The sequence below is a fragment of the Dermacentor albipictus genome, chromosome 7 (assembly GCF_038994185.2).
Source record: "Dermacentor albipictus isolate Rhodes 1998 colony chromosome 7, USDA_Dalb.pri_finalv2, whole genome shotgun sequence".
Lineage (NCBI taxonomy): Eukaryota > Metazoa > Arthropoda > Arachnida > Ixodida > Ixodidae > Dermacentor > Dermacentor albipictus.
Window position 1 is genome coordinate 38,232,475 of NC_091827.1, and position 113,115 is coordinate 38,345,589.

The 113,115-nt window shown below is 44.4% G+C and overlaps 3 protein-coding genes across 4 annotated transcripts; 2 read left to right on the top strand and 1 right to left on the bottom strand.

Moving 5' to 3' along the window:
• The first annotated feature begins 2,862 nt into the window (after positions 1-2,862).
• Positions 2,863-39,871, top strand: sav (scaffold protein salvador). The gene is made up of 11 exons (XM_065436634.2): positions 2,863-3,115; positions 3,566-3,694; positions 5,064-5,418; positions 9,706-9,908; positions 11,741-12,022; positions 15,042-15,336; positions 18,107-18,331; positions 19,903-20,057; positions 20,513-20,574; positions 25,565-25,741; positions 27,024-39,871. Exons 2-11 carry the CDS (start codon positions 3,607-3,609, stop codon positions 27,027-27,029), a joined length of 1,848 nt encoding a protein of 615 aa, XP_065292706.1. The 5' UTR covers positions 2,863-3,115; positions 3,566-3,606; the 3' UTR covers positions 27,030-39,871.
• Positions 39,872-40,813: 942 nt separating this feature from the next.
• Positions 40,814-52,805, bottom strand: SecS (Sec synthetase). Its single transcript, XM_065436635.2, has 4 exons — positions 51,204-52,805; positions 49,700-49,723; positions 43,531-43,730; positions 40,814-41,040 (listed from the first exon to the last, which is right to left on the bottom strand). Exons 1-4 carry the CDS (start codon positions 52,580-52,582, stop codon positions 40,874-40,876), a joined length of 1,770 nt encoding a protein of 589 aa, XP_065292707.1. The 5' UTR covers positions 52,583-52,805; the 3' UTR covers positions 40,814-40,873.
• A 485-nt stretch (positions 52,806-53,290) lies between these two features.
• Positions 53,291-100,933, top strand: LOC135905672 (tectonin beta-propeller repeat-containing protein 2). 2 transcript variants are annotated; one of them, XM_065436631.2, is made up of 19 exons: positions 53,291-53,567; positions 54,168-54,512; positions 56,586-56,708; positions 58,931-59,062; positions 62,826-62,989; positions 64,583-64,772; positions 66,216-66,471; positions 69,101-69,529; positions 77,380-77,975; positions 79,894-80,189; positions 80,631-80,843; positions 83,917-84,058; positions 85,926-86,127; positions 86,973-87,062; positions 87,983-88,210; positions 88,699-88,874; positions 90,214-90,282; positions 92,175-92,442; positions 95,049-100,933. In XM_065436631.2, exons 2-19 carry the CDS (start codon positions 54,204-54,206, stop codon positions 95,207-95,209), a joined length of 4,044 nt encoding a protein of 1,347 aa, XP_065292703.1. In that variant the 5' UTR covers positions 53,291-53,567; positions 54,168-54,203; the 3' UTR covers positions 95,210-100,933. The 2 variants fall into 2 exon arrangements, with proteins under 2 accessions (XP_065292703.1, XP_065292704.1); XM_065436632.2 differs by lacking the exon at positions 90,214-90,282 and having other exon boundaries at positions 53,292-53,567.
• Positions 100,934-113,115: the final 12,182 nt, after the last annotated feature.

Sequence of the window (113,115 nt, forward strand, 5' to 3'; positions counted from 1 at the left end):
ACAGTCTGAATTACGCTTGTCCTGCAAAGGGACTGTTTACCAACTGCGCGAGCGTCCTAAGCAGTGGTAGGTGCTGGATTACAGATATCTTCGTTCTATGTACCGTATGGTCCAAGCATACGGCATCAGCGGTTATATATTCATAAACGTTGTGCGGCGTGACTATGCGAGGTCGTATGGCGGCGTTAGCCTGTTTTCTCTTGCTTTTTCGAGAAGGAGGATGATACCGCATTTCTTTTTTGTTGTTGTTGTGTTCGTTCCGTTCTCTACGACGCACTCAACGTATTACGGAATTTTTTTCCTCAAGAATAGGCATCGCATTCTTTTTATGCGATCCCACTCATATATCATGGCTGTATACAGGCCAAAAGGGCAATGACGAAGCGCACAGCTTACATATGTATCGTGCTGGTTCACCAACCGCAGTGATCGCTGTGTTGAGCAGCGCCATCGGCTTCATACAGGAAGGCTAGCGTAGGCATATGGAAATTTGAAGCCTACTAGACTTGAAATGCGCGAGAACGATGCCGGTGCCGGTGATAGCGCCTGCCGCTTAGATGTTTCGTGGTTGCGTTAGGTTGGCCGTGCACGAGCATGCGCTCTTATGCTTTGTTTTACTCTCTACGCCAAGCGATCAGACAGTTAACTGATTTATCATTTAATGCTGGTAATACAGAGACACCGTTTTTTTTGTTGAATTAAAACCGATATAAGCAAAATGGTTCCCAACACATACACACACCGCGACTGATAATGTGCGTACACTGCGGCTGATAAAACGCGTCACATTTTTGCGCCCCCAAGACATATTTCCCCCTACTGTAGTTACCGATGCACCGATAGGCTTCCCTGGCGACCTTATATGAACGAATGTGGCGTAAATTTCACAAAGTACGATCTAAAACGTCTCGAAATCGTTCCGCAGCACGCGACAGCAATACTTTCAAGCAGCGCCGCGCCGGATCGCCCAAGCCAGAGAGGAGGAAAGGCTCGCCGCGCGCCCTATCCTCCTCGCCCGATGAAATGGTCTATAGCCTCTCTCATTCTCACACCCTTCTCTCTCTTCCCTTTTCACCAGCGTAGGGTAGCCAACCGAACTCTTGACTGTTTGGCACCCCTGCCTTCCTTATCTCTCTCTCTTTCTCTCTACTTCACTTGTGTAGTATGAGAGCGTTCCCACGCGGCGGTTTCACGCAACCGCCCAAAGTTTGTTTTTCGTTTGAATGGACCGAGATATCATACGTTCTGCGCATTAATTATATGATACTGGGCACCATACTCCCATAGGTTGTTTGAAGATCGCGCTGTCTCTGAAACCTTGTCAGTGGCTTCCGAGAGGCGCGCGGCTGCGATGTGTGCTGCCATCTACCGGTAGTTCAAAAAGCCTTTCTTCTGCCGTGAATCTCAGTTCTTGTGGTGGTGGCGCCACCTGGCAACGATACCGCAAACCTTCATGTGCAATCGGAGTGCCTGCTGCCGATGTGCGCTTCATATGTCGTCGTGTTAGTACCAACCGTATTCTTTCGCAGCATCGTAAATTTTGAAGCACATTGCGTTGCAGTCAGCCTCTTCAGAGTTGCAAAAAAAAAAGAAAAAAAGATTACCATCAGGCAAAAAAGTTTTGGTGCATATAAAACCCCGCGGTTGTGTGCCGCTGAACGCCGGGGGTCGTGGCGTGCCCTTGTAATCCAGCTACTTGGAGGCTTGCACTAGAGGACGGGTTGAGGCTGGGAGTCCTGTCCCATGTTGACTTATGTTGATCGGGTGTCCGCGCTAAGCTGGGCGTCGATATGGCGACCCCAGGGGAACCCGGTGGTGGCCAGGTCGCCTAAGGAGGAGCGAACCGGCCCAGGGCGGAAACGCAGCAGGCAAAAGCTCCCGCGCTCTGCAGTAGTGGGATAGCACCTGTGAATGGGCGGCATGGGGCAGCCCAGCCGATACATTCGGACCTAGTGCTTTTTTTTTTCCTTGAATAATAAATAAATAACGTCTTTCTATGGCGAATGATTTTTTTTTTCTTGTCCTCATTTACGGCCGCTGTGTGAGAGTGTGCCTTCTTTGCATTGTGCACCCATTTTCGTTTTCCATGCTGCCTGTGCTGGCGGCATTATAGTGTGTGCAATTATTGTTCTTGCGTGTGCCGAGTTCTGCGAACGAGTTCCTTAACTGACGGCTCTAGTGCTGTCGTGTGCCTTCTTTGCACTGTACCCACACTTGCTTTCTGTAAGGCCAGCATGGCTAACGTAAATGATATGTCTCCACGTCGGCCCAATAATGTACGATGCCATACCAACATTGGCCAAGTGCTTTCTGTGTTGATGGCGTCAGTGTGTATCAGTGTGGCGTCAGTACACGCTGCAGCAACAGCTTGTGCTGAAGTCTAACAGATGCAACGTGTAGACACCGATCGAGTAGCAGGGGGCTTCATATTGATCATCCGATCATACTTCTAATGCATTTTAAAGGACCGAAAAAGGTAACCTGGATTCTAGGGCACTCCACTGCGGCATTTCTCATAACCCCTATGTCAAACTATGTCAAACTGGATCAACCAATTCATTGCGTTGTGTTAATTTCTCGAAAAGGAAGACGGAAATAAAGAAACGCTGTTCGAAATTTGGTATATACTTCCACCCCTCAAAGCAGCTCTCCCGAGAAGTTGGATTACGCATTTTGACAAACACCAACAATGTTACTATTCAGTAGAAATCGACATAGAGCACACCAACTTTCCATTACTAAGAGTAAATGCATATTTTTTGTCTGCATCCCTGCATCCGAGTAGCCGAAAAGCAAGGAAAAAACGAAAAGAACGCGCTGGTGGCGCTCGCAGCGCCATCTTGTTTCGCTTCTCCATCACAAACACAGATGGCGACAGCAGCGCAGGCAGTTACTTTCTCAGCATTTCTCGGCACACGTCTACGCTTTTGGGGGGCAACTTGTGGAGTTCCGTGCTAATCTTTCCAGCCAAATAGGTTGTCGAGTCGCATCGCTAATCATGCTCGCTCGGCCAGTGACAAGTATTGACATTCAGCGGCCGAGGGCGACCGATAACTGAGTAAACAACTCGCCGCCACTTCAGAGGTGAAAACTGTAGTGACCCGCGTCTAAAATGGTATGCACCTCCGCATGACTTTGTGGTCTTAAGATTATTTTCTCAAGTGACTTTGCAGTTATCGCACTGCTAGGTACAGAAAATCGCGCACTTGACTGCGGCGGTGGCCTCTAGCTGTTCAGGAATGTGCAAAATGCTCCTCAAATGTGTACCGTGCGTTGCTTAAATAAGGCTGCCTGCTGCTTGTGTATAGTACTTTCGACTTAACATACTTCAAGCAGATAGCGCCGAGATATACTCGTGGCTTGGGTTTCGCCGCAATGCTTGAGGAGCTCTTTCACCTCACGGCGTTTGAGAAGGGCTGTTGCAATTAAGGACCCCCCACTTTTTCTTTTTTACATGCGCCGCATTCCTTTCAGACGACACTTTTTGTCGTTATCTCTATCGGAGCAAGAAGTCGTCGTGGTGTCTGATACCTCTCTCGTTTTTTATCGCATCTTTTCACGGCAGGAGTTGAGGTGGTCTTCCTACAATGATCAAGCGATAGTCTGATGTTATCGAAGAAAAAAGACCTCAAATATCTTCGAGATGGTGTGGCAGGCAAGTACGTCAAAAAGGAAACACCACCGCACGTTCCAGGTCAGTCGGAGGATGATGTTCGTTTCGCTTCGCGCCTCAACCTGACTGTCGCACTTGCGTTTCAGCCTTTCTGCAAAACTGATGCACCTTTGAAAGCGAGAAACCGCTTTGTTTCCCCCGCCAACTAAAAACGCGACGTGTAACTTTGTTTAACTTGACGGTTGCATCGCTCGAATTGTAATAGCTGTTCTGACCCTTCCCTTCATCAAACTGACCTACATGTGCTTTTTGCTTTGCCGAGCGCTGCTTGTAATGCACGCAAACGCACTAGAAAGGAAATTAATTTTCTTTGCACACGCGTTATATACCTAAACTACCAGGTGCATATGGTTAATCTTTTTCATCATTAACCCCAGTTTCACATCAAGTGAAGCTTAGTTCGAAGCTAGGTAGTGTACCCAGCACCTCCACCACTTGTAACTGCTTGAACCAACACTTCAATTCGGCACCCTGAAGACAAGAGCCCATAGGCAAAGACAAGGTCGATAACTATGTACAGTAATAAAGGATGAAGAACATAAGTGCTTAAATTTTCCTCATATCACATTGCTGCATAGTTTAAAAATGCAGACGTCCTTGTACTTGTATGCTCTACAACGACAGGACTGCGGGAATGCCTTGTTTGTTTATGTTAACAGTGGGCCAACAATGGATGCATCAGGCCGGATCCACTATTTTGATAAGGAGACTTGTCTTCAGAAAACAAGTCCTCTTGTTGACACTGTGGCTTTAGCTCAAGGCATTTAGTTTAAGAAAACTTTTGTTGACATGTGTAGATAACATAAAATCACAATAGGCAGGCAATTTGTTTAGTCTGATAGTTCCTGGTTCAAAACAGGAACTAGGCCAATCCCCTGTTTGACCGCTGTTGGTTGGTCTTCATATTCCTCTAAAACTCAGTCTTCTTCCGTTACCTGTTGCATTTCATGGCTACACCGACCGTCATTGTGTATTCTCGAATTTCCTGTGAAACAAATGCATGTTGCAAGTATAGTACCTTGTATAGCAGTCACAGATCTTGTGACTGACCACGTAATGCCTTGGCACTTTGTACCATTTGTTTTCATGAATAAAGGTATTATTATTATTATTATGAAATGAACATTTTGGTGCTCGCGCGGGTATGTTATTCGCAAGGTGTGCATACGCTTGATCTAAAGAGCCCTTGCACAGGCATTGCGCAATGACCAAGTTGATGGTTTGGTGCCCGTACGGGCGCCAAATCATCAATTGTGCCGCTGTGCGGTGCCTTGTGAATAAGGTGCCCGTACGAGCACCGAAACTCCAATGTATTTGCACTGCTATGACTTTAGGTGGCTGGACATTTTTCTTACAAACCCTTGACTGCGAGTAACGCACCTCGTTCCAGTGGTGAACACCTGGACAACCGCGAACCACCGCCAGAACCAGCGATCGGCCGAAGAGGCGCAAGAGCAGTCTGCGTCGGAGCCTGCCAGCTTGGCTCAGAAATGCGCCCGAGCCTGTCAGAACCGGGCAGGCCAACAGAGCCTCTCGGTGCCGCAGGGTGCCTCCGGAAACGCCAAAGAGCACAACGCTCCGCTGGGACCGTTTCTAAGGTCCGCGTCTCCGGTCCCTGTTGGGCAGCATTCGCATCTGAATGCAGCGTCGTCGTCGACGGCCGGGGCTGCGTCCCTGGGCGTGCCCGAACAAAGCTCGGCCAGCTCGTCGCCGAAGGCAAGGCACGCAGCGTCCAGCACTGTTGGGTGAGGTTTTATCTCTTTCCCGAGTCACTAACCCAGTTGTGTCGGTTGGATGTCGAACGTTCCAGCATCAGCTTCACTGGTAGCATGAGCCACCTTGCAGACGTGCTGATGGCAGTTTGCTTACGATATTTGCTAGTTAGCAAGGATTTTATTGTGTGGGTGTGTGAGGCTTGTTTTGAACTTGGCTTGACTTAAAACATAGTTATATGCGCTCATATAATGCTTTTTCAGAATGGCATCATCATGTAAAGTCTTTGTTTGCCCGTAATGCATCTTTTGCTATAGCTTACATGTGGTGCAAGTAAGTGAAGGAAATGAAAATGGACAGTTGAAACTGATGCGCAGTGAGCTTGGGCTTTCTATTTTTTCCAACTTTAGTGGCCAGCCGCAACTGCACACATTTGACAAAATGGCACAGCCCAGCAAAAGCTTTTATGGTTTAAAGGGAGTGACAACCACCCAGAACGTGTCATAAGATGTTGGTTTAAATTAAAAGACCATCACTTATAGAATTGAGCATGCTGTTTGCAATTTAATTTGGGATTCGAATTTTCACACTGGCACAGAAAATTGTGAAAAACGATATGTCGCATCAACTTGCACTGAAACCTTCATGTAGAGATGCTTGCATTCAGATTACACTACCTAGGTCAGCAGCTATCAATTGTGCCATACTTTTTGTTTGAAATCGCATTCTTTATTATATAGGTGTTTGCACTTTATTCTGTGCATATTGCGAGCTAAAAAAAGTTCATGCTGACAAGCGGTACTGCCTTCATGGCAATTAGTGGAACGACAGAATCGTGGCAAACCTTGGCATTCCTCATTGCATGGCGGTGCACGTGAGGGCCTTTGTACATTTGGGAGTTTTCAAGTGAGTACCTCGAGTTCTGGGGTCTCCCTGTGAGATGCAAAAGCGCACATGTGGCTAGGGTGACACAGAACTGTGTGTGTGACATGTAAGGGCACTGTTTTGATTTTAAAAACTTGTCTTAACTTGGCTAAAAAGAATGCCTTGACTTGTATATGACCACAGCAGTTGAACAGTAAACCATGAAAGCACGTGGTTTTTATTGATGGAATTATTCAACACAACAGCGAACATGAACCTGATGAACATCGACTTGATAACAAAATATTACTTTCTTATGGCTAGGGCTGCACTTGTCGCCTGCTTCTCGCGACTTCTGGCATACAATTACTATCGCACTCGTCTATCACTATTTCCAGCACGTTTCCAACGTACCATTTCATGAACATGGTAAAGGTACTATCGGCATGAAAGGAAACGCGAACAGCGAAGCGCCTAACTCCGGTTTGACCGCATTGCGGGATGATGCTCTCCCTCTACTGCAATGTTTTCCTTTATGTTCTGGTTCTCCTTTATTTGAAAGCGAGAAAAGATGGTGCCGCAATAATGATGACTGTGCAAACTGTACCATGTGCATAGCTGTTCGCATTTCATTTAATGCCAATAGCACATACGGTTTCACCGCTCTGGGTGATAATATTCGCGCTGTGCACTGTGACATTTTAGCTTGTTTTTCCTTGATTTTTTCTTTTTCTCGTTTTCAAATAAAAGAACCAGAACAGAAATAAAAATGGGGCGTATCATCGCCCAGTGCGGTCAAACTGAAAGAGCGCGCCTGTCAATGGCGATGACTGGAGGCGCGCCCACTGTACCTACAACAAACTGCTCCACTGTTCACGTTTCATTTGACAACGATAGTGCGCCATGATAAACAGCACAACTATTTTTGAAGCCACTAGGACAATTATTAGACAAATCCACATGCACATGAATCTCGATACAATGCACAAATATAACCAAGTAAATCTAACATGTTTTTTGTCTGTATGAGTGTGCTCATATGATCAATAATCATATGCTTATAGCAAATTTCGGGTATGTAACCAGGTTTCAGCAATTTCAGTAAAAAAAAAAGTAAATGATAAAAATATGTCATATTTTGCGAAAATAAAGACAGAACACCCGTCCTTACATGAACAACAATACTTATGTCTCTGATGCGACTTAATTGTAACAAGGCTTGAGTGTAATATCCATCATTGTTATGGTAGCTTAACAATCGCAGTGTTCCCTCTGTACTGCAGTTCATGTTAACAGGCAATGATGTAGAAGCTACACATTCAGTGTGGCTTTTGGCCTTTCTTTCCAAGACTTGTTTATGGTTTGCATCACCCTCTGTGGGGAATGGCTACTTCATATATTAAAAATACAGGTCGTGGACTTAAGGTTATGTCAAATCTTTATTATGTATGTATATATGCACACACATACCATACACCTTTTCATAGCGTGAGGAGCAAAGGGCCCACGGCGAGCCTTTCCTCATCTCTGGCTTGTGCAAGCCAGTGCGGCACTGCTTGAATGTGTTGCTGTTGCATGCTGCAGAACGATTTGGAGATGTTTTAGCTCGTTATTTGTGTAGTTTATGGTATGTCAGTTCATACGAAGTAGTCAAAGAACCACTGTTTTGCCTTTTGGTGCAGCGGTAACCACAGTATGCAAAAATTTGTCTTGCCTGCACAAACATGCGACGGGCATCATCAGCCGCTGTGTGAGTGTGTGTTGTGAACTGTTTTGGCTGTATTCATTTTTTTACTCGACGAAGAGCAGTGACATCTGTGAATTGCCAGCGCAAGTTGGAAAATAGCCTCACTATCTGATTGCTTGGTGTAAGAACTAAAGCATTAGAGTGCTCGTGTACTGCCAACCCTATGCAATACCGAAATGTCCAAGTGCCAATCGTTACTGAATATTTGTGGCAGCCACCGGCATCATTCTCACGGATTTCAAGTTTACTATGCTATGTTTATGTTAGCCTCCTCTAGGAGGCTGGCGTCATGGCTCCAACACAGCAATCACTGTGGGAGGTAAACCAGCACGATACTGTACATCTAAGCGTTGTGCTTCGGCATTGTCTCGTTGCCCTGTTCAGCACTGATATCCAAAGGGTATTGCATAAAAAGAATTCCATGGCTATTTTTGAGGACACAATTTCTGTAAAACGGTTGAGTGCATGGTAAAGGGCAGAACGAACAAGACTGAAAAAAGAAAAAGAAAAAAAAAGGCACTGGCTGACGCCGCATTAAGACCTAGCACGCTCATGCCGCATTTTCGGGCTATGCGTTATAAACAACAGACAGGTCTGTAACCCAGCATCTACCGCTGGTTTAGATGTTCGCACAATCGGCAGCCAGTTGCTTAACCACTCAACAAGTGTGACTGCACTGTATGCTGTTTTTACTAACCAAAACATTATTCATGGGTGGAAACCTCATCCAACAAATGATGTAGTTCTTGCGTGTGCCGAGTTCTGCGGACGAGTTCCTTAACGGCTCTAGTGCTGTCGTGTGCCTTCTTTGCACTGTACCCATACTTGTTTCTGTATCTAATGTATCAATGTATCTAATTTGAATGCTTGTGAAAGTAAACAGCACAACCTATTCCCCAGCAGAACAGTACCTACACTGTTGGCATCCCTATCATATCGTATACAATATGTTCCATAACTACTCATTGCTAGTGAACCATAGCTCAGAATTCGTGAGCTATGAAAACAAATTTTCAGAAATACACAACTGATCTCCTGTGCCGATTGTAGACTCAAACACATGTGCACACATTGCCTGAGGTGCTCCATCTGCTTAAACGCCAGTAGAAACTCTGGATATCTTGACTTAAATCACTTCAGTGCATCTAACAGAACTGTGTCCCATGCAGAAGACATCATGTCATACTAAATAGACCATGCAAGTGCGAAATAACTACCAAACACTGCTGCCATAGTACCTGCCATACAACACGAAGCACTTGCCCAAGCCAGCATGCCGACTGCCTATAGATGGCACCACTACTTATGCAATGTGGTGCCCATAAAAAAAGGCCTATACTATGTTTTGGTCACAAGCACAAACTGTGTGCTGTTGCCTCAAGTGGCATGAAATATGCCATGCCACTCATTTGGTGGCATATTGGTTCAGATCTCCATGATGCTTTTCATGTAATATTTATGTTGTATATTGTGGCCTAGGAGTATGAGACTTAATATGCTACATTGAATTGGGGCACGATGGACCATCTTTTGGCCGCAGATGCAGTGGGTGAGAGAAGTCTTCCCTGGCCTTTGTAGTGTTGTCTGTGAAGTCTGAAACGGAGCACCGCTATAGCAGTCTCCGCAGGAAACTTCTGTGCCACGGTGGACTTATGTCGGCTGATGATGATGATGGCGACTCTTCAAATCCTGCCACTCTGGCTTGCAGGGGTGTGAGCGTCAGTGTGGCGGCAGCGAGGCCCATCGCCACGGTGCCTCAGCTGGTGCCGCAGCAGGTGGTGCTCGTCTCTCCGCAGGGTCAGGCGCATGGGACCCACGTGTACGCCAATCCGTACGTCTCGCAGCGGCCATCTTTCGCCCATGAGTCACCCACGCATCTGCACAAGGGCTCAGCTGGCCCATTCTTTGAAGGCAAGCCAATCATTCTCTCCATTAGGACTGTTTGGAGCGGGCATTGTGTGGCAGGCATTGGAGTTTTCTCTTTTTGCGGGGAATTTTATTTATTTGAGCAGTTAAAGATTTTGCCCACAAGGCAAAACAAAAGTAGGTCACAGTTTACCTGACTAAGGCCTCTGCTTTACTAGGACAGCAGAAGTTCTTGTATGTTGAAGAAAAACAACAACCAATAAGCATCACAAATAGTGACTCCATCTAATCATAACCATGGGATATCGGCAATAAAGCAGTACATCAGACTTCATTAGACTGATATCTATACTATAAGTACACGTCACCAGCATAACAATGAAACAATTTACTTAGTTAATCAACATTAGGTGCATTCAAACACATTGGTACTCGCCAAGCATTTTGCGATTAGGAGTAAAGTTTTATGGTGCTCCTAAACATGCGAGTCGTTTTTACATTTCTAACTTCAGCAGCAATGATGCTTCAGGTGGAATGGTTAAGACAAAATCATTTATATTTATTTACCATACAGGCACTCTCTAAATGAGAGCATCCCAGTAAGGTGAAGTACAGACATGTTACCTGCTGGGAACCGGTTACTATGCAAATGCAAAGAAATATGTTCTATGTAAAAATACCATCAAACAAGGTTAAAAAGAATATAACTTGGATTCAGTGATGCATAATCCACGAATGTCGTCCATTAAAAGAAATATGCACAACTATATTTACTCTGTTCCAATGTCCACCCGAATCTGACGCTCACTGGGTTTCTGCGAGTTCAATGGAAGAAAATAATTTGCACCCAAATCCACTGTGCGCTTGATTTTATTATTTATATTCCTTGACTCATTCAGATACTCTGTTCGCCTTGTTTCGAGCCCCTTCAGTTAAAGAAATATGTGTCACTGGCCGGATCGAATCTCAGTCTCCAAGCACAATGCTCTAGCTCAAAATGATTGTATAAAAATGAAATTAAGAAAATTTTGTTGAATTTGAGGAATTCAGCACGGGCCAGTAGCATGTTAAGTAACTATACATGGTGTCACACTAACAGTTTGCAAGGGGTGTAGAGTTGTACATATCGTACTACAGCACATAGCATGTTGTGATAGGTACCTTGGGCACAACAGATAAAGTGAACAGTGATGTAATAGAGGTTGAAAAAGTGTGTGTGTGCCATGCAAATTCTCTCGCATAACGTAGACCACCATCGCAGATGGGTTCGCCAGAAATTACTTTGTGTACAATAGCAGCACTCGGGCAATTTTCAAACCGATTTTCTTAAGCAGGTTGCGCATTACAATCTGGTAAATACAGTATGCAAGTGGTGCCATATTTACCTGAATCTAATGTGTAATTTTTTTCAGAGAAAACAGGTTTGAAATTTGCATACATATTACAATCAAATACAAAAACAAAATTGCATGGAGGTAAAATCTGTATGTTTTTTTTTTCTTATTGCAAATTTGAGGGGCATGCTATATTTTTCTTTTACAAATCTGGGACATGTTACATTCAGGTGCACTTTTATTTTCTTTAAACACACAAAAATTGGGGGCGCGTTGGATTTGAAGGTGCGTTAAAGTCGGGTAAATGCAATAGGTTTCTTCAATGCAAAATTGTTTGATTTAATCTTTTTGGGGCAAAAGACGGAGCACCTTGCACATCTCGTTACTCAGCAGTTGTGAAGATTCTCAATTACTTATGAGAGGGAAGGGTAGTAGGCAGCATACAAAATGTAACACGAGGAAGTATGTGGATCACATAAGCACTGCCCGCAGACGCTTTTCGAAGTGATCGACCACCAGCCAGCTCACCCGTCGACTTTACAGATTCACAACACCAACAGCAGCAGCAGCAGCAGCCTCTGCCGTCACCGTCGTCCATGATGATCGGGGCGGCGGGGGGGATGCCAGAAGACCGGCTGGCCCTGGACTCGGCATTGCAGGACAACTACTACCACCAGATGGAGGAGAACTACCAGATCCAGCTGTACCACCAGCAGAAGCGGCAGCAGTACGCACAGCAAAGCCACAACCAGCTGTCGCTTCACCCTGCTGAGCACCACCAACCTCTCCACAGCCCGGGCCCACCGCACATCACCCGGGTGTCCGGTGAGGGCTCCTCTGCGGTGATCCAGAACCACATTTACGTGAAGGCAAAGCCAGCTTGTCGCATTACTTTTATTTATATATATATATATACATATATATATATACACACACTGTAACCCAGAGTTGGAGTTTTAGGGGAGGGGAGTTACTTTTGTTGGGTTTTGCAAATTGGCAAACAACTGCAACGATAGAAGACAATGAGCAAAACGAAAACAAGGTGAAAGCGGGAGCATTTTCTTTTTTGTTTCTTTTTTTTAACGAGCACCGGTTTCTGTCACTCCTTGTGTTATCTCTTCCAGAGACACGATAGCCCACGACCACCAGCGAAATGGGTAATGGACGGCTGCTGTGCACGCCTTTGACACGCTGGCTGACACACGGGCGTTGACACGCGATTGACATGCGGCCGTGTCCCTGGCATTGTGCACTGCACTCCTTTATTCTCAGTCCGACACCCTCGCCGCTAACACACCTTCCCTCGTTGCCACACCCACCTGCCTTACGCCCTCTCCCCTTTAACCCCACCTATATATACTGTGGTGAGGAAAGCATATGTCGCCTCGAAGAAGTCAAGTCCACTTGTCACCCGCCGCGGTTGCTCGGTGGCTGTGGTGTTAGGCTGCTGAGCACAAGGTTGAGGGATCGAATCCCGGCCACGGCGGCCGCATTTCGATGGAGGCGAAATGCGAAAACACCTGTGTACTTAGATTTAGGTGCACGTTAAAGAACCCCAGGTGGTCGAAATTTCCGGAGTCCCCCACTACGGCGTGCCTCATAATCAGAAAGTGGTTTTGGCACGTAAAACCCAATCATTTAATTTTAAAATTTTTCAAGTCCACTTGTCGAAACGTTGGCTCCTGCAGGCTGCTGCTTTCACCTTGTTCTCGTTTTGCTCATTATCTCGAATTTCCATCTCCCGCCTTCCCCATGTTTTCCCTGTGGCAATAAAAGAAATATGCAGAAAGGAAGTGCATAATTTGGCAATGTAAACACAGTGATGCACCGGAACCATGTGCGAGAGCATATAATAAACAGCGCGACATGCGAGAAGTCACTGCTGTAGGAGGAGGAGGGAATTTTATGAAGCACTGCTGCAGGCGTACAGCAGAAAGGTTTACGGATAGTTGTGAGAGGACTTCATTAGCGAGTTTATTCCATTCACTTATTGTCCTAGCAAAGAACGAATACTTAGAAGCGTTATTTCGAGTGGAAAAAGAGAGTTATGGTCAAGACGTGTCTCTGCCTTGTGGCATGTTCTGTAGAAAAGGAAAGTATGTGTGATATGTCTACCTTATAATATATAACCTTTAACTGAAACAAATATTTCAGTTTCAGAACATGATTTCATTGCGTTAGCATTGAGAGGTTGGCTTTTGCTAATAATGATCTGATCGAAGGTCGCCCAAAGCTGTTATAAGTAAGTCTCACCCCTCTCTCCTGCATTTTTTTCAATTTGGTTAACATGTTCCTGAGCGTACAGGTACCAATTATAGATGCATAATCTAAAGTTGTCTGAACAATTGCCTTAAATGCAATAAGGTGGACAGTGGTCGCAGAAATTTTGAGAGCTTGTCTTAGATAAGAGTTTATAGTTGGATGAGCTAATTACAGCGCTTGTGTTTTGTCCAGCTAGGGTCATGTGAAATCCAAGGACCAAGACACTTGTAGTGCTCCACTTCCAGCAGAAAGACGTTGCAAGCTGAATATGTGTAATGAAGAGGATTACGCCTATGCAAAATTTTTATGAAAATTGTCTTTTCAAAATTAATAAACATTCGCCATTTATCACACCAACGAACAACCGTTTGAAGCGCTTCGTTCAAATTAATTTGATCTTGCTGGCTTTTGATTTCAGAGTAAAGGATGCAGTCATCTGCATATAACTTAACTTTTACAGGTATGTCTTGTATTATATCATTTATAGATAAAAGAAACAAAAGGGGCCCAAGCACAGAGCCCTGAGGGACACCAGAGTCAACTGGTACTGCGTGAGAACAGTGATCATTAAAGGAAACATGCCGTTTTCTATTTGAGAGATGAGCAGAAATCCAGTTTACAAGCTGAGTGTTTTTAAACATTATATCTAACTTAAAGAGTAGTTTATTTTGAGAGACTTTGTCAAAAGCTTTAGCAAAATCTATAAAATAGCGAAATCCATAAGAATTGCATCAATATGTTTTGCAGAATTTATAGCTTGAGTGAAATCATGTACGGTAATTACTAATTGAGTGCAAGTAGAAAACCCTTTCCTGAATCCATGTTGAGAACTTGACAAAATATTATATTTATCTAAAAATTCTGAAATATGCTTATGTATGAGGTATATGTTCAAGAATTCCTTGTACCATCGCATTCAGTATGAGCTGCAACGTGGTGCCCATGGTGGAAGAGGCCCAAAAGCTGCGAGGCAGCGCCAGTGTGCGAAAAATTTGAGAACTCAATGCCAAATGGTACTGGTATTCGTTACACCGACTTTTCATATGTTGTTCTTTCACCACCGCCATTGGTATTCAAACCCATGTCCTTGCGGCAACATACAGTTCGGAGCTGGACACTCTAACTGCTGCACTATATATCACACAGCTGTGGCATTTGGCAACTTGTGAGGGGTTTCGGACCCGACACAACAGACTCCGAGTGGTGGCACCCGTGCCTGTAATTTGGAGGGCGCGCCAGGTAACACTGTAGTGGACAAATCTGACGCTGTGTGCGTCACAAAAAAACAGTACTTGTATTTCTTTAGGTGGTGGCACTGTCAAGATAAACCACTTGATTGAGTTCAAGGACTCACTGGACAAATAGAGCTGAGGCCTGAATGGAGGAAAAAAAAAACAGATAGAAGGACAGGCACGGGCGCCTGCTTCAACGCTACTGAAGTTTCATTTTATTACCTACAAGACTCCCTTAAAAGAAAGTGTTACGCAAAGGAGTGTTTACATCATGCTAATTGCTAAACCACTTTAAAGCTTTGAATTGCCAAAGTATGACGGTTTTCTTTTGCGATCCCGTCTTCGTCCAGTGAATGCCGGTGGCTCCAGCCCCGTGAGCAGTCAGCACCAGCTGCCATCGCCGGTGTCGATATCGGCCACCACGGTGGTCACGTACACCCCAGGCATCTTCAGCTCCAGCCAACTGCTGCCCGCGGCCATCACGAGTGCCACCGCGGCGCTTCCCGTCCCGAGCGGCCACCTGGCCGTGTCTGCCGCCGGCGCCGTGGCGACGACTGCGTCTCCCACGTCCAGCCATCCGCAGCTTCTCAGCCTTGCACCGCAAAACGTGTCCTCCGCTGGCGGCAGCAATACGTCCCTGCAGAGGTGCGAGTTTTGCCTTTGTCTGCGGCCGTTAGGGTTGCTGGAATCCAGGGAAACCAGGTTGTAGCGAAATGGCTTGTAAAAAACTAGTGAACATAATGAAGCACCGTAAAAACCAGACTATCAAACGGACCGGAATATAGGTCGATCCCCCCAACTAACGAATTCCAAAAATGAAAAAAATCTCTTTCAATGGCAAAAGTACTGAGAGACACCCTTACCTTGAAACAAATGTGACTCATGCACAATAGTGACAGTATTTATTTAAATGCTGCTCGCATGTGCACCCGGCCAATTTTTAACAGTATCACGCGACCATCAACCTGCGTGCTTGTCAGCACCTTATTAACGGTGCTGAGCGGTGAAACAAACGAGATACGTGCATGTGTACACGTGCGCTTGCTTTTGCTATTTCGTTGCTCTGTGCCGTGATGATAAGGTGCTGACAAACATGCGGGTTGATGGTCGCGCAATACTGTTAAAAGTTGGCCGGGTGTACAGTATACAGAAGGGCAGGAAGGGTGCAAGCGCTACTCCGAATCAGAACAACGCCTATGATCAGAGTCGTCTGAACTAAAGTCGGGTGATGAGTGCTTCTCGCTGCCCAGTCCAGAGGCATGCGCAATCTCTACCGCTTTCACACGTGTGCATTCGGCAGTCACAGGCAACGATCTTACACGCAACTCTCGGACGAACTCCGCAACTTTGTCTTCCAGTTCTGCGGTCCACCCACGGAATGACATTTTCTGCTGGTTTGCTGCTTCTGCCTCTGCCAGTACCGAATGCTCTTTTCGGATACTCCAAATTCGTGCTGTGCCGCGAGGTTGCCGTGGGCTTCCGCGCACTCAATCGCCTTTTTCTTGAAGGCCACGGTGAATTGCCGTCGGCTTCCGCTCATTTTGAAACAAAATGTAAAAAAGCAGCCTTTAACCAATATAACTTTGTGACAATGTAAACGCAAATTGGCGGTTCCACAATGTCACCACGCCGCGCTACTGCTGATGGCGATGGCGAAGGCGGCTCTTTACTTCATCGACCCATTGTTGCAAGACTTCCATAGTTTTTCCGCCGATGTCCGGTATATAAGACGAGGGTCGACTTTTCGCAATGATTTTTTGAAGAAAAGTTCAACTTGTATTCTGGTTCTTACGGTAAGTTAGCGCTGCCCTTCAACATGATTATGACAATGTTATACTGTAGCCAGATTCTCAAATAAAACTTGAATAAAATGAACTGAGTGAAGGAGGGACCTCCTTCTGGATGACTACTTACTGTTGTATTCTTAATAAAGATTGATTGATTGATTGATTGATTGATTGATTGATTGATTGAAAGATTGATTGATTGATTCACTCGCTGCTGCTGCCACGCTTATCTTGCTTAATTTGCTATCACATTTGATGCTTCACCTTTCAGGTGAAACTGCGCCTTTTCTTGCTTGTTTTTTACTTTGGAAGTTCGACACTCACTCTTTGCATTAGAGTTGTCAGACATTGCGACGAACGCTTTGAAAGTGAAGCATTTCGGATATTACGGACTTTGAATAAAACGGACGCTTTTTGTCGAATTATTAGGATCCCTTGTAACGAGAGTCGCCTGTACAGTGAAAGCTCGTTAATTCGAACTTCAATAATTCGAATTTATGGATAATTCGAACTGTACGATTTGGTCCGGCCAAGCTCCACAGAAGCCTATGTATAAAAAAGTCCGTTAATTTGAACACGAGAAGGTTCCCTCACGGATAATTCGAACTACGCTCGCCTGGCACATAGCCAGAGAAACGCGCCTACTGCCTACACACAAGGCTGTATTGTCTCCGAAATGGAGAGAACGGCGAGAGAAGGCAAAATCGGAAAAAAAAATCTAACCGACGCGGGGTCAGCCAGAAGGCAGCGGCGGCTGCCGCCTCTCCGTTCTACGTAACCTCCGAGACTTCTTGCCCGTTGCAAATCTCAGAGGCTTTGCAAATCTTGTACAGCTGCTAATGTTGTGCGGAGATGGCACGGCAAGCTGCAAAACACAGTGAATCAAGTACGTCGCAGCTGCACTTGCAATCAAGAGCCAACGAATCAGGGCCTTCGCCACCTTCACATGTTCAGGGTCTTTGTCTCGGCAGCCTTCATCGGTTGTGCACCTCTGTTTTCAGCTTAGGAGGTATCGGCCGTCGCGATTCATTGTGTTGGTGTTAAGCCTCGGCTAACGTTCGTTTCGGTGGACATCGGTGGTGTGGCACAGCCGGATCCAGAGCTTCGACTTGAAGAGGGCGTGTGCCCGCGGCACACGCCATCACTTTCTGACATGCCCTACTGCTTCCAAATCACAGTGTACTGTTGCCCTCCTTCACTTTCGTTAGTTCGAACTTTCGTTAATTCGAACTGAAGCGGCTTCCCCTTGCGGTTCGAATTAACGAGCTTTTACTGTATTGAGATGTTCTGTTGCTGAGCTCGTACGAGGCTGCAGTGGTAGCATTTCTCTAGGGGCAGACTGCAATGGTGCCAGCGTATGTAGATTTAAGCCCACATGAAAAAAAAAAAGAAAGCCCGGGTCGTCGAAATTAATTGTGCATTATTCCCAGCGAGCAGTAACGGTGGCATTAAAAAAAAGATTGTATCAAGAATGTGTATGTTCTTGTTTTGCAAGACATCCGCTCGTATTTCAAACGTAGAGTTTCGCACGGAGGCTGCTCTGTCTATTTTTTGGCACTGCAGCTCGTCAATTGCTAGCGTCCCGTCAACCGCAGTAATCTGACTGGATTTGGGGGGGCTGCGTGCAGGTTTCCGAACAGCGGCGGAGGCTCGCAGCCACGACTGGCGGCCAAGAACGCGGAGGAGCTTCCCCTGCCACCAGGTTGGACCGTGGACTACACGATGCGCGGCCGGCGCTACTACATAGACCACAACACCAAGACGACCCACTGGAGCCATCCTTACGAGAAAGAGGGTCTGCCCACCGGCTGGGAGCGTGTTGATTCTCCCGACCACGGTGTCTATTATGTCAAGTGAGAGCTGAACGCCTTTTGTTGTTGTCATAGGTCAGTGCACTGACTCGCGACTATGCCGACTCATCCACGCTCTATGCTCATTTCATAAGCTTGGGTTGAACGAATGAAGGGGAATGAGTTCCTGTGCGTTTGAGTGGGCGTGAGTGAGTGACTGTTGGCGAGTGTGAGTGGGTGAGCGTAAGGGCTGTTAAGGGTGAGTGGACACGATTATGAGCATTAGAGGGTGCCAGTAAAATGCGAATGTTGGCGAGTGTGTGCGTGGGCTGCAATATGAGCATGCGTAAGCGCTGAGGAGTGTGCCTCGCAACTTCTTTGCAGTGCGGCCCGCTTGGCCGTAGCGCATGACTCGCGTCTTCGACACGTTTTTCACTGCTGCACGCACATCCTGATTACTTTTTCGCCAGTGAATTAGTCGACAATGGGTCGTCCTTTTATTGCAATGTAGGCATGGGTTTGATGCCATCATGTAGCCTGCTGTAGAATCTGTCTTCATCTTCAACAGCTCATCGCACATGCATTGCACTGTGTCAGAACGAGTCTATTGCTAGCCGCAATCGCCGCAAACAAAACTGTGGTCACTATTGGCATGATAATGAATGGCAACCATGCAGTTCTGATAATGTTAGTGGGGAGTTAAGTTTCCTCTATGTGGAGTCCACTGTATTTCTGTTGTCATCTTGTGATGGCAATGGCAGTGACGCTGTCTACGTTGGCTCTCATGGTAGGCGGTTGCAAATGTTGCGAATGCGCTTTTGGTTTGGCATCAGATTGCGTTGTGCAGTTGTATTGCTGGATGTATGCACAGTAGTGGAAACCACTTTTATTGGGGGGAAGACGGCACACATTACACTCGGCTAAATATTGTAATCATTCGTGGTGAACTAGTACCGTTCTTGTTTCTTACTTTTGAGCAGACGTCAGCAGCAGCTGACGTGTCTTCAATGTGTTCACTGTCCCGTAAGTTCCACCAATACAGACACTGCCGCTAAATGGTTCGCGATTGGGGTCACCATATAGGGGTCAAGCACATGTGTGCTAACCAGGTGAGCTTAAATTATCCAGTGAAGGACAATTTTCGTATGAAAATAATTAAAATTTCGGCCCATAGAAATGGGTGCTAGACGAAAGCTTCGGTCACGATCAAGTTAAAAGAAAAATCGAGTTAACAGAAGTCTACTGTATAACGGCCAACAGCAACAGAATGTAGATGGAAGTACAAGACATACACACAAAAGGCACAGTACGAAATCCCCATGTGCAACTCGCAACAAATGTTGGCATGACAGCAACGAAGTCCCTCCAATGACGGATAATTGCAGACCGCACTTACAAGTCCTGCAGGTGCAGGCGCTGATTTCTGCACGCAACTCTCTTTTTTTCTTGGGTCACTTCATCAAAAGCAGGTGAAACACGAAACAGCACATCACTCACAACAGTGGTTGGCACGGTTAATGAGACAATTGCTGCAACAGTCCTCATTTGCGGGCGCCAGTTAGCCAAGAAAAGTTTTGCGAGTGTGGGTCCTGATTTTTGGATGAACCTGTCTCTTTCTTTCCCCCTCTCTTTAGCCACATCACCAAGCAGGCACAGTACGAGCACCCGTGCGCCACTCAGTACGGACAGAGCGGCAGCTCGCCCCCTACGGGCCACCTGCCACCTCCTCGGCACACGAACTTCCACCAGCACAGCGTGCTGGTACCAGCCAACCCTTACCTCACAGAAGGCAAGTAGCAGATGATCCCTTTCAGTTTGATTTTGTTGCGATGGCAATTATACGGGCACGCCAACCACGCTTGTGGCGTTGCCGTTGTGTCCGGACAGACATGTGGCATTGGCATGACTATGGCAAAGCAACGCAGACGACGGGATGGGTCAAACGGAAAATCAGAGCGCACTGACACAACCCAGCACATTGTGTTTCTGTTTCAGCCCCCCTGTCATTTGCACTGTTTCACCATAATGAGCATAAATGTAGTCCATAATGAATGTAAATGCCAGTTGTTCCGAGCACTGGCATGATGTTCTGGAGAGACGACCACTCTCGTGAGGGCACACCTTCGTGAAGCTGGTCTCATCCCCACCTGTCCTCACCCTGGTGAGGACAGGTGACGGTTAAAACAGTCGATTTTCATGTTGATTTCTATAAATTGTGGTATTTGTGTGTTGTTTTTTTAACAGAGATCCCGAAGTGGCTCTACATCTACTCAAGGGCACCTCAGGAGTCCGACCACAAGCTGAAGGTGCGAGCTTGCCACTTGCCATGTTGTCTTTATCTTTTTACTTGTTTTAACCCTTTGAGGGTCGAATTATTTTGAAGAAAACTTTCCCGGGTCGTCAAATTATTTTATTGCGGATATTGAATGTACAAGATGTATAAAGTCAGGAATAAATAGTAAAAAAAATTAGGGAACAGAATTTTGGTGTCGGCATCACTCAGAACTGCAATATGTTCAATAGCATTTTAGAGTGTGGTACTCCTTGAAACACGAGTCTCCGCGCAGCCGCAGAGAGCGAGAATACCTCATGAGCGGCGGTGATAAACGAGCGAAGAGCCGTGCCAATCAAGATAGAAATCAACTTCCGCCGCCCCTGCGATAGCGTGCCGACAAAGATAAAAATCACGTTTCGCGCGCCTCCGTTGCGGCGGAACCAAAACCGCAAAAGCGCGTTGCCGCTGAGAGCGAGAATACCTCGTGAGCGGCGGTTATAAACAAGCTAAGAGCAGCGCCAATCAAGATAGAAATCAACTTCCACAGCATTTGCAAGAGAGTGCCGACAAAGAGAAAAATGACGTTTCACGCGCCTCCGTTGCGATCACGCGGCGAAACTGAAACCGCAAAAGGGCTGTGGCCGCAGTCTGCGCAACGGGCTGAAGCTTGAAGTCAGTTCTGTTTATCTCCCCAAGAAGGTAGCACAAATTTCAAACGCTTCTTGTAGGACCTAAGAGGTGGCAGCACCTCCCAGTAAGCGTGCATCGTCATTATGGCGCGAAATTTCAAACGGAGGGTCGAAACCGTACCCGTGCGGCGAAGACCTTGCGGGACAGGAAACTGCCGCCGTACATGTACGGCAAAAACCGTCAAAGGGTTAAAGTCCAACAGATGACACGATGACACATAAAAATTTTTTTTTTCGGAAAGCACTGATGATAGTTGCCAATGTAAGCGAATAGCCCAGAATGAGCAAGCGAGCAAGCGAATTAATATTTTCCTTGCTGAGCCTGACTGTTGACCATCCACGAAAACGACCGGAACTGGCAAAGAAAGCTATTCACTTTATAAAGCAACCATTGTGGATGCTTGAGATGTGCGGCATTTTTGTTCCTGCTGAGGGTATTCAGAATAGCACATAGATTCCTACAAAAATTGCTAGAGGAAGCTCTGGCACTAGCATCTACTGAAGCAGCAATAAATGTCGGTTCAGTTGGCATGGGAGGAATGATCTGCAGTACATGAAGTTAAACTTTATCCTTCTGGCTTCAGACGACTTCTTTGTGACTTTGCGAGTTGATCACATGCAGCAAAATTATAGACGCTGCCTGAATCCGCACACCGGCGATGGCTCCCTTTGAGCAAGAGGAATGGCTCTCGAGGGGCTGCAAGAACTGGAAGCAATTGCAAAGCCAGGAACATGCCACAGTCATCATGCTTTAGGCATCGCCTATTGCGTTATAAATGCAGCAATCAACAGTTATTATGCTTGCGCAGAGACTTACTGCCTTTGTGCGTTTGCAAAGCAGCTTAGACAGGTAAAGCACAATAAATTACGCAAGAAATGTCTCAAGCCACAAGCACTAACATTAAACAATCTGTGTACTATCCACCATTAGTGTGTTAGCTGAATGAGTGTAACCGCAGTGTCGTAGTTCCCTGTAGTAATTTCTACGGCGAACTGTGGTCACTAGAAGTTGTAGATGGCACAAGGTGCAGATAACAAATAAAGAAAAGCACCATTTAGCCCAAACATTCCTTGCTGTTGCGTTTTCCCAGCTGCTACATCACATTTTCATGGTTCTGAACCTGAAGCCCATTGACTGCTATGTATTATATTTCCATCTAATACATTGCCATTCTACAATGTTCCCGCGTCATGCGCTGTATTCGAATGCAGCGTCCACATAAAATTTAGTGGTGCAAAGGCAAATTTGCTCTTCTATGTTGTTACCGAGGCGATGAACGTATACGGCGAGCCTCACCCATGGTCCCACCTGCAGCCCCATCCTTAAATGCTGGAAGCACGCGATCATCAGTCCCAATAAGCATGTCTAGGTGTGATTGCGGTGTTTGTCGGTTACCTGAAGCCTGCTTTGCCGCAGTACAGTGGTGTTATGCATAGAAGCACAACAAAGGGACACTAATGAGAAAAATTATTTTTTCTGTATCAATAAACTGGTCGTCTGCAATATCAGAAATGCCACTCTTGCCACGATAAGATGCTTGATAAGCCACAAAAAGTGCAATAACAAAAGACGGGTGGCAACACCTCCCTGAAGCTTCCGCACCATCTCGCTGTGACATCAAGGATTTTGACAGCGTCTCGTAGGGCCCAGTTAATTCTTTTAGTGGTAAAGACATACCGTAAAATTCCAAGCAAGCACCCCCCCCCCCCTCAAGCAAGTTGAAATTACCGGCAAAATGTGTGAGGGGTGCTATCCGGGAATGGCACCAAAATTCTAGATGGCGACGACAAAATTGTCTCGCCAGAAAGAAAAAGATCCAGCGGGCACGGATTTCAAATTTTGTTTAATATGAACTTTATAAAGCCAACGATTTGTTAGTGCTGTTCATCACTCTCAAAACAAGTCGAGCTCAGCTGCAGTGCCTAGCTACAGACGGTGGACAGTGAACTGCGGCTTGGCCGTTCTCACATCGCAGCTGGCGGTGCCACAAATATCAGCATGTTCTTTTCTTCGCTTGAAACTATTGCAAGGAGAGGGTAAAGCGGCGACAATGGTAACAAAACATCGCCACTTGGGAGCATCGGTGGTTCGTTCTGAAGCGCCGTTTGCTACAGATTCAAAGTGAGCCAGAAGATGTCTAGCGATAATATCGGTGGCGAGCGATCGGCGGCGGTGAGCATAGCCACGATCGCTCCTCTGTCGCCGAGCGCCCATGTCGCTGTGCTGCAGCGAATTCCTCTGTACTGTGTGACGGGCAGATCTCGCCTTTTGCCAGCAAGACTGCTGTCAGATGGCAGTCGCAGACTCCGAACAGCGCGTGACGAGTTGTCATTTTGCTAACGGAGACGCACCTTTAAAAAAGAAAAAAGAAAATGGTAAAAAGAAAAGCCACGAAAACTTCTTTTTGTGAATAGGATGTGGCATGCCAATGCTGCCTGGGTGTGGTTTAATAAGGGCACGGAGCAAAGGACAAAGGGGTGGGGGGGGGGGGGGGGGGGGAATGGGTTTTCCCGGAACGGTGCAGAAACTGAAAATTAGCAGTGAAGTTCGAGAAGGAGGGGGGGGGTGCTTGCTTGGAATTCTGCGGTAGTGTTTTTAAAGGAGCCCAAAATTGAACATGGCAAGTTTCTGGAACTCCTGCTGAATGCGGCCTGAAGGAGTGCGGCCTGAATTAAAAAAAAAAAAGTACTTTGAAATCCTTGACATCACAGTGGTGTACTGGCGTTGGGCATTCAGCGTGAAATAAAAAAACTAAAATTTTGACTTCCATTTTCTCTTCTAATAATCAACCTATTATTTCGAAATTCGCGACAGCAGAGTTTTCAAGGAGTGCTTTATCCGTCTAAGTGATTTAGTGTTTTGCATCAGTGTCCCTTTAAAAGTGCAGAGGGGTCACTGTCACGGAACATAGTATGTATCTCTTAATTGCGCATGCATAATCTCCGGTCATAGTATGAGCACTGAGGTGTCTAATAGATGTACTGGCAGTCATTCAAAGCTGGTTCTGACATTGCTGTCGTGATTTGGCACCTTCCTCACTCTTGGGTTTTCCTGGCTGTTACGTTTCTCTTGTGCCGTCCCTTGTAAAGCTTATCAATGAGGTACTGCTGTACTTAGCTGTGGAGCCAAAACTTGGAGGGTAACAAAGAAACTTGAGGAGTAGCTGAGGACCTTGCAATGAGTGGTGGAACAAAAACAAAAGCTGTAATGTTAATACAGGAAATAGCCAGTGAGTCACTGATTGTAGGCGAAATTGAAAGGGAAAAAGTTTAGTTGACCAGCTCGCATGGTGTGTAGAACAGATACTCGACGGTCTATTAGTAACAAGAAATGGTTGGAAGAGAAGTTAAATGCAGTTGAAGGCAGCAAAGGATTATATGAGGCTATAAGATTTTAAAAATTTGTAGACTTGGGTTGTAGTTGGCTGACACAACATAGCGGTAATTGGCGATTGCTGGAATAGATGCCGAAATGGACTTGAGCGATCTCATCTTGTAGTGATGGTAACGAACCAGGCAGTGCCATAACTGTGTCTCGAACCTAACTATTTATTGGGCAGACTTGTGCTTAGAAAAACAAGTAACCCTGAAAGCGCTATGATAGCACCAAGCACAGTTGTCGGTCGTTGAACCCGGTTTCCGGGGGTTGTCTCTGCTATTAACACATGTTATCGCTGTACGTTCCAGACTAATCAATGGTGCTCGCACACATTGAAGAATCAGCAACACTGTTTGCATCATGTGCGCAATCAGATTAGACAGGATTCTTTTGGTATAGAATCAATAACAACATTCAAGAATTTCTAATACAGCATGCTCGTTCTATGCTGAGTGACAAATCAATTAACAGTGACATTCCAGTGGAAAAAAGTCACCTTCAGAAATCAAAACAGTGCATGCCTGATTATAAAACGATGGTATGATCATGATAGACGCTGCCCTCACAAAGGCCTCACAAAGGCAGTTGGAAACTTTGGTATTTGGTATTTATTTATATCACACAAAAAATGTACAAAGATTGCGCAAATTGTGATGAAGGTGGGAAAAAAGCTGCACGCCCAGCCGCTTGACTGGCCCCAGCTCCCCATTCACTCAGCAACAGACAGCACAGTTTAGTGCATAATTATGATGAAACAGCCAGTCGGAAAAAAAATCATTTTTGAGATGATACCATTGTATACCATGAGCATTCCGCAATTTTCTTTAAAGGCATTGCATGGTTGTTTTGATGTCTTTTCCTGGTTTGTGCACACCACACTAAATCTCAGCTGTCATCCTTGAGACATGAGGAGTTCCTGAAAAAGCGGAACCCCCTTTTCATCACCTCTGCAGTGGAACCTTTTCCGGCTGCCGGAGCTGGAGTGCTTCCAGGCCATCCTGAACCGGTTGCACCGGCAGGAGTTGGAGGAGGTGGTCATGAGTTATGAGGTAAAGCGCCTGGCCATATCCAAGGAGTTCGAGCGGCGCCATGCGCTAGAGCTGGCCAAGGGTCGCAAGGCCTCCACCAAGGTACATGGGCTTCCTTTTCCCAATGGGCATTGCATGACCCGTTCGGAGGACATGGATGCACACATGGTTGATGAGGAAAAGATCAAAAGTGTGATCACGAACCAGATTAGAACACAGTATTTCGGTAGCCGCACAGTAGCCTTGTTTCTAATGCACAGAACTAGTGTTGTGTTCACTGTGAACAAGGTTCCAGCATCAAGCGCTTTGCGCTGGTACGGGGGAAGAGAAAATTGCCATCTTTGTCATTTCATCGCCATCATCACATGGTCATCATGCGGTCATCGTCATGCCACTGTTGTCACGTCGTCATTGTCTTGCTGTTATCAAGTCGTTGTCATCGCACAGTCATTATCATGCAATCGTCATCTTTATGCCATCGTCGTCATGTCCATCATCATGCTGCTATCGACATGCTTCATTCTGTCATCATATACATGCTTGCATCATGCTCAACTTACTGGGACATATTTCTCCGTTGCAACCCCAAATGAGGCCAGATACCTAACAACACATAAAATGATCTGCACAATTGTTTTCTTGTTTGTCGTTTTCACCTTTGACTGCATTCAACCGAGGCCACACAAGCTATTCTCAAACCCACAACTTCATTAAGCTGTGTGGCACTTGAATACGTATATGAAAGCATGTCATATGAAGCACATGCTTTCATACGTGCCAACTCTCCTGAATTTACCTTTAAATTAACAAATTTGGGCCTTTTTTGCGATTTTCCAAATGTTGTGCCAAGTTTGTATTTGGTTTGTTCTCTTGTCAATCTCCGAACCTTCTGTTAAATGTCTTCTGATGGTGAAAGGACGCTACAAGGGTACCTGCTTCGAGCAAGCTTATACAGAGAAATTCCCGAGGCAAGCGAAATCAGCAACAGTAAAGTCGCTGCAGCCCAATCACTAAGACCTAAAATGCATTGTGTTGCTGGTCAAGTCTGTTGTTCCTAGTTAGCTGCAGCTGATGTTCTGTGTCTGGAGCTAAATCATCGATAATAATTTGCATACGTATTCCACAGAAGGTAACTGCTCAGAGCAAGATTATTTTTAAATACGTGCTATCCCCTCCCTTCATCTGTGCTGTCGTATCCACGTGATCTTTCATTAATATTAATGTTCACAGGTTGGCAGACATGTGCTTTAGTTATCCGTGTTTGAGATTGCGTGCATTACGCAGGACTTAGCAACTTGGTCTTTTTTTCTGCACGCAAACAGAATTTTGCAACACTTGCCAATGGTTGCGTTCGTCCCTTCCTTCCTTCGATCTTTCTCTCTAGTTATGACTGCTCCGTGGAGAGAGAGAGAGAGAGAGGAAAACCTTGGGTGCGGCACCACCACCTCCTAGTCACAAGAACGTCTGCGTGCCGCAAATGTCATTGTGCCCTACCCACTGCTTCAGCTTTGTCCTTGATAGTATGCAGCTTTGGGGGCCGCGCTGGTCGTGCGTCCTCAATGCTGCCTCTTCTTCATTAATGGCTGTGCGGTGAACAAGTGTTTTCTTTCCCTTGGAATGCCGAGCGTGTGTTTGCGTGCTGGGTTTTGTTGTTGCTGCTGGTGTCAGCCGACTTGCAGGCTTGATCAAGCAAACGGGACAGTTCTGCATGTCCGTAAACTTATTGCCATTTGCGGAGTACCAGGGTATCGGAGATGTAGACATGAGCAGATTTGTTGGTGGCCCCATCTATTTTTTTTTAAAGCAAATGGGTTTACGTAACCTTTTTGTCTGTTTTCGTGGTGGCCAGAGGCTGTTGGTGGTTGGACTTTCACTGCCAGTACAAAGGCGTCGGTGCAAGGGGCATGTACTCTCGTGTTACTGAGTTGCGGTAGTGCAGCTTGGTAATGCGCTATACCTCATTGAGACACATGTGTGGTCTACCTATATCACTACAAATGTGCTGGTTAACGACTCTGTTATTAGCGAAATTATGCATGAAACAACAAATGCTGCCCAAACATCCTCACTGCAACAGTTGTACGCCTTCAAGCACACAATTTCTTTAATAAAGTGAACAGCTCTCTAGAAGTGTTCAGCTCTTCACTTAAATGGACAATCGTCGTAGATACTTTCTGCAGTATTTTTTTTGTCAAGCTTCATGTCCTACGGCATAGATGTTTGTGTAAACGAAAGCGTGGAGGCTCTTCTCATGTTTAAATTGCAGTATTGTCCTAGCAGACTTATATTCTATGAGCTAACACCTATAACCCGCAGCTTGATCTACTTATAGCTCGACGGATTGGGCTACAAACCTTAGCAAGACGAAACTCGGAGCTATTATTCTAGTGACCACCTGTATTTTACCCAGCCACTGATGCAAAGCGTTGCCTGCAGCGTAATCGTTAACACACATTCTTTCTTTTATTTTCCTTCAGCAAGAGCACTCGTTTAAGACAAAAACATTGCGAATGCATCGTTGGACAGTGTGTCGCAAGATGCCGCTACCAGCGTCGTTGCTGCTGTCCACGTCTCTGGTAACCCGGTATTCCATGAAGGGACAAGCTAGAACTCTTAATACCTGTGCCACATAGGCGAGAAGGAATTGCATTAACTGCTCAATGCCTTGTTTAATGTCATTTGTGCAGTACACGTACTTAATGCCATGAAAGCCTAATGTCTCTTGCAGTGGCTCATCCAACGGTTGAATGCATATTTTCTCCATCCCAACGTTGGCATATACAACTGTACGCCATCGTTGCAAGGTTTAGTGCGATTGAAAATGAACTTGTAACAACAACTTCAGGTGCAATGGCATTAACTTGGGTTTTAGAAAATGGCGTTAACCTTGCCCCTGTGGTGCAGGTATAATGTCCCTGGACGAATAGCTTTTGCTGAGTAATGACAACCGCAGCTGTTTCCCTTCAAACGCGTTTGAATGTGGTGGATGTGTTTCGATGTACTCGCTGCAATGTTGGTTGCTGGATTGCATTCTGCGTCGGTAATCCTAAAGTGTAGCCAAAAGAAAGAAACAGAATGTTTGCAGTTTTCTCAGTATTATTGCTTTCATCTACCACAAGCACCAGATGACAGAGCACTTTATGAAGAACACTCTGGACAGCAGTGTTGCGATGGTTCTCAGTGCTTGTCTTTTCATAAGAAAAGCGTATCTATAAACTCTAGATCATGCTGTTAGGTTACTGAGAAAGTTGATCCAGCTGCTATATATATGCTGGAAGGTTTTGAAGCTTGTGCATTGTTTGTTTGGAAGCTTGCGTGTTGTTTATTTGTTTTTTGACAGAATTCTACGCAAGAGCTTTGTGAATGACTGTTTTGTGGGTTGCATAGCGCATTTTTAAAAAAATGTCTACATCATGAAAAAGAAACTTGTAATTGTCAAGGGATACTATGAGTAGTAAAAAAAAACTAAGGATTTAGACAGTGGTTCCTCTCAGTCAATAACCCAATCCTTTGCAATTGCAGCAAGAACAGGGGAGTGACAACAGAGTCGTGAAAAAATAGCTTTCCTACTGAATCGAGGAAATGGACAGCTTGATCTGGTCACCTGACTTTGAAACTGCTGAGTCTGACAGAGAGGGCAGGAACATGCAAGGTCCAAGTTTCAGTCTAGCTTGGGTTCACGCATTCTGTTCATTGTAATTACAATCTGCTGCAAGAAATTATTGCAGTTGATTTATGACTTACATATTAAAGGAGCACTGACATGCACTTTAGAAGTTCTAAAATTTCCACCGCATGCAAGTGCACATAAAATGATGACACTTGACAAGTACAGTTGAACATTGTTGTAAAGAAGTCATAGCATACATGAAAATACCTTTGTTATATCTAATATTCATTATAAGCATATATTTGTTACACGTTGATGTTTGTAAAGAAAGATTCTAAATTGACTGTTGTATCCATTCGTTACATCTTAGTTCTTTATAAAATTTAGGTTTGACTGTGCGAAAGTTGGGTAACGTAAGGTAATTTGATACTCAAGTTGGTCGTAAATCACTGAGCTTGACGCCGTAGACATTGTTTTCACAACATCATGACACAGACCAAAATTTTCTCACATCATGTAATGGTAAGACTAAGTGTGATGGCGTTGCTCGTTAAGGTAAACAGGAGTGCTGTACACACTACTTGTAGCTACACTCGCGTGTGGTGCCACATAGATTGCAGCAACCCAGTGTATAACGACTTCATGACGCATCCACCTAGCAGGTACAGAAGCTGGTTCATAGAGGCAAGTACATATTACGGTCAATTATTTAAGGTGCGCACACTAATTTTTTCTAGAGCTTTAGAGAGTACGTGCCTTGAGTTAATGCAAAAAAAAAAAAGTCAGTACTCCTTTAACTTGCAGTTTTGGAAGCCACTCATTTTGCCAAGAAATTAGGCTGTTTTGGATTATTGAGAAAGTTTACTGCAAGAAGATGCAAAAAAAGAAAAAAGGGGTAATATGAAAGTGTTTAACTTAGCAGACAACCAGAATTTTTGCTATAGAATTAACTATATTTGGTCGAGCATACGTGGTCCGTAGGTGTGAAATGTTTTTGATAGTGTCAAGACTATTGGAGACGCCTGGGTGTTTTATACATGGAATGGTTTGGGAGCAAGATTATTGGGTTACTCATGCTTCCCACGTTAGAGGTTTGTGTAGTTGTTTGTGTGCAATGTGATTAATTAGCGTGCATTCAAGAAAGAAAGCGTTGTGCATTTGAGAAACAATAATCGTGTTAAAAAAACCCTATTGAAAGACCAGTGTCAATAGGAGTATTGTTAGCTGTCATATATGCAGCATTACTTTTGTGTTTCTTTCTATCGGTACTTTGTCACAGCAAAAGAGTTTGAAGAGCAGTGCTGATCTTTTTCTTTTTTGCAAAGATTGTGCTAATAATTTGAAATTCCAGTGAAATCTACTGAATATTCTTCTCTACCCACTAGAAAAATCTAGCTAGAGATGAACTACAGTTAGAAGTAAGGGGTCAAATATTATATTAGACACACACGTTTAAGCCTTGCAAAGATTACGTACCGAGTCCCACAAATCACATCCGAGAAAACAGTATGTCGACGACAAAATGCTCATGGAATATTTATTAAAAAAAAACAGAGTTCAATGTTTTGCAAAGTTGAATATGCCTTAAGAGTTGTATAAGCAGGCGTTTCATTGTGATGTCTACAGGGTGTTTCATGTAGCTTGAACCGAGGATTTAACAAAGGTGGTTATCCGCAGCTGAATGAAACCAACAGCACGTGGCTTGCTGTCATGTGGCGCTGCTTAGAGTATCTTTCATATCCCACTTAATTAGTTAACTAAGATCAATCATGCAAAATGTTTAATATTCACTTTAGGGTGAAGTGTGTTTAATTATGTTGTAGAGGGGATTCAGAAATGACTGATTTTGTGGCGACGTACACCTGTGGGCGAAAGTATACGGACCAGGGATTGTGTGATAAAACCTATTTTCTCCTTTACCTGTGAGTGCAACTTGAAATTAAAGACTGCAGTTCAAACTTGGCATTGCAGATTTTCTAGTGCACTCATCAGTTTCTGTATGTGCCCGTTAATTAGTAAGAAATTCTCTTTTTCCGGTGATCCTGTGGTCCGTATACTTGTGCTCACGGGTGTACATTTCGTGTGGTGACATTTTGCAGCGTTTAAAGAAAGCCCGCAAAATATGAAATAAAACCATATGGCTGCGCCATGCGCAATCGCATTGCAGCGGTCTGAACAACGCTGCATGTGAAAGAACCATACGTGCAGACCATGGCAAAGTGAGTGGCCACGACTCTAGGCGTCGGTTTCGCGGTGCATCAGCATCTTGGGCGGGGGCATACGCAAAGGAAGCACCCTCACCCTTGATAAGCAATGGGCTTGACGCACGATTGAGAGCGCTGCAATATGATAGCACGTGAGCACAGTCACATGGTTTTGTTTCATATTTCACACGCTTTCCTTAAATGCCCCTAAAAATGTATCGTTTCTGAACCCCCTCTACAACGCAACGAAACGCACATGGCACTAAAGTGAATATTAAAAATTTTGCATAATTGATCTTAGTTAATTAACTAATTAAGTGGGCTATAAAGAACACTCTAAAGCGTGCCACATGGCGACAAACCATATGTTGTTGGTTTCATTAAGCTGCGGTTAACCACTTCTTAAAAATCCTTTGTTCAAGTTGCATGAAACACCCTGTATATTATGAAAAATATACTCTGCAAATAAGCATCGTATTTTCGTTGTTTTTTTGTTTTTTTCTTGGAAGGGCTCCTTCTAAAATGGCATTCTGAATCCACTCCACTCGCAGACAGCTTTCTGAGACGACGAAGAAAAATCTACGGGGGCAATGTGTGCATGCATGACAGCACTTCTAAATATAGTCCCACAGTTTCAATTGAGTTCGCCATGTAATCTCCAATGTATCGTATGTGTTACACTGTTTGGTAGCTCAAAATTCGAATTTACAGGGGTCCTGAACCATCCCTCAGGCTTGGTGAAAATAAACAAGTCTGCAGATAGCATATGCTGCTGTGAACATCTCAGCAGAATTTCGCAGTCATGAGCAGAGCAAAAAGTCAACTTTTTCTCAAACACACACTTTTCAACAAAAGCCTGCTTTTCTGGATGCTTTATCTCGTCATATAGCAGATTCCCACACGTGGCTGCTATTGGCGAATAGCTGTTATCAATCGAGAAGGGCATTTGGATCAGTGCAATTCTTTCTACTGTTACTGTGTATATTTGCCCGAAATGTATATTTGCTGAGACAGCTTAATAAACAGGCTGAAGTAAGGCAAAATCTCCATTTGAAATTTGATAATAATTATGTTCTTCTGGAAGAAACCAAATCTCATCTGCTCACGCTCGGCCTCTCGTCTGCTCACGCTCGGCCATGGACACCCACGCAGGAACTAAACTTTGGCCACCCTGCTTGTCGGTGTCATAGCCATCTGGTCTCTCTAATTTCGACTTGTTTTGAACACTCAACTACTCGAACCGTGCGAAACTTAAGGGCGGGGCACACGCACGCTTTCCAGTGCGCTCTCACTTCTGGCCATTCCTAGTTGGATGCCTTGGCAGACTTGCTTTGCATTGAGCTGCTGATAGCGCTTCAAAAATGTGCAAGTTGGACGTGGCTACTATCCGTTGGTGGTCAAGCTGCTGCAGGACAGAGCTGGTCCACACCACGTAGCACAGCCAGACAGAAGCCTGTGAGCGATGCCGTGACCGTTGCAGGGTGCAACGACGAGTCTGCTGACAAAGTACACCGTGTCTAGCCGACGACAACCGCATTTGGCATGTCATAGGTGCCGAAATTGGAAATAGTGCCATCTACGTGAACATTCAAAGTCAAACTTGAACTACCCGCCACGGTGTCATTCAGAAGGTAGGGCATTGTGGGCACACACTGCTCTGCTGTAACCTTCGTAGTGCAAGGAAAAGAAAAAGGAGGGGAAGCCACACAAAGAGGATCATAGGTGACCTTTCATTGCCAATAACTCTGCATCCACTGAGCACATTGAAGTATTTTTTGCAGCAAGGTATTTCTGAAAAAGTATTTTAAGTTCCAATGTATTTGTCAACTTCGATACAAAGTGGTTCAGGGCCTCTTTTGAGTATAGGAAACATTAGGTAGCTCATAGTTGCATGTTTCATACGTTTAAGAGGGTTTCCAATTGTGAACAGTTTAGCAAACCAATTACTAGTAAATAATTAATGTACTGATCAAGTTAGAACTCTGGTGTTGGGCTGCAGAGCACGAGGATGCGGGATCGAATCCCGGCCACGGCGGCCACATTTCGATGGGGGCCAAATGTGAAAACACCCGTGTACTTAGCTTTAGGCGCACGTTAAAGAACCCCAGGTGGTCGAAATTTCCGGAGTCCCCCACTACGGCGTGCCTCATAATCAGAAAGTGGTTTTGGCACATAAAACCTCATAATTTAATTTTTTTAAAGTTAGAACTCAAAAAACATTTGACAGTTTATGTTGTATCAATGTACCCTTCGTGGCCAGAAATAAAAACAAGCAAGTTGTTCTAAAATTTTTGTGTGTGTGTGTAGAAGTGTGACCAGCAGTTTAATTTGAGTTCGTTTAAGCTGGGTAATAAAAAAACATAAACATGTTATTTCAGAACTTGTACTAAAATAAGACATAAAACACTATCATCATCATCAGCCCATTTTTATGTCCACTGGGAGGATGAATGCCTCTCCCAACAATATCCAGTTCTTTGTTTTGCACTAGCAGATTCCAGCTTGCGCTTAAAGTACACTACTGAGTGATGGCAAGTTCAAAACTGTTGCAAGTAGAAAGCTATGCCCATTTAGTATGGCAGAAAATGTAGCCAAACTGCCAAACTTCTTGCATAACAAAACGCGCTGAAGCACTGTTCCTGTAGTTTTGCTTTCATGGCTATAAGAAGTTGTCCACGAGCGTAGAGTAAATTTGCCAGTCATGAAAGGCAAGTTTTCTAGCTAGGTAATCCTGAAATATGCTACGTCCAACTGCAAATATACTGAAATTGGGCACTTATTTGCTTGTCGTTTTCGGGAGTTGTATGATTAAAATATTGCTTGTGGCCTTCTCCATTCCCTAACGTTCCCTAAAAATATTTTTGTTTATTCCCTTCAGCCACAAATATGACTGAGTGGTCTTAAGGCCACTAAATTGACATGATTTTCTGTAGATATGGCACAACCTTTGCAAAAAAGAAAAACATTTTGACCCTTTAGCATGACTTGTCACATGGAGCCAGTCATTACGACTGCAAAGCATAATTGATTCCAGGCATTGAGCTTTTGTATATATTGTTATAACAAGAACTGAAACATTTGTTACAGGTGGATGCACTGGTTAGTGCTGAGTTTAGGGTCTTGTGATTCAAGAAAGTCTACCAATTAACTGCAGTGAACAGGGTAATACGTTAACGTCTTATCAAACCTGGTAGTGCACATTTTAAGATACCATAGTTTTGCATTACTTTCCTTGTGAAACTGACTTAAATTGTTTTTCACTGACTTGCAACATTGTTTTAGCAAAGGATTGCATTTATATTCAGTGCTATGCCCAAGCTTTCCTTTTTCTCTTGTCTTCACTGCTTGAACGTACAAAAGTAAATTGTCACCATACGTAGGCACTACGACCGAGAGTTGTTGCCATGCAAGTGTATCGTTAACCTGGCACAACTGTGCCTTTGTACTAGATGCCCTTGTGTGTTATCTTTTGACTGTATTGCGGCAGAGATGTACGTTGGTTTTCGTTGGAGATGAATGGAGTGCCATACCTGTAGTCATTAAAGGGACACTAAAGGGAAAAACGATTTCTCCTGCATCAGTAAATTACCGTTCTACAACACCAAAAACACCACTCTTACAACGATAAGACGTTTGGTGAGCCAGAAAAAGCGCAAGAACAAAATACGAGTGGCAACGACTACTGAAGTCCCCGCACCTGGGGGCTGTGACGTCTTGGATTTTGATCGCATCTTCTAGGTCCTACTAATTATATATAGCAGTACAGATTGACTACATTGTGTTCTAAAGGAACCAAATATTAAACGTGGCAAGTTTGGGGAACCTTTATTCAGGCAACGCGGCCCAAATGCGAAAACATACTTTGGAATCCCTGACGTCACGCTGACGTACCGGCGCAGGGGTTTCGGTGCGAAATTAAAATACTGATACTTGGACCTTCATTTTCTCATCTAATAATAAAAGTATATTTTTTTAAATGACTGCCTGCAGGGTTCTCAAACAATGCTTCATTAGTCTAAACTGATTTATTGTTTCGCTTTAGTGTCCCTTTAAGCGCAGGATTGGTTGACTTGACCAGTACCCGGAAAGGTTGAAGAAACGTGTCAAATATATTATTCCTGGTATTGAAGTGCTTGTAAAAATGAAATGAAAACCAATGTGGGACAGGGGCATCTGCAAGTTGTCCACCACCTCTTTGTAGTATTCCGTTCAGTTCTACACTCTGTTTAGTACACGGCAGGTAACACCACGGAGGCTAGTAGAGAGGCGTCTCCAACTGCTAGCGTCCGTGACCAAGAAATCATGGCCACTTATGAAAAGAGGACATAGGTATGCACCATGTAATTCGATGTAACATTGTCTCATACTTTTGTGTCACAAAATACGATTCGACGCCTTCCATGTAATGGAAAGCGTCGATGGTCTGAACCTATGTACCACTTAACGAGGGGAGTGGCATGTTTTACTGGAACCAGTGGCCATAGTGCACCGCTTTCACCCGCGACCAAAGTGTAGTACATTGCGTCCCAGAAGCGAAAATGTGCACAAATAATGTGTGATTTGACATAGCCTGATGTCCACAAGTTGTAGTTTAATACACTATGTAATTATCCCGTAGAAAGTGTCGCAGATCAAGAACAGCACTGTGAAGCATGTCGAGTGAGACGTGTATGATTACACTGGTTGTGTGGCTTCTGCAGCATTGCCGGCTAGGTATGAAATGGGGTATAATTAGCTCTTCCCTTTAGCAGTGAACTGTACTGCACCTTCCACCATGGTGTCGAGTCATTGTGACACTACTGTTTTCATGAAACTCTCATTCTGCTGTGAAGTGTTCCTGCTTATACTGTGTCAATACTGCTAAACACTGTGAACAAATGGAGCCGGAAAAATTTGCGTTGCTGGATGCCAAGTGCATGGTAAAGCCTCACTATTACACTTTAAAAAAAGTAATGATAACATTACAAGAAGGCAAGAAACTTGCAAAACAAACCTTATGAATGGAATTTGATGTTTCCTAATGGACTATTTCAAGTATTCTCCAGAACGATCATACGAAGCGAAAATGTGTCACTGAGGTCTTGCTGCATTGGGACCACTGGGGCTGTGTTTTCAAGCAATTGCTTTCGAGGACATCATAGTCATTGTGCATCAATTGGCTGATAGCATGCAGGAGTGGATATGATGAGAGTTTTTCAGACCTGGACTGAGCGTTATTTTCACGTCGTGAAATTCTTGAGTGTATCACCCCTTGGCGGTGGCACAGTGGCTGTAGCGTTGCACTGCCGAGCACAAGGTTGCGGGCCCAATACTCGGGTGCACTTAAAAGGAAAAAAAATGAAAAAACACTGATGTATTATGCTTAAGGTGCATCTTAAAGGACCCCTGGTGGTCAAAATGAGTCCGGAGCTCCCTGTGCTACGACGTCCTTCGTAACCCACTGGTGCAGTTTTCGGGACATTCACCTCACAATTTTTAGTTTCTCAAATGCATTGACCCGATGTTCATCGCTCAAGTGAGATGCTGCACTGGGTGTTACCTCATGCAAAGCCCAAAGTGTCCGTAAAATTGATTGACAATATGGCCCCTGCTGAATGACCCGCAAGGATATGCGTCTTTAGGCTTGTTGACGCTCTCAAACAAAAAGGCGATATGTCCACATTCAGTGAACACGGATGAGAGAGGATACTTTAGCTAAACACCATTCTCTGTGTTGTCCCGATTGTCAGTTTTTATATTTGTGCCCTGATGTGCTTGAACCAACCTGATGACTTTTGCGGTGTCAATGGGATGCTTACTTGACATAAAAATTGTTTCAGCGCAAACACGTGCAACCACAAAGTATCAAGGACGGGACACAAGCGCTGCGTCCCGTCCTTGATACTTTGTGGTTGCATGTGTTTGCGCTGTAACAATTTTTATGTGAGGTATGCACCAACTCGCCCAGAAAGATGTTTTAATGGGATGCTTGTTTGTTTGTGACATCACTGCTGCTTTATTGCCCGCAAATGCTAGCATGTCATGCAGCAAAGGTCAATTCGACCCCGTTGCTGCTTCACTTAAAGCTAACTACAACAAAATTATGCTTTTGCTAAATTGGTTGTAAATGAGTAAGTACTGTACACATATTATAATGAGGCGATGTTGGCAAAGGTGTGGGCCTGGTAGTTGTCTAATTTTCTTAACAGCCTTTAAATGGCACATGAGCTCTTGACACCTGCACCTGATGGTTAGTGGATGTGATGCAAATATCAGATGATGGTCTCCGAGAATTTCAGCATGCTGCAGGTGGTGCCTTACCTCTGAAGTCATGCTGAGGACCTATGGCATTTCTCAACGTTCTTGGTTTTGCATCATTTTGGGCAAGCGGCGATGGCAGTGTTATTTTTTCACTTTTGGAGTAAAAAGTTGACATTTTGCAAGTTTTTGGTGACATATCCAATCGCAAACGTAAAATTTGAACTGAGGCTGTTATATATCTGCAGTACCTGAAACTAGGCGTTTTGCACTGTACTAAATTTTGTGGCAGTTCACCTTTAAGTGCATTTGTTTGCAGTGGTACATATATGTTATTGAGCTAGGCAAGCATTAGCCACTGGTCTAGTTGGTTAGACATACTAGGGCCGCAGCACAGGAAGGACACAAAAGTGTGGCACAAGTATTACGTTTTTGTGTCCTTTGTCCTTCCTGCACTGTAGAGCTGGACAAACTTTGTAAGTGCACACTTCATGGCAGTAAGAGAGTTAGATAATAATACGCCTTCTGAAAGCAGTTCAGTGTGCTATCTCCTTGCACCTTAGCAGACATCAACGCCCTCTACCAACCTAGCCCTTTTAATAAAGTGAAGATTTCGATGAAGTGGCAAGCTCCAACGCATTGTGAAGCGATAACAGGAACTGAAGTGCAAGCATGATGTACTGTAGTCTACGTATTCTACAGGAATTTTCAAAGTGCAAAAGCTTTTTCTGCAGAATGTTGAGCAACTGCTATTCCAAGTGGCGTAGCAGATTCAGATGGCTAAATGGAATGATGAGTTAAGATCACAGGCTTTAGTACCAAATCCTTCTGAAAGCACTGTGATGGTAACACTAGCTTTAATGATATGACACAGCGCCTGCTAAGCGTTGAAATGGGTGTCTAGGTGTGTGTGTCTACGGTAGCCTGCAAGGTGGAGGAAGATTCATGAAAGGGGGAAATTGTGATTCACCCGACTGCAGCACGAAATTCTCGGGAAGAAAGCTTCGCAGTTGACGAAAAACTCGTCCAGGCCCAGGTGTTGAACTCGCGACGAACACCTTTCCAGGGCAGCCACTCTACAATCTGAGCTAACCAGGAGAATAGCAGATCGCAGGACAATGGCAAATTAATTGACAACTCTACCGTGCCACAGTCAGGTAGATGACAATTTTTCCTTTCGAAATATTACTTGGCAAGTCTGTCATAAACGTCTGGTGCTAATCCAACCTTGCCAAATATTACCAGTAACCACTTCTTTGAAGGACTACTACACTTGAGGCTTCATTGCTGTGCAGATGTACCAGTTTCTAAGTTAATGTGTGGATCAGTAAGCTAACTTGGCACTGTGCGATACAGTCATCTAATCAAGCATATTTCCTCATTAGTCTCCTGGTAAATTTGTTACCTTAATTTATCTAAAAAATTGTTTCCTTGGTGCATCTCACCATATCTGCATTGCTAAATATATTTCCCTCCATTTAGATTTAGGGAAGACATTCAGTTCCCTATTGAATGTCAGCTTTTTCTTTAATATTCGTGTTTCACCCTATTAGTAAGTTATGTCATTTGGAAACCCCCAGCTATTTCCCAACTCCCTTTAATTCAGCATGCATACCTAGTCGATGCATACCTAGGCTGCTGAAGCATCTTCATAATGCACCTGTGCACTCAAGTTCTTGTGCCGGCAATTTCAAACATATTTTTGTAATGTTATACTATATCGTTACATGTATTATGTGACCATCAGCCATGGTATTTTCCACTGCAACTCAAGAACTGCCACCTTTTGAAATGAATGTGCCAAATAAAAAAAGAAGCTCAATTGCCTTGCAAAATACTGGCAAGCTGTGTAAACAGTCCTGCAAAAGGGAGCTGGAGAGGTCTTAAAAGTTGAAACATAACTGTGCTCTTGACTTGGTTTGAATGTAGTAATACGAAATGGGCTCTAGTTATTTCACCATCAACTGTGTGCTGGTGATAGGACGAGCATTTAATAATTATTGTCCTGTTTAAGTAGGCAGTTTGTGCATGATCATGTTGCCTATGCTAATGTTCACACTTCATTTGTTGCTACAAAGGCAAACTCTCCTCCCTGATAGGTCTCTAAATCCGGTGATGTCATGTGTTAAGTGGACAAAAGAGTCCTAATTTGAATTTCATATCTATTTCAGCTTATTAACATGTTTTTATTTCCTTGCAACACATTGTTCTGTTTGTTAGAGCGAAAGATGTAGGTTACCAGTAGAGTAAAAGTTCTTTTTAACAGTGGTCAGCTGAATTCTACTGCAGCAGACGTTATGTAACAAGGGACAAAAGCAAGTAGCTGTAAAATGAAATGTATTTCCTGTCAGAGTAATGCATGTGATAGTGCCACGTGGGCACGTCTCATTTCACTGAAATGGCGACTTTCCCTATGAACATGCATGAAAGTGCAAATGACTGTGCCAATGAGACCTGTCTCTGTGTGTTATGCAGTAAAAGGGACATACGCCACAACTACTGCAAATAAATACAGCCGGGTTAAAAACACGGTGTGCATCTTGATGCAAGATCCTTGAGCTATCACTGTAGTTTTGTTGGGAGCTATTGCTGTAGTTTTGTGATACAGCAATAGCTCACAAACTAAAGCTGTTACTTTAGTTCAGTGACGCAACAGTTTCTGAAGAGCAGCTCTTGTAGTTCTGAACAAGGACAGCGATAGGTGAAAGCAACTACAGCTATTGCTGTAGTATTTAGGTGTTGAATTTTCTAAACGCTCTCTGTCTCCAACTTCTCATTTGCAAGGCTACGCCAAGTGGTCAGCTTGAACAGTTCTTTTGCCAGCTTATGAATGCACAGAGCTGCTACTAGCTTACCAGTTCAATGCTGGTGCACTGGTCACAATTTGAGGTACTGCGGCAACGACAGTGGTTTGTACATTTGAGGAAGCCACAATGCGATGATGCGCACAGCTGTGCCTGTGTGTAGGTGTGTGTGTGTACACTTCTGATTATTGCTGTCATGCTACAAGATGTCTCTCTGCTTTAAGAATGCAGCTTTCAATGTTGAAGCAATAGGTTCACCTGAACCTGCACTTGTTGGCTTGTGTCGAAATAAATGTTGTACAGGAAGCACTTGGCCTCATTCATGACAAGATGATGTAGCATGTATTCACAAAGACTGCAACCCTATTATGCTGTAATGCTAAGCACTGGCTGGCTCATGTTCTTCCGTCTTTGTGGCTGCTTCCTTCTGTTCTCGAATCTTGGCCAGGTCCTCTTCAGTAAGGTGCTCCTTGGAAAGCTTGCCACGACCGAAATAAATAATCGTGCCGCTGTGGGCATTCTTTTGAGCTCCTGCAAGCATCTTTGCTGTAAAAGGCAATGAGGCAAAAGTAAGAAAGCGTTAGCCACGAAATACGATCATGAAGACATAACTTCAATGCAAATGCACACAGTGGTTTGTATGGCTGTGATAAGTTGGGAAGCTTCAGCTAGCGAGCTTCTATCTAAATGCATGGGAGTGGAGAAATTGTTTTGCATGGCATCCACTGCACCGATTTTGATGAAGTTTGTTGCATTTTAAAGAAGTTAGTCTAGCGACTGTAGAAAGGAAATATATTATTCAGATTGTGAATTTCGGAAAGACAAGCATCAAGTTTACACAACTCTGTAACTTGGCTATAAAAAAATATCAAGAGCAGATGGAATTGTGCTATACACGCTTTTGAAGTGTACCACTAATTTGCGAGCAGGACTTTTGCAGAATTATTGTAAGGCATTGTAACAGTTTCATGTAAGCTATAAACATGCATATCACACTTGTCCAGTTCAGATGCCCTAACAAGATTCAATAGGCTGTGTTGTCTGCTTTTGGTGCAGAGTTGTAAACTTTTCGCTTCATTTGACTTAGTTTTTTTTTAAGCTTGCCAATTTTTTGCACTTTTCATGAAACATTCTCAACGCACTAAATGAAAATTCTGCTCCTTGCAATCTGCAGAATTTAACTTTCCCTCTTATATGCAACAAATTTTATTTGAGTCAGTGAAGTGGTTGTCTGACGAGACAATTTCAGCATTTCACATATATTTAAATAGGGAAATAATCGCAGTTGACATTTAGCTAAAGCTTCCTATCAGAGGGACACTCAAGGAAAATTAGGCCGAGGTTATATTGAAAGATTAGGCCTCTGTAATGACAAATTCGTCAATTGGTAGTGAGAACGCTTTTCCAAGCGAAAAAGGAAGAAAAAATCTATGTGGCGCCATCTATTGTGGATCATGGTACCTCTCGTATGATGTCAGCACTGGCCAAATCGGAGAGCACGGCATAGAGAGAAGTCGAGTGGGGTTTGTATCAACCCATCCATTTTGACACAGACGGTTCAAATCAAGGAACAGCAGTGGTAATTTTCTACGTAATAAAGTGGTAGATTAGAATACAAAAAACAATGGTATACTTCTACACAAATAATCTGTCAATCTAGCTTGACTTAATATTTTGCTTTAGTGCAGTGCACGCAAATGCGTCTTGCACAAGGATAAGTTATCTAATGATGTCACATTAGTTGAGCTCCTAGGCGATTTATTCCACACTCTACTTCCGAATGAAAAGAGAGACTACTTAAAGTGATCAGCATTGCTGTTACACTCCTTGAGTTTCTGGTAATAAGTTGTGTGCAATTTATTTCTGATTTACTAAAGTATGTGGGATCTGCCCATTACATATGTTATGCACTAGCTCATTTTCTGTTGGGCACGACTGTAGCTTAAGAGGAAGCTTTAGCTCGGGCCCAACTCCGACGCGGCCTATTCAAATACATGTAAAAACGCAAAAACGTTTTTATGAGATAACCCCTGGACCGATTGTGATGAAATTTGTTGCATTTGAAAGAGAAAGTTAAATTCTAGTGACTGTTGGAAGCGGAATTTCGATTTAGAGCTTGAATTTTCTTAAAACGATTTTCAAATATTTGACCGTTTGAAAAAAATAGAAGCACGAAGTTTACAAATTCATAGCTCTGCATCAAGAACTGATATCGCGGTTCTGTAAACGGCATCCATTAGATCATTCAAAGCGGACAAATGCAATATGTCATTTTACATCTTACGTGAATTTGTTACGTTGGTTACAATGGTTTTGCAAAAGTTGTATTTCCCTATGAATAAATTTTTTATATTCATGCGTAACATATCAATTTTGTCCACTTTAGATGTACTATTAGATTCAATTCACAGAATTGTATTATCATTTTTAGTGGTTGAGTTACAGAGTCGTAAACTTCATAGTTTCGTTTTTTGAAAATTTTCAATTTTTGCCAATTTTCAATAAAAAATTGACGACCTAACTCGAAAATTCGAAACCAACAGTCACTAGATTTTAAGTTTTTCTTTTAAATGCAGCAAACCCCGTCAAATTTGGTGCAGTGGTTGCCGAGAAAAACGAATTCTCCTTTTACATGTATTTAGATAGGAGCACCCGAGCTAAAGCTTCCTCTTAAGTTCTCGAGTACAGCAATAGCTGAACAGCAACTGCGGCTATTGCAGTAGTTCAAAACTCTGGTGGTGTAACAACCACATTAGCTGTACAGGAGCTACAGCTATTGTGGTAGAACTGCAACATACGGAACAGCAGCTTTTGCTATAAGGAGCTATCGTGTCAGCTGAGTCACAGCGATAGCTGAGTACAGCTATTGCGGCAGTTTTGAATAAGCACAGCGACAGCTCAAAACCTACAGCTATCACTGAAGTTTTTCATGAACGTTTCATTGGGTTTTGAAATGCAATTACATGAATGATAATCATGACTGCAGAAGTTTCCCAAAATTTGTATGTGGGTTTAAGGGACAGCAGAGGTGCTTACGGTAGTCGATGGCTCCTTCTTCGGTTTTCGGTGCCCTGCGTTTGTAGATTACATAGAGCACCAACGCAAAGCCCTGCCATGCTGCAACAGCGTAAACAAAACTGAGCCGTCGCTTGACCTTCTCGTGGTCTGCGTACTCCAAAGAAGGGAACACCCGCCGTATTAAACGGTAGAATCTTTTACGCAAAAGCAGCATGCTTCTTTTGTTGTCAGTTCAAGAGGCTGTTCGTCCCCTGCAACACAAAATTTATACCAGGGTATTATATTCAGCCATATAAGTTCTGCCATAGGCTAAGCATTGATTGTTTATTTCCATGTTATTATACACAAGTCACAAACACTTGTCGGACCTGTAGCCAAAGGCTAGTTGAAGGTCCAATAAATATAAAAGAAATCCTAGCACAGCAAAGAATAAAGAAAGCAATACTAATTGTATATATAAGGTTCTTTATCATAAATTCACAAATCAACAAAAAGGAAGTCAATAGAACAAAAGGTAAGATACATCAGAGTATGAAAGAACAATGTTAAGGGGCATAATTCAAATACAGGAAAATAGTTATCTCAATTTCGTTGTGCACTACAATGTGAATATCTTTTAAATATCCCACAAAAATGTGAAACAATTGTCAGTTAGTACTGAACTGATTGATAAAACGTTTTAATTACAATACATACATAATGAGCAAAACCAGAGCAATATGATATTTTAATACATACTAAAACAACACAATTATGTGATGCTAATTGCATAAAATACACAGCAAATATTCTATTAGATATAATTGTTTTTCCTTTCTGCAGACCTGTCAAGGAATTCATAATTACTCCGTCTTTAACAAAGAAAGAAAATATTTTTTCATGGCATTAGGAAACCTCAAAGAATTAATGATTCCCACTGGAAGTCTTTTCCAGGTTCTAATTCCTGTGAACCGTAGCATATTCTCTCCGTATACATTGCTACATAGTGCGAGGTTAAAATCACCTGCAGTCATTTCTTGTACAATGTGACGACAAGTAAAATATGGGTAAGTTGAATGGGTGGTTGAATCTAGCAACCCTACAAACAATGAAATGCTCTGCTGACGTAAGTAGTCGAATGTTAATATTTGATATTGATGGAATAATGTGGCCGTGTGATCGTAATACTTGGAATGAGACATAATTCTAATTGTGCGTTTTCAGAGCTTGATAACTGGATTTAATATGGTTTTATACGCTCATCCCCACGAGCCGATGCAATACCTCAGGTGACTTTCCATGAAAGCAAAATACATTAGTCGTAAAGCTGAGGTGTCAAAGTACTCGCAGACTAGACTTAGGCCGTGGCAACCGCATGCTAATCTAGAGCAGACACTGTTTATATGATCTTCCCATTGCAGGTTTTTATCAAAAATTACTCCAAGGTATCTGTAAGAACTTGTCTATTCCAATAAAATGTTATATGTATATTTACACATGTATTATCTACTAATTTGAAGCGTGCCTGAAAAACAATATATTTTGTTATCTTTGTGTTAATTTGTTACCTAAAAACCAGTCTGACATTCTTTAACTCTAGATTTACCTCGTGGCTAAGTTCTGCAATATTATGCGTATTTACTATAATGCATGGATCATCTGCGTACATCAATATTTCTACAGAGTCGATTATTTGTTGCAGGTCATTTACATACAAGGAAAAAAAGAAGGGGACCTAATACGGAGCCCTGTGGGACTCCAGTAATGATATATTGTTTTGAAGAAGTTATTGATTTTCATGACCCGAGATCAATCTTTCATATAACTTGATAAGAAGTCGAAAACTTTGCTTCAAAACCCACAATGCTTTAGTTTGTCCAGTGATATGCAATGATCCATTGTATCGAATGCTTTCCTTAAATCTAAAAAGATGACAGCTACTAGTTTATTTACTTGTAAAGCTATATTTTGAGCTCTTGAGAAATGAGGTCTAAAGCGGTGTTGCTGATGGCAAAGTACATTGTACTTATCAAGGAATTTTTTGATCTGATTCAATATAATTTTGTCAAAAACAGTATTAATTATGGGATTGGCCTAACAATTTGAAGGGTCAGACGATCCGGATCACCTTTTTTATGGATTGTAGTGACTTTGGCAATTTTTAGGGGAATTTGCGTACTTTGCTTGTGTAATAGAATGATTGAACATGTGACACAAAACTGGGCCTAGGATATCAATATTTTTCTTAAAAGCAACCTTACAGAAATGCCATCAGGCCCTGACGCTTTATTATTAGGTGTATTTAATATGTTTGAAATGACCTCATTAAGTTCTATCTCACCTAGGATAAATGAATTTACTGCTGGATTTGGAGCAGAAAGAGCTTCACTATTTAGTTGTGGTAGCTGAGCGGCTAGCGCTGGGCCTAAAGTAGTGCAATACGTGTTGGAAGTCTTCAACAGTGTCTGCATCGATAGAGGGAGGATGAACACTCTTTTTAGACTTTGTACCTATAACCTCATTTACTATTCACCACAGTTGTTTCGAATCACCGGCAGCTTGACCGATACGTTGTGAATTAAGATGTGTCTTTCAGACTCTCATCATGGACACCGCTTTGTTGCGAAATGTCCTGCACTGTCCTAAGTAGTAAGAATTACTCCTATTGTGTCGTCATCCATAGACAGATAGGCTGATTGTAAGAACTTCGAGTATATGTACTGCTACATTCAGTTATCAAATTGCTAATTGAGCTGAATAAGTTGGAAAACTCTATGTGTACGTCATCATTGTACATTTGCTCAAAGTTGGCTTCCATGATTTTATCTCTAAACTTCTTATAATTTTATGTAGTTATAAGCCTCCCATCAGCTTGTAATGGCTTGAGATTTTGGCTGTTAAATTCCCTGAATATAAGCAAACGGTCTGGAAGAGGTAGACTGTACACTCCGCTAACAATTCCAGACTTGATATTCGTCAATGCATGATCAATTAGAGTAGGCGTAGTGCTTATTATACGTGTCGGGGGACACATTAAATTTCGGAAATTGAACAATTTAAGGAGGTAAGAATAATCATTGTGAATTGGATGAAGTACATCAATATTCACGTTACCAACGATTACAACCTGCGTAGCTTGGTAGTTTTGTAAGCTAGGTAAAATTGATTTCATTTCATTGAGAAAACTGCCAAGGGTCACGTTGGGAGGTCGATAGACTACGCCTGCAATATTACCAGTATCTGTTTTCACGAACATCATTTCAATATCGCTGGATGAAAACGTAATCGCAGACGGTATAGTAAAACCGAGATTATTTTTCACAAAAAGGGCTACACCACCCCCTCGGTAATGCGACTAACTAACCTGATTGTAGCTATGTCCTTTGCATCAGGCAGGCACTTGGCTATTGATCAGTTGGCTATAACCACAACTACAACTTTGTTGTGTTCTGAACTACAAAAATAGCTGAACAGCAACAACAGGTATCACAGTACTTCTGAACAACTAAAGTGGCAGCTGAAGTGCAGGTTTGGGCAAAACTATTCTGGGTTTTGAAAAGTGACCGACTGAAACCTCATCTCTCACTCGTAGCCTCCAGCCACCTGTTAAAGCTAATAGCCTCGAGGATAATGAAAGTAGCATCATTTATTGTTGACCTCCCTCACCACCCCTCAAGAGTGCTTCGTGCCTGCAATCATGTGACAGCGAGTGTCAGGTTGGATGTCTACGTGTCCCTTGTACTTGCTGATTGGCGCGCAGGTCAGCTTAACTCATTCCTTACTACAACTGTAGAAATTGATCAATTCGACTGACAGTTTTTCTAGTTGTTAAACACTTCCATTGGAATTCTTCTAGTAACATGTACCGTCTGAAATGACCATTTAATTGAAACTATTTGTCATATTTGACAATTATTGTCAAATTGGAAGTCTGGAAAAATAAAACTTCAACTGGAGGTATCAACGAAACTAGCCTCCAGTGCTCCTAGCACTTCTTTAATAAGAAGATACAAAATTTGTGCTTTGGTCGACTCGGCAACATCATTCTTAAATGACAGCAATAGTGAAGCTAAAGCTGCTGCTTTTGGGTTGTCAATTTCCCAACGGGACACACAGGCTGTTTTAGCAATGTCTCAAACAACGGTATAGACTCATGAGTATGTTATTTTGATAGCTGTGTTTGTCCAATATAAAGTGCAACTTTGTTTTTCACACTGTGGGTCGGTTTTATCCATCAGCACTTTGACAGCTTATGGACTATTACAAGCGATCCATCCGGTCATGTGGGGTTTTTACTCGCACAAGAGCATGCACTCGATTTCTGACCGACTTTCGACCGAAGTGTCACTAGCTCTCTAATCTCTTACGTATTAAACACTGCCTGTGCAAGTGCTCTTATTCATTACTGTACAATATTGTGCAACAGTTCACATTACTGTACATGAACTATGCACAACATGTGGAGGCTCCAGCACCAGTTGAACACAAACTATACTTGCGGACAACTTTCTGTTGCAATGAAAGGGAAGCTACGGGCGCATGTGTTAACATGTGTTACGGCACCAAGTAGTGTGCCATCGTTTGACAGTGCTTTTGGTCGCTCAGAACAGACGCTGAATCGACGCAGCTTCCCGTGCGACAGTTTCGCGTTTATGCAAACTAGGAAGGGAAAAGCCGCAAAATCGGCAAGCTTTTACATTCAGTGGTGCGTTTTATCTCATGTAACTGTTGCTAGTAGGGTGTTTGTGTTTTCTCTTCCCCAGCTCAAACTAACATGGATGAAAACATGGGAGGCTCTTCAGAAGCGCTCACTTGTGCCTGCTTTGCCTCTGCAGCTTTCCCTTCATTGCCGCAGAAAGTTGTCCGCAAGTATAGACCACCTCGCATACACACAGAAGCTGGTCAATTTGCAATAATCAAGTACGAGGAGGTTTTTGCATGCTTCCTGACCTGACAACCATTGCTCGCAGAGCCTAAAGAATGCAGTAAAGAATGAACTAGGTGCTTGCTGCAATGAGTAAAAACAAATGTTTCCTGCCACAATAGGAACTTACCCATTTTCACATTTCTGAAGCTACTACTTCCTCCATAGCATGGGCATCACCATGGCTAGTATTGGGGTGAACAAATCTTTAATAATTTTTTTTTGTGATCTGACTTATAAATGTTTGAAACTAGGAACCAGGTGCATATTTTGTATACTTCAGTTTTTTTTTTATTTGCAGTAGCTGTACTAAAAAAAGCAGATAACTTTCATTTATGCTCCTTGAGGTGCTTCCTTGAAGTTTCACACAATTCTCAAGACTTGTCTGAGCAGTTATTACTGCTACTCATCCATCCAGAACGCCAGTGATCAGGCAGTAATTCTGGGTATTGCAGTATAGGTTGCGACTGCTACATCTTGACATAAATGTTAGTGTTAAAGGACTGAAAATTAGCACATTTCTAGCATAACGAAAGCAGTGGTCATAAGGCACACAGTGAGTCCTACCTAAAGCATAATGTGTAGTAGTGACACTGAAGAGATACACTGAACTAGTTTAGACAGATAGGGCATTCCTTCAAAATACGAGTTTCGTTAATTTCGCAGTAATCGGTTCATTGTTAGAAGAGAAAACGAAAGTCAGTTTCATTTCTTTAGCGGCAAAACAAAAGTGAATGCACGTTGGTGTAATGTCCCAGATTTCAAAAGCATTTCTCATATTTGGCCAGTCGTGGCCGAATTAGTGTTTCTGAAACTAATCTCAGTCTGGCTTTGCTTCCTATAGAACACATTGTAGTCTACCTTTGCTTACAGAATGTTAATTAGGTTAGAGCAAATGCCATCAAAATCCATGACGTAATGGCAAGTATGGGAACTTCCAGGTCACCTGTCTTCAGCCTTTAAGTCTTTTCTGGCTTAGCAAGCCTCTTTTCATGGCACGAGTGGCTTTTGCAGTATTTCAGGAGGGTGACTTAATAATACAGCTGGAACTATGCTTTTTTTTCAGGTTTCCTTTAATCTCCCGGGACCCAGAGGTAGCTTGAAGGCATAATCATTTTGCAAGCTGATCTTTATTACTGACTGGCACCAATCTTTTTGTTTAAATAAGCTGGTTGGATGCCAGAAGCAGGACCCTTATATATGTGGGCAAAATGAGCATCTCGTCATGTTCGATATGGTGAGATCAGCTTTTCTTTGCCCAAAACACACAAATCATGATGCAACGTTGTGTGGCGAGCTGCCATGTTTCTTCTGCATCCTGGATTTTTATCTTGTTTTGCGGTATTCAACACACACTTCGTGGTTGCTTTTCATCATCTGTGACAACACCATGGCTTATGTCAAATTACAAATTAGTGTCAATTTTCTTGGAGGCTGGTGGCAAGAATATGACTAAACAATTTCTGCAAGCATGCTCATGTTTGGCGTGAATACGTCACATAACAGATTCCAAGTTAGCCTTCAAAAGCACGGAATTCACTGAAATGTAATCACGAGTGGCAACATGGTGCAAACAGCAGATGACATTAGCGCTCCACACGAATGATCTCAAGTGCCTACCTGACATAGACACTTTCTGGGACCAAATAAATTTCTTAAGGGGCCCTCATAAGGTTTGGGCATATCATCAGCGTGTAGGTCACGCATTGAATGTTGTCTCTTCAAAGTATCAAACTGCTGCATAAAGCAGATATCATCATCATGTATAACCGAAATTTCTGGTGAGGCCTGGCAAGAAATCCTTTGGGGCTGCTTTCAACAATGTGACAATTTTTTAATGACAGGTGAAACACATACTGAAATATCAAATCACTTATGTGATACCAGAATTTGGTGAGAGGAAAAAAAAAAGCTGTTCAAAAGTATATTTATTAAAACAAAAATGTTGATGGATATGTATCACATGATGCAAGGCATCACATACTCTATATTAACTACAACAATGCAACAATAAAACCCGCTTTCCGGCTCAAACTGCTTACCACAGTAAGGTAGTACTCTCAGTGCCTTTTCTTTAGCTCAATTTCTTGATTTTTGTACTGCAGAGTTGAAACAGGCCTTCCAAAAGGATTACTTTTTCCACATTACAGCCAGTGATGGACAATTCACTAGAAATGGCTTTCCAGTAGCCAGTGGCAACAAAAAATAGGCCCTGAGTCGTTGCAGCTTCGAAAATTTATAACATCTCCCATGAGTAACACACACAAAATTTTACATTTGTCTGCAACTGAGCTATTGCAGATGCTGCCACAGTTGCGATAAATGTACGATACGTTGTTGTGGAGGCGACTAGAGGATAGAAATTTTTGCTTTTGTCTACACGAATACACTGATATAAATGCAGCATGCTTGACTGTACACAGCTGTTAACAGCAACTAAAGATAGCAGTACTTAAAAGCAACTGACAACAAACTTTCCACATCTGACGACCACGAACACTGCGATTATAACCATTGGTGGTCATTCAATCACTCTGAAAGAGACTACATTTTGCTTCAAGTCAAAACGTTCGCCAGTTGGCCAGCAATTTCTGCGCGACGCTTGATTGAAAGCATGAGACATACTTTGAAGTTGGCCCGCATAACCACGAAAAATGCCATCGACGTCAAGGGCTTCACCGGAGTCAACATTCTCAATGACGCATTTGAGGACGGCCTTTGCAGAAGCACAAACTAACAGTCAAATCTGACTTCGGTACGGTCACATTCGCCCTTCCGGCTACTACACGCTTTGGTCAGTACCTTGTCCAGCTTTTGCACAAACACGTCCACTTCTTCCTTTTGCAGGCCCAGGGCAGAGGCCGCCGTCAGGTAAGAAGACGGGTAGCAGTTGGAGTGCGAACCCCAATTCTGGAACGTCCAGTCGCCCACTTTTTTCGGTTCCGTTCGGTCCGTGGGCACGGCCCTAGCGCCAGAAACGAGACGGGTGAACAGCATGGCCCCGATGCCCGTCACGGCGTCGGCGTCCCCAGCCGGGACGGTCATGGCCATCGAAATCCGGTTGCTGGGCGTGCGCAGGACCCTCTGACCGTGCTTTTCGGCCACCTTGGCGAGACTCTCCTGCAGGTATTTGAACATGCCGCGCCGTTCGTCGCGCAGCCTCATGTAACCGGACAGGCCGAGCGAAAGCAAGGTGATGAACACGTCCATAGTGGGGGCAGCCGAGGCGCGACCGGGGTACGTCTGCGCGATGCCGTCGACGAGCGCCTTGTCGAAGCCCGCCACGACGCCGCCACCGACGGGAACCAGGAAGTTCTTGTCCGTGCTCTGCACGAACGCGTCGAGGCGACCGACGCGCGACGCCTGCTGGATGAGGTGCATGCACTTCGTGCACTGGACGCCGTACGCGTTGTTCACGAGGTGCGGCACGTCGAACTCGGCGCACAGCTGCGCCACCTGCTCGAGGCTGTCCGGCGCGCGGGGCGCGAAGCATGACGTCGTCGTGAGGACGCACGCGACCGACTTCGGTCCGAGCTCGCGGAGCTTGGCGCGCATGGCCGCGATGTCCGTCTGCAACTCGTCGCCGAGTTGCAGAAGCTCGACGACGACCGGCTCGAAGCCCGCGGTGAGGATCGACTTGAAGCACGACTTCTGGTCGATCCTGGACCAGACGACGTAGCGCGCCTGCGGACGCTGCCTCCGGAAGGCGAGCATGCAGAGGGACAGGCACATGCCGGTCGCCATGGGAACGATGAAGCACGACTTGGCAGCGGGCACGCCGGCCGCCTGAAGCATGTGAAGCAGCATGGAGTTTGTCAGCTTGTTCATGAGGCTCGAGCCGGCCGCCTTCGGCTGCGTTTCGCAGATGTCGCCGGAGCGGCCGATGCCGTGGCCCATGCGGTAGTGGCGGCGGCTGACCAGAGTCGACGCGATGCGAGCTTCGCGTTCGCCGACGCCGGAGTTTCCGATGAAGTTGTTGCTGTCCATCATCGAGAGCTGATGGAGCATGAGCTCGATGGTGGCATCGTCCCAGCCGTCGTCGGGGATGCGACCCTGCTCGAGCAACTGCGATACCTTGGATTCGTGCGCGCCGATGGCTTGTCCGGCCTGTACGACGTACGACGGCTTGACGTACTTCTTGGCCAAGGCTATGTTGCCCGGATTCATGGCGGTTCGTTCAGAACGGACTCGGAGCGTTCAAAAAGCACGCAAAGACGGGGAACGAAACGTTTTTCCTGCTCACTCTGCAACTCCGGCCAGTCATTCACCAAACACCGGCTTAAAAGCGGATAGAAAGACAGAAAGGAGGAAGGTTGCAAGTTTCGTATTCGTGACGCGACCGCCAAGAAGCCGATAACGGCGATCGCCGTAGAAAGCGGCTACGCTAGACGAGAAGCAGGCAAACGGACAAGCAATAAAATAACAAAGCGAAAACCAACAGCAGTAGTAAAAGATCGTGGTCTCAACGTGCTCTTACCGTCGGCGGTGTGGGACGTAGGCGAAAAGTACTTTACCCGCGTTCGCCTTCAACAGGCTGTCGTTGTCGAGGCCATCACTCCGATAGTCCTAGAACAACAAATATTCGGGATTAAGGAAGAATTTCGCCACTCGTTTAACGAACTAAATGAAATAATTAGCGGCTGAAAGCCTACGCTCAGTTGCAGACGCACTGCGTGCGGAAGTACCTACACAACTTCCGGTTATGTCAGTTTCGTAGCCACTTGTTGCTTCTCAACAAAACGTTGCTTCTAAACAAGTTTGTTTCTAAAAAAATCGCTGTCGACAGCTATTTGTGCGTAGCAAGAACTTGTGTATGAGCCAAATTTTTTTCTGTTTAGCTTCACGTTGTAAAACAATGACGTTAGTCATTCAATAGGGGGCGCGTACGTCGCTTCCGATGCTTGTCGGGAGGAGTTTTGTTTTGACGGTGGGTCGTGATCGGGATAACCAAAGAGCGAAGCTTCTAGTTCCGTGTCTCGATTGTGCCTCCCTTTCCGCGTAACAGCGTACGTTCACACCGAGGCAAGCGGATCCATCCGTCCAAGTGTGCGTCACCTTTCGTCGGAAGAAGACACCTCCGCTTTTTACGCGTCGCACGACACATTGATCGACGACGTAAAACCGGTGGTCCCGACAGAAAAAGAAGAAACACGTAAGTATAGTGATTTCTGCGCCTTCTAAAAGCACAATCGCCCGTAATTGCTTGGTGTCAATACACAGCTAGGGCTGTTATAATGACAGATCTATGGTCGTAACGACATGCCAGAAGAGACTGCTCGGAAAAGTAATTCCGCGCTCAGTTGTCAGTTTCGACAAGAAGCCTGCTGCCGCAGAACGTGTAGTACATCGACCGTCGTCGTTTTGACAGACCTTGTCACGTACACAGAACTCTTTACGCAAGGCATCTGTGGGTGCGTGTCCGCGAGGTTACATACAAGAGCTGCGACAGACATGTGTAGCTGCGCCCGCTACGATAGCAGCGCGGTTCAGATGAAACTCGCCTTCCTAACTTGTGCGTAACGTTGGCTCGTCAGCGGTTTCCCCCCTTTGCTATGACAGCGTCAACGCAAATAGAACACGTACCGCAGAGATAACATTCCTATCACCCGTTCGGCTTGATTGCCGTGTTTGAAGCTTGGGGTGGAGATGACCGGATCAGTAGCTCGCGCACGGTTATCGATGTTAGGTCGGGGCCATTGTTGGCCGGCCACATTTTGTTATCGATCATTGTATACATCTCTCCCGCCCGTAGATGAACACCGCGGTACCATGCTGACGGCGAACGCCGATGGAGCTCCCATCCCCAGACGCTGCGCAAACAAGCGCGGAGTCAGCTAGCGGCGATGGCTTAGCGCGAAACGGCCTGGCCAAGATGCCGGCGAACGAGCGGACCTTTCCGGTGTTCCTGAAGGAGTTCGCGCCCCTGACCCACCTTTTGAGCCAGATACCGCAGCACGCGCAGAGGGGCCTCAGCAAGGTTGACGTCAAGTTGACATGCCTGGACGTCGTAGCCGAGTACGTCGCCATCGGCTCCAACGTCGGGGTCGTTTTCCTCTTCGACCGGACCAAGAGCACAGTGACGAGACTAAAATGCGCAGTAAGTGATGACACTGGTCTGGTCTGTGCCACCGAGTAAAACTGTTAACAGGCCCTGGCTTTGACGCGGCTGCTGGTGATCGTTGTCACCAGGCACCGTTCGTAAATGTAGCGATGAATTAAGGCTTTTTAATTCAGGGTCTGCATTCTTGACCAATCGCTTTTAGAAATATGATGTTCAGTGCACATTTGTTGGCAAAGACAGCAGACCCATTGCTGCGATGATGGATGTTGCATCACTGGTCAGTATTTCACGTCATGTTACAATGCTGCATGTTACATAACATAAACACGAAACTATACGAAACTATCCATGAAATTGGTCGACAAAGGATACGGCCCCCGATGTCAGTTGGAATGCACAGCACACATTTCCTGATGCTCTTGCATTAGGCATCAGCAAACATACATCACAACCATGATCACTTGTTGCTAGTAGAAAAAAATCTTGACTGTCTTGGCAAATGTTTACACTCTAACTATTCGTTGTCGTTAATGAAAATCGTCTCGGCAGGTGTAGTGATAGAGGGGCTGAACTGTGAGTGAATGCACAACACACAAATCTCAATGTTCTTGCATTGAGCAGGAAAAAACACTCATCATAACCATGGCAACTAATTGTTGCTAGTTGTGAAAAATTTAATTAGCAGTGTTGGTGAATGTTTGCATTGCAACTGCTTATTGATGCTAATGAAAAACCTTGTGGCAGATGTAGTGATAGAATGGCCTAGTGAGCCGAGTTTTGACTCCATCTCCTCCTGATGCCTCTTCCACAGTAAAATTAACACACTGACTTTGAAATGTTTTTTGGTAGTTGTGCCATATGGTGATGACCTTGAAAATTCACATCATCCATAACTGAGTCAACGGTCTAATCATGCTGTTGCCTCTTGAGAAAATTGACGTCAATTAAAACGCAAAACCGTTATACTGCTACTGACAATGAAAAGCATGGCTAAAGCACATTTGAAATGCCACTAGATGAACCAGGATGCTGCATCGATGTATCGACCTTCCACGTAAGGTTATGTCTTCATCCAGCTATTTAGGTAAATAAAAGAGAATTTTATTGTTTTGTCAACTTACAAAAAGGTGCTGCTTTGTACATTTAATGGTTGTATTTGAGCGGACCATGGGTTTTCAATGCTTATAATGTATCTGTCATTAATAAGAACTTTTTTAAAAACTGCCATTGTATAATTTGAATCATTGTAGGACTTAGAAGGCAGGGAGGGGAACATAACGTCTGATATATGCATTGCGAAATTTTTTTTTATATGCAACATTAGAGTTCAGCAATGCTAGAGATGACATGCAACAAAAGCTTGAGGACCTTAGCTGTCTAAGTACGAGAATAGGTGAAGTTTAATGTGCAGCAGACTAAGGTAGTGTTCGATAGCCCAGCAAGAGAACGAGAATTCGTAATTGGCAGCCAGCCTCTAGAATCTGTGCAAGAGTGCCATATCATGAGAAGGAACTTTACAGAAAAATAAAAATGATTTGGGCATATAGGTACAGGCTTTTCCAAGTAATGACTGGCAGCTAACCACAATCCTTTAAAAGAAAAGAGCACAGTCATTGCATTCATCTGGTACTAACACATGGGGCAGAAACTGAGGATAACAAAAGAAGCTTGAGAAGAAGTTAAGGCCCACGCAAGGAGTGATGAAACAGAAAACGATAGGCATAGCGTTAAGAGCCATTAAAAGACAGTTGTGTTGATTAGAGAGCAAATGGGAATAGCCAATATTCTAGCTGGGAATAGGAGGAATAAATAGAGCTGAGCTGGCCATGTAATGCATAGGGCTAGATAACCATGCAGGAGTCGTTTAGAGTTACAGAACGGGTGCCAAGAGAAGGGAGGCGTAGTCAGGGGTGGCAGAGAAGTGGGTGGCAAGGTAAAGTTAGGGAATTCGCAGGCATCGGATGGTATCAGCTGGTGCAGGACATGGGTGACTTGAGAACGATGAGAGAGGCCTTCGTCCTACAGTGGACATAAAATAGGTCTGTTGATGATAAATATGTAAGTTCAGTATTGTTTCCTATCTGATCATCAAACTGAAACCACTTTTAGGAAATTCTGGATGCCATCACCTCCATATCACTCATAACATCCGTGGACTTCATGCTGTGCGTGGGCTGCCAAAGTGGCCTCTGTGTGGCCTACCAGATTCCTATGACGGGGACGCAGTCGAAGGTATGTTTGAGGCCAAGTGCTGGACAAGCTGGTACAGATGCGCAAACAATATATAGCTAGCCCACGTCAGTGCCGACTTTTCTGTACTCCAGCGCCTTGGAATAAAGTGAACTTGTGAGACTGTCAAGTGCATGCTCACGAAGCACGGAAAGACAAGTGTTGTCTATTAAGCTGTTCGTTCTTTCCATCGCAAACCCTTACAAGTGCAGCATAACCTGGCAGGAAGCGCACATTGCTTGTTGGTTTACTGTAATGTTGTTAGTCCAACAACTGTCCTGTCTGCTTTTAAAGCAAAGCTTTCTTTGCCTCTTCCTTAGACTTTTCACTGCTGCTGCTGTGGTCGTTGTATTGCATGCTGCATCAGGAGGTGGTTGAAAGCACTTGCTAGGAGTGTGGGAGGAAAGATAGGCATTGTCAAAAAGCATGCCTCGTTTTGGAGGAGTGTGGCCACAATGCCCTCTATAGCTCCTGGGGAGCCGCCACAATGCCCTCTCCCTGCAAGAGCTTTGCAGAAGTTGCAGTGCTTACCTTTATGCTCACGTGCGGAGAGGAAGTAAAGAGAGGAGGCAGAGAATGGGTAGAACTGGATGCCTTACCCATTTAGTCACCTCGTAGTCACAAAACGAGTGAACGGCCTTACAACGCTTCGCTCGTGGCTGCTCGCCTAGAAGGCATGCATTGTTTGAGGTTACTTCAAAAGAAGAAAATGCTACTACTACATGTGGTAGCAGTTGAGGACTAGTGGATAAATGTAAATTCAAAGTACCATATGCTATGTTTCTGCTATTTCTGAAAAATAAACATCGTGCAAATGAGTCCTGCTGTGAACTGACGCAGGGCATGCAGACGCAAAGCCCCATTAAAGTACTGCAGTGTCAAGACGACACTTCGAAAGCGACCAACCATTAAATCAATACTTCTGTACCTGACGCAGTATCATAATGGCTATGGCATTGCTCAAAGTCGAAGGTTCGGTCCTGACTGCAATGGTCACATCTCGACAGAAGTGAAATGCAAAAACACTTGTGTACTTAGATTTAGGTTCACGTTAAAAAACCCCAAGTGGTCAAAATTAATCCGTAGTCTCCTGTTACAGCGTGCTTGATAATCAGATTCTGGTTTCGACACAAAAAGCACTGTAATTTAATTAATGTTCAAAACTTCTGGCCACGGTGCATTACACTATATGAGGCAGTGACAGTGCTAACCTTCTCGCCAGTTTATAAACAATTGCCCACTAAAGCATACATATCTCGCTGTGTGTTCTGTGTACTACGTGGACAAACACAAGTGGTGCAAACAAAGGAAATGCCACCTTACCACTCTCGTATTACTCCAAGCGCTCAATAACTTCACTGTCCACCATCAACATCACCACCACTTAACACGAGCACTACTGAAAGCTTCGTTTACACCTATTCCAACCGTGTGGGGGATCGCATAATTTTTTTTTATACTATTGCATCTGTTTGTATGCATCTGTTTGTATGCATCTGTTTATATGCATCTTGTTTATATGCATCTGTTTGTATGCATCTGTGGATTATGTTCTCCCTGACAGGCATAGTGTTCTTTGTGAACTCAAAGGTGAACTTCGGTGCCATTTTACCTTGGCTAAATTAATTACAAAGTAGCAGTATATGCTATTCAAGCAATCTTGACAAAGTTTCAGGGCCGATAATTGTCTTAATTTTCTTGGTGACGGCCTTTCAATAGCAACTAAGTAGATGTGTGCACCCACTGGTTAGCAGATGTGACACAAATCGCAGTCCGTGACCTTTGAGGTTTTCCATGTGCTGTAGGCACCGGTAAATCTCAAAGGTAATGAATGTTAAAGAGCCATACTGGTTCTCTATATTATGGGTTCTGCAACATTTGCAGCAAGTGGTAATAAGCGTTTTTTTTTTTTTAGTTTTGGTGTAAAGAATATGTGCTCTTACAAGCTTGTCATGACATATCTACTCGTGTTTCATGCATTTTGGCATAAAAAGCATCTGCTTTTGCTTGCTTTTTGGGATGTATCTACACTCATATTTGATACGTAATATTTTGCTTGCAGGCCGCTGTATATCTACGCCATTTGAAACTAGACTTCTTATGCTGTCTAAAATGCAATATAATACATACATAGGAATGCTTTAAAATAGGTTGCTGCTTTTGAAAATAATGGGTAAACGAACGCCACTTAGCTCCTGCTGAAGGGTTGTTCTGGTTGATTTCAGATGGAGAAGTACATAATTCAAGACGTTCACCGCGCACCCGTCACGAGTGTCTGCTGGAGTCCGAACGCCATGAAGTTTTACAGCGGCGATGCGAGAGGATGCGTCACATGTACAGAAATAGATTATGACCAGGTAAGTGTGTTCGAAGCTGTCCAGAGAAAGACTGTGTAGATCTGCGTATTGACTGCTAGAATGGAGAAAATTACTAGAAAATGCCACAAAAAATGTTGCTATGGAAGTACAGCCCCTATCATTTCTGTCTAGAGCAATGGAGTGCTGTGCTGCTGAATGAAGAAATGCAGACAGTAGAACCTTGTTCATAAGTTTCTGAAAAAAGAAAAAAAGCACAAGGAAAAGACGTACTGTCCGGGAAAATGTACGACCTGAAGTCGCTGAAAAATTTTACCGACCCAACTGTAGTTAACATCAATGTAAAGTGAAGCATTGCACGAATTGTTGCAGCACGAGATGTTGATGCACACCGAACTGGTGGGGCCTGAGACAGGCATTGTTTCTGTAACTTCAGCAAGCTTACGTTTACGCTCCTCGAATTCAGTTTGGGTCAGCAGTTTCTTTGAGTGGGGCATCCTGGCAGGAAGTTTTGACGTGCCCACTCGGCTGAAATCATTGTGGCATGAAACGCCGACGCATACGAAACTCGTAGGACCCGTGCAACCCCAGATGCATGTTGTCGTTTTTCTAATCTGTAGTGTTTTAAGACGATGATGGAAAGCCGAAACCAGATCGAGCTGCTAAGCGATACCAGAACACGATGCCTTCTGTGCCACCAGGGCAAAACATGACACTCACTTGGCGTCGCCTGCAGCAGGAAACGAGCAGCGTGTTTGAGTTATCACTTATTAAAAGCGGGCACTACGCTCTGCGGGCTGTGATACAGATAATTGAAGATGCTTATGGCACTAGTGTTGGCGGTGATATCTGTGGATGAGGCATGCGACAACCCAAGAAATTTCCTGTTGCCAGAATAGGAAAATGAGTGCGTGCCGCTGTTTTCGCGTAAGATGAGTAGACAAGTATTGCAGGGAAGTGGCTGCAGCAAGTGGCTACTGATCTCGATTGTGCGTGCCTCGCACCTTTTCTTGTTTACATGGGATCTACCAGACAGATGCGATTGCAGTTTGGCGATGTACTACACATTGGTGCCGAAAGATCGTGTTTCCCGCCAACATATGAACTGATGAAAAAAAGCGTAACTGTGTTGGGTCAATTTTTTTTTTATTGTCTTCTCAATTGCAAACATTGGTACCGGGGAATCATATGAAACGAGGTCACATCAACGAGGTTTTACTGTACTTGAGACCAGGTTTAGGGTTTGGCAGATATTACTATAGCTTAAGGAGAGGTTCTTATTAGACTTTTGCGCGCATAAAAACAGGATGTCAAAGGAGGGACACACAACATGCACGTGTTGTGTGTCCCTTCTTCGTTCGATGTCCTGTCTTTATGCGCGCAAAGGTCTAATAAGAACCATGTACAACCAACTCACCCAAAACGCAACGCTGGAGAATAGCCACATGAATCGAGTACTATGCCGTTAATATTTCCTACCTGCTGAAATAGCTCAGTAGCTATGACATTATGCTTCTGAGCACGAGCTCAGGATTTTGATAGCAATCGCGGCGGTCACATTGCAATGGTGGCAAAATACAAAAGCGCCCGTGTACTGGGCATCGGCCACAAGTTAAAGAATCCCAGGTGGTCAAAATTATCATGAAGTCACCCGCTACTGTGTGCCTCATAATCAGGTGCTGTCTTTGGCATGTATTTATGATTATTTTACTGATAATTTATTTTATTTGTGCTTTCTCTAAAACAGTAATGACTTGACACTTTCAACTTTTCTTAAATTTTTTGCATTAGATGAAGGTTTTGGACCTAGAAACCATTGAGAAAATACTGGCAAGTGCTGGAGCACCCTAATTTGTTTATTCATTATTTTAAACCACATTGAGAACATGATGCTGACCATAGCCGTGACAGGTGGCGTAATTATTCCCTTGTGGCAGAACTGATAATTTGTATATAGCATTGCCGCAGGCAAGGCCCATCAGAAGAGGCCCTGAACCACTTTTTGTTGAAGTCAAGAAATACATTTGTAGTTAGACTAGTATTTCAGAAATACTTTGCCCCAAAGAGGACTTCAATGCATTCAGCAGAAGTAAAGTTATTGGCAATCAAAGGTCGCTTATGATCCCCTTCGTGGTGCTTCCATTCTTTCTTCAATGCCTTGCACTATGAAGGCCACGCCGGAGCGGAGCTCGCCCACAACGCTCCGCCTACTGAACGTCACCGTGGCGAGCAGTTCGTTTGATTTTGGATGTTCACATAGCCGCCACTACTTCCAATTTTGGTGCCTATGACCCAGCAAACGCTGTTGTCCTCAGCTAGACGCTGTGCACTGAGCCAGGGGACTCGTCACAGCACCTTGTGGTGGCTGCACTATTTACACTACATAGCAGACCGCAGCTACATGTAGCTGTAGAGCGGATGCACAGTGTGTGCTTTGTGCACGACAGGGCTTGAGTGCGCACACACGCTCATATGCTCCAGTCTGGGCATGCTACATGGTGTGGGCCGGCTTTGTCCTGCACCACAGCTTGACCGATGGGTAGTAGCCACATCCAACTTGCGCATTTTGAAGCACTGTCAACAGCTCAATACAAAGCGAGGTCTGCCAAGGTGTCCTGCCAGGAGTGAGCATGCACTGGCAAGTGTGCGTGGGGTCTGACCTTAAGTTTCGCATGGTTCGAGGCTATTTGAGTGTTAAAAGCTATAGTAGTCAAAATTAGCGAGACCCAGCAATCTTTGTACCAATGTATTTAAATATTCATTTTTTCCTAAAACCTAAATTAATGATTGGAATGAGCTCCCTAATGAAGTGATGGCAGCATCTAGTATTGAAAATGCTACTGAGAGCTATGTTCTTTTAATGTTATTTTATTCATTTCTGAACATATGCTACTGTGGGCACTGGTTTTCCATTTTCGTTGCTCTAGAAGTTATTGTAGTCTTTGTTAGTTTGTCTTGCGCTGTTAAGAATTTCATTGCTTGATCGATGTTGCATTTACTGATGTATTCTTTTGATATTAAACATTTTTCCATGGTGAGCCCCTGTATTTTAACCCCCCTAAAATGCCACACAGGTGATGTAGGTACACCGAATAAATAAAAAATAAATAAATCTTGGCACCGATAAGCAGGGTGGCCAAAGATCTTACGCGGGCGGCCTCGGCCAAGCATGAGCAAATGATAGTCAGCTTCTTCCAGAATAACGTAATTCTTATCGAAATTAGAAAGCAGATTTTCGCTTACTTGAGCCTGTTTAATGTACACAGTAACAGTAGGAAGTAGCGCAGCGATCCAAACACCCTTCTTGATTGATGTGAACTATTGGCCTATAGCAGCCACGTATGTGAAACTGATATGTTACAAAAGAAAGCAGCCTGAATAGAGTGAAGAGTAAGCTTTTCTTGAAAAGAAAGCGTTTGAGAAAAAAAAGGTGACTTCGCGCTTGGCTTGCAAGGGCCACACACCACGCATGATAGCAGAATTTGGCTGAGATGTTCACAGCAGCGTATGCTATCCGTAGCCTGTCTTTTTCACCTAGCCAAAAGGGTGGTTCTGGATCCCTTTAATGAAACTGGTGAGTAATGCCCACAAATGTGGTATTAAACTAAACTTCGTGCTAAAATGGTACATACTACCTCTGTGCGAAATCGGATGGGAGCAAGTCGTGTACCTCTTTCTCCTGCTGGTGCAACAATTGGTACACGAGAAATTATTTGCCCTTTTAAGTCTTGTGCATCCTGGCCTAGCCATTGCAGTGTCTTACAGCGAAGGCCTGTTATTTTATTTCTTTATTTCTCCTCACCAGCACTTGTGTAAGAGCAAAGAAGTGCACAAGGAAGAGCACCCTGTGATCCAGCTCGACTACGTGCCTCAGAGTCTCCTAATCTCAACAACGAAAAGAACAGTCATCTTCCACTGCACGAAGGAGAGCACCAGAGTGGTCCAGCTCGGTAACCACGAGAGAAAGTCGTAAGGAATCTTGATGCTCCTGCTAGTTAATGACTCACCATTTTTTTCTAACCACGCTTGGAAAATTAAGACAAGTCACATTTCCTGGTAAAATTAGAAGAAGACAGATGTTTACGGGAGGATCAGAGAGTCGAAGTGGGTCAGCAACGGCTGAACGGGGAATGCCTTAGGTTGGAGTCAACATTTCCGACGAGGGACTTGTCCAAAATGTCGGCAACTGACAAAGACATGGACAAAGATGTTGGAAACTGACAAAGACAAGTGCCTTGTTGAAACATTGCTTCCAGCCTGAGACTGTGCTTATTTGGAGCAGTGGCCAAATAAGAGAGAGAGGTTGTACCATACTTGCTCGACTCTGATGTGAACTTTGCATCCCAGAAAAAATTTGCAAAAGAAATTGCACCCACATTAGATTCAAGGATGAAACAAAGATTACAATAGTGACGAGCTATTGTCCTGCACATTAAAGGCTACTGTAATGCATTACAATTTGCATGTCTCTGCAGCCGTAGAAGCTTCAGTAGTTTGTGCCCGCTGCATTAGTTTATTAGGCTGTAGTACATTCTGGACACTATATTAAGCTACCATGATATACAAGGTGTTTAAAATGCAGTACCTTAAAATGCCACTGGCGTCACCGAAAATGACATGCCCTAGCCGGTCACTATTGACCAGTAGTGATCAGGATGCCTGCCAAAGTGATGATTAGCGATGCCCACTCTGCTGTAGTTCGAACCCGCTAAGTTTTCTTTTTCCAAGTGAGAGAAATTGTCACAAACTCTCTGTCTTTCTATTGTCATGAAGAACTGGCGAGTTGACCATCAAGAGCATTGCATTTGAAACTTCTACAGGTGTAGAAAGCTGCACTGACGAGCACAAGTTCGTGGGTTCAGTTCCACGCAGTGACAGCTGGATTTCATTTGGAGCGAACTGCAAAACAACTTGTGTACCATGCCTTGAGCACACATTAAAGAACCCATAGTGGTCAACATTAATCCAGGGTCCTCCATTACATTATTCTCCATAGTCCACCGGGCAGTTTTAGGGCGTTAAGCCCTACGATTGAATGGAATTGGTATGAAAACTTGGGTGCATGTTACATTTAAGGACATTGCGTTTTGCATTTCTGGCTGGGGAAATTGGCTGTACTTTTGCAATCGAAGGGCATGGGAGAATTGAGTAAATGTGGTACTGGGGGGTCGGCCTGAGCTAGTCCACTCTTGTCTGGCTACTCTGCGCTGGGAAAGGAGGAAAAGGGACAAAAAAGGATGATGTTGATTGTGGCAGAAAGAATAGATGCAGACAAACTATAACCACATGACACAGTGAATTATTTAAACTCTTGGAGTCGAGTCCGGGGCTTTGCAGCTAGTCCTGAACAGCTCTCATTGCTGTTTTGGCTACTACCGTGGTTGCACAATGCACTCAAAATAGCGGAGCAAGGAAGCATGCAAAAGAGAGAGGGAACATATGTATCTGTCGCTATCACTCCAAAGTGTTCATAAATTTTTAAAAAAGAAATATGTAGAGGAATTGCTGAAAACTATTTTGCTGGTCTTTCGTTTAATATTATTATTTATTTATTTTTTGCAGCAATAGCAACTTCGGAGCATGCTTTGCACCGCCACAGTCTTACGGTGAACGGCAGGTGACTGTCTGGGCGTGCCGTCCTGGAATGCGGCTATGGAAAGGCACACCAGATGGCATTGTCCTAGAGACGCTGTTGCTTCGAGACTCCCTGAAGCAGGAATACTTCCGGCCACAGATGCTGAGCCTACCAAAAGTAAGACTCGGGTTCCTAATGCTTACTAATGTTTCGGCACATTTAAAAAGAAGATTAAGCGGAACCCCCCATGAATGAGAACTGTCCAAGATATGCATAGCGTTATATGGTGGTCGTCGTGGTGTAGCATGTGTTCATAATAATAATGGGTGTGGATGTTATGCTGATGTAGTATGCATTATTTATCTATATTTGTATGAGGACTACGAGCAGAGAGATGCACATATTTACATTGTCGAACACATGCATTCCACATAACGCTAACTGCCATATAATTCTATGCATGTCTTCGACAATTCCAGCGCAGGGAAGTTCCAGTAATTTTCTTGCGTGATGCCCGGCGTGCCATCACCAACACCTTAACGCTGTCATAGGCAGCAGAAAGGGGCGGCTGTGTGTGCATGCATAATTAATGCACGAGTGGCACACCCTCTTGTTTTGAATCCCCTTCAGTCACCAACCATCCTCACTAATTGGACGCTTACCAGGGCATCCCGTACTGCTTGCTATCCTCCTTTTAGTACAGGCCTAGGCATTTCTGGCCTACACCTCCTTTCTACCTCCTTTCACGCACCTCCTTTCACATACCTCCTTTCTACATATAGTGTATGGGGAATGGGAAAAGTGGATGGGTTGGTAGAATGTTTTGTACCGGCATGCCTGTTGTTATTGTGAGCAATGAGTCTTTATTCATGTTCTTCGGATGGCAGCTATGAACCGCGCACACAATGTGCTTAAACTGCGCACTCTCGCTTGTTATTGGGAAAGTGGTTTTCAGGCTTCACATGGACCTTTTTGAGCGACTTACCTTATAATGCTACGCATTAAAAAATGAATTCTGTCCACAAAAAAGTTTTGCTCACTGATCTCCGAACATACCCTGGAAGTCTTTTGGTTACACCATAGGGGCACCTGCAGCTTCGAGCAAATTTATTCAGACAAGTTCCTGAAGCATGCGAATTTGGAAACTCGCTGAAAAGGTCAGCGACCTAAAGACAGGGGTGCTACTTGTTAGTTATTGCTGTTCCATGTTTGCTGCTGCTTGTGTGTTGCATCTAAAGATAAATTATCATTAATAAGATGCATATGCAGTAGAACCTCCTTGATAATATCCCGTTGTGTATGATTTTCCAATACTAACATTTGCGATCGAGAACACAAAAAATGATTCACTAGAGTCACGCTTCTATTTTGCTGGCTAATGCATTCCCAGAAAATGCGGTCTTTCGGCACCAAAGTTTGGTACATCACCAATCGTTTGTTTTCTGTCCTCTAGATTCGATGTAACCAAGAAAGTGAGGCATGCACCATCAAGAACTGTGATAATGATATTACATGCTTAGTCATGTAAGAAACTTTGAAAATTGCGTATTTTTTGTCATTAAAACTTAGCACCAATATGTTGTTTCCATATTACGCATTACCTTGTCTTCTACCACCTAGGAGTCCTACCTGGAGAAGCTTCCCGACTCTCAATTTGGGCTGCTGAAGCCGTACCGGAAGCGCCTCCTGCTGACGTGGAGCTCAGAGACGTTTTTTGTGGTGGACCCTGCTGTGAGGTCCCTGGTGGTTGTGTGCCCCGGTTTTGTAAATATCACCGACATCGCGATCTGTGAAGAAGAGATCTTCGTGCTGCAGGCAAAACGTCACATTGTCAGGCTCGCTGCCCACCCGGAGGACATATGGGACCAACCGGAAGGTAGTTCCTACCTTCTGTACAGAAATGCTTTTTTTTCTTTTATTATTGTCATTAGTAGTAGTAGTAGTAGTAGTAGTAGTAGTAGTAGTAGTAGTAGTAGTAGTAGTAGTAGTAGTAGTAGTAGTAGCAGCAAGCAGCAGGAGTAGTAGTAGTAGTGCCAATGTTGTAGCTGTTATTGTACAATACAGGGTGAGCCCTTTTCGAGCTGTTTCATTGTGGGGAATGAAAAGGCACCACAAAGTGTTGTTCATTGAACAAGATGTATATTAAAACACAAATGCCCAAGTAAAAAAAGAAATGACTAGTGCACAAAAGTAGCACAAGCAGCAGTTCAGGGTTTCGCCCAAATACAATTTCAGAATGTGCCGTGTTAAATGTTCTCATGTTGAGAGAACGTCTGTGGATCAAGACTAGCAGTGGCAACGTAGTGTTAGGAAGTGCAGTTCTGAAATAAGAGACAGAAATGTATGCTGCTCACTCTATTAAGAATAACAGGATGGAGTCACCAATTCAACTGTTCTCAGTTGTACAAAAGCAATGGGCACCCAAGTAGAGGTCTTCAAAACTTTTCAGGTGGTTACAGAATTCATCTCAGCGGAGTTTGTGCAGGCCTACTACATAGTAATAAAAACTACATGTGTGTGGTGCAGATGTGCGCTTTTACCTTTTTAGCAGGTTAAAAAAAAACTTGTCAGTGACGGTTGATAAGGGATTGAAGGTGATCGTAAATTGGTAAAAAACAGAACACAAGACAAGTAGAATGAAGTTGCACATCTGACTTCCTTGTCCTGTCTTGTCCCATTACGCATATTACTTGCAACAGCAAGTCATACTTAGTGTTTTGACTGGTTCTTGTCATCTTGTCTGAGGCCTCTTGTGTGTCATATGTCTAATCAAGCAGAAGAATAAAGCGAGGAATGGCATAAAATTGTGCAGCGAAATCTTGCAGACAAGAGCTGTCATTTGCTGAGTGCATACTAGATGGCACCACTATACCTCGCCACTGCAAACACTAATTTCATGTTTTCTTTCTAACTTGGAACCTTAACCCCTTCAGGCACCAAACAATTCCGTCTATCTAAAAATTTATACCCCAGTCGCACGGGGTACTTTCAGTCACGGTCAAGCCCGATCAAGGTCTGATATCTTGAGTGCAATTGGCTCTTTTTTCCAATCTGCAGAAGAAAGGCAATCTCATTTGAGGAATTCAGTCTCGATCGCGCTCATGATCAAAAATGCTTCTACTACTATGTCCATGCTGAAAGTGGGCTATTAGTTTTCATCCGATTCCTTGCTTCTTCAGAATCATTAAACGTGTACAGCTACATAACAGAACAAGAATTTTCAGTTTTTCCGCATGTTTTGTCAAGTTTACAAAATCTGGACTCCATGCGACAGCACTCTGCAGGAACATCAGATATGAGAACATCAAGTAGTTCACGTCTAGCATATAGAGTATAACCTCGTTGATATGTTCCCATTATACGTGCATTTGCCCAGCGGCAACGTTTGCAATCGAGAACATAAAAATGACCCAATAGTGCTGGGATCATTTTTTACCGGTTCATGCGTTGCCGGAAAACGAGCTCTTTCGGCACCAACATTTAGTACCTCCCGAAACTACGATCGTATGATGCATTTTCGGGACGCTAGATCCCATGTAAACACGAAAATGCGCCAGGTGCGCACGGTCAACAACAGCATGTAGCTGCCCGCCGTTGCAGTTTTACCACAATGCTCGCCCGCCCGTCTCTTATGAAAGCGCAGACAGACACTCTCTTTGTCATTTCAGTATACCAGCAAATCTTCTCCGGGGTCGTTGCACGTGGCATTCACAGCTGTCGCCACCGAACCTATTGCGTTAAGCATATTCACCTATCTGTTTTACAGCGTGTGGTTCGTAGCACCATTGGTAGCGTACTGCACGCTTTTAGTAGGCGATAATCCAAATGCGCTGCCGTTCGTTCCCTGCTGCAGGCGGAGCGATATGGGCATCATGTTTCACTTCAGCGATATCCAGCGTCATCCACCAGCTCGATTTTGTTTCGGTTTCCCGTTGCCCTCTTAAACACAATGCAATAGTAAAACAACAAAACGCGCCTCTGGCCGCCGGAGCACCACCAGCTCGAGGCGCATTGTCGTCGTTTCGTGCCGCAACAATCAATACGACACTTCGCAATACTTAGATGTCAACAACAGTTGAGCCTGTCAAATTTTTTTGTTACTTCGGATTGTACATATTCCCAGTTAGTACGTTTTTTCTTGCAGTTTTTTTTTTATTCATAACATTTGAACGAGGTTTTACTGTACTTGAAAAGCCCCTATCCAGCCACTTGAAACATGTGCCTGATGTAAGACATTGTGAAAAAACAATGAAAGAGGGGAACCCACCACGTGACAACATAGTGACACCACGAGCATTTACTAGAGCCCTTTACACATATTATTCAAACTTGCAGCACAGGTTCATTCAGAAGTGTTTCATTGACGTATGTGAAAAATTTTAGATATGGTTTTTTTCATCAGCGCTATTGCTTTTTGACGCACCAGCTCGCATGTGCATGCAGCACCAGAAGGGGTTCATTTTGCCCTGCAGACTCCTTACAACAGGCATGCTTCTTCATTCCAGACAATGATACACTGCTTCCCGACATGACAGCCATAAAGAACACCATCGTCACGCCGCTGGCCGAAATCACGGCGCTCCTCCGGGATACCAGGCTGCCCGACCCTCAGGTGCTGCAGATCTTCAACAAAAATGGAAGCGCGGTGCTGGACTGGTTCCGTCAGAAGGCACCCAGGCCGCACGGAAGCGACAGTGGCGGCAGCTCTCCCGGCGGCACGGCTCGTCGAGGGAGCACCGCGAGCGGCAACAGTCGCATGACCGAAGCGGCGCTGGACAGTGAACAGGCATCTGTCGAAAAGGGAGCCACGCCACCTGGCGAAGCCCTGTCATACGCACATCGGTCGAGAAGCTTCGAGTCGATGCAGTTTCCCAACGAATCGGAGGGCGAAGATGACATAGTTTTTACTGCCAGGAAGCGCAAGACCAAACACGGTATGTGAAAAGGGAGTTGTAGGGTAGAATAGTACTGTATACTTGACTGTATCTTGATATAACCAGGCTTTACTATAATTTGTGTATGGAAAAGCCTTGCTCCTAGTAAACACACCAGTCCTGATAGGATTGCTATGTTGCACAGGTTTTAGAAAATGCACACACTTAGCTGGAGTAACAAAAAGACTGTTCTAATCATCTTCATGAAACTTCATAATCTTGTCGAGTTCTTCATGCTGATCAAAAATTCTGTTATGTTTCCTTTAGGTCAGGTATTCCTGGAGATAATTAAAATTGATTAACTATTGTTCGTTAGTGTGATGACACAAAAACCCTGGCTGCCACGGCGTGCCGCGATGAGCCCTTTTGCCGCGGCAACACTGAACTTTTGGCCTGCACTTTGCCCTCTTGGCTTCTCCCCTGCGAAGCTTCCAGTGATCTAGCACAGATGAAAAGAGAAAGCCGGGTATTGGCGTGATAACTTCACTTAGAGTTGGCATGAAATTCGTGAGACGACATCCATTAATAGTGAGGCCATTCTATGATTGGAAAAAGTGTTTCAGGACTCCTTTAATAAAAGTACATCATATTGTCATATTGTACATCCCGATTCCGAGGTGCCCAAGTTATGAATAGCTTGCAACATTCTTGTTATGTGAGTAGGCTCTCAAGCCTGCACAGCACCGTGTTTTCTTGCACAAAATTTGTAAGCACTACACTACTTGTAAGCACTAAATTCTGGGTTAAATTTTGATATTCTATATTCTATTGGATCATCATCATCAGGACAAAGGCCTCTCCCTGCGATCTCCAATTACCCCTGTATACAGTGAAACCCCGTTCATACGTTTTTCACCGGACCGAGGAAAAAAAACGTAACAGCCGGGAAAACGCAACAGTGAGGAAAGCTCCGAAAATGAATGAAAAAATGCAGCTTCAACTATAGACAATTTATTTCAACAGAGCGCGCTTAGGACTTAAAAAGTCTATAATGGCGGCTTGCTGTACTTTCGCTCGCTAGAAATCGCCACATGTTTCTCAATAGCCTAGAAGGGCGCATTGCTGTCAGCGTTGGCGTGAGGTGCGACGTACCTGCGGAGGAGGTCCAGAGCCGCGACGGCTTCTCCAAAGCTACGATTTGGCAACTCCCCGGCATCATGCGGCTTGTGCTCCTCGTCGTCACCGCATCATGGCAATGGCAATGGACGAAGGAATATCCGCAGGAAATTTTGCCCTCTTTGGCACAATCATGCTGACGTGCTAACGATTGTTTAGTATTGCTGCGGAGCACGCGCGTCCGAGCAGCCCGGTTGCGCGTAGCGCAGCGGGAGAGAAATGTAAACAAGAAAGGAAAGCTGGCCCAATAAGCGCAGCAACGCCACCAGCAACGCCAACTTCCGGTTTCACTTTAGCTTCACAAAGGATGACGTCAGCGCCTCTCCTGAGTTTCCTTCCTCCGTGAGTCAACACGTGCAACAGCGATGCGGTGACCGTAATCACAGTGATGATAGTGAGAGCATTTTTCACGAATGGCGACCTCTCGAACTGGCATGCGGCTTCTTGCAGCCAGTTCCGTAGCCACGCCCGACCAAACCCACCCAAAACCCGTCAAAAGCCAAAATGGCGGCTGGAACCAGGGGCGTAGCCAGGGGGGGGGCTTATGGGGCTTCAGCCCCCCCCGAAATTTTTTCGTGCTGTCCATGCACCGCCGACCAAAGCGACCCCCGGCGCCGGAAATCACTCTGGATTTTGTCTAGAATGTCTTTTTGACGCTCGAAAAGACATTTAACCGCGAAGATTGCAAACTTGGGCTGGATTTTGTGGCAACGCCCATACACCGGGAATCACATAACGCCAAGCAGTCCCATCCGAGCACAAAGTTTCAAGGGCGCTTTGATGGTGAGCGGGCTCACCGCGGCATCTCACTGAGGCCACGGAATCTATGGAGCGCATGGCTATCAATTGCGAAACTTTATGGGTGTAAATCTCATAAGCTCTTGATGTGAAAGGTGCATTGACATTTCCAAAGTTGTGCTTTAGATTTTCAATTGCGGAACTGTGTGGGTTTGATGTTGTTATAAACATTTGACGCCAAAGGTCTATTGACTTTTCTAAAGTCTTACATCGGAACATACAACGAGACAAGCCAAATCAACACACTAGCAGACGAGTTGACAAAGCAGGCAGCGAGGTCCAATGAGACAAAGCGTTAGGACGGTTCATTTGTGCCGTCATGTCCCATAAAAAAATATCAACATTTTTTTTAACCTACGCCAGAACATCCATGTCAAGACACTAAAGCCAGCCAAAGCAACTACGTTCTTATTTATTTTTTCTACTTTGGCTTTTATTCGCGAGGACACACTGAGCCTCTTCATTTTTTTTTGTTCTCGTTACCCTACCCGCGGGCTGCCAGAGCCAGCCAGAGCGCGCACGTTTTTTTTTTTCGTATGGCCCCGACCACCGTGCGGTGCACTTCGGTGCGCGGTCGGTTTGCTCTGGCCGAGTGGATTTTCACCTGACAGAGTTTTGGACGCTATCTGGCTAGCAGACGAGAAAAAAAAACAATGGTCACTCGCCGCCATCACTGTGGGGACTCGAAGGATTGCACCGCATTCCTTGAGCGGAACCTTTCCGGAAAGTCTTGTTTCGCCGCTGTAGGATACTGAGCAGTATGCGTATGGTTCTCAGGGGACCAAGCGTCTGACTTTTTCTTCGGTATTCCTTCCGTAGCCCCATTAGGTGCCCGAAGTAGGCATTCGATTCTGGCCAACATACTTTCCTATGCGTTTTTTTTTTTATTTTGGTGCCTCCGCCTCACAGAAAAAAAATACATTGTTGCGGCGCAGCGAATTGTCGCATGGTGAAAGTTCGATTTTGATACTTCTTTTGCGGAAAGTAATGGGCGACGGGACGCTTCACTTGCCGGATACGTTTATTATATTATTGCGAAAGCAATTATATGGACACTCCAGGCGCATTCCTGCCGTCGCCGTCGCCCTCATGTTTCGTATAAAGTCCAAGGGTGATAACATCGTGACCACGCGCTGCATGCTGTATGTGCGAGTGAAAGCGTAGGGAGGGAGGTGGAATGGGTGGGCCGACGATGGTGGCTCAGTCTTGTGTGCGCAAAGGAGAAAAGCGGGGAGCAAGCGCGCCACCTTCTGTCGCGCGCCATACATCGGGGGGAGTGGATGGAATGGGGGCGGAATTTAGGATTCTGTGAATCTATGATTGTGCAACATGTTTATTTGCCTTGTTTGACGCATTATATACAGTTACTTCTTCTTACATACATAGACTCATTGGAAACTTATACGTATACTTAAATATCTTGTTGCGAGGTTTTGTGTATACATGCAGTGAACTTTGTTTCCAGTGACACTTTCTTGTCCTTTATCAAGCCGTATTTTCGCATTTGTATATCCCATTGTATCTTTGGATTTCTAATGTACGAGGGCGAGTCAAATGAAAGTGAGCCTACCCTAACCGCGCAGTAATGGTTCAATTCATTATCTGCGAGGCATGCGCGTAGGAGAACGGCATGTCTCATCTAGAAAAGTGACACGCAGGTGTGAAGATAAATGTTCTTTAATGCTCTCATACCATGGGTTGAATATGGTTGCGTCACATAATGGACACTTCAAAAGTTGAACAGCTCGGTGTCGCGAAGTTTTTGACAGCTGAAGGTGTTGCCAAAACAGAAATTAATCACCATATGACTGCCGTGTACGTTGAACACTTCATTTCACTGACCACTGTGAAGCGTTGGAGCAAATGGTTCAAAGGACGTTGCAAGGACATTCCAACACCGGGTTTTTACAGACTTTTTGAAGCAGCAACCCAAGGAGTTTTATAAGACGGGAATCACGCCACTCATTAGTCAATAGGACAAATGTCTAAATTCTCATGAAGACTACTTTTAAACAAAGTACCCCGTTGTTGGCTCATTCATTTGACTTGCCCCCATATATCTTGCAGAACTCCTGCTTTTTATACGCGCGCTCTGTCGCGACTATAACTTCGGTGCAATTACTCACGATACACGACAAGGGACAGCTACTCCTGCGTAATACATTGGAACAAACGACAGCGTCATTGAGATTTTTCGCTGGCCATTGCATATATACAAGAATGTAAGCACGGTTCTTGAATGACAAAGTTTCATTAACATATTTGTCCTCAACTTGTTCAGTTCATTGCCCTTTAATTTGTCATATCAGCGGCATGCACTGCTTTCCTGGTTTCGAACTGATATAGTTCTAAAGTTCGTGGGATATTTTCTTAACTTAATAAATAGACAAAAACATGGAAGCATTGACGTCAGTTATGTTGGGAACAATTTTTCGCACATACGAGTACAATATTTTATGAAAAAATACATATTTTACTTGTATTTACAGTGCGTAGCTTTCAAGAATTCGTTTGCAGCATCTTTGCCAATGACAATGCAGTTATTATTCATGTATTTGATCCCTCGATAAATTGTTTAAGAGGAAGCTTTAGCTCGGGCCCAATCCGACGCGGCCTATTCAAATACTTGTAAAACGCAGAAACGCTTTTCTGAGATAATCCTGCTAATCGCTTTTATTGAAATTGGTTGCATTGGAGAGAGAAAGTTAAATCCTAGTGTCTGTTGGAAACAGAACTTCGATTTAGGGCCTGAATTTTGTTTAAAATATTTTGAAAAATTCGAAAGCTTGAAAAAATAGAAGCACGACGTTTACAAACTAATAGCTATGCATGAAGAACAGATATTGTGGTTCTGTAAATGGCATTTATTATAGCAATCAAAGCGGACACGTTTGCTGTGTCAATTTGCATCTTACGTGAATTGGTATTTAGTATTTTAGTATTTAATTTAGTATTTCCACAATACTAAATTTTTTTGAGATTCATGTGTAGCATATCTATTTTGTCCGCTGTAGATGTACTATTAAGTGCAATTCACGGAATTGTGATGTTATTTTTCATTGTTGAGTCACGGAGTTTTAAACTTGATAGTTTCGTTTTCTGAAAATTTTCAATTTTGGCCAATTTTTAATAAACAATTGACGACCTAAATGAAAAATTCGAAGCCAGTAGTCACTAGAATTAAACTGTTTCATTTGAATGCAACAAATCCCCTCAAATTTGGTGAAGTGGTTGCAGGGAAAAACGAATTCCCTTCTACATGTACTTAAATAGGAGCACCCGAGCTAACGCATCCTCTTAAGGAGGAGGCTGAGCTGCAACGTGCAGCTATATATATATATATATATATATATATATATATATATATATATATATATATATATATATATATATATATATATATATATATATATATATATATATATATATAATGGGCCAGTGGCGTAGCCCCCCCCGGACAAAATTTCTGGCTACGCCACTGGTTGGAACGCGTTGCCTACTTTAGCCCAGGCGGGTGCGGGGTTCTAAGTTGCGACGTACCATGCGGGAACGTTTTCCCAGCTACTACGTAACAGCGGGGTTCCTTATACATTGTATCCTATGGAAGCTATGCCGGGACCGGATGAAAATGACGTAGCAGCCGGGAAAACGCAGCAGTGAGGAATGTAACAGCGGGGTTCTACTGTATTCGATTTGAAATCGACTGTTTGGCCTTCGCACACCCCTAGTACAGTCAAACCTCGCTTGTTCAGGCTTGTTTAATCCAAATGTCGCTAATAAAAGAAATTGGATAATTTGCACTTTTCCTATGGTCCCACCAGGCATATGCATTATTCAGTGGCAACAAACTATATCATTAATTCAGACGTATTTGGCCGCATACTCTTTATTTGGACAATCTTTGAAGTGCAGAAAACAGCAAAAGTGATGCTAGCATCCTACCGAAACAAAGCAGTGGAGTCCGCATTGCCGTAGTCATCAGTGGGAACCTTAAGGAAGTGACAAGAATGCCCGAACGCTTTATGCCTATTTGTGCCTTTATTCTTTCATTTACCCGAAATGCGAAAACAACCGTGTACTTAGATTTAGGTGCACGTCAAAGAACCCCAGGTAGTTGAAATTTCTGGAGTCCTCCACTACGGCGTGCCTCATAATCAGAAACTGGTATCGGCATGTAAAACCCCATAATATAATTAATTTTAATTCTTTCATTTACTGCTACGCACGCGTGCCTTCGTAACTGCGCAGTCGGCACCCATGATCGTATTGATAGCTGCCACGGTTTCATCTGCAGTGGTCGCGCCAAGCAGTAGTTTTGTTTCGACTCAGTGTGCGCATTGCTTCTAAACTGCTTGGTCGTCATGCATGACTGCATCAATAGTGGCTGCAGTTTCATCTGCAACAGTTGTGGTAAATATTACTTTCGCTTTGACTTGTTGTGCGTTGGCCACTTATCTTCAGAACTGTGTGATTGCCATTGAATTGTGTTGATGGTTTTGTTTGCAGTGGCTGTGGCTAAGAGTAGTTTTGTTTTTACTCAGTTCGCACATTGCTTCTAAACTGCTTGGCTGCCATCTACGATCGCATCGATGACAACCACGGTTTCGTCCACAGCGGTTGTAGCAAGTCATAGTCGGGGATGGCGACTGCATGGTCACCATCCATGACTGTGTCGAAAGCGACAATGGTTTCCACCGCAGTGGTTGCGGCAAGCAATAATTTCATGAACACAACCAACGTCACAAACACAGCAGAACCTGGCGAGGATGACATGTGATTCTACCATGGCCTGTGGCATCAAACCCGCTGGCTACAACGCAGTGGACGGACAATGTGTTGTGAACTGGCTCAGTGGCAAAAAAAATAATTGGGATGCACGCCTGGTAGTGAAAAGCATGGCCACAGTTTTGTAGGGATGCCTTCCGTTTGCCTCTATGCCACTGTTAATATTAACAGATCGCGGGTGGCTGATCCCATTGATAAAATGGACAGAGCGCCGCTCTGATTACTGACAAAGCGCAAAAAGGCATAGCATCAGAAAAAGCATCACTACAGTATTGAGGCCCATGTCTCACATGAAGACATGGGTGTGCCAAAGTCGCCGTGCGAAGGAAGCTGCAGGGCCTGCCTTCATCGGTGCGAGCACTAATCAGTCACAAAATGATGAGAATTGCAGCTTCCGCGCTGCAAAATAGAAACAGGATTTGCTGAGTAATTCAGTAAATAGGAGTATGTTGGGTGCAGTAAGCATTTCTCTATTTTTCTCTTCATACCATCAATAATTTAACATTCAATTGATTCAGAATTTTTTTTTTATTCTTGTGATATTTGAATTAGTAATAGGGTTTTACTGTAGTAAGTTACACGAACATGCTAAACAAAAATAAATGGAAAGGGGACAAGCACTACTCCCAACTGTTTATTCTATAATTTCTATAGCATTGTCATGAAATGTTTGCGGTGTGCTGAAAGGGAATTTAGCCCTAAGTAATACTTGGGCTTTTCTCACGAGCTTTAGTACTGTTTTGTCTAGGTTTTAATAGGTTAGCAGAGTGACGCTCTGCAACAACTGATGTGCACACACTGTGAAAGGCCTCAACCGAGCAATGAGCTGCGGGCAAATATATACAACACCTTGTGCTCGTATGTGCAGCTGTGTTAGTAAACATACGGAAAAGCAAAAGTATTGGCGAAGTTTTCGTGATACATCAAGACACATTCAAAACAGTGGTGTGTTTGCGTTTCCGCTTACTATGTCAAGTATGCACCGACTAGCCCCTCAGCAAGCCCTTTTAAGTTAAAGAGCCCTTGATAGTTATTATTGGTCTTGAGTCTTCTGCAATGGCATACTTCATTGCCGACCTGTGTATACACAGCGCCAGCTCATCACTTATCGACTTGATCACTCACTCGCGGTCTCACTCGTTCTTTTGCAGGTTCATCCACGAGTACAGCACAAAGTACGCCTACACTGGTCTTGCCGACAACATCAGATGAACGTCCATCTCCTGTCCCCACGTACGACGAGGTCTTTGCCAGCCCCAGCGGCACGTCACCCTTAGGCCAGAGCATGTTGAACAAGGAAAACAAAAAATCTGAGTGCCCTCCACCGTACAGTGCCTCTGAGAACGAGCTCGTCTCTCACATTCTCAGTCGTTACGGCCAGCTGAAGCAGCAGCGCCAGCGCCCCGACGAAGCAGACGCTAGCCAGCCACTAGACATTCCCGTAGGAAGCAGCAGTACGCTGGCGCCGAGTGATGCCGCCAATCTGTCTCCGTCCCCAGCTTCAGTGTCGAGCGGTGCTGCTGAAACTGGCCTTGAAGCCGGCGCCAACGCCAGTGCAGAAGACTGCGCCAATCCGGAGCCTGAGGACAGCCCAGATTCGGAGCCAGAACTTTCCATCGAGGACATCTACGGCAAGAACAAAGACGCGAGCGATTCCTATGAGTCAGCGGAGTCATCTGTGCCCGATGTCGTATTTCACGGTATCGTTGAGCCACGCTTTCCTCGCTACGACTTCCACTGGGCCCAGGTAAGTCTCATAGCTCGCTCTTTGCAAATGCTATCTTGAAACGTGCTTGGGGTGGAAGTGGGGGTAAGGTAGCGCGCGCCTCGGCTGCGGCTACACGCAGCTGAGTGTATACACAGTTGCGCACCCTGCTTTAGAGGCTATCTGCCACATGTGCAAAGAGAGGGCATGCCGAGACGGCGTGGCACCATGTAAGCCATCTTCCAGCGCGTTTAGTATTGGAGATGTTCCTATGGGTGGGCAGTGCAACCTGACCGAAAGACAAGAGGAAGTACACTATGCTTTTCGTCTTTCGTCCGGGTAGCCCTACCCACCCATAGGAACATGTTCAATCACCAACTCGCCCAGCTTGCCGTGTTAATTTAGTATTGGAGGTTGTGTAATCTGGAGTTTCGGTGACCCGTTGGAGTGAGAGGCAGATGAAGCATTCACTCCCCGCTGCCAGCGCTTTTCCTGATAGCGTCATCCCAGTGCGGGCGACGTTATCAGCCACGAGGGCGGAGTGCACGCGAAAGCGTGGCTGGCTTTGCTTAATTTGTACCACCAATGTGAAGATATCATTGACGTGGCATGAAACCGTATCATTGGTCGCCAACTCCCAAATTCATCAAATTGTTTTCTTATTCTGACTTGCTCTTTTTTTGTATTGCTCGATAATTCGGAAAATTCTGTGTCCTCTGTCCGTTTAAGAAAAATTGTTCGGCGACTGTACTTATTTGCTTAAAAGGTCGAATTTCAATACAATAAAATTTCAATATAACTAAGCAAATCGCCAATTTTACTGACTTCGTTCTAAAATGGAGGTTTAACTGTATCATACTGCTGTAGCAAAACCGAGAATGCAAGATTCGAGACCATTTTCTTTACAGCAAAGTGAATATTTGTTTGCTCTCAACTCGGTTTATGCCTTCCAGTATGGAAAAGATATGAAATACTCTACAGTATTTACTTCATTCTAACCTGCATCCTCTGTTTTTTTTTCTAAGAAAATTGAGCCGAAAATTGCCTGCACAATGCAAGCGGACACGAAACCAAAATGGCCTTTGTGGCATTCGAATGCTTTGCCGCCTAACATGGAACTACTGTGGCGAAGCTGACTTTAGAAAATGGGTTTCAAATGTGCAACACATATTAGACCGTTCCCCATTTTTTCTCGCGAAAAGTTCGGTGCACTTTAGAGTTCTACTTTGTTTAGAAGCTTTAATGTCATTTCTACCTGAGTTTTTACTTGGACACATAGAAAGTGACCGCGTGTTTGATTTGTGGGTGTGTTAGAGCAGGGCAATTACTGTAAAATTATTCAACGATTTGTTTCGGCATTTTTTTTTGCTGCATCTTGTTTTATTCGACCCGTCTGATAATTTGATCAATTTCGTCGGTCCCGTCAGGGTCGAATTAACGGATGTTGACTGAATTACCATGGGGGATGTAACTTCGTTTCACTGAGGTTTGAATATACTGGCAAAGATGCAAGTAGCAAGGAAATCAAGGCCCCTGTTTGCAGGTGGAGGAACCTCCAGATGGCTATAACGCTTTGTTGCCTGTTTTATTTTGATGGCGACGAGGTTGAATAATCAACTTGAATGCACCACACGAAATGTCTTTTCTCACGCTCTTCCAATGCTGCCATTCTGAAACAGCAAGCCTTGCAGTGTGGTTGTGCACTGCGGCCTTTCATAGAAACATTGCTGACATCTTTTTCAAATAAGTCTATTCTGGGTCCAGCTAAACCAAAATTTTATCTTCGCTCTCTTCGCTCACTCTTACCACAGCAGCTCAGTGGCTGTAGTGTCATGCGATCTCGGCTGCAACAGCCGCATTCTGACCTGGACAAAACGCAAAAACGCCACTGTGTACTTTCGGGGCGTTAGAACTCCACCATTCAACTTTATTTCCGTTGTGCTCATTCACTCTGCTTCAGGTCAAAGGCCCAGGCCCCGTGGTGTCGTTAGCCGCGTGCAACGGGTACCTCTGCTGCGTCGACAGCCGAGACAATGTGTACTACTCTCGGCTCATGGGACGCGAGTTCACCTGGCGGAGCGGGTCGCGCCCCATGAACCGGGTGGCGCTGTCCCCGTCGGGCAACGTGCTGTGGGCCATCTACAAGGAGAAGCTGTACGCAGCGCGCTCGCCCTTGTGCAACGAGCCCCTTGCCATGGGCTGGGACGAGGTCGCCATGAATGTGGTCAGCGTCAGCGTCACCGAGGCGACAGCCTGGTGAGGCCGTGCTTTTGTTGTGGTAGCAATTGTACAACTCTAAATATAACTTGAGTCGAGTTGCAAGAGCAGTGGTTGCATTGTGTATTGCTCCTCCTTCTCTTACATCCCTCTTTTGCCTCTTTCCAAAATGTCTCTTGTGAAAACAATTGGTCACTAACTGGTCGAACAACCCATTCTGCTGTGAGTATCAAGACAGCAAGTTGGGCCAGTTGGTTGGGATTCATAATAAGGTTTGTTACAGTGCAACACAAGACAAGGACAAAAGAAGGTATAAAGCAATGACACGGCGCTGACTCTCAACTGATCAGTTGAGAGTCGGTGCCGTGTCGTCATTTTATACCTTCTTTTGTCCTTGTCTTGTGTTGCGCTGTAGTGAACCTTACTGCTGCGAGTACTGGAATTGTTTTTTTGACAAGGCTTTTTTTCCGGTCCGTGCAGGTATGTGACCAGTTCGGGCGATGTGTTTATGTGTCCTGACGTGATGGTTCAAGGCAAGCCCGTGACTTTCTACGGTGTCGGCTGCCTGTTTAAAGTGCAACAGGTCGCCTGCTATGATGACGTTGTGTGGGTGCTCACGACACAGGACACGCTCCTCGCTCGCATCGGCATTTCGCCGCAGGTGCCCCAAGGCACGAGCTGGATCGAAATACCGTGAGTCCTGCTTGCCATTTTTCTTAAAGTGACCACAGCATGCCAAAACCAACAGTCTGCTTTCTGAGAGGCAACCGCCAGGCACACGATGGTACTATCAAAGCAACAAGTGACTTGAAGGGCGAACGCTGTCACACTGTTGCGTTGCGGTGTGTACGGCAACCACATGGATGCGACATCTCAAAAAGTAGCAACAAATTTTCAAGGATACCTGATTAAGTACAATTGCACGGCCATAAAATAATATACCATTGTGGCATGAGGCCATCACTTAAGCCAGAGGGCGCTACATCAATTTTTAATATTTCATTATTGCCAGTAAAAAAAGTGTCCCACGTTGCCAGCATTAAGTGATGTGGTGCTGTCTGGTAGGTGGAAATAGAAACAATTTCGCAGCTCTCGATGGTGTTTCGGGCCTAACAGCGCCAAAACAAACAGCTAATCTGAATAATAATAGCAAAACATGACAAAAACTTTGTCATCAGCATGAGATGATACTAAGCGATGACTGATTTTACTATTTATTTCTTGCTGTCACAGGGGATAGCAATGAGCGAAATTCAGGTTGAAATAGGTGGCCTGGTTGCTACCATGTTGTTAATCCTAACCTGTTGCTCGCAACTGTCACTTGTTACCATCTCTTGAAAAATGCATGCATGTAATTGAGCCCTAATCGCTGCACACCAAATTAGAATGCAATAGTGTGCTGTTTTCAGGCACAACAGACAGTTTTAGAATAGCATTTCCAACCAAACGTAAATGCATTACGTAGGTAAAGAAATAACGTCCTCACTGTGCATGCTCTGAATGTTATTGGGTTTCTGTTGTTTATGTGCGCTATGATAACATACATTATTTTGCAAGGTTAACGTTCGTAATGTTTATGGACGCTAAGGAATAGCATTGTCAAACATGGCGGCACCCATGGCTCCTGCTCTAGCGCGAAATCTAGTGATGGCTACGCTCTCGCTCGTGTTGATTCCCAGTAACTATTGTAATGAGCTTTCGTTTTCTCTAAACTCACCTGAAAGGTTAGTTATGAGCACATGAGATGTCCATTTTCTGAGATCGTTTGGCGATTCTGGCGCCCGTAAGCCTAACGAGAAGCCTCCACATAGCAACAGCAGGAAGGTTGCTGATGGATTGTCTTGGCTTATATGTTTGGCACTAGGAGCCAGACAGCACCCTGTTTTAAAACGCCTTTTTTACGTTTGCGTTTCCATATGGTAGACTAAAAGACTTGAAAGGGCGCACACCATAACGCCCCGCTAAGGTGCTTACGTTTAACGTACATAAGGCGACAACCGCTTTTCTAAGACTGTCGAATAATATGTTTGGTGCATGGTCTTCTTCTAGTAGTATATATGTTACTATGGAACTTATATTAATATGTCTTTGTTTGTATGCTGAAATCTGTCCTGCCTAATGCTTTTTTTTTTAATCAATGTTGTGTTACTTTTCCTCTACCTGTGTACAAATGGCAGATGGTGCTTGAGGTATAGTCAGGTGACTCATGTCCTCACCTTTTGCCTCGTCAGCATGACAATCATGTACTCATCTACAGGTCAACTTCCACTGATTTGACCCTGACGGGACCGACGAAATTGATTGAATTATCCAGCGCATCAATTAAACAAGATCACAGAAAAAAAGGGCAACACACAGCACTGATTCACTTAGCACTATTTTCCTGGTTCAGACGCCCCAAAATCAAATGCACACCCACTCTCTGTGTGTTCAAAGTGGAAATCTAATGCGCAGTGTCTAATGTGTCTAAGTATTGTAGGGTTCTCCTCCTGTACTCTTGGGACAAAGTAACGACAACACAGTAGTGCAAACAATCACAAGGGCATTTATTGCACCTTTCATAGATCAATGTCTGCTAGCCGAGTTGCTATCCCCAAAACATGCCGATGGGCGCGCGACACATCTAGAAGTCCGACTCACCGCGACCGGATAGCGAGCGAGTAAGTTTGCCCCATGCTGGATCCCAACGCCTGGTCGTTCGCGCGTATGGTCACGTGAATGGTGGCGCGTTCGAAGGCAGCCACGCGAGACGGTCTCGCAGAAGCATGGATCGGCGCACGCACAGCACGGCACGTCCGTACTGCTTGCTGTCCCGAACCAAAGAGGAAGCGCCTTGTCTTTCGGCGCCCAAGTCACCCCGCCTGTCGACAACGTTACCAGCGCAACACTCGCGCCCTCTCTCGTACTGCGCCTCAACAACTCCGACCGCCTCGGGCGCCAGGCCACGCGGCGAAGCCGGATTACAGGATATGCGCCGTGCGGGAAAACATATCAGGGGACGCGTGAGAGTCGCGCATCCCCACGGTATCTAAGTGTAATATATCTAAGTGTCTAATATGTGTTCCACAGTGGTGGCCGGCTTCGCCGCACGGTTTTTAAAGCACGCTGTAATACATTCGTGTTGTGCAGTTGACCATACTAACTACACGAAGGCAATTTGGTATTATGTTTAATTGCACCACACAGGCAATTTCTGACCCAATTTCCATGAGAGAGAGAAAGAAACATTTATTATTCAAAACAGTGTCTCGAGCGAGGCCCGGTATCATCCTAATGAAAAAGAAAAAAAAGAAGAGGCTCGTGGTAAAATCAGGTAAATAGCATAATCAGACATTGTCAGCTGTCTTCCTAAGGCAGACCGAAAATCGGCATCAAATAGATGACGTGAGTTCAACGCATCCACTGTTCCGTAAGCACCGCCGAGAGAGACACTGCCACTGAAGGGGTCACCATTGAGGTCACCATAGGGGTCAGGCATGTACGTTCTGACTGGTCATGTTCGAATTATCCAGCAAAGGCCAATTTTAGATTGAAATAACTAAAGTTTGAGCACATAAAAAGGCATAGACTCTGGCCGGTACCTTCAGACGGGGCCAGATTAATCGAAAAAAATCGAAATAACTGGAGTCGAATTAGGAGAAGTCTACTGTATTGTCAAATAGTTGCACTGTCATCGTCATGATAAACCATTTAATTAAACTCAATTCAGTTCCAAGTTTTTTTCAACCTTCTTTTGTGTGACTGGGCGTGTGTCTCCGTTACATAGCCTGCCTTCGAAGGGGAGCCCCGCCTGCATTTCCCTGGGCTACAACAGCACCGGTTGGTTGATTGACAGCGAGGGAAGCGTCTTCTTCAAGACAAACCTCAAGAACAGTGTCCCTTGTGGCTACAACAAGGAGTGGTGGCAGGTGACTAGACGACTTTTACACATCTTTCTCTTGCTCAGTTTTATTAATTATCAGTAAACGTGTTGGGTGGACAAAGATGAAACAGAAGCAACGGGGCACACTCGGTGCCGCACTCTGCACCATGCAATGCTCCATTACTTCATTTTTTTCCTTGTCAATAATAATGACACGTGTACCTGTTTATCTTTATTGGGTTACCATGTTTCACAAATGTTATCGCACAGCGCAGGACGCGCCTGCATGTATCGGAAGTTTCTCGAATGTTGTCGATGGTTCTATCCGCTGTCTGTTGTCACCGTGCCTTGTGTAATCTGATTTCATCGCGTGAAGCGAATAGTGTTGAACTTTGTGGCAGACACGCTGGTGGGTCCCAGTGATTACTCTGGAACATTCGACGACTGATGTATAAAAGCCGACACGCTTGACCCGTTGATCAGATTTTCGACGGTCGCCAACTGTGTTCGCAGCTTTCGTTGAGCATTGACTGTAGCCTCTTTTTTCTGGGCACAGGTTCGCCCAATAAAGTTAGTTTCGCCATTCACAGTTTTGTTACTTCGTCCTCAACCGTCACTACCACGTGACAATATGTTACTGCTCGTATGAATTGTGAGCAAGCCCTAATACGGGCATACCTGGATATACTGAACATGGATATAAAGAATTATCAGGTTTAATAGAGGAACTCTCAAATTTAGTTGGACCTGCTTTGCTATACACGGGGTGATCATTTTTAAGATTTTCGGAATCTTCTTAAATTGGCTGTCGCAGACAAAATAATTGAAGTCCTCGAGCTGAATTATCCATAGAGGCAGGTAATACTTGCACGAGAAATTAAAAACCATGTTCTACTAAACGAAATAATTCACTAATTAACTTTCTAGTTAATTACTTTATGGCACACATTGCAATTTATTCATTGTAGCCGGTGAGGTTGAAAGGCGCATGTCAGATTTAACTGTATTTACATGTCTGATGCAACTTCGTTACAGTAGGGTTTAGCATTTTTCTTCTTTTCTTTAAAGATTTCGTGTGTTAATTTCTATATAAATATTTTTTCTTTTGACTAAAATATTCTTTCAAAGTAAAGCCTCCTCAAGGAAGAAGCCTTACCTTGGGGTCAACTCTTCCTTCCATATGCACATGTCCATGAAACGCACAAATGCTTTCATTAGACCACTGCTGGACCAATTTCAGTAGAATTTGTTGCAGTTAGAGAGAAAGCTGATTCGCATATGCATAGAAAGAAGAATTTTCATTTAAGGCTTTTAATTTTTACTAAGAATTGCTTTACTATAGCAATAAAAAATTACAAAACTTGAAACATGATGTTTACAATTTCATATCTCTTCACTAAAAACAAATAAAAATGAACTGGTTGGTGCTTCTAAAGTGCAGAAATTATATATTGAGTAAACGACTTACCTGTAATTGTTACAATGCTTGTGAGCGTTTTGCAGAAGTCCGACTGACAAATTAGGGGTATATTGCAGTGTAGCGTATAATAAATCAGTTTTGTCCACTTCAGTTGTCTCTATCGGTGCAGTCCACAGAATTGCAATATTGTCTTTTTTTTTTAAGTTATGAAGTTGTGAACTTGTGTTTTACTTCTTTTTAAGTTTTGCTATACTCAAAAATTTTTTTTTAAATTGATGGCCTAATTAGAAAATATGCTACTTGCAGTGGGTAGATTCTATGTTTTTCCTAAATGCAACAAAACTCATCAAATTTGGTACGGTAGGTGCCGAGCAAGAACTTCTCCTTTCTTACACATTTAGATAGGAGCCCAGGACATAATGCAGTTATACACCTAATAACCTAATAGGTTGAGCATAATTTTTTTGATTTTGCTCTGTGTTTGTACATTCAGGTGGACCTGAACGAGTTTGTCTACCAGATGGCGCCGCCTCTGGCCAAGATGCAGAAGAACCTCAGTTCGGTCTTCTGCGCCGAGAAGATCTCGCACAAGGTCCTCGGCAAGGGCAAGTGGCACCTGGTGGCTGGGAAGCACGGTGTCTGGTTCTGCGAGAGCATGTCCTCCCATCTGAACTCCTGCCGGCGGAACATCACAGGTAACTCGAGCATGTGCATACTGCCACCGAAAACCTTTACAGCCAGAGCAATGAGCAAGAAGAATAGGGGGGAAGACCCAAGGGGCTCGATATTAAAGTGAAGCTTTGTTTGCGAACCCTACTTGTCTTTTTTTTTTTACTTTCTCGCTTTGCCATTGAAGCATCTTGGTGGTAATCTACTACTACTTTGGAATGAGAGTTAAAAACGGTGCCAAGCTTGCTACTTGGCCAAATGTTAGTTTGGAAACTGTGTTTGTAAGCACTTAGCCAGATTAATAGCAGACACAGAGCTTTCCACATGGTGGCTGGTGTTGTCCAGATGCATGAAGAGGCAGTGCAGCATGGGTACTTGAGCTGCAAGTGTCGGGTAGCCATAAGCACCAGCAGGGACCGCATGACAGTGCCCCCTTTCTTACTTTGGGTGCAGTCCGGACCTCGCTCCTAGTGAGTTCCATATTTTCAGTCCGGTGAAGAAGTTACTAGCAGGACAGCAAGCCAAGACAGCAGTCTAACGGTGGTTCCACAGTCAGCCAGACGAATTCTACCACAGGGACATCTCAAATGTAGTGCTGCAATGGAATAAACGTCTGAACTGGTATGAAGACTAGTGTATGGAAAAATAGTGTAAGGTATGTAGAGTAGTACGTGTATTTATAATGACCTGTATGTACTTTATTTTGGCTAATGAAAAATAGGGGCAAGGACTTTCTGATCTGCCATCATAGTTAGCAAGCAATCCATGAGATTGATTTTGTTAGGCTGGGGTGTATGCTTCAGCATCAGCACCGTGCAAGTTTCATAAAGACCAGCCATTCAACAATTTTCTTTTATGCTTATTAATGCAGGGTACTTTTGGGAGAAGGCACATGTGAATCTCTTGCACTCTGGGACCAAATGGACGGACATCGCAGCCGGTGGAGTCTTCAAGGACGAGGGTGAGACACTTGTGTTGCCTCATTTCATATGACCTTCCACGATGACTTAGCAACTAAGCACCAGTTTGCGGGTTCAGTTGCCGGTCCTGGCAGCTGCATTTTGATGGAAGTGGAATGTGAAGGCGTTTGCGTTCGTTGTAGGAGTGTTTGCATAGTGAAATTTCCAAATCGAATCAAATGCAAATATTCGAGAATTTTAAAATGGCCTTTGAATATAGAATATTTTTTCGGTTCTGAACAAAGTAAATTTTAAGGTTTGTGTGACATGCAGTTCGTAAAAGAATCAGGCCTATATATACCTTATTTGATACATTCATGTAATGCCGTTCACAACTAGATGTTCGTTCGCAACTGAGGAGCTTGCAAATGAGTAACTGCTTTCAGCTATTTGGTGCGCCATGACAATGACAATGATGAAACAAGGAAACAGTAGATCACTAGATGCACATGGACTGTTGCATTTGTTGAAGAAGAGGATCCTGATGCTACAACAACTCACATTGTCTTAAAGGGATCCAAATGTGGTGATACCGGTAAACTCGTGAATCTCTGCATCAGTCAAGACAACAAATTTGTGCATAGCCTGCCTGCAAGCTTGGCATGCTTCTTGACGGAATAAAGATTACTCGGCAAAGGTAATTTCTCACGTACGTCCACTCGGAAGCTGATGTCTACCCACTACAACTGCAACTGCCCTACAGTAGAATCAGTCGGAGGAGTCCTCAGTTGCATTGAGCTCTCTCCGTCGAGACTCCAGTAAGTGTCCTTATTTCACATGTTTTAACAGAAAAAAACATTTGACAATTTCTAACAGTAAATTCTCTAATGAAGGACTGCCACAAAGCTTTCTGCAAGATCAAATGGGTGTTGTCTTTCTGCTGGTTTGCCGATCTTTTGCGTCGCTTCGTGTGTGCCCCCAGGCGTCGTGTGGGGCCTGCAGACGGGCGGCCAGCTGGTGGCGCTGTCTCCGCGCGTGCGCAAGTGGTACGCCGTGGGTCTGCCCCGCGGCATGTCGCTCGGCTGCATCGCACCGTCACCCGAGTCGCTCTGGGCGCTCGCGACCAACGGCGACGTCATGGTGCGCACTGGACAGACCCACCACCAACCGATGGGCGACACCTGGGTCCCGCTGGACACCTCGCAGTTGGGTACGAAATCAACCTCTTCAAACCCTTTGTGCTTCCCGCAGGCAAGGTATAGTTTGTTTTAATTATATCATTTTATTATGCGAAGCATATTACGAGAGCTCAACCCAGCTCCTCAGGCGCGGCGGTGTCGCCTTCAATACCACGTGACACCGTGACGTCGCGACAGAGGAGAAACGGGGCTCCAACTCGCGCCGTCGCTCGCGGCGTCGCCCCCCCGCATCGGACGCGTTGAGCGTCGAGCAACGCAGCGTTCGGCGCGACAACGATTTATTCATGAAGTGCAACGCCGCAGACACCGACTGCGACACGAGCTCCTTAAAGCTGTCGCGTTAAAATAAAGGCTAGTATGCTTTGCATCCTGGGCTTAACCTTAGCTAAGCCACAGCCATTTTTTTTTTGTCTATAATGCCCAGCACAATTTTTATGCCTATGGGGTTGACAGGGATGCCCGTTACGCTGATAGTACGGTGTCCTCTCGACTGACGCAGGTGATGTCCAGCTGACACACCTCAGCTGCAGCTACGAGACGGTGTGGGCGTGCGACACCAAAGGAACGGTGTACATGCGCATCGGTTCACTGCGGCCACCGGCTCCCCGTACCTTGCCACCGGCCTGGGTGCCAGTCGAGTCAGGTTACCAGGAGGAGTCCCCATTCATATCCTCGGTGAGTGAACCGGTATCGACTGCATTTGCCTTGTGTAGCTTTGAGGCAGTTATCGATGACTTCATCAGCCTTCGTGATGACAGATTGAATGTGTCTATGTATACGGCTTCTGTTGGCGGTGGACTCTCTTTAGGACGGTTATGAAAAATCGTGGAGGAGAGGCACGCATACCTACAGAAGGAAAGAGACACTCATGCCAACTGCCACCAAAAGTTGATAGTTATTGCTGCTACCGTTGTTGATAGTTGGCCCTTGTTTGTTGTCCCTATTTTTGTCCATCTATGTGTCCAAGCCCAAACGTCCATAATTTGTACAATGAGTTCTGTGAAGACAAGTTCTGCAATAAGCTGGACAGTTTAGTGTCTTTTGATTAGCTCCTGCAAAACCTATAAGCATCTGATAATACTGATGAGTTCTGATTAGTCTAAGAAAGTTTCAAGGTCCCGTTGCCTTTATTTTTGCAAATCTACTCTATATATAGGTATTTCATTTGCAGCAGTAGTGATACATGAGAGGCTTTGGGAATTATGTAACTGCCAAATGGACCTCCTGTTAGTATGTATTCATGTATCAACTGTTAGTAAGTGGCAGCTCAATAATGGCAACAAACGATAATTTTTTAGTAAACAATAACATTAGATGCACGCTGTATAGATAGTTCACAGAAGTATGTTATATTGGAAAGAGTCAAGGTGTGCAAAAGATTCAGATTTATTTTATTTAGCATTCCTTCCTCATTACAAAGAAAAAAGGGCGTACTTCGACAAGAACAAAGCACTGCTACAACAGTGACTTCATGGGACTCCAAACGAGGACAAAGTTTTTCCAAAAGAGGCCTAAGTGGCGGCAAATGAAGTTTTAAAGATGAATGTAGAGAATAAAATGCGTATGGCATGAGTGAAAAAAAAAATTTTTAGATTTCCCCATCGGTAAAAAGTATACCAGTGTCATAAAGGAAAAGAGGCATAACGAACATTAAGGAATACAGCTCTACGTCGTCAACACGAAAAAGATACACTGTTATTGAATACACATTAATAAATTTGTACAGGATATATGTTCCACTTAAGCGGCCCTTTATAATTTTGGTTCTACTCTTTTGTTGTCGTCTTTCCTCCCGTCTCTGGAACCGCAATTTTGTTGTTTTGTCCCATTGTTTCGTTTTGCTTTAATTATTATTTATTTGTCAGCCCATACCAGTATGCAATGAGTGAATGTCATGTTTTATCAGAATCAAAGTAAATAAATAAACCGAGTGTGCTATGGGAGGGACTAGAGCAGTTGTCAAGTTGCTTACCCTCGCCATGTTTGTTTCTGTTTCGTCATCCGGATTCCGAAGTCTGCATCAGAAAACCCCTTTTCGTTGCCTTTTGAGATTTCAAGGTTTCTGAAGCCCCACCTCACCAAGGTATGTCGGGCGTCACACGAACCTTCTTCCGCATGCGTTGACTTCTGTAACCCCCTCCTTGAGGTCGCATGCTGCTGACATCTCTTGGTTTCGTCTGGAGGGAACTTGGTCGCATGTCTATCTTTTCCTTCTTTACATGCAAATGCTTGCTCGTACTGTAGAGAAGTGGTCTGTCAGCCACAAAAGAGGGCTGCTTGCACCAAGAACAGCAGTAGTTTTTCTATTGGTAAATCGTTGGAACTGCAGAAATTTTTGCTGTTGTGCTTTCACCATGTCATCGATGTACTGTACTTAATTTAAAGGGGACTTTAGTGTAAAAACAATTGCTTAACAGATGTATTGCTACAGGTTAATGTAATTGAGGACAAAAAGTTTGTGTCTGAAAAGACAATTATCTTTAAGCTAGTACTGACTATTGTCTTTTACTCTTTTAGCCAGTACAACATATCTGTTCATAAATATATATCTGTATAGTATAGCCTTTTAGCTGAGTGTTTCCACGCAATATTTTCTACATAAAATTAAAGTGCTCTTTGGGTTCTTTAAGGTTAGGTTTATTTTTACATTTGTATTTTGTATAATTCAAATTTTTGTAGCATACCGCAGAATTCGAAATAATGAACTTTCACTTAAATTTTGGAGGAGAGATACTGCTGTGATTCTATTTTCTTGTTTCGTGAGAAACAAAAGCTTTTGTAGAGTAAAATATTGCTTCTGAGCAATATAGCCAGAAGCGTTCCAGAATATCAGTTGTTGTTTCTAATGTGCATAGAAGCAGCAACTCAAACAAATTACAATGGATTTATTACTTTTGGAAACGTGTACTATGGCATGGAAATACACAAGGGCATTGCATGTTCCTGTCTCTTATCATTGGTTTGTTCAGCCCATATGCAAGGTTAAACTAGAAAACTGTAAGCCATAATGTTAGTTCAACCGTAATGTCGAAGTGAACATGGAGCTATAATTAATAGCAGTGTTACGCCACAATTAGCATTGAAAGGGATGCCAATTTAGGTTTAAACTTATGGTATTGGCCAATAAGGGCCGTGTTTGTTGCTGCTAGGGATGTCGCTGAAACCATGGCTACCTAGTACTAGCTTCATCCGCAGAATGCTCCTAGTATCTGGTAACAGTCGTTTCCTTATGCACATAGCTTTAGAGGAGATGCAAGCAATTACCACGTTTGACAATAGTTGCCATCAATATTTGTCGCCTCAAGTTTCAGCCTGCTCAGCTAACTGTATTTCATTGCTAACACCTGCTTTTTCCTTTCTTACCCAACTTGGCCTTGGAATACTAACTGCCTGCGGTGGGAAAAGGTGCCTGATTGTTTTACATTTAGTAAGACTTGTTTCTGTGCTAGTTGGTCCATTACGCTGAACGAAAGATGCAGCGCAACATTGACTCGAGCTACTAAGGGACAGGCATGGACTGGCACAAAACAGGGATGAATTGTGCCAGACTCTGTGCGTCCAACAATGGTGCCTTGCAGGCGAACTTGGTTCGTAATTACTGTAGTGTACAGCTTTTAATTTACGGACAGTACACTAGGGAGGCAACGTGACACAATAACATTGCAATTTATTTTGCTCAGTTCTATTCCTTTCTTACAAGTGGCCCATCAAGATGGTACTAATGTAGACAGAGCAGAACTTGTACCCCTAATGAAGCATGAAAAGGAAAAAGACAGAAATGAAATTGTCACAATATCCCAGCCATGGCTGTCTGCAGTGCTATCATGTTGCCTGTCTTGTGTCTGTAAATTTAGGCCATACGTTATTGAAAACCATACCTGTCCCTTTCTTCCTCCTCGCATGCGTTGTCCTGCATCTTTGCTCCAGCGTTCCATATTTCTCGTGTCAGTTGAGTGCATTCCGACGGCCTTCCAGGTATACGTGGGTCCCCGGAACTTTATGGTGTGGGCGCTGGACAACCGCAAGCACGTTTACGTCCGCGAGGGCATCTACCCGGAGCTTCACATTGGCACCAGCTGGGTGGAAGTTCTGGGCGTTCAGGCGCGGCAGCTCTGTGTCAGCGAGAAGGCCGTCTGGGCGCTGACACCTTCAGGCGAAATCTTCCGGCGCTTTGGCATCTCCAATAGCAACTTTGTCGGCGACTACTGGAAGAGGATACCGGGCCATGCTGCATGTCTCACTGGTAAGCCACCTGTTTCTCGTCTGTCTCCATTAAGACTTGTTTTAAAGCAAAGCTCTCTCTGCCTCTTCCTTCGACTTTCCCACTGCTGCTGCTATCTGGTACACCGCGTTGAGGGCTGGTTCAGAGTGCGTGTATACATTACAGGAGCGAGGCAGAGAGGAAAGATGACGCAAGAGCCTCGTTTGTATCTTTGCACCGTGTCGAATGTGCACAATGCCCTGTGGAGCTCCCTGCGCGTCGCTGTATTAGCCTCTTGACAGCTGTAACTATCCGTGACCCCAGCAAAAGCATTGCGGAAATTGCAGCGCTTACTTTTCTACTAATGTGCGACTCCAGAGGAAAGCTAGATAGAATGGTAGAAAGGAGGGGGGGAGAGGAGGCAGAGAACGGGTAGAGCCAATGGCAGTCACGAAACAAGTAAATAAAAGCCTTGCCAGTTTTCGCTCACAGTTCCCATGCAAGGGGGGGGAGGGGGATGGATTGGGAGAAGGTGACGTGAGAAGGCAAGGAAACACTGCTACTGTAGACACGACAGCGGTTTTGGGCAAACAGGATAAGTTTAAGTTCAAGGTACGGTACGGTACATTTCTGCTATTCCGGAAAAAAATCAGCACCATGCAAATTTGTCAAATGGACAACTTACACAGGGCATGCAGAAGCAGAGCCACATTAAAGTGCACTGTAGGGTCTTGGTGACACTACGGAAATGACCACACGTCAAATCAACACTTCTGTGCCCACCGCAGTAGCTTTGCGGCTATGGCATTGCTCGAGGTCGCAGATTCAATTCTTACTGTAGCATCTACATTTCTACAAGAATGAAATACAAAAAAAACACTAGTGCACTTAGATTTATGTGCACATTAAAGAACTCCAGAGCGTCAAAATTAATCTGGAGTCCGCCACTACGGTGTGCCTCATAATCCGATCATGGCTATGGCACGTACAGTCCCGTAGCTCAATTGCAGTTCAATACTTTTGCCATGACGCGATGTACCACGTGAGGAAATGATAATGCTCAACCCTTTCAAAGGTTATGAACAATGGCTCACAACAGTGCCTCAAGCAAACACGTCTCCCTGTTTGTTCCATGTACTACACAGACAAACAGCAGGGGGGCATACAGAGTAACATTTAACACCAGCTTATCACTTGTGTATTGGACTAAACACTGAAGAAATTGAACATTCACCATAATCATCACTGCTAATTCTCATCTCGCAAAGTAAACAGAACAGAAAGCTTTGCTTATATCAATTCCAGTGTGTGGGATCCGTGTATTTTTACATGACGTTAAATTGTAGTAAAAAAATAGGGTTGAGAATTGGAACCTGGCTTAATGACTATTTCCATCTTTGAACTCTGCCTTCTGGCTGAAACACTTCCGTATGCTCTCCAGTAAGTCTGCATGTTATCACATTATCTTTTACGGATTTTTTTGATGAGCATTCCACACAAATTTCACAAAATGTTCATTAAACTGGTGCAGTCCATGCCTGTTACAGTGAATCTGCGTACAACGTACTTTCAAATACAACATACGAAGTTTTGTCTCCCTGTATTAAATGCAACAAATTCTGATATTAACGGATCTGGCTTTAACGGACTATTGGTTACAACAGCCAAAATTTTGGCCAAATGGTGTCCAAATGGTGTATGTACAATGTACTTTAGTGCATGGAGAGCTTCCAGCACTACAACGCAAGCAGTTCACTGCCACCCAGCGCTGCAGAGCAGGTGCCATAGGTGCCACTAAACCTAATCCACTTACCAAGTAGCGTTTAACAGGGGCTGTAGTGGACTGGGCAAAATTTTAACGTGTTTCGTTGTGTCAGTTTTAATATCCGTCTACCATAAATGATACCAATTTCTTGGCTTCGTTAAACTGGACCGTAGTACCGTTACGTAGTAGTATTGTTAGATATATCCTTGTAAATGGCACAGTCGTCATGAAAAAACAACTGAGGAGGTTAGTTGAGAGGCTATGTCACTAATATAGATTAAGGAGACGAGGAGACCCAATACTAGTGCCTGAGGCCCTCCTGATACTAAAGCTTTAAATAACTTCAGAATCACCTATTTTAACTGTTTGAACTCTGTTTGTGAGGAATTCGTGGGTTCAGCATATTGTTTTTGCACCTCAGTGTAGATTTTCAACTTTGAGAATTAAATGCCAGTGAGGCACTCTGTTGAATGTGTTGGCTAAGTCAGTGAATATGGCATCAATATAAAGAGACTTGTGCACTGAATTGTAAAGTTCAGTAGTTAGCTTATATAACTGAGTTAAGCACTATTGATCATTCTGGAAACCATGCTTGTTTTTGAAGACCAGTTTCTTTGTGTCTAGTTAGCTCATTATGTATAGTAGGTCAACACCTAATAGTAGCATTAAAACCCGCAAGGATTTCTGAGAAAAAAAAAAAGGAAGCTTTCCATGTAAAGAAAAATTCACCCTGGTCCAGGAAGCAGGGTGAATTTTCCTTGCATGTTCCTTTTTTTTAGCTTCCTGCTACTCTCGTCGAGGTGACAGTTTTTCTCGTTTTCATAACTTTTTTGTCAGTTATAGCTTTAGCTTGTCTGAATGTCACCGATTCTGTTGCGTGCAGTGTCCGTCGACGACAGGCTTTGGGCCGTTGCCGCCGATGGCTCGGCACTACAGCTGTCCACCTGCGAGCTGCCATCTCGCATCAATGAAATGGACACATTAGGGCTCTCTGCTTCTGCTGAAAAGACTGACGCAGACATGGACGGATGGGAGCTCGTTTGACGCCCTCACTAGAACATCCCTCAAACTTCTTGGGCATTCCTACGAGTCATCGTTTCCCACAGAAATGAGCTTTGTGCTCTGTTCCTTTCTTTTTTTTCTTTCGAATTTCACCGCTGGCATTATTATTAGCGGCATTAACGCTCAGTACATTGAAATGGTGCTTCTGTGGTAGCGAGCGCAAGTGTGGGGATGTACGGTGGGCGTCAAAAGCTTGTGGAACAGAGGACTTGCGAAAAAGGCAAATTTAACTCCAGATTTATCTTACATCCACTGGCACAGGGGGGAAAATCTTGAAGTCTATGCTTTGTGCCTTAGGCTTGGGAAATATGTTCTTGAATTTTTCTCAGATCCTGTGTCCCGCAAGCTTTTGACACCAACTGCAGTACTTGCGTTGAAGCATGTCAACTCCACACATGTATGCCCCAAGGCAAGCTACGATTCGCATTAAGCCTTAGTATGCGACACCCGCAGTAGGGGGTCTTAATATGTGGATGATGTATATATTCCGTAAGGGTTCATATTTTGAGCTTTGTTAAGCCTTATCTCGCTGTTTAGTGGCTGGAGTATACTTCTGGCGTGGCCACTTCTTCCTCGTCTTTCTTTATACAATGGATGCGGTTAGATGAACTACTTGTGTTTCCAGTATACTAGTATGTAGCTTTAAAAGGTGAATGTTCTATATTTTATTGTGTATTTTTATGTATGCCTGGCAATATGGCTGTGACATATTTTTGTGAAGGCTCTCCTCTGTTTTCTAGGACCCACGAACTTTTCTATGTGAAGCAGAGGCGCACTGGACAGTTATTTATTTTTTTACGCACCGATACGATGAAGAAGGTGTGCTTGTGGAGTCTTAGGACTGAAATGTGACATTCTGTTTTTATTTGTTGCTCTGTCTTTGTTGTTGGCTCTTTGGAATGCGCCTGCATTTACACTACATATGCGTGAGGAAGTTGAGAACAGCAAAAGCTGAATTTTGCATGCTCAAATGCTTAGTCGATGTTGACTGCCTAAACTTAAGCTTGCCGTTCACCTGAATGTTCGTGTGAAATGTTTCGATGCTGACATTGAATTCGATGCAGTGGCATTCGATGCTGACTTGAGAAAAGACAGTGAAGTATTGCTCATCCTCTCTTCGCTTTGTGCCTCGAAGTCCCAAATCCTGTAGCTTAACACTGCACGTCCGTAAGCGCAGATGGGAAACAGAAGTTGACTGCCAGATGGTTTTTGTAGAGATCTTGTTGTAAAGTTCTTGTGATAGAGCAGATGATTGATTAGGTGCCGGTACACATACTGTTCATTTAGCCCTTTACACGAATGACAAGTGCCTACAGTTTTTATGAGAATTTGGGAACAGAAATCGTTCGTTTTGAGAAAGGAAGATTTTATGGCAAACGTTGCGCTCTCGCATTGTGTCAACAAATATTGTCAAGTGAGTTTCGTTGACTGCATGAAAATATACAGCATGTTTGCAATGCATCCTGGATGATGTCACAGGGACAAAGACGTGGCAACTTCTGTGGGATCTTATTTCAAGCTGAACTTCACTTGCCATCACAATGTTTTAAATTGGCAAACTCCAAAGGCACATTGAACATACAAACACCTTCAGAAGTTGCAGAGCTAAGTAGTGACATTGCACTAGAGTTATTACTGCTTGAGGGTTCCCTATGATCGTAGTTGGTTTCATACTGCAGGCAAACTAGATTGACCGTTTGCAGTACTTGCATTCACTAGCATGAAGTTATACATGCTACTGTAAAAAAAAGAAAGTATATAAACCTATGGTCCAACAAAACATTAACTAAATGCCTCATTATGTTATGATATAAAGGAATTATGTCATATGGCATCACAGATTTAGACGACAGCAAAACGTGAAGCAATACATTTCCGCATTCCCACCATTTCTGCACTGTACTGCTTGCACTCGCTCTAGAATATAGTGCGTCATGTATTGAAAATGTTTATAGGGCTCCGCATAGCAATAACTCCATATAGCCACAGTTCTATATGAACATTTAATACAAAAATGGGTATAGGTTAGGGCAGTGTTGGCAGGCTAATGCTTTTACCATGGCAACAGATATTGATAAAGGCAAGACAGAAGATAGTATTCTGTGTTTGTTAGGTCTCCTGTCTTTGTCTTTTTAAATATGCTCTGCTGAAAGTACAGAGCAGGCAGTGTCATGGACCTGTATCGTCCTGCTGTATAACGCTCACTGTGATACGTTTTTATGCCTGCACTGCATAACTTTAGCAGTGTTGCCCAGCAAGTTGGATGCTGTTTAGATATGGCAGCAATGGCCGTAACAATGTAGCATAGGTACTTGGTGCTTTTTACGGTTGCTGCTCATTTCGGGCAGTACATCTATATTTGGACAAAAAATATGGTCTGTGTTCATTATCTTATCACCAGGGGTAAAAAACTAACATTTCAATTTCCTCAGAGCAACAAGCTTATCAGTACTAGCCGTTACACAACAACGCGAACTTTCTATTTCTTGGAACTTGTAGTAGAATGTGAAGTGTGCACTTCTGTTATCTCGCTACTGTTGCTTCAGGAAACACCTGTCCACCTGCACCCAAGTGTTAGCTCTTTTTTCAAGAACCAGTACTGTGATAGGATAGCAGTGCTCTTGCTTCAAATACTGTTCTTAGGGGTGTGCGGATGCTCAGCACTTTTGAATCACGAATTAAATGGTGTTCTATTCGATTCAGTCTTTGAATCAAATGCTTACTATATGTAAATGCGAATATCTTTCGAATACTTTTTGAATAATTCAAAACGCCACCTGCACCCAATCAAACGTAGAATCGAAGCAGAAGTATGGCAAATTTTCACCCCCGCGGGCATAGTGCAGACATAAAGAACGAGAACTTGTGTAGTGGAGCAGGCTACGTCGCTTAGGTAGCCATACTTTACAGGCTGTACAGCGATCATTTGCACTCACTGACGAGTCTTTTTCATGCGAAGAAACTACTTGTTTGCTCCTAATACTCCATTTGTGCTTTTAGTAACCTTCATGCCGTGCTATGTTATGACAGAAACTTGCTAATACTAGGATGTGAACATAGTTTTATATTGACTGTGATAACGGCTGCTTGAAAAACTATTTAAAAATTATTCAGTATTCAATTTGATTCGATTGTCTTCTGGCGCTATTCAATTGTTATTCGATTCGGTTTCAAAAACCCCTATTTGCACACCCCTAACTGTGTTTTTTGAGCATTAGAAATGTTGTGAAAGTTGTGCTTTTTACAATCACTCACTTTGTTGTTCTTATGATAGGACAAGTTGCACCTATGTATGCTGAAATATAAGCACAGTTCAAGTATGCAAGTGTAGCATTTGGCAAAGCCTTCATTGCAAGAGATGTCATATGCCTTTATTGTTTTTATTTTTTTCACTTTGATAACAGAGCTGTAGCTTTCTGAACAGCTTTAGTAATGTGCATTCTGTGATGTCTGTTGAACGCGTGAAATAACTTGTGTTGTTCGAATAGTGAAGCGTTTGAATCGAATACAAATATTCAGATATTGTGGGCCTTGAACAGTGATCCAAATTCCAATTATCTTTTTGCTTATAAAGGTAGAAAAAGAAACCTATATGAAAAACATTTATTTGTTACGTCATCTGGGCCGTGTCAAAGTGATCATTAAGCAAAAGGTTGTAATAGCTTTTGGCTGCCTTCACACAGCTACTTGAAGTTGTCAATATACCAGGTGCAGTCAGGGTTACATGTTTGCAAGGCACGGGTTTCACAAAAAGACAAAAATAGTTGCTCACTTCTTGCTTTCAGCATTAAGTTAGTGAAACACAGCCTTAGTTATGCATACTGCTGTAAACATCAAGTCTGAACTGCAGTCTATGTGCCCAAGCCATGAGATCGTCTTCTCATAAATTGCACACCCTGCAAACTTTCTATGGCAAGACTACAATGGGACTTTTTTGATACCGACGATCGTAGTAACTACATAATATTGAGCCGCTACTGAATATTCAAAGTGATGGAATGTGAACTTCCCGAATTGGATTCATTAATTCAAAATAGAATCGTTTCGTTCATGTTCTAGACTTTGTATGTTCATTTACTCTAGCAATAACCCTAGTAGTGTTGCGTTCTTGTGATTTCTTTATTTATTTCTTTTTTTCATAGCCATAGAATTGTCTTGCAATCAAGTGAAAGTTTTTTCAGGGGTGAGCTTTATCAGACTAATAGTGTAAGGGTTTTAAGATGCACCACATTTTTATATAACTCCGCCCTTCTATTTTGGACATCTGTAGCACTATTTAGGAGATGTAATCCAGTGACATGTTGTGTGCTTTGAAAAAGACCTTTAACAAAGTATGTAATACTGTGTTCTGTATCCATTTGTGGTTGGATGAGGGATGAGTGAAAGCTATTTCTCTCTCTGGTTGACCCCTGGGTATCTTGCCTGTGTTTTATCTCGCACGCTGCTAAAACGTCATTTAAGCTAAATGGGCTTCAAGTAAATTCTATTAGCAGAAGACGTTACAGAGTTCTGGCATATGGGCCGTCCAGCATTATTAGCATATAGGAAGTGTCTTTCACTGTCTGTTGCTCTCAAACAGATCTGTCGCTCACATGGATGGTTGATTTGCACCGTTCTCATTTTGCAAAAACGGCATCCATGTGCCCACCTATGTATTGGTAATGTACCATGTTTTCTTTTGTGTAACCCTCCCTAGTGCATAATGTGTACACCAATGGCTTGGAAAGAGGGAAAAATGAATGTATAACCTATTCGTTAACAAATTGCAGTTTACTGAATACCGGGACAACAGGGAGACATCTGCTGCAACACTGGTGATGCCATCTTGTGACATTGATGCCAACCAAAATGTAGAGTACATAGCCTCCGAGATCGGGCGTGCACTGCCCGATCTCTGAGGTAACAATATTTATTTACCTATCTGCTAGATCAGTGTTGTCAGTTGCAGCAATCATTAGCATGCAGTGAATTTTATTCCTCTTCTGTGAGAACAATGATGCAACACTACAACATTTGTAGCACGTTTCAAAACAATGCTAGAAGATGACGCCACCAGTACTGCTGCTGCCTTCAGTGTCTCCGGTGTTCTGGTATTCCATAATGCTTGGCAGAGCTTTTCGAATTGCCTGCAACACACGTACCCAAGAACCCAAAGTCTGCTTGGGTTTTGATAAAACCTAAGTGGCTGACATATGCAAGCACAATGCAAGCCTCTTGCGTCTTGAATTTCTAAAATTTTGGAGGGCATGTTGTATCCACAAGAATACACCAAACTGGTGCACTTTTCTCAGCGATGTCAAATGTACGGAAGACATTTCGGCTCTGCTTCGTAGGTGAGAGAGTGTGTGGTGTTATAAGTAGCGTTTGTTACCGGCATCAGTATTTCGTGTTGATCTGCCTGTTTCTGGTGAAAAACGGTAGACTATTTTTGAACCATTGTTTATATAACCAGTATATACGCTTACCTGTAGCAGCTGTATGCAAGGCAGGCTGCTGGTAGGCAGTATGCACATATTCATAGCTCATAAACTTGACATTCCGCCCAGCTGTGTAACACATTGATTTTTTTTTCTCCTGTTGAGATCTGTATGTCTTCTACCACAAGCATGCTAAGAGAGGAAAATTCGCCGCGGGGCCAACTCCGATTTGCCTATACAAATACATGTGAAATGCAGAAGTATTCTCAATAAATTACTGCTAAATTGATTTGAATGAGAGTGAGAAACATTCATTAATTGTGTTTATATATCCAGTATATACATGTAAGCTTACCTGTAGCAGCTGTATGCAAGGCAGGCTGCTGGTAAGCAATATCCACATATGTACAGTCGCGGACAGAATAAAATGGACCACAGGATCTCCGAAAACGTTAAATTCCCAAGCAGCCTGTAGCAGTAACCAGTAAAACTGCCCACGACAACGTTGTTAGCATATTCTAGTCGAGGTCCAAAATGCAAATACCAGATTGCGTTGTGAGGTTGCGGAGATATTCAGCTTTTTCTTAGATTTCATGGTCCATAATATTCTGTCCGCGACTGTACATATAGGGCACCAAAGCACAATATTTACAAACCCTGTAACTCTGCATCAGGAACAGACATCACACTTCTGCTAACAGCATCTGTTAGATCATCTGGAGCAGACGAATTCGGTGTATGAGTTTGCTAGTAAACATAATCGAATTGGGTGCAGGGGAAGCTAAGCAAAGCGATTTCTCCGATGCCATCTATATATATTTAGATGGGAGCTCCCTGGGTAAATCTTCCTCTTGCGTTATAGTGGCTACACATGCTGAGGCACACCATAAGTGAGGTGCACATTGTTTTTTTGCTCCCACTTGCTTTCAGTTGCATACAATAAAAAGGCCTTTTTCCTCTCATTCAATCTGGTCTAGCTGCCTTCACATAAGGGCAGAACTCGTCAGAATGCCTTGAAATATAACTCTGCCTGAAATGAACAAGACTCCTCGTGTCTTGACGATGGACAAGATTGACACTGAAGGCAGCAATGAAAATTTTCGAATCTGTGCGCACACATGCACAAAAAAAAAGTGACAGTGTCGCTCAAAATGTGAAGCTTGGAGAGTGATATTTAGCGACGTACTAAGTTCTTGCACACAGAGGCTCGTAGTTTTGTGAGCAGCATAAATTGCTGTTAACATTTGCATACTAACAAACGGGCATGGTGTCACACACCTGAAAACACCCAGAACAGAGTTCTGTCGATTACCACAAGCCTGCAGCAGGGACTTCGCATGCTTGTCTCAAAGTGAACGTTCTGTGCTACCGCTCTTTTCACGATTTCAACTGTGCCACACCTCCAAGATGAAGTGAGCTTCGTCCAAAGTGTCGCGCGTGAAGAAAGCGTGCAGTAAGCCGTCAGCCTTCTCTGCTCGTTTTTCGCCCCCTGGCACCTGCTGCAGTTCATGTGACCTCCAATATCCGGAGCGCGGGCCGCATATGCACGCCTCCGCACGGGCAGAATGGGTTCGGCTAGTGTTCCTGTATGTGCTCCTCGTACTCCCCCGTATATACAGGGCTTCCACTGTCTCAAACGATTGAACAAGGAGTCGGCGCACACACGACTTGAGTGTCCGAATAATTGCCATCACAATAAAAAAAGAAGTGATTCAAGTGATAGCTTGCGAGCGCACGTTAATCAATACCTCATGACTACAATCAATTCCAGACACTTCAGTTATAGCTGCATTAAATATGGCCTTTTGCCTACCAAAGTACTCTTTTCTGTTGCTAGTTCAGATGTTGGGTATACCGCGTGTTTCTGTGACGATTGTTTATGGCTATTTACAGAAATTTTTCTGGCCAAGCTACATATGGCAAGTGTCAAACAAGAATTTTCCTGACAAACACCAGCACGACGACTAACAGAATTTCACTTCATAACTTTTGAATTAATGACTTTGTGGGGCATGTTGTATTTGCTGGATTGGAAGTCAGTCAGCACTTAAAGTATAACTGTGCTTAGCATGTACCCGTTCCATCATCATCGTCATCATTTATTGACCCTTAAAAGGCCCCTGTTGTTTCAAGATATACGGCCTCTAAATGTGCTGCGAAATGCATATTGCGCTTCTGCAGCCCAGGTGAAAATATTGGTGCTGGTTTTCAAATGGGATGAACTGCTCTGATGTGGAGTGGTTAACAGTTTTCCACGCCACACTTTCTGTGCCGCCGAAACCTACTTTAATCACAGTAACGTAGCCCAGTCTTAAGGGTAGTGCTAGCGTACTCTCAGCTGTCGTGCTCTGCCTTATGCTAGTAGCCTTCGCACGCAGAGCTCGACTAATAAGTAATTTCACTTATGTGCACCATGTAAGCAAAACTTAAGTGGGCCCTGAAACACTTTTTTTTAGTATAATCATATAGTGACCTCAGTATTAAGAGACGCCGCCATCATGATCTCCTGCCACAAACATTTTTCTAATCGTAGGTAAACATCGCACAAATGCGCGGCTTTCTCTCCTTTTGTTTCCACTAGTGCGCTGGAAGCTACACAGGGGTAGCTTTTCGCGGAGCAGTTTGTTCTAGAGATACGAGATGGCGCTTCCGGCGGCCCGCCGCACGTGGCCTCAGCGACCGCGCACGAATAGGAAGCTATTACCGATCCTACCTTGCTTCTGTGCGATCAGCAGTCCAAAACGCAACTGAGTTTTCGCCAACGCATTGTGCTCAAATAATGCGGGATTGAGTCGTGTCAATTGAAGACGTGTGCAGTAGCTGGCTGCAACAATAGTGACGGGCATGTTAAGAATGGAACGAATATGAGTGGCCAAGTTCGCGCACCGCTGCTGGAACTGTCCGTTACGTGTTACCGGCACTTCGAGATGTGCTACGGCTTACCTCGAGGACACAGAAATTTGCCCATCCGACAGCGTTGTATCGCTAACCTTCAAAAAGAGTGCTTCAGCCCCGGAACGTCCGCAAGAGTGAGTACCGCTCGTTAAACTATGACAAAGCGAGTTACGCCGCTTCCTGTGATAGTTCGTTTCGCGCTCGGTATCTACACACATCTACCGCCAACTGGCACGGAATCTTACGCCCACTCCTTCGCCAACGTGTCAATAATTGAATGGGCGCACACTTGAATATATGCCCACCAAATACGCACAATAAATGACGGACTACACGGATAGCGCACTAATGGTCGAAGCTGAATGTTTCGTGACGGTCCACAAGAGTAAGCGAGTCACTAGCGATAATACATATTTGCTACAAGGTATTGCAATGCACAAAACGGCTACGTTTCAAGCCTTGTAAGCAGCAAGAATAACTCTATCGGAGCCGAGCACATCCGCGAGCCATTAGGCAGAAGTAATCATATAGTGACCGCACCAAGGAAATTTACTGAGTCGGAAATGTTACAGGCCGCTGCTTCACTATGGTAGCCGAGAACTAAGAGCAAAGCACTCTAACCCTGATTCATGAGCGGAAAGTTTGGATAACTTGGAATATATGTTTAGCCCCGCTTTTAGAACAGGCACCATATACGCTGCTCGCGCCGTTTGTACATATAGCTTAATCAGCTCCGTAAGCTCGCTTGCATGTTCTTTGAAGCTGTGGCAGAAACTTCTTGTCGTCCACGCAGTCGCCGTCTACGATATTGTCACGCGGTGGTGACGGTCAGGAACGCAGCAGCAGAACTGTAAATGGCGAAACTAACTCTTTATTGGGTGAACCTGTGCCCAGAAAAACGGGCTACACTCAAAGCGCAACGATAGCGGCGAACACAGTCGGCGATCGTCGAAAATCTTATCTGCGGTTCAAGCGCGTCGGATTTTATACACGAGTCATCGAATGATCCGGAGTAATCGTTGGTGCCCGCGTTTCTTCCAGAAAGTGCTGCACAATTCGCGTCGCGCATACATGCAATCAGATTACACAAGGTTCAGTGACAACACACAGCAAATAGAACCATCGATAACATTCGAGAAACTTCCGATGCATGCAGGCGCATCCTGCGCCGATCGATACCCGGCTGCTAAGCACGAGGTAGCGGGATCGAATGCCGGCCACGGCAGCCGCGTTTCGATGGGGGTGCACCGGTGTGCTTAAATTTAGGTGCACTTTAAAGAACCGCAGGTACTACGGCGTGCCTCATAATCAGGTCATTGTTTTGGCACGTAAAACCCCATATTTTTTTTTTCGCCGAGTGGTAAGATTTGTTAGGCGGTAAAACTCGGTCACCCGAGAAGGATAAAAAAAGTGCACGTGACAGTTACCCTCCCCTTAAAAAAACATCGTCCCGATGCTACAAACGCGCAAGCGAAAACAAAACCACGCATAATAAAGTAAAAATGACGAGGAAACGAAGTCCGTAAGTTCGTCAGCGGGCGTAGGAAGGCTTAAGATGCACCACGTGGATGAGTGGTGCGCAGCGCCGCTGTGATTGCGAAATGCCGTCTGGCATGACCTCATGGTCCAGTGCGCCAATACATCGAATGATCTTGTAGGGCCCGAAGTAGTGTCGTAACAGTTTCTCGCTAAGTCCCTGTTGGCGTATCGGAGTCCATACCCAAACATGGTTGCCATGGTTCGTATTCCACGTATCGTCGTCGAAGTTTGTATTGTCGGCTGTCGGTCCTCTGCTGGTTCTTGCTGCGCAGGCGGGGAGCTCTCGGGCTTCTCCGGCGCGTTGGAGATAGGCGGAGACGTCGAGGTTCTCTTCATCAGTGACGTGCGGCAACATGGCGTCGAGAGTCATCGTAGGGTACCTGCCGTAAACCAGAATTAACGGTGCGATCTGCGTTGTTTCTTGCACCGCCGTGTTGTAAGCGAAGGTTACGTACGGCAGGACGGCATCCCACGCCTTGTGCTCGACGGCAACGTACATTGCAAGCATGTCGGCGCGAAGGTCTTGTTCAACCACTCCGTAAGACCACTCGTCTGCGTCTGGTGGGCAGTTGCCCTCCTGAGGCTTGTCTGGCTGTATTGCAATATGGCTTGGGCGAGCTCTGCAGTGAAGTCCGTTCCTCTGTCGGTGATGAGGACTTCTGAGGCACCGTGTCGCAGCAGTATGTTCTCGACGAAGAATTTAGCGACTTCTGCCGCACTAGCTTTAGGCAGAGCTTTCGTTTCGGCGTAGCGGGTAAAGTTGCCACGTCGATCCGGGACAAAGTCAGTCTTGCCTTGCAAGTGCTCAGCAAGGCTTCTGAGCTCCGGGTTCGCTTGCTGCTGCTCGGCAAAGTCTTCTGCACTTTTTGTTCTTAAAAGGCGTCCTCGTCTTGGTCATCCTGGGGCGGCGGATGTACAAGAGCGCGATACAGGCAGTCGGCATCAGAGTGTTTTCGTCCAGGCTTGTAGATTACACTAATGTCGTATATTCCTGCAGTCTGAGGCTTCATCGCGCCAGGCGTCCTGAAGGATCATTTAAATTCGCTAGCCAACATAACGCGTGGTGGTCGCTGACGACTCTGAACGGCTTGCCATATAGGTAAGGGCGGAATTTTGCTGTAGCCCAAATGTCGACAAGGCATTCCTTTTGGGTCGTAGAATTGCCTTCCGCTTTTGACAGCGACGGGCGTGCGTAAGCTATCACCCGTTCAAGTCCGTCTTTCCTCTGTACCAGGACGGCGCCGAGGCCTAGGCTACTGCCGTCAGCGCGGATTTCTGTATCGGTGTCTTCGTCTATGTGCGCAAGTACCGCTGCGACTGCATGCGTCGTTTGAGTTCTAGAAATGCGTCGGCCTGTGGCGTTTCCCACTTGAACTTGACAGTGGGCTGGTTACGCCCACTGCAGGGCAAAGGCCTCTACCATCACATTTAGTTAGATATGTCAGCTGCTCAGCGATGCGTGAAAAGTCCTTAACAAATCGCCTGTAATAGGCACACATGCCGAACAACGTGCGTAGCGTACTGTATTCTACTTTAGCCTTTAAATTTTTCCTGTTACTCTTCCTTTCCTCTCTCCTCCCCTCCTTCCTATCTTCCATTTCTGTCTTGCTGTCACCTCCCTTCAGAAAAGTAGGCAGGCGTTGTGCCTCTTCCGGTGGCAGTTGCCAGCCTGCTTGTCGCTTTCCCTTTCCTCTACATTGTGTATATGTTTATATGTGTTCAAACAAGAAATCTGCGCACTGCCTTCTTGTCGATGGGCTGCGGAAACTTTGCGATGGCAGCTGTCTTCTGCGGGTCGGGGCGGACTCTAGACTTGCTGATGACGTGGCCTAGGAACAGATGTTCGTCGTAAGGAAAGCGGCACTTTTCCGGCTTCATAGTGAGCACTGATGACTTGATGGCCTGTAGTACACTCTAAAAACTAAGAGAGTGCCGGGCACTCCCTTTGAGGGAGTAGCGGCTTGTCCCATATTTCACTCTCTTTTCGAGAGTAGATCGACCCTCTTTGAGAGAGAGTAGGTCAACTCCTGTTGACAGAGTTTTGTTACTCCGCCGCAAGGGATTGCTAGTACTCTTCTGCAGAGTGATAATACTCTTCCCACAGGGAGTGCTAGTACTCTTCCGCAGAGTGGTAATACTCTCACCGTAGGGGTAATGGCACTCCACCAGACCGAGTACTTCTACTCCCCCAAACAGAGTGCAACTACTCTTCCCAATACCCTCTTAGCGAAGTCCTGGCCACGCATGCAGGCAGGAAATCAGATCAAATTAGGGTCGCTGATACACCGTTCTCTAGGCGGCTCCTCAGACTCAGCGGCCCGATTCCAAGCGGCCTTCAGAATAGGCGTGAGCAATGTTATGCAGGATTTTAAAGTCATTTTTCCTGGCTATTTGCTGCCTACCATGAGTCGTGACGGCTCGTAATCGGCCTATGCGTATGTGTCCCGAACGCCACTGCGGAGAAAAAAAAAAGCTAATTCACATTTAATCCGCAAATATTTTCGCATATTTCACAATCAGGAGACACATAATCTAATTAGAACACAATAGTCGAGGGAATCACACACTTATGGAGAACCACATTGCTCTATACATCACGTGGATTCGAACCCGCGTACACTCGCATCTATACAATTCAAAGCACACATCCTAACCATTACACCACAAAGCCTTTTTTTTTCTTTATTGCCGACTTCAACACGTCAGTTTACAAAATCAGTCCGCGCGAAGAACACAACACGTATGTTAAAAATACGTCACCCTCACTTGGGGTTACGTGATGAGATTAAAATTCACGCATGTGTAGCAAAGCTTCCATTCTTGGAAGCCACTCAGGCACTGGGTCTTGTATCTTGTATCCTTCAATAGCTCTGCTAACAGATTCACAAAAATACTGTCTTATGGGCCTGGCATCAATGTCTGCGTGGCTGACCGCCATCCTGGATCGCCAAATACTGTGCAGGCCCAATATCATAATCATGTCAAAAGGAATCCCGTCTTCACTCTCGACGGGCAGAAATCTAATTCCGAAAGCATCAACCGGTAAGTCTTTTTTAATCGTGCGTTGGAGAATGTCCCAAAAGAAAAGGGCTTCCCAACAATCTAAGAAAACATGTTCGATAGTTTCCGGCTTCCGGCATATGAAACAATGATTTCCCCAAGGCACAAAGAAACCCTTCGCTTCCAAATACGTCTTGACTTCAAGAGTGTTCGTATGGAGCTTAAAGAAGAAACTTTTAACTCCGCCTGGTACAGTCATTCTTTTCACACGTTTTAGAACTGACTGCCATGGACCTGCACAGTACAACGACCTGTACAACGGTACCGGAAGAAAGACCTCACACAGGTCCTTATAAAGTTTTTTTCGCGACACCACTGACAAATATTCAAACGAAAATCGCACTTGCAAGACGCGACATGCCATGTACACCTCTTTAAGGAAGCCAAAAATGCTCCCTTGCATACTCTCCGAACTAACAACCAAATTTGGCAAAACCCTGCCCAACCTAACCTGACACACAGTTCGCAAAAAGGGGTCATTCGTGTCACGAAAAAACATAAATCGGTTAACCAACTGGCGCAGATATAGATGGGCCAAACCTAGTCCTCCAGAGCGGACGCGGTGAAACAGATTGGTGCGTCGTGTCCGCTCCCAAGTGCTTCCCCACACAAAAACCGCAAATACACGGTGCAGCTTCTGCACATTGACGCGAGAACAATGAATTGCTTGCAAGACATACCACAGCTTGGTTACAAAAAAAAGGTTACAAATGTGGCACGCGCGAAAATAGACCAGCTGAAGCCTTTGAGCCTGTCGGCCTTCTCACGCATTTCAGCAACTTGGCATTTCCAATATGGCTCACTGTCGCGATAATTCTCCAGCGGCACTCCTAAATATTTTACTGGGGTTGCTGTCGAAGTCATGTTTGCGAAATTCGTTGGGGTTAAGGGCCAGTCGCCGTGCCAGAACCCCAAACACTTAGCCCAGTTCACAGCACTCCCGCTCACAGAACAAAAGTCTTTCACAATTTGAACCACAACACGAACGCTTTCGTAGTCAGCACAGAATACGGCAATGTCATCAGCATACGCGAGAATGCGGACCTCCGCCGCATGCAAACGAAAACCATGAACGCTGTTGCTTTCAATAACGCTCAAACAAAAAGGTTCAATATACAAACAAAAAAGCAATGGTGACAGGGGGCAACCCTGACGCACAGAGCGTTGCACTTGGATGCGCGCTCCCACCCCCATATTTACTAACAACCGCGTCGTGCATCCTCTGTACGCCATGGTTACGCCTTGGCAGATGACTGATCCAACATTAACGTGCTCTAAAACAGAGAACAAGAGGTCATGCGGCACCCTGTCGAAGGCTTTCTCTAAATCGAGCTGGAGCATTGCGATGCTTTCATGCAAAGCATCGCAACACTCGAGCACGGACCGGGCTGTGTGTATGTTGGTATATATGGTGCGACCTTTGATACCACAGGTCTGATGTGGTCCCACTAATTCTTGCATCACGGCTTGGAGTCTTTTAGCCAGAATTTTCATGAAGATCTTGTAGTCTACATTAGTCAGGGATATGGGTCGGTAAGCGGTAACCTGTCGCAGTCTAGCTTCGTCTTCGCTTTTTGGTATTAAAATTGTATGGGATGTTAAAAATGAAGGAGGAAGCATATCCTTGTCATAAGCCTCATTAAACAGTGTAGCCAAAACCGGTGCTAAATCATCTTTGAATGCCTTATAAAGCGGTGCTACTAGCCCGTCTGGTCCTGGGGACTTTCCCGGGTTGAGGTCTTCTATGGCTTTCCGCACTTCTTCTGTTGAAATGGGCAGTTCTAGCCGCTCTTTCGTATCATCACTAAGCCGCGGCATTAAAGAGAGGAAACGGGTCTTGAAGTCTTCGGTTCTTACTTTGGTGTAACCAAAGAGCCCACTGTAGTATTCATAAAAGGCCCTTTCTATATTTCCTTTGTCTACGTAGATTACACCGTTCCAATCTATTTTTGGTATGTCATTCTTGCGGGCGTGCCTTTTTTCCAAGCCGAGAGCACGTTTTGTGGGCATTTCGCCCGCTATCAGCCGCTGTGCCCTCGCCCTCACGATCGCTCCTCGATATCGCTCCGTATCTATTGCCTCTAGTTTCTGCTTGACGGTGCGCATTTCTTCGGTGCAAGTGCCTGGCTGCTTTCCTTCTTGCATTATCAAAAACTTTAGGTCATCTCTCAGCGTGTTTTCCTGCAGCCTTTGCTTTTGCTTTATAGCGCACGATCGTTCAATTGCCATCATTTTCATTGCCTGCTTAAATCTTTCCCACTTCGCTCCCAGAAGTTCGTTGTCCGCCATTGGCAGTTCGTGTATCGCCGACGTAACGCGATCCACGAAGATATCATCGTTTAGAAGCTTCTCATTAAGTTTCCAGTTTTCCCACACAAATTTGCTTTTCGTTCCTTTTCTTTTACCTACATGGAAGACAACAAGACAATGGTCACTGAACGGCACTGGTTGTACGCTGTATTCGCCGCAGTACGGTATCAGTTCAACAGATACGTACGCCCGATCCAGACGCGCGTGACTCGTTCCTTGGTAATGGGTAAACCGAACGCCAGAACCACATCCGAGACAATCACCAACATCCTCTAGATGACAGCGATCAATTATGTCACTTAAACAGGCTGTACTCGCATCTCGGTAGGGCGTCGCACTGGTTTTGTCGCCTGCCATGCTTTTTTTTTTTCCACAATCGCTCCCAGTCTCTGGGAGCGATTGTGGAAAAATACACCACAAAGCCACCACGCTCAGTCGTGTTGTTTTAGAGCTTATATACATAACAAATGTATTTGAGGAATCGGCTGCGGTGGTTGGAGTTTCTCTGCAGTGTGCTGTGCTGTTGTGTACTGGAATACGTTTGCGTTTGCATCATTTCCATTCCTTGCTACGACTAACGGAGGAATACAACGTAGACGACGACGTGAGAACTATTCACGGCTTGTCGTCACCCCAGGAAAATAACAAATGTGCCGTTCAGCTCACGATCGAGTGCTTTTCCAGTCCATGCATTATATGTTCTCCGAAAATACGCGGATACAAAGTATCGTGCCAACTATCCACGTATGTGAATTTAAGTCGCGCGTATACTGGTGAGCATTTCTGTTTATTTTTTCCGCCAGTTCCATTCGTATGTGGTCAACTGCGATGCCAGTACCAGGCATTTCGACGTGCCTCACGCTGCCGTGTAGGCGTTCTTTTCAGGTGCATTAGTTTAGAGTTTGGTTCAGTCCGCTGTGAGCTGTTGTCCTGCATTAGCAGCGGATCGTTAGCGTTTTGAAGAGCACGCATTCCAGCATTTTGAGACTGCTTATGCCGATAGCCGCGTCACATGCATTGGCACGCATGTTTAAATGAGTATGTGTCCACTTGTTACGCGTGCACTGCTCGTATCCTGTGGCAGTGCTCGTTCTAAAAGCTTCGAAGACCATCTACATTCATACGTGTGTTCAATATATATGCACAGGATAGACTTGCCGGCTAGTTGGTTGAGCATTTTAGAAGAAACAGCGCAACACAAGGACGACGCAAAAACATGGACAACACCACGAAGCGCTGGTGTGGTCGATGCTTTTTTTCGTCCTGGTGTTAGCGCTGTTTCTTCTTCAACGATACACGCACACCACAGGTACGCGAAAGTTTAGGAGTATAGGGCGTTAACTTTGTTTTCCCCGTTTCCTCTCAGTGTCAATGGCACAATGCGTTGCCCGAAATAGCGCACGCTTACCCCCATATTCAGAAATGCATCATAACTTGAAGCCCATGCTTGACTTGATCTAAATGACGCAAGTCGTGAACGCACCAAAAGAAAAGCAGTGAGCGTCTGGGGGACGTTCGCACCAGGCGTCGTTTATATAAAGTCAAGCATGGGCTTTGTATTAATATACATGTCTGAATACGGGGGTTAGTCATCTACTTCTCACAGAAAATGTCGAAGAAACGCCCACCAAAACCAGGCACATTCGTAAACCTAACTAGGCAATACGAAGCTCCATAGAAAAAGAGTGGTATTAAAAGCTTTCAGTATTTTTCTTTACTCCAAAATGGTTGCGCTCTCGTGGTTTCAATGTACAGATATGATGCAGCGTTAGCTAAAAAGCATGAATTTCCGAACTCCATGCCAAAATAAGCTTGTAAAATTATTTAGGTGCTAGAAACCAGGGTTTGTAGCGATCCTTGAAAACCCTTTATTTCTAAAATGCCATTTTCAAGGCATTGAAAAGCCTGGAATTTTTAGAAGTACTGGAAAGTTTTTAAATTTGTACACTTGGCTAGACATAGCAGACATTGCCAAGTGTTTTTTTTCCCTTCTGTGACATTCTTCGCATGTCACAGAGAATTGTCTGTGGAGGTAATAGAAGGAAAGCGACATCCTTAAAGTTCAAATTACAAAGGAGCTGCAGATACCAGTTTTAGGCACATGGAACCGGCGACAAATGTACTTGGAGGAGCAGAAGCAGGAAGCTCAACGGTTGAGGCATTCAAAGAAAAGCCGTGATGAGTAAATTGAGAGCTACAGACACAATAAAAGATCACCTTTCTCCGGTGCTCTGTTGTTCCGCGATCTTGAGCGCGCGCGCGCGCGGTGGAGAACTCCGAGTGAAGAAGTAGAGCGCTCGCTACGCGTTCCTTTGAACTGCGGCGGCCTGTTCTCTTAGAAGCAAAACGATGTGTTCTTTGCTCAGCGTGCATGAATGATACATTGCCATGTTCGGGGCCAGCCACCTACAGTTGAAGCAGAAGATCACGCTACGTTTTGTTCTCTATTGCCGCAAGAGTAGAACTACTCTCTCTCTCTGAAGGGGGAGAGTGAAAAGCACATTTCACTCTCTCCTTGGTGAGAGAGTGAACAATGCATTTCACTCTCCTCGACATTTTGCGAGAGTAAAACGACGCTTTGAAGTGTGAACCGGCCGCTTCACTCCTGCGATACCCTTCCTAGTTTTTAGAGTGTACTGTTGCAAGCCGCGTAAGGTGATCGTCGAA

What these genes read in the sequence shown, in the direction of transcription:
- sav (XM_065436634.2), top strand. Translation starts at nt 3,607, where the DNA reads ATGTTATCGAAGAAAAAAGACCTCAAATATCTTCGAGATGGTGTGGCA. An exon ending in AACACCACCGCACGTTCCAG is followed by an intron (nt 3,695 to 5,063) that starts GTCAGTCGGAGG and finishes ACCTCGTTCCAG; the next exon opens with TGGTGAACACCTGGACAACC. An exon ending in AGCAATACGTCCCTGCAGAG is followed by an intron (nt 15,337 to 18,106) that starts GTGCGAGTTTTG and finishes GGCTGCGTGCAG; the next exon opens with GTTTCCGAACAGCGGCGGAG.
- SecS (XM_065436635.2), bottom strand. Translation starts at nt 52,582, where the DNA reads ATGAATCCGGGCAACATAGCCTTGGCCAAGAAGTACGTCAAGCCGTCG. An exon ending in ATGGCAGCTCGCCACACAAC is followed by an intron (nt 43,731 to 49,699) that starts GTTGCATCATGA and finishes TGACAACAAAAG; the next exon opens with AAGCATGCTGCTTTTGCGTA. An exon ending in AGAAGGAGCCATCGACTACC is followed by an intron (nt 41,041 to 43,530) that starts GTAAGCACCTCT and finishes TGCCTTTTACAG; the next exon opens with CAAAGATGCTTGCAGGAGCT.
- LOC135905672 (XM_065436631.2), top strand. Translation starts at nt 54,204, where the DNA reads ATGGAGCTCCCATCCCCAGACGCTGCGCAAACAAGCGCGGAGTCAGCT. An exon ending in GGTAACCACGAGAGAAAGTC is followed by an intron (nt 62,990 to 64,582) that starts GTAAGGAATCTT and finishes TATTTTTTGCAG; the next exon opens with CAATAGCAACTTCGGAGCAT. An exon ending in CTGCCGGCGGAACATCACAG is followed by an intron (nt 86,128 to 86,972) that starts GTAACTCGAGCA and finishes TTATTAATGCAG; the next exon opens with GGTACTTTTGGGAGAAGGCA.